We start from the raw sequence: 102,139 nt of genomic DNA on the forward strand, positions 1-102,139 counted from the left end.
CTATCTGAAACAATAAAGTCATACAGGGCATGGACTAACTGTCTTTCTTTCTCTAGCTCTCTCTGTATATATATATATATATATATATATATATATATATATATATATATATATATACAAACTGTTTCTTTTATGATTTGTGTTCGAGCCCCCCAAGTTATACAATACCTCACAATTTTTTGTATGTGATAAACACAAAGCACCATATTCCTAAAGCAAGCTGGGCCAAAACTCCACAGAAACCAACAGAAAATGCAGTATATTTACTTTAGCACCAGAACTGTTCTTTATAGATATAATTTTTATGCTCAGAATATCGGATCTACATTAATAGTAAATGGTTAATTACACATTTACTTAAGAGTCATCTCAGTAAAAAAAAGGATACCATAGACCAACAGGTGGCTCTCCAGTAACTACTAAACTAGAACTTGATGTTTGTCCAGCATCTGAGGATTCTGGGATTTGTAGTTCACAATCAAGTAGCTAGGTGACACTTGCCTGCGGATGCACACGGAGCATAGTACCCTGGACAGCGACGCATCCCGTGGGAAGCAAGAGAAAGCAAATGAGAATGGGAATATTTTTCATTAGGAAAGAGCATGTTCGGCAACAGGTCACAAAAAGACAATAACTTTTATCAAACTGCAAACAAAACCAAAGTCAAAGTAATGGAGTGCAAATTACTGTAACAAAGGAGTCCTAGAAACACCTAAATCGTAGATGAATTGTAACAAATAATCCTCCAATAATCCTCAAATAATGCCTGTTTCGTGTGCCATCGCCTGCCATGTTTGTAAATGCTTGCTGTGTGATGAAATAAGGTGCCAATGAATTACCTGCTGCGAACGACTGGTTGGGATGGAGCTCTAACGTATGAGACAGACTGATTTGCTCTACATGGGCTGGGATAACGCTCTACATACTGTAAACAACGGCCATGGGCTGGGATAACGCTCTACATACTGTAAACAACGGCCATGGGCTGGGATAACGCTCTACATACTGTAAACAACGGCCATGGGCTGGGATAACGCTCTACGTACTGTAAACAACCGCCATGGGCAGGGATAACGCTCTACATACTGTAAACAACCACCATGGGCAGGGATAACGCTCTACATACTGTAAACAACCGCCATGGGCAGGGATAACGCTCTACATACTGTAAACAACCGCCATGGGCTGGGATAACGCTCTACATACTGTAAACAACCGCCATGGGCTGGGATAATGCTCTACATACTGTAAACAACCGCCATGGGCTGGGATAACTCTCTACATACTGTAAACAACCGCCATGGGCTGGGTTAACGCTCTACATACTGTAAACAACCGCCATGGGCTGGGATAACGCTCTACATACTGTAAACAACCGCCATGGGCTGGGTTAACGCTCTACATACTGTAAACAACCACCATGGGCTGAGATAACGCTCTACATACTGTAAACAACCGCCATGGGCTGAGATAACGCTCTACATACTGTAAACAACCGCCATGGGCTGGGTTAACGCTCTACATACTGTAAACAACCGCCATGGGCTGAGATAACGCTCTACATACTGTAAACAACCGCCATGGGCTGAGATAACGCTCTACATACTGTAAACAACCGCCATGGGCTGGGTTAACGCTCTACATACTGTACACAACCGCCATGGGCTGGCATACTGACAAAAGACACCTTGCGTGATTCAAGACAGAACTCTAGCCTACACGTGACAGTTATTGGGATAGAGGTTTATATCACATGAGTACTTCTATGTTCAGCACGTTCTGCCTGATGTAAACATGTTTTGTGGATAGAAGACTTCCACATGTAAAAGATGGAGAGGTGGGAAAAAGGGCCATATGTGGGGTTGGACTCTGCCGTATGCTGAGAGAAAGAGTGCTTATAGCAAAGACAAATGTGATATCTCATCCAGTGTGTTCTCCAAGACTCTGCAGTTCACTGTCTGTCGGAGACGTCTGCTCGGTTTATCCGACTTGCCTGTCGCTGCCGTTGTGCTTCTTCTGTAATAAGACGAGGAGATGGAATGTTCTGTTTATGGGGTCTTATTCTGTGCCCGCTGGGAACGCTTAATTCTCTCCAGCGTCAGAGACAGACATTTATATTTAGTCTCCAGCAGCCAAACAATGGAGATATAAAAATATCCAGTAACATAAAATGACTAAAACCATCAGTGTGTAGCGTTAGCGACTAAAAAACGCTTTTTCTACCCAATAACACACCCTGCCCTGACAAAGTGTGTATTAGGGGTCTGTATTAGGAGGCTACATAAGGGTACTACTTCTTTGCATTGCTAGCCTAAATGCTCAGTATGATAGAGTAACCCCTTTCCTTGAGTAACAGGGTTTTACACAAATCTTGGGGTCTCAGGGTACCCCGTTTACTGGCGCTGACCCATTTTCTCCATTGAGTTAAAGATATCTGAGCATCCCAGTTGGGGCTTCTTTTCTACTGGTATATTGCAACTGGAATCCCTGCTTGAATACAGGTGATTTAATCCAGAACGCGTTTACCTCCAGACAAGTAATAATTTGGTTTCTAAAACTAGAGTGTCAGAAGTTTATCACAGATGTACCTTAAGCATGCTTTACTGTAAAGGTAGTGGATGAATGGAACAGCCTCCCATCAGAAGTGTTAGAGGCTAATTCAGTGAGGGGATTTAAACATGCACAGATAGCGTAAAGCTTCCTGAATCTAAGACAATACCAAAGACTGAATAACGTCTGACTCTCTACATCAGGAATGATGAGCGGACTAGAGAGGTTCTTCTCTGCCTCCGAATTCTAATGTTAGTGGCTGTGGCTGGCATGCATTGGTATAAACTGGTGTAGGGATTATGTATATAACATACATTACAGTGATATATATTATCTTTTTTTTTTTTAAATAGAGTTGAATCATTTCTTTGATCTCGTATGTAATATATAAGATATATCACCTGGATATTAATCTGCCTCTAGCATAATCCATTCTATCACTCATCTGTTTGGAGAGAGTGACTTGAGTTATCCTGCATTGTACTACCCTCATGCTCATGTCAGCGATATGTGTGTGTTGTCACACAGTTTCTGTTGGTGTGTGGATGGATCTCAGGTGTTTCTGGTATATATAAGAAGGTGGCAGTGACAGAGACACCTGTAAGGAGCTGGCTTGGGCCTGAGCAGCTCCCCCTCTCCCCTCTGTGGCTCCATCCTCCTCCTCCCGGCGCTCCTCCCTCCTGCCCCTGTCTGTGTCGGTGGGTATATCAGAGTGTATATATAGATCACACTGGATAGACCGGGGGCCCCCACCGCCTATCATGATGCTCTCTGGATCCCCTCCGCCGGTTCCGGGACCCCCATAAGCATCATCAGTTACTGACCGGGAGGACAGAGGACCAGCGCCCGCTCCGGTGCGGCTGCCCCCAGTATCAGCCCTTTGGAGATCGGAATCTACCCTTTGGGTTGTGGAATATCTACCCCCGGATCCACTTCTGGAATGTATTCCCAGACTTCTCTATGACAGACTGATATTAGTAGCTGTCGGTGGCATTTACCGCTGGCCTCGCCACCTGACATTGAAACCTGGCACACCAGCTCTGGATCTACTCCTGAACCTACTTTCTGAAGCAGAGAAGTACCCCGGTTCCTGCGATCTGTCCTACTTTCACTTGGAACTACCCCGGGGGGGCTGGAAACTATCCTCTCCTGGCCATAGCTGCCCCCGAATTCTGGCATTTACCCCACATCTACTACGCAGGGTCTCGGTACCATGTGGACTCCAACCGAGGATGAGAAATACGGTGTGGGTGAGTGCGGGAGATACGGTGATACAATGTAACACACAGGCACACAGTCTCCCACTTCACGTGTAGCATATTCCACAGCACACAATCCATCAGTCACTGCAGGAATATCCACAATACGTGACAAGCATACACAAACACACAGAGGAATGCACACATGTATCACAAGACTGCAACACTGTATACACACAGAAACCTGCATGTGTACAACACACAGCCACACAAACCCACAACAGCTTCATCAATGCTTCATCACAACACAATGCTAAAATCCAGCAGAGATCTATGGGGCTGGATGTGTTTAGGTGGTCTTTGGTCTTGTGGTTCCTGCAGTGAGTTAGTGGCCAGTGTCACTTTGTTGGTCACTCTATGTTGTTGTGTGTTTAAGGTTTAGGTGTTGAGGAGTTGTGGAGGTTCTTGGTAAGTATGGTGCCTTTGTGTTGTTGGTACCTATTGTTTGGTTGATGAGGTTGGTCCCAGATAACCATTGTGTAAACCAGAGTTTACTGTCTGTCTATGATTGTTGGGTTTGTGACCAGGGTGGTCTTAGGGCCAGTTGCCTTAGGCAGCTGCCTGGGGGTACCTGGTCCAAGGGGCTGGCCACAGTCATCTCAGACAATGCCCCATTGTGTAGAAGTGTGTCTGTTACTTGACAGGAGTGCAGCTGAAGAATCCACAATGCATCAGGGATTTGCACAGGAGATCTATGCCAACACTGGCCATGTGTGTTTGTTGGGTGACAAAGGGGTTCCTTGCCTGAGGCGTTATTAGGTTAAGGATCTCCTGCGTATGTCATTGACAAGTTGATGCTGGATAGTTGAGTTTGCTGATGGGTGCACAGTTCTGTGGTTAGTGATTAGGCCTTGTGCTGCTTTCCGTGTGTTTACTGGGTCTGTGTATTTGTAGGTGGTGCTGGAGTTCACTTTATGCTATCAGCGACAGTTGCTGTCGGGTTCATTAGATGAATTTTGAGTTTTGGCTTCAGTGATGTTGAATGGTGTGGCCGGCGTTAAGGCTTCTCCTAATACAATAACATCACGGTGTCCCTCAAGCATACGGCTTCTCCTCTTTGTGGCTGTGGTAGCCCGCGTGGGATTACTACCAGATAAACAGGCTGCAACAGCGGATAAAATGAGCTTATTCTGTCTGCTCGGTTTTTTTTACCTGATGTCAAACCTCAAACCTTTCTTGTTTCATCACCTTATCCAACGATCAGTTTTGACTTATACCTATCTACTGCTTGCTTACAGGTGATCACCACAGCATTCAGCATACGCAAAGCTGAAGCAGAGCTGATAATTGCCTTTAAATATTTACTTTACCTATACTTTATAGATTTTGTTTTAAAATAGGTGAAATTATTTTGTAAATATTTGGCTTTGTAGTAACCATTTTATCTCTGAGAAGCTGATGTCTGTGGTAAACTGCATCCATTAAAATCAAAGTAGTCTTTTCTGCATATGTTTGTGGCATTGGTGGTTTGTGGCAAATGCCCTCCCCCCCCCCGAGATAGGAGTAGGGATAAGGAATGATAAACTTACTTTGTATTTTACTGAAAATGTGTGTCTGGGTATGTTAATGAAGGTTTGCGTGTATGGGTATATTAGCGTGTGATCATGTGTCTTTGGGTATGTTAGCGTGCGTCAGGGTATGTTACTGGAAGTGTGTGGGTATGTTAGTATGTGAACATGTGTCTTTTGGTGTTCTAGTGACATTTGGGTATGCTAGTGAAAGTATGTTTCTGGGTATGTTAACTTTTTGTGTCTTGGTGTTAGTATGTTTGTGTGTCGGTTATGTTAGTGTGTGTCTGGGTATGTTTGTGAGTGTATGTGGGAGTACTTTAGTGTGTGAACGTGTCTTTGTCTGGATATGTTAGTGTGTGGCTCGGTATGTTAGCATTTAGGTGTCTGAGTATGTTAGTGTGTGAAAATGTGTCTTTGTGTATGTTAGTATGTGTTTGTGTGCGTGGGTCTGTCAGTCATAATCATGTTTCTTTGTCTGTATATGTTAGTGTGATTGGTTGTGTTAGTTTGAGTGTCTGGGTGTGTGTGTGTGTGTAAGTGTGTCTGGTTGTGTCTGGTTGTGTTAATGTGAATGTTTCTTGGTATGTTAGTGTGAGTTTCTGGGTGTGCTGGTGTACGTGCCTGGGTGTGAGTTAGTGTTGAGTGTCTAGTTGAGTTAGTGTGAGTGTCTGGATATATGCGCATGTCTCTCTCAAGGTCAGGCTCTGGATCCACCCTAGGAGCCGTAGGTGGGCGAGGAGTAGATGGGAAGTTGGTAGGAAGCAGCGATGGCCAAACAACCCCCCCCCCAGCCGGTAAAAAGAGGGAAGGGACCAGGAGACCTAAGGAAGCAGTTATTCACCCGAAGACTCTGAGTCAGACCTGGACTGCTGTCATGTATGATTTACCCAAGTGGTATCTCTTCAGAGACGGCAGTTTTAGGTTTTTATCCCAGTTTGACAGGATTGTTTCATATTTTGTGTTGTTGGTAAGATTTTAGGTACATAATTATGGTTTTTATGATATTTGGCTGAGGGTATTGTGCGTTGGAACAAGAATGCAGTTGGTAATGGCATAGAACTCTAATACTTGCAGCACAGTATTTTAGATGTATGGATTGGGGATGTTTGTTGTGAGATATTCCTGTCAGATTTTCGCGTGAAGATCTTGCCAAATCGATGAGGTTATTTACACTCAGTTTTTGGGATCTAGGGTGTTGGGGACTGGGACCTGACACATACTGTCTCGGTGTATAAGTCTGGGGTTGCGTTTGTCTGGATTGAGTTGAAGCTCATTTGGTAAGTTAGTGTCTGAACCATGAATTCGATAGTTGTGGTTGTATCATATTAGTGCCCGGAACACTACTGGAAATAAAGTTGCCTCTGTTCAGCGAAGTGTATACATGTCACGCTAACATGAGGGTTAGGAAGCGTTTTGGGTTTCAAACACATCGTTCCACTTATTCTCACAAGCACTTAGTCGAGTACCACAGACACCGCGATAGAGAACTATTGTCACGTGTTTGAGACAATACCCCTGAGGTTTACACGTTTGCACATTTAATATACCTGGGTACCAAAATCCCGGCCTTGACCACCGCGAGCAGACCATGGTTGGCGGATATCCCTACTTTAATCAGTTTCGTTCCTTTCGATAGACTCCCGCATCATTAAAGGTGTTGTTCCACCTACTCTGCTGAAATGAACACATTTGTAACTAAAATGCGGCTTTAGAAACATTGTTCTAAGTACCGTTAAATGCCCAAATGCTTCTTAAAAGTTCGTGCCTTTATGTGATTATCCCTTCAAAAAATAAAATGACACATCTGCTAAGGTTTAATTGCGTAACATGCTAAAGAGCTCAATTAATGTTTTGTCTAAGTGGAACAGCCCCTTTAATGGCTGATCAGCTGCCAAAGTGGTCATCCACCCGGTTTATATTAGACGAAGTTGAAGTGCTTGGCTTTGCTCTGCGTTCTGCGTTCTGCGTTCTGCGTTCTGCGTTCTGCTCTCTGTGTGGTTATAATACTCTGCCTCTCCTCTGCGATTTCCCTCTGATTGCACAGAAGGGGATTCGGGGGCATTAAAGCTCCAGATGTCATATTCTGTGATTTGGAATGGCAGGGGAGTCACTCTTGCATCTGTCGCTTGTTTCGGTGGTCTTCATATTAACATCCCCCTTTTAATGTTTTGCTTTTTAAGCTCTTTTTGATTTTTTTTTGTAATAAAGGCAGATTTACAATTTATCTCTATAGACTCATGTAGACAAATCGCAGTAAACCCATTCTCTGTAGACAAAGGCATGAGTGGGATGCAACAGATTGCTTTGCTGCAAGATAAATAATTATACTTCTTTACATCAAGAGACGGCTAGTGCTCTGTACACACACACAAACACACACACACACACACAAACAAACACATTACACAAATGGAACGCTTTATAAAGCTGCTTTGATCTTATTAATCCACGCATCACTCTACATTGACCTGTATGCATACATTATTCATTTTTATTTCATTTTTATTTATTGCTTACAAAATACTCCCTTTGGTTAGTTATTAATTCTGCAGTGTGCAGGGAAGAGCTGGCAGGGGGCAAATAACATGAGTGCAATGTGCATCATCAAGTGCTGTCCAAAACGCATATACGAAAACAAAATGCATAGAATGCCCATAATCAGAAAGGATCCAGCCATTGAGTAAATGCTGCCTAAAGTCCATGTTATTCTAGACCCCCCAGTGGAGACATGTGGAATTGCAAAGTTAAATAGACAAAATGTTTTAGTGGCAACTGCCCCCTTCCCAGCCCTCCCTGACCAAGTGAAAAGCAACCAACATTTCAGCAACAGCGATACATCAACGGCTCTGAGAACACGGATATGCTCCAGATATTCCGGTTATTACAGGCAGATATTAGAAGGCGCTGCTCCAAATCTCCTCCCATATTTCTGGGTTCTGGATAAAGTTTCTCAAGTAGCCCACATATTAAATGTTGTCATAGAAACAGGGGGGAAAATCACCATAAAATACCGTATTTTGTGTTGTTTGAAGAAAATGATGCAATGACAGCTCTACCTAAATGTATTAGCTTAGCATACTAGATAATGAAATGGGTTATCTAAGAGGAACTTCCCCTTTATTTAAATACTTGATCTATGGAGGATTTGCTTTACAGTATTCATATATTGTTGGGTTTAAGTATTCAGATGAGTACCATCTAGTTCATTCAGTGACTGCCATCATCTACTGGCTCTTCAGCTTCCAGATGGTAGCAACTGCCCATAGTAGCGTGTGAGTTTCCACTGTGCTGGTAAGAGGAATTGAATAGAATCTCATATATACATCATGCGTAATTGACAAAGCGCAAAAAAGAAAAGTAAAGTGTGGCTCCAACAGGACAAGATATTTGGAAGACTTTTTTTTGAATATTGTAAAGTATCATAAGGGATAGGAAATGAAATAAAGCGGAAAGGATAACAAAGGTGCTTGCATGATGGTAATTTCAATAGGAAAATCTTATCAGGAATGCATGGATTGCTTGGGATAAACATTCATGTGCACCCCTGCATGTTAATGAGCTAAGAGAGTATAATACAAGAGAGAAGGGGCGACCATCTGAGAAGAACCGGCTTAACTATGAAGGTAGACCTCCCTTATTTGTGACCCAAATCGCTTCAATGTGGGATTTTTGTCTTCTTCTGGATCACCAGTGAGGTTGAACTTGATGGACTTATGTCTGTGCCTGGGAACTTCATGGCTCTGGCTCCCCCGGAGCCCTCCCTTGCAGGATGTGGGCAGAAAGTCTTGCTAATGTCAGTGGGGGGTCCCGTTGGTGACTCGGTGCTCCCCCTGATGTCAGTGGGGGGTCCCGTTGGTGTCTCGGTGCTCCCCCTGATGTCAGTGGGGGTCCCGTTGGTGTCGATGGGTGCTCCCCATTGATGTCAGTGGGCGTTCCTGATGATGTCGAGGTTCACCCAGTGGTTTAAATGGGAAATGGGCAGGGTTCACAGGTGGTGACCCAGAGTCCCGGGCGCAAAACCTAAACGTACTTTGTCATAACCCTAAAATCGAACAGAAGTAGCAGGTTAGAAACACATGCACCAACTCACTAAACCCATTGAATATTGGCTCCAGAGACCACTGTCCCAGTTGACGGTACCACAGCTCAGGCCTCACCTGCCCACAAACATTTGAATCTGATCGTTGCGCTAAAGGGCGGCGTGAACGTATCAGTGAAGCACAAAATATCTCACAACTGTTTTAGAAACCTGCAACATAAATAAATGAAGAAGCCCTGCACCAGTCGCACATTACCCTTCCACAGCCGCCCTATGGGACCACGATGTGACATTAGGGCTTGAAAGAACATGACAGAGGAGAGAATATTTAAGTGTACACCAGCAATTAGACTGTGCCAGAAAACTCACAGCTGTTCTTCTATTAACCCTGTAGCTCACGAGGTTATACGGGGAAGAGCAAATTCTGTACATGGTGCACAGAGTTACATATCATGTTCTAAAGACTACAGATTTATTACTCCATAAATACGCAGCACTCTCTGCTACACAGAATCATACAGCGATGTATTTATTACCTCCGCATACACGGAGACGATATATAACATTGATGTTGTGGTATTGCCGGCTCATTCAGTGTTCTAGCAGAATGCTGATTATTTTTGCATTACGGTTCTGATCAACCCTTTCCAACCCAGATCTATATGCCGTGTCCACCCGTGGTTCCGTCCATCATGTCTCTACATACAGCGATATACTTGCAGGCCTGTGGGTGAAGGTTATTGATTAACGGAAATCTTACCTCTTTAGAGGAAGCGTCCCCCCCTCCTCTCTCGGCCCTCGGTTAGGAGGAGGTGCGAGTTAGATTACTAAATGCCCTTCATGTCAGGCAGACTGTAAGTTACTTATCCTCTGTGTATCCTCTGATTTCTAGCAACGATATTGCAACGTTATTACACATTTGGACAGTTCCTAGAATCAAAAGTGCTATTATAGAACAAAGTAGCCTAGAGTATATATATATTTACGGTGATGTATTTACCTTCGGTGGCGACTACCGCCACTGTTCTTATATCTGGGCATCTGGCTATGACATCATATCCCGTGAAGTGAAGCGTGGCGTGGAAAGAGACTATGGGGCATGGTGCCGTCTTGGCATGGCTCTCCATAGAGTTAATGGACCATCATTGAGGGAGATCAGGGGTCTCCCTTTAAACCAGCTCATTGAGTAGTGGTGTTGCACATTGCAAATATTATATATTATTATTCATATATATATATTTATATGTTTGTTGAATTTAGGAGTCCAACAGAAGCAAATCCTTATATAAAATTATCCAAATACATAGCCATTTATTTTTTTGTTTTTTGTTTAATTAAGTAGTGAAGTTGACAAAAAAAAATTACATTTCATGTTTGCAATCATACGAAATCTACTAACCAGTACCTGCTGACGATTTGTGAGTTCAGTTGTGTTTTAAATGCAACATAGTCGTTTTTGGATATATTATGACATAGAAGGTTCATGCAGGAATTGGCTGCATGCATTTAAGAGGTTAATTTGGATATTAGGTCTTTTTTTTTCTTCTTGTTGTACTGCGCAGCAGGAGGCAGACGGTCGGAAGTGGGGCAGATAAGGGGGTGGTGATTGCAGCGTTATCCTGAGATTCCTGTTAATCCTGTTACCGGAGACACACTTTGCTGTTTCCATTCGTTGCCTGCCTTAAAGGGAATCCATCATTGAAGCATTGATTTTGCGCTTTGTACCTTTAAGTGCTTGGTAGTGTCACACACTTCAGGGTTATATCCAGGTTTATTCTCTTTAAATGTTTTATTGATCTCCAATCCCTGTATGTCTTGGAGGCTTTTTGGTAGTAGCTGTGCCTCTGCCTCGTCCCTGTGATAGCGTCGTATTTCAGTGTCCCCGTGTCAGGAGATCACTGACAAAACTAGGCCTGTAGACCATTATCATATCTACCGATTAACAGAACGTGATCAGCTGTTTGGGGCTTTTAACGCCTTTTTCAACTCAACAAAGGGGCATTCAGTGCATAATTTATGGGGATATTGGCAGTGCCATCACATCTGCAATTTAATAGGGAACCTCATGGAAGCTGAGGTTGGTGGCATCATGATGTCAAATCCCAACGTTCTTCTTCAATGTGACCCAAGGTGGTTAGATAATTGCTAAGTCCGGCTACCAGCCCTGCCGCTAACCATGCCCCCAACAAAGGTGTCCAACTTTGGGCATCTGGAATGCCTAGTTTATGTCTATTTTATAGACTTGGATTTTTGGAATGGTCTTCTAAACCTTTTTATTTGGAGAGGGTCTTAAAATCGAGACCCACCTCGGCTGGCGAGGTAAGAATTGAAAAACCTTGACGAATGCCATCCATGACAGAATTTTGTGCTTGTAGACACAAAAGAGGAAATTACATTACACCATGCAAGTTGGATTTAAACCGTAAATAGGATTTACAAAATCTTGTTGATCTGTTCCCTTTAATATAAAATGGTTAGTGAAGTAAGACATGAGGTACATTCACAGAATTAGGGAAATTCAAGCCATTTGGAAGATGAAGAATGTTTGGGATTATTTCAGTGTGATTTAACCAATTCCGAACTAAAATAATTAGATTTTAAGGATTATACTTGAAAGGTTGTTAAGTAATTTGCAGAAAATCATAGTAATTATATTTATTTGAGAAGTCCTCATCAGGATTACTGTGTTTGGAGATGGTTTTAGGTTTGTGACATTTTCAATGAAATCCATTGGAAAAGGGTTATCTTTAATTGATGATGTCATAATCAGTAGACAATGACATCACACCAATGTAGACATTAACCCCTTTGTTGCAAATACTGGATCTGTCCGACACATCAGCCTCAGAATTTACTGGGATAATCATTGCTTTTGATGGTCGGGGTCTAAGGTTATAAATGCAGATCCCGGGCCGGCGAAGTGATTCCAGACTGTGATAGTTAATGGATGCGGTGCTGGGAGTGAGCTTACATTAATGCGTGGTGCTTCATCTTACTAGGTCACATTCGTAGTCCCCTGGGGAATGACAACGCATCATGCCTGCTCTTAAAAGGCCGTGCGGCTGCTGATATTTAAATCTGCCCATGTTTATTGACCGATGTGTAATACATATCATATGATTTCTGCGGAAAATAATTGCATTCCATCTGGAAGTAAAGAAATGGGGTATCAAGATTTGCGTTGGGGGGGTGGGCTATGTTAACCTTAACTCAATTATAGAATAAGGTAGTTATGGAGTAATGAATCATCTCCCTCCTCCAACTAGAACATGTTTGTAGAGCTGTGTTTGATGTGTTCTATATTTTTCAAATAAATAATTAAGTCGCGTGGGGTTTTGGACCATAAAAGCCATTGGCCATTCTCCGCTAAATGCTATATGCTTTTTGCTGCATCAGTACAATTCCCAGATAGGCTTAATGAATAAGCCGCTTCCATACATGCTACAGATGTAAGAAATTACATTGAGTATTGTTTCCCTTACTCTTTTCAACATTTCCCACTCTGAATTAATTTATTATGTCTGCTACATGGACATTTCAATACGGAGATAATCATGACCTTATTCTTGGAGGCCGCATTAATATAGGTATTGACAGCACTGTTCTAGTGATTGACATTTGTATAGACAATGGTTTGAGCAGAAAGACTCATCTCCTAATATATTATTAACTTGGAAGAGCAGGACCCTCTTCTCCTCCTGTACCAGAATGTGTTAATGTCAAATCTGTATATTGCCAACTTTGATGTTGTTAATTTTCACTCCGCTATTGTGATAATGCTGCAGAATCGGTTGGTGTTGCATGTGTGGCTGAGTGTGGTGCGCGGTTTAGTACTTAAGGCAGAAAGTATGGGCATGTTATTTGGTTCAGAACAATGTGTTTTAATAAAAAAGGGAAACATACTAGAGACGATAATAGAATTTTAAAATAAAATATCATTTTAGGTATTTTTTAAAGCATTGATCATCAAATATCTGCATTCTTCAAAAAAAAGCAGATATTTGCAAATATTTTCCACAAATTTTTCTTGTAAAATTTGGCTTAAATGTCCATGTGAAACATTTTTCTAAAAAAAAATGTTAATTTCACAAGTAAGGTACATAAAATTTTAATTTACATCATAAGCCCCTTTTATATAATGAACCCCCGTACAATGTTGAGGATCATTTAGGTCTGCATCAGTATGGCTGAGCGTAGTTGGTGTGTTTGTGTCAGTTTGATGGTCGGTATGGCGAGTGTGGTTGGTGTGTGTATAAAATGTTGTTGGTTGTCAAGTATAATATCATTTCTTTTGTTTAATCTACATTTGTGTGTGTGGTATGATGTTATCAGAGATTATGTTGACGGAGAGGGTGGTAAACGATGAGGGAAGTGTGGTGAAGGCAAGATAGTATTTATTATGATGGTGATGAAGCAAAACGATATTGTGGCCAGGACAATTCTATATAACAATGGTGTTGTTGCATATAGAGCTGGTGTACAATTATTTTCAGTGTAGGTTTTTATTTCTAGCCTAGCCCGGGACACTGAGAACCAGAATCACAAAATGTATGTTGGTTCTGGTTCTGTTTTTTTTTACAAAGTTGTAAAAGGAGTCTTAAAGTGTCAGGATAACGTCTGACAGCCTCACTAAAAAACATGCAGAGTACTTTAATATGCATTCTTACTTACATTAGGGAGCAGCTGCAGCTACAGAGCTTCCGTTGCCCTCCTCTCCCATGATCCGATCATTATCGACCACTGATTATCTGCTTGTACCTGGAGGATTGAATGGTGGGAGATATTGTAGATACATTACCTTTATAAGCAAAAGATAAGTATGGATAAATCAGAAAACCTTTTTAAAAAGTTTGCTTCAAAAACGAAAAATCACATTATGACTAATTAGAGAAACTGGCACATTATGTGTTTTACCAGGATGATAATATTCATGTTTCTGAACATCTTCACTGATTTATTATCATTTTTTCTTTTGGTGTTATGTGCTCATTATTTTTTTTACTCTGCGGTGGATCTTTTTTCGGCTGGCTTTCCTAACCTTCGTTTTTAATCCCTGTAGAAGCAGTAAAAAATGTCCTCCATCGAACATAAAAACGAAAAATATTTCCCGTAGACTTCACTACTTATCTTCACTTTAGATCATTAGAACATGATGAACAAAGACACAACTGGGGACTCTGTTACCCTTAAATTCATTACTGAAACCAGTTTATAGCTTATAGCGTGCCAATCATTGTAATTCTTATTTAGACATTCACTAAAGTGGGAGTTGGAACGAGGGTTTGCAGGAAAGTTAAGGTTTCAACTTTTATGCTGTGGGAACTTCCCAAGGTTGTCTTCTAGAGCTATTCCGGTTCTGGGGACATGAAATAGATTGGGGGCTAGCCAGACATAGTGGGCCAAGCTCTTCTTGCTCTGAGGTTGGACCTTTATAACCCATAGTCAAGTTTTTAAATTTAAACTTTAGCTGTCCTGCCATCTTCACATTTAGTGAATCAACTGTAGCATTTATTTTCAAAGGTTACCTTAAGAAAGTTGAGATATGAGTCAAAAAGTGCTCTCCAGCAAATCTAATAATTTTTTTCTGTCTTGGATTTCCCTCTCTCCTTCCAAATACATGCCACACATTTTGTCCGTCTTGGCTTTTTTGGATATATCTGTGGCTACTAAAGATTAATGCAAATGTCTCAGATAGGTCCAGACTGGCCATCTGACACTCCAGGCAATCACCAGATTGAGTGAGTATGGAGAAACATTGGCTTTGGCCAAATGCCTGGTGGGCATCAGGCAGAAATGTTTTTACTTTATGTGCTGCACAAGGCACTACCTAGGGCAGTGCCCCTCCATAGTCCACATCTTCCTTTGGATTAAAAGGCATAATATCCCGGGGCGCAGCATCTAAAAGGAGCGCAGCACCTTCTAATGCAGCCTATTCAGGCTGCGGTGGCAATGGGCTGGTTGTGGTTATCATAGATCCTGTAACGAACCCATTGAGCATCAGGGGGGATAATCTCCTGCCACCCTAGGCATGGGCCTAGTCAGCCTAGCCCAGAATACATCACTAGCCCCAGACCTACATTTCTCCATACTCAAATTATAGAGAAATGTTGGCCTGGGGCAAATGTCCGGCGGGCCCAAGCCAACATTTATCCATACTCATCCAATCTGCTGTTCCAACGGCAGATCAGGTTCTGCAGTGTGTGGCCACTAGCTGGATATGCTCAGCCCCATGCTGGTATCCAGCCATCAGACGCTTCATTGGTGGCCTCCAGCCTTCGTTGTCCCCAGTCTGGCCCTGATTCCAGAATTCTGTTTCTTAGCCAAGGGTACCGTTTAACAGTTGTGGTTCTATGAGCTCCATCCTAATCTGGTGAAACAGCCAAGTCAAAAGAAAAGAATAAATTTTACATATGGCGTTAAACACAAAAATGCTAATTAACTCTTAAGACAGGAAGGAAAATATTTGCTTTCTCAGCACATCACATCAATAACAATGTGTCCAGCAGTGCTGAAAAATATATATCTTTTATTATTATTGTGAAAGGGGTGTATGTGATTCGAGGTAAACAAGGTGTAGCTGTTCATCGTGGAATTCTCACTTTTTCTCTCGCTCAATTTATTTTTAGAATTTTCTAACAGCGTTTCGATATGTTAAAGACTATTTACAATGCAAAAATCCTCCATATGCCTTCTTTTGTATTTTTTTGCGTCCTCTACTTGCAGAATATCCTCTCTCGCGGTATCCACTTTATTTTGTATAACATTTTGTATCAGACATTTAATATTAGGCATAATTGATGACCAACAAAACAGGTTAGATGCATTATGAAATGGGTAAAGTATTGAGCTCAGTGGCCGCTACATTATTAAGATGATACAATGTATTATTTCAATTTAACAAGCAATCTTTTATTGCACATTCTTTGCAGTCGTACGCAGCCTCTGGACACAAATGGAATAGAGATAAAATTATTTTTTCTTGGAAAACATAGTATTTTGACATTGGTTTACAATGTTGGTTACTTGACATAAAGCACGCTGCCACCGGAGCAGTGGAAATGTGTTCACGCACTATGCCTGATTGGTGGCAACACAACATTGCACATGCACGGTCATCACAAAGTCATGATAATGTTGTGACGGTCCTCACCATATTTGGACATTTCATATATTGGCCAAATGTGAGATTTCACCTTATTACTGCCAGAACGTAAAAAAAGGATATTTGATTTAGAATTTCATGCACTCACTGGTACACGGGGTCATTGTGATTATAATAAAGGTGTAAGAAGTAAGTGTTAGAGGATCAATAGTCAAAAGGATGGATTATATTTTAACATGAGTGCTTAGTGTAATTGGTACAGGTCAGTAAGTATGGTATGAATAATTAAGGAGGCGTAAGCATTGCTTAACAGCATGCAGGCAACAAAGGTGAACTCAGGACATGGAACAGCTGGGAGAATAATGGGTGACCTTTATCTGCAGACACCCGTCTTAGAAAGTCTTGTTTGTAGCCACCGTGTAAGGACATGTAGTTTGGTAAGGTACATTGACACCGATATCTGTGACAAGTCATTTGTGCCAATGGATCATTTAGTAAAATGCAATTTATAAAGCCTGGAGGTACCTACCCCTGCCTTGGCCTACTACCAATGATCATGCCATTGGTACCCAAATATATAATATAAAACTGGTAACACCTGTGCCATAGACCCATGAATCCAATCCAGTGTCCATCATGACATAGAGCTACAAATAAGTGGTTAGTGTTACTCATGTGAGTAAATTACCTAGCAGCAGTCCATAGGGGTCATCCTCGAATGCAGGTCAATATAGGTGGGATATGTATGGTTTTAATGCTTTGCCTATTACTTATAGTTCAAAGAATACAGGGACAGTAATGCAGCTCTCTGATTGGCTCCTCTGAGTTTAATCAGCCCAACACAGCCAATTCCTGATGTGTGGTGTAATTCCATCATCACGACATCATCATCCTAGCAACCAAAATGAATTCTAGACATCCTGTCTTCTTTCAGTCTTTATCCTAGCAACGGCTTTTCTCATGCCGTAATTCTTTGTGGTGTGTAACCCGTGCTGAGTGTGACATAATCTGTGATATGCAGAAAGCACAATCCCCACACAATGTTGTAAACAATGGTGCAGTCAAGTGCACTAGACTAGTGGCAAGTGGTGTTCCAGAAGAGCGAAATGCGCCAGGTTTATTTGATCCGTGGAAACCCCTCAATGTTGATGTGCACCTCGCGTTTGTACATACCCAAATGCAATAACTTATATATCATATAGTAGCTGTGGCTCAGTAATTTCTAGGAAGACGATTGTTTACACGTATTGTTTACAGGTATGGAGGATTGTGTCCTACCCCGCATGGAGCACAATTTTCACCTTGGAGCTGTCCGTTATCAGTATTATTTTGTACCCTGCTCTGTTCCTCTGCCGTTATTTTGGTTCTATGGTTTGGCAGCATTCATTGTAAAGTTCTAATCTGAATCAAAGAAAAGTAGAAATATCATCCTTCCCTGTCCACGTTTTATGGAAAGAACGCTCTCTGAAGTTTCTGTCCCTGCTCGTTTGGGCACTTTTATTACCGGCGTTCAGGACATTGAATTCATTCAGTTGGGAAAAATAGTTCTCCCTGTTAAATCTATAAGGACACTTTACAGACTCTGCATTACACTCAGATCGATCCTTTGCTTGAACCAAGTCCTCGTAGTAGCGGTATTTATGTAGCTTTATATGACTTTATATCGTGTTACCATCATTGACTTATGGTTTGATTATTGTCTGCCTTCTGCCAATGACTGACCTTGAATGGCTTTTTATCCTGCCAACGACCTCAATTGCCTCTGACACGATGCACTGATCTATGCGCATGTTCTTGGTTCCATTGTATTGTAGTCCAAAGCAGCAGCTCATCCATGCTTAGAGCTCTGCTGTGCCGCTCGTCTCTGCACGGCTCAGCTCTGATTGCAACGCTGCTCTGCCGATCAACTCTGCACTGCTCTGCATTCTCATATAGAATCATATTCACATTATTAAAAAGAGCTAATGGTGGTAATTACTTAACGGGGTTTCCGTCCATCACTAGCAACCATTGATTACCTAAATGTTTTACAATTCAGAATCAAGTGCTAGATGGCCCAGGTCATTTTGATATACATTGATGGATTATTTAAACTCAGAGTTATCCGTTTTTGAATAATCACTTTTAAAACATGGCTGGGTAATTCAGGCCCTTAAGCAGCCCTTGGGCTACAACTCACATCATCCCCACCAACTATGTTGTGATATGTAGGTATACTCCTATATGTTTTAGGGGTTTTTAGATTAATAATCGCTCTTTCATGTCAAAAAAACACTATTTATATCCCTGCTGTTATGTAAAGAACTCTTAACCATTGCATGCCCAGCGTGGATCGAATCTGTATGCAGATTTGCATCTTAGTGATTAACATAAGTGCATAGTAATTAGGTTGCCAGTTAATGAGTTGCTTGCTAAGTTATTACAGGAAGATGAGAAGCTGCAGATTAATCAAATCCTATTCATCATTCACGGGCAGATTAATAGGAGTGTTTGTGAAGAGGCAGCAACGTTTTCTTGTGAATTCATGTAAGATGCGGAGGGATGGGGCGATTAAGCAGAGCATTGGGAGGTGTTATAGGGAGCCATTCAGTACAGTATATAAAGAGCAGGAGAACCAGCAGGAGAATCAGGAGAATCGGCTCATCTTCTCTAACAATGGCTGCCGAGCTGCGATGACATTCTCTGAACTCTGAGTTCCTCTTCATTGACTTGGAAGAAACTCACCTTAACTTGAATGCATATGTCATTTCTACAAAGAGCCTTTTTTCCTGCTTTGTGATGCTTACAAATTATCCTAAAAATGTAAATTTTGGAAACTCATCGTATATGTAGACCTGTGAGAGCAGCACTTTTAACTTCATGTTGTCTGGATGAGCCAGCTTATTCCTCACTTTTAAAGGATTAAACTTTAAAAGTGACATCACATCACTGACATCGCTATTCAGTTGCACTCACACTCCAAAACAAAAGTGTCCCCCTTGACTGTTTGACATGTTGAATTCTTTTTTAAGCGACACTAAACTTTTTCTTAACCCTTAACAAAACTACGTAAATGTTAATTATGTTAAATCTGAGGTTTGCTTAATTGTTCCCTTAAGAACTTTTACTCCTTGATGCTCACTTCCCTCTCCTGTCTTGTGCCTGGTCTTCCCTGCCGATCTCTGACCGAACAGAAGCCCCCTCTGAGCATCCTTCACACGTTTTGTGGAAGATGTGTTGTAGCCTTACATTTCGGGTTGTCTAAAAATAAAAGGTGAAGCATCACGACAAAGTCTATGAAGTCATGAAATGAGTCACGGGGAGATGTAGGACGAAGCATAAGGCGCCGCTGCATAAATCAGTAGGGTGAATTATTATTATCAGGCATTGGAAATGTACATGAGGTCTAAACAAGCTGACAGCGAACATATTAAAGTGTTAGAGCGGAGTCCCCACTGACTTCAGCCATTATCCACTGCCACGCAAAAAGTAATGGAATTTCTAGTGTGGCAATAGCTCCGGGCCACAGTCCTAGCGTAATTACAAGAAGTTCAATAAAACAACCAAACTCTAATTAAGGATTCAGTGTTCCAGTCCTCAAGGGCCAGTAAATGCCAGTTTTCCAGGAGACCCCCTTTGTAGAATCACAGGAATATCAATAAAAATGAGTAAGTCACTGACTGACCCAATTTTGTTAACTCAGGGACACCCATAAACACTCTCTGGTTAGTGGCCCGGAAGGACAGGAGTTGTGCAAGCCTTTAATGTGAAGACTTTTGGGGAGGGATAACTGCCGTGGAGTGGCTGGCATAGTTATTATTATAGATGATAATGCTTACTGGGGGAGGGTTGATTCTTTTGTTGTAAAGAGGATCTAATTAGGCTAATCTGGACTGAGAGCCTAAAGCCAACTAAAAGCAACACACATTGCTCAACCTTGCCTATAAATATGCACATTGTCTTGTGTACACAATTACATACGTAGTTCTCACTGCAATGCGTTTATTAACGGCTCTTCTGGAAAAAGATATACCATTATAACCAGTCTATTCTATACCAGTATAGAAACAGGTTGCCAAGGTTCAGAGGAGGGTTTGATCCGCCTGTTGAGGTGGCTGTGGGTACTGGGATTAGACAACAGCTGGAGGCCAACATACTGTCCCGTTATCTGTCAGTATACATGGCTGAGTTCCTTGCAAGTAAGATATGCTTAATGCCTTCACTGTTCTTGTACCAGCCAGATGGCAAATTCATAGATGATGTGTCACATCAGCCCATAATACTCTATAAATGGTTCTATGCATAACTCAGGGGCCCCTGCAGCTACAAGCTGGGGGCCCCCAAAGGCTTGTTGGTGCACGAGTACATCCTTTGATGTTGGCGCTAATGAAATCTGCTTCTAGTTATTTTTGTAAATATTTATTACTAGGTGGAATACAAAAAATGATATATTAGGTGTTTAATATAACAGATGCACAGTGGCATAGATAGTGGTGTAATCTGCTCTAGGCTTAGGGTGGCAGTTCCAATGGGCTGTAGCCCATCTGTCACATGACTGGGGCAGATCAATCTGACACTCTGGCCACCACTGCTCCATGGGTCTGTTGGGTAGATCAGAGATCTCCCATGTAACCGGTCCATATATACACTATAGAGCCCGGCACCTAGCCCCAACAGCCCCTATAACCATCTTAAAAGCATGTCTTATAAGTGCAGCGCAATGGATACGATATGATGGATAAGAGGACCGCGGTCGCAGAAGTGAGTAGTTGGGTCGGCTAGGGCACTGCCTTGGGTCTGGCCCAAGGCCAAGGATAGATATGAAGAAAGGGAGGCCCCAGCATTTGTTCCTCCTCTGGCATAACGATGGCCAGTAATATGGATGTAAGCCATGCTATACGCTAAGCAGAATGTTAGTACATCTCATACAGGCACACCCAGCTGGGATAAGGAGTTAACAGAGAAGCTGTGTAGGTGCTGACAGAGCAGGGAATGTAATGAGGTCATTATGTCAGGGAAACATACAGTCAGTATTAATCTCATCTTCTGCCCCCATGCTCTTTAGTAAACTCCGACGATGCTGAGCTGGCTGTGTGCTGGACGTGGAATCCCAGACCACACCAGGAATACTCTGTTCCAGGATTACTGCCATGCAGTGGGTTAAATGATTGTTATAATCAAATCAGCATTAAATAATCCTCCGGACGAGCGGATCCTTGCTCCCCCTCCCACTGCGCTCTCCGGGCGCTGTCTGACCTTAATTTATCAAAATCTCCCATGTAAGAGCAGGGATAGGAGAGGCAGAGGGAGAAGGGGGAACAGTCGAATCTTTGGGGGTTACAGAAAAATATCCAGCAACATGTCCATTAGACGCGGCCTTTCCAAAGGCTTTGGAATAGTACATTAGAGTGCTTTGTAGAAAGGAAATAGACGCTACCGTAGGAATGATATGATGTTGTTGGGACTGACGTAGATAAAGCATTATAGAAAAAACAGCAAACAAGGGTAACCTATTTTAATACCTGATTCATGCGTAAATATGTTTTTCTGTTCCGTATATGTATTATGGCAGTGCAACTATTGTGCATTACACTTTGATGGGTATGTTCCTCAATCCCTAGAAGGGGCCAGAAGGGAGAGATAGGTGAAGATCTATGGAGTAATACCTTAGAGCGGGACATTTAAGCGTTTGTACACGCTTACACCAAAGCACTTGAACAGTAGCATTTACAACTGACTAGGGACATTTACCGGTCCTGAGATGTTAAATGTAGAGCCAGGCAAAATATCAAACATTGTCACATACGCAATGTCAAGACCGGAAAGATGCCACGCTGCATGCAATGTTTAGTGAAAGGTTGTGCCATCAAAAGCAGTCATGTGAAATATATGATATACGGTATATCAGACGAAGGACAAGGTTTTTACCTGCAAGGGTATAAAGTGATACAATCTGCCTGTTTTTGGAAATGAGAGTGATGGGACGTAGTCACTGGGGCAGAGTTTCTTGTGAAAAAGCCACTTTAAACCGAGGGAGTAGAACTATCCATTACTGATCCATTAGAAAAAAAATATGGCTTGACTGCTTGAAGGTCAAGAATTATTGAGTTAAAATAACTGAAAAGGCTGCAGTGTTATGAAATCTATGATCTAAAAAGCTAAGCCATGCTAAGTGGTAAACAGGCATAATAGCGTTCCTTTAAGGGTTTAAAGTATCTTAAAATGCAATGGTAACTGTAGCCCTAAGAGCTTACATCTCTCTTCCATGTTGTAATGAGCAGCTACCTTTCCACATCAGCTGAGCCCGCTCAAGAGTATTTTGTGCCGTAGGTTAAACTTCTGCTTCACTACCCCCTATTGCTCATCAGACTTTTCAGAAAACATACAGTGTTTGAGTTATTGTACCAAATAGCGCAAGCAGACACGTTATGTGACTCACATCAGATACATGCAGCTATTTCTCAACAGATCCTCTTAAATAATTACTCACAATAGCCATGCATTGTCTTTGGAACAGTAAAGGGGATTCCATCCACATGATGGAAAGCATTGCAAGTCACGAAGGATATAACTATGTGTGTATTTGGACATGTGATTGGCACCAATTACGGTTTTTGCCCAAGGGGCCTTTTATTTCCGGGAATGTACAGCAAGTGTTATATAAAACACCGCGGTAACAAGTCCATGGTTAGTCTTCTGTTCTTGAGACGTTTGACCTGGGAGCGTTTAACGTTGATTTTGAATTTCATGGCAATTACTCCAATCTTAAAGAACACGGATGACGCCACCAAGTTCTCTTATCTAAAGCACTGTTTCTGTTTGAAAGAAAATTAACCTGCACTAGATAAATATATTCCAAACTTACTTCAAGTCCGACCCTGACTTTTATTTATGCTCATTGCAAAACTTAAATGTACTGGAAATTGCCTTTATTTCAAAATGAAAGGAAAATTGTATCCATTCTCCTGTAAACAACAGTGTCGCTGGCCACAGGATCTGTATCGTTCAGATTTCCTGACATTTGCAACAATGTACGATATGTACTTACAACCAAACGTTTTTATATACCGTATTTGCTCGATTATAAGACGACCCTGATTATAAGACGGCACCGGTGCGGGAAACTCTGATCTCTGACAGTCGGGGAAGGTCTGCGCGATGGACGCAGACAACCCCCGCTGCTAGCCACACCTCCATTCGGCTGCAGCGGAAGTTGTCTACGCGGATCGCGTGGACGTCAACCCGCTGCCCCGGTATACAGCAGGAAATTGGAAGCAACGGTAGGTGTGTGTGGGGTGGGGGGTGTGTGTGTGTTAAATGGGGGGGAGACAGGAGGATCCAGGTCCCCTGCAGCGGTGCGGGGGATCTGGATCTTAGTCTCATAGTCAGACCTCTATTTGAGGTCTGATTATAAGACAACCCCGATTAGAAGACGAGGGGTATTTTTCAGAGCATTTGCTCTGAAAAAAACCTCGTCTTATAATCGAGCAAATACGGTATATATATAAATATTGCCAGTAAAAAGGCTCAAAATACCAGTAAAATTACCTCTAGGGCAAGTTACTGGTTATTAATCGATTATAATCATCAGTGTGCATTTTGCCGTTAATTTAGCTTTAAAAAGGTTACACTAGGTTGACAACTGGGTTCCTTTGAGGGACAAACTGACATGGGTCACAGTTGAAGGACATCATTGTAACAAGGAAATATAATTATTTGTTTGGATTTTTCATCTTTTTTTTATTGAAAATAGTTTGTTCCAATGTTTTTGTATTCACTGAAAAGGCCACTGTGGGTTTGGGATCCATTTGGGATGTGCGGCCTCAGAAGATGAACATAGTTCCACTCCCATGTCTTCGTGAAGCACCTCCACCTGAGGCTTCAAAACCACAAAAAAATATTTGTGCCCCTCAGAATACATCTTACGTTAGTGTTAATGGACCATGAGGGAATAATTGGGTAACCTAAGTCATGTAACACCAAGATCACAATTTGGTGTCCTCACCATAACTATATTGTGTTTTATTTTTTTAAGGGTAGCTGCATATTAGTGATTTATATGTATTCCAACTCATAGTCTGATATTCTAGACAAACACCATGGCCTCTTATTATACTGACAGTGGTAACATTGGAAATCTCTGTCTTAATCACCTACTAAACTACAAAAAGTTTTATGAGTGATACCTACAGTATATTATGTGATACATTGTGAATATGATGTTGGGAGGTTATGCACAATGGATTGCCTATAATGACCGTTGTGTGTGTGTGTGTATGTGTAGAGTGGTTTGAACAGCGCTTTGCAGTGCAAAGTATGCTTATGTGTTTAAGGAACAGTTCTGCCATTTTTTTCTTAATTGTATTAAAATACTACCCCCCCTGTCAATACAAAAGCATGTAGTTTGTTTGTTTTAACCCATCTCCCGTTTGTTATTCACTAGCAGGCCCGGACTGGCCACCTGGCAAACCCGGCAAATGCAAGGTGGGCAGATGCTAGATGGCACTGGCCACCTAACTTGGTTCCACAACACACCTGGTCCCACAACGTGCGTACAAAGGCTGGAAACATGCAGCTGTACGCTACGTAACTGTAAGAGTGTAGCGTGCAGTCATGTGTATCCAGGAGGAGCTCACACATAAGCATGTTACCAGCCGGTGGCCTTAAAGTGCCAGCGCTGATTTAAATCTCCAGTCTCGCCCTGTTCACAGACGCCACTATGTATGCACAACAGCACACATGTACTTCATTTTTCAGTAAAAATGAACAGACGTAAAGAAAGATAACCCAGACATACATGACCATTCCTTTGAAGTTACTTAGTTGAAATATTCAATTTACCTGCAAACTCATAGATTAAAGTGTGCCTTGAGTCTCTGGCTATGTGTAGGGAACACAAAGAGTTAAAAGCTTTTATCATAGCCCCTATAGAAAAATGAGTGTCTTAAATAATCATCGACGTGGCTAAGGGGCATAGTATGATGACTCGGAGCACAGGTTAAGATGTCACATCTGCCATCCAGTGCCACCGGGTATCGCCGAGCTGAATTATTTAAAACAGAACACATTTATGGCTTTCCTGCGAACCCATTATTAGTGAAACAGCCATTAATAAATAGTCGTTTCATTGGTTATGCAGCGGGAATCTTTGGCTTTTTCTAGCGCACACAGCATTAAGTGGTGATATTAAGGAGGCTGCATGCCAGTTAAAAAACATTGTATTTCATGAGAATTAGCATTGTTTTTAAATTGAAAATCTGGAACACTTTTACAGGCTGTTTATAAAGTGACATTAATTATAATAAGAAATAATAATCCCTTTAACCGAGTTCTTCCTTTCCTAATTCCTCTCGATCCCCCCCCCCCCGTTCCTGCAGTGTCATTTAATCCCCCCTGCTGGTGTCTCCTGTTATCCGTGTCCTCCCCCAATCCCTAGCTTGCCAGGGCCTTATTGTGATTATTACAGCGATAAATATTGATATTATTGTATTTCCCTGCACTCAGCACTGTATGTTACAAACCGACATGGCTAAAAGTGAAAGACGCCATATGTAAGGCAGTGGAAATGACATCTGTTTTTAGAAGCCGCTGCTAATCAGATTGTCATAGTAAGAGGCCTATCGCTGCTTAGTAGTGAGTGCAGACACAGCAGGCGGGCGAGGAAATGTATTAGTCAAGAGACGGTGCTTCCGAGACTGCTGTATGTTATCGCATAGACAGATAATATACTCTATAGTGTGGGATATTGCGCTAGTCCTCTGCCAAGTGAATACATGTTTGTGAGCGATTGCATATACAGTCCACCGGCAGTGAACAGGTTAACACTGCAGCAGGAAAAGAGCAATGTATCAGCGTGTCACAGGGGAAGGTGTATAGCGCTGACGCAGCCCCATTTAAAAACCAATAGATCGCAGCGCGGACTCTTTGCCGACGCCAGCATGGATCTGAGGCTCTGAATTGATGGCCTGGTTGTGTGCCGGCGTGGGGGGTCAAGACCCCACAATAGGGAGCCGTTACACGGGGCTAGAGCCCTTGAACCCGAATTTGTCACACGTTGCTGCAGTTTCCCCATGATGAATACGGAACGCTTTGTCACGTCACAGCCCCGCAGCATAACAATACAGGTGACAGGCGGGGTTAACTGCTACAACTCTACACAACAGTTACGGGTGACACGTTCTATATGAGTTTTCATGTCAAGGTCACAGCACCGAGGAACCTGTCACAGCGTGTTACAGCCAAATAACAGAATTGTCACGTGGAGTCAGGCTCACACAAAAGTAACACACACGTGGTGACACAATGTATACCCATCACGTGCGGTCAGTCACACTAACACAAACAGCTGTTATAGACACACACTAGAGCTCTTACCTAGTCTCATCCTAATTTAACTGGGAAACAGGTGCGCAAAGTAACACTGAGGCCTAGAACACAAAAATATAGAAGGGGAAACTGTCGCATGTATGTGCTGTATATTTAATTACCACAATGGAAAATATTATTAAAAACTAAAATTGATACAAGCAGCCTAACACAATGCAAGCTGTGTTGAAGTGCCCCACTCTTCATGTATGTGTCTTGTCTTGAGTCTACATGGTGGTTGCTTGGAACATGTCATTATGCATGTGTCAAATTTTTCTTTACTCGTGTGTGTATATAAAATGTCACGATTCACCAACATCGTATAACGTATTCATACCTTGCTTCTCTCTTTTTTTTAGTGATTTGTAACTTCCGTGCATCAGCGCCTCAAGGGTTAACGTTGGAACTGGGAGAAACGGTCCACATTCTGGAGAAATGTGAAGGTGAGTGTCCTGTGATACTTTTACCACGCATTCTGCGATGTGTGACAACTACTCATTAAACACAGCACTCAAACGTAACGATGGTACGAGAATTGTGATGCGTGTGGAAAATATCTAATTCTAGCTTTGTGGGGCTCACCATCTACCCCCAAAACATTTTCATAAAAAGGTCCATTATTGCCTCCTCTTTTTAAATGCAATAATACCTAATATCTGAGGAACACACCTCAGATATTACACGTTGGGTTCCAAAGCCAATTATTAAGTCCAAGTCACCCATACCCACTGTTCACAAAGGAGGGTGAGAAATGGAGGGAGTATGTATGTATGTATGTGTGGATGTGGGTGAGCAGGAATGTGTATGTGTAAGTATTTGTGTGCGAGCATGAATGTGTATATGTAAGTGTTCGTGTGTTAGCATGAATGTGTGTCTGTGTGTCAGCACGAATGTGTTTATGTGTGAACATGAGTGTGTATGTGTAAGTATGTGTGAGCATGAATGTGTATGAGTAGGTGTACGTGTGAGAGACGGACAATGTGTTAGCACGAGTGTGTAATTACTGTATATGTTAGTGTAAGTACCTTTAAGCGTGATTGCATAAGTGTGTTAGTGTGAGTGTGTAATTATGTTAGTGTAAGTACCTGTGTACGTTTGTGTTAATATATGTGTCAATTTGTATGTGAGGTACTGTGGGGGGGGGCACTTGTCTTTACCTGATCCCTGGACCAGAAGGTGCCAGCCCTCCCCTGCCCATAACTCCTGAGTATTTTTGTTTGGGAGGGGGAGTCCCCCTTACATATAAAGATGAATGAGTAACATTGTACAATATTTGAACATTTTAACCATTGTTTGCCTTTTTTCTAGGCTGGTACAGAGGATCATCATTCAGAAACCCCAGTGCCAAGGTAATGTGTAGGATTGTACTATTATACTATTGCTGTAAGATGGTACTTATACGTATGTATACTCTGACCTACGGGAAACCGTATCATTCCATATTATCCCCAGTCGTAAATGTTATATCTGTATAAAACATATTGATCATGTTTTGTATGTTGCGCTGTATGTGAGAGCCGCCATCTTTGCTGTCACATCCTTGTAAACTTGTGTCTCAAAGAAAGATATTGGTAATAACTTTACAGAGAAACCACACCGCTGCAAGCAGTCTCTAACACTAGTAATGCTCCAGCTTCCTATTTCCAATGCACTCTTTGCTGAAGGATCATGGGAAATGAAGGAACATTTGCATACAATGCAAGGGCATTGACGGGCGTTTTTCAGTGTTAGGTGGTTTCTTATCTGAGATGGTTTTACCTCCAACATGACTGCTGCTTTTCAATGTGTCCTGTAGCACCTTGTACCAGTTACCGACTTAACTTTCCAGTATTTTTTATGTATGTGTCCACACCTTCCACATTGTTTGCCCACCAACCCACATTTTCTTTTAATTTAATGTATTCTCGCTTATCCTGACCCACACTGGCAAAGCTGCTGCCCAATGTCACCTCCAAAGCGCTAGAGCATAGCTTGCCGCTGTATCCAGCAGGCGTCACTTATGTTATTTGTCCGCCGCTGGCCTTATAGGGCCAGAGCCAATTTTAATGCCCAGTCTTTCCCTGGTTTTATTCCAAGAACACCTTTCACATCACACACCGCCCCACTGCCACCGGTACTTCTTCAGCCACCATATAACTGTGTAACTGTCGACCCATGGCTTGGAGTCAACCTTCCTCCCTTTTTATGGTATTGGCAGATTGACCCTTGCAGTATTTTGCTTGCCTTAAAGTACTCCTTTAGTACCACTGAGCCATATGAATCACCATGCCACGCCTGCACCCAGCTGTACATTTGCATAAGTAATTGCCCGCTCGTTAACAGTTCATTAGTGCTGGAGAAATCTGCAGTTCTATAAAAAGGAGTCAGCGAAGAGCCCTATAGAGCAGATTGTGCTCAAGTGTTGCTCGGATACATTGTATCTGCTGCTGCATCAAATAATGTATTAAATTCATGTCTAATGCTCAAGAATAAGTCAACTGGATGAAACATTCAATTAACCCTTACCTGTAATGTGATTAAAAGAATATGTTTTTACACTGCAATATAAAAAGAACACAATAAGCATAGTAGGTCTAATTGATGACCTCTAGTCTGGAAATGAGGGATAACTCAGTAGTAGTGGTGGTGTGAAGATTGGATAAGAGCAAAGTTTAGAGATAAAAAAATTGCATCTAATAATGTGTGTGGTTGAGAATAATATGTGATCAAAGAGCATAATAAAGTAAGAATCATATAGAAGGTAAAGAACATAATGTAGCTAGATGACATTGTCTGTACCAAGGACATAGCTATGTAATCCCACCAATTCAAACAACAAACTAGGAATTATAAATTGGACCACCATGTGTTGGCATGTAAAGCAGAAAGGGGGCATCATGAACACTAAAAGCCCCCTAAACAATTCAGGACCATGAACAGCCTGATTTTTCATTGTAATCTGTGCTGGATCCTCCTTAGGGCTGCTGGCATCTGTTTAAAGCACACGGCAGCCCATACCTTACCTCTGCCTTTTTTAATATATATATATATATATATATATATATAGTAATAATAATAATACAACGAAGTGTAAAGTGATAGTATATATATATATATATATATATGTATATCATAATGTTCTTTTTTTGTTTAGTGTAATGTACAAGGCTTATGAGTTATATTACAGACTTCATTAGACTGATCAGATGAGTGGACAAGTTAGAAGGTACATTAAGCCGACCACATTATGGGCTTATCAAGGTGCTAAGATTTCTTTTTGGACATCATAGAATAAGTCTTAATCATTAGCGACACATCCCAAAAATGTGAATTATCGGTTGGCTTTTCCAGGATTTTGTAGCTTTTTTGGTATACAGGCACCGATTTAACTCCGTAAGCACCAACAACGTTTCTACCCATTAGGTCATTCTCAGGAGCACTTATTCTCGGATGTATGTTTGTTTGTCCGCTGTATGCTGCTGATTAGAGCTGAAACAACGAATCGATAAAATCGATAATAATCGATAACGGAAATCATCGATAACGATTTCCGTTATCGATTAATCGAGTGATCAATTCGTTGTTGGAGCACTCGGCTCCTTTTACTTACCTCCGCGAGCGTTCCCCGCTTCTGCTACACGCTCTGCAGTCTCCGCCTTCTTTTAGCTACGTGACGGATGTGACGCGTTCCGGAGGTAAGTATTCTTCATGTCTATGTGCACGGATCGCACAGAGCCACTCGCACAGAGCGAATCGCTCTGTGCGAATGGAGCCACTCGCACAGAGCGGTTCGCTCTGTGCGAGTGGCTCCATTCGCACAGAGCGGTTCGCTCTGTGCGAGTGGCTCCATTCGCACAGAGCGGTTCGTGAGTGTGGGTGCAGGGCAGAGTGGGGGTGGGGGTGCAGGGCAGAGTGGGGGTGGGGGTGCAGGGCAGAGTGGGGGTGGGGGGTGCAGGGCAGGAGACTGGGTGCAGGGCAGAGTGGGGGTGGGGATGCAGGGTGTGAGTGTGGGTGCAGAGCAGAGTGGGAGACTGGGTGCAGGGCAGAGTGGGGGTGGGGATGCAGGGCAGGGTGTGAGTGTGGGTGCAGGGCAGAGTGGGTGCAGGGCAGAGTGTGAGTGTGGGGGCAGGGCAGAATGTGGGGGCAGGGCTGGGTGCAGGGCAGAGTTAGAGACTGGGTGCAGGGGCACAGTGCAAAGTGCTGGGTGCAAAGTGCCAGTGCTGGGTGCAAAGTGCCAGGGCTGGGTGCAAAGTGCTGGGTGCAAAGTGCCAGGGCTGGGTGCAAAGTGCAAAGTGCTGGTGCAAAGTGCTGAATGCTGGGTGCAAAGTGCTGGATGCAAAGTGCCAGGGCTGGGGCAAAGTGCTGGGTGCAAAGTGCTGGGTGCAAAGTGCCAGGGCTGGGTGCAAAGTGCTGGGTGCAAAGTGCTGGGTGCAAAGTGCTGGGTGCAAAGTGCAAAGTGCTGGGGCAAAGTTTCTTGAACAGTAATAGTCCACCTCTTTTCAGAATGTTTGGGGTTATTTTGTTTCATAAATATTGTGTTTGGGTTCTTGTACTTTGAAAATATTGTTTTTTATTACATCATAACAAAATAAGAATGTTAATGTAAATTTTAAGTTGTTTTTTAACATCCAGTTCATTAAATTCTTTTAAATAAACGAAAAATTTGCATATTGTTTTTTTTTATCCGATTAATCGATTAATCGAAAAAATAATCGGCCAACTAATCGATTATTAAAATAATCGTTAGTTGCAGCCCTACTGCTGATGTATGTTCTTCAGAGTGATTAATGCACTCATTGCCCCGGCTGAGATTATCATCAAGCTATACAGTTTCAGAGGTCACAAAGGTTGGGGTAGGAACTGTGGCTTAAGAACTGTGCAGTAACAAAATAAGAATCCTTTCTAAGTGTGTTAACATTCAATTTTGGCCCATTATTTGTGTATGTATCTGTATTTATTGATGTGTCTGCCATTGTTTTTGTCTGGGAGACAGCAAAATGGTTATCATGTGAGCAAAAATAACCGTGTAAAGTGAAAATTGAACCGTACAAGAAATGGGTGCTGACAAATTGTTTTTGGAGGCAGTGGGGGAAGGGTGGCGTTCAGTGCTAATGTAAAGTCAATATGAATCCTGTGCGGGCAGCTCCGTCAGACCATTACAGCAGCAGAAACTGAAGAATGGACACATACCTGCCAGTCCTATTAACAATAATGTGGGTCATTGTAAGATCCGGTTGTCCCAATTGCTTACTCAGTTTAAGTGACCCAAAACTGGGACATTCATAACCGATTACTTTGACAGTTAATTAATAGACTTCAAGATCTTAAGCTGAGCTTTCTGAATTTTCCATAGCGACACTCCAGCCATCATATGCCACCATATGCACATTAAAGCACATAATAGCTGAGGGTCATCCTTAAATCTCCTCTTCGTCCCCTCTATGCATTTTGCGCTCTTCCCTGACCCTCAGCTTCTTGGCTTACAGAAGATAAATTCGGCCGAACGCATCTCCTGCATGTACAGTGTTCATGTACGAAGCGTTCACCACCAGCCAGCTCCGGCGCTGGTTCTCGGGAGAGCAGTGAGGAGACTAATGAGACCCCCATGCAGAGGTCCTCTTCTTACCTCAGAAAAAACTGTCATGAAAAGTACTTTAAAAAGGTATTCTTCATTAGTGCAGCTGTATATGACAATGGAATATCCCTTTAACTTTAATGAAGGTCATGGGTTTTGTGACCTCCCTAGAATTCAGGTCTCGGTGAGCCTATGTCAACACCAGGATATGGCTGTTTATGCAGAATGGAATTAGCATTAACCTCAGCCAAGTTATCTTAAAATTATTCCTCCTCTTTCATGTTTGGATCCTCGGAAACATCTGCATGGATACTTGTGAGGACCCAGCTATCTGTAACCCGGGTCCAGCTTGGATTGTGAATAAGGCAACAGCTCCTTTTGTTCAATTCTCAATTGGTTTATTAGCCGGTACGGCCAAATCACGGGCCATCTTTCTTTGAACTTCCCCACCATCCGATTAGCTGGTAACACTTGTAGTTTATTGTAAAGAGGTGGTAAATAAACACCTGCTGTTCCAGTATATGCCTTTCAGTACCACGGACAGAAGACAATTGCAAAGGATTGAGTCATGTGCCAGTTTCATATCATGCTTTGATGCGTTACTGATAAATGTGTAGAGCTTGAATTTAGTACATTTAGGATGTAACAACTTGGAGCCTTTGGGTGACAAGCTAGGTCAAGGTGCATACCAGTTAAATTTAGTAATAAATGGTTTTTAATAGGTAAAGTTGCTCAAAAATGTAATCAGGAAACTGGTAACAGCAAAATAAATTTTGATGAGCGAGACAAACCAAGAATGAACCTTATTCAAGAAGCACGGAGCTGTATACTTTGTTTTATATTGTTCTGTACTGCAGAATGCCTTAGACCCTATGAGTGGCCGTACAACTGTTTAGTTGAGCATCATGGGACTTGTAGTTCTCTGACATCCATGCTTAACCGTAATAAAACAACACTGTCACCGCATCTTAGCATATAGACCCCCCTATTGTACCTGAGTTGGCATTTATTATAGCATCATAATGCACTGATTCTTTCCCAATATTTCCATGGATAGATTCCCTTTAAAGTTTAACTCTTTCAGTGTCAGAAAGTAGAACAGTGTCACCTTAGGGGTTAATAGCCACAGAATGTAGCATTCCTTCCGTATTATTACTCACGTTGATAGCTCCGGGGAAATAATTAGAATTTAGTATGACATTTTCATTTTTAGTCAGTATATTCCCTTCAAGAACGACCTAATTAAATGACTTATGCATTAATTAATTACAAAAACTCTGGCCAGATTTCAGTTGGTGAAAGGCACACTTGGCCACTCATGCTTTAGGCTGTATTGGATGATGAGGAATCTTCTCCTGCAGATGAAATGTCTATATTCAGTTCGGCTTCTGCAAGGATTATATGCTAGCACAGTCCTACCCTGCCCCTATGAGTCCATGAGTGGAACACGCAAACAATAGAGGGATATACACATTTCTACACTGCCCCTACTAGCCCAGGATTGGAACTCTAGTTAAGACATCCAGCTAGCCCTCTTAAGGTTCGAGTTAAGACAAGCTCACGAAAGAAGAGTCGCATTTTACTTAGAAATAAATGATATAGGTCAAAAATGACAACACATAGTCACGCGGTGTTTAATGAACTATATATACAGTTTAAAGGATACACAATGTACTAATCAGCATAGTATACTACTGTCTAACGCATATAGCTTCACATAAGGGAGAATTGGATATTTTAGAAAGAATGTCCATAAGAACAAAATATAGAGAGGTTTATATCAGGAAAGGTACAAAGGGCATCACTACTGATTTAAATATGCTTTTTATAGAACCATTCAAACTTTTCTTGGATCGTATTCTCACTGGGTTTGGTCCTTTATGGTGTAGAGAGTGAAGGGTTGACTTCTCTGATAAGGTCGCAGATCAGTGAAACCATCTTTCTGCAGAAGTGGTAGAGGTTATTGGAACGAGGGAGTTTTAACAATGAATGGCTAGACATAAGACTATCCTGAGTATGAGACAAGATCAAGGACTGAGGTTTTTACAGCAGGGACGACCAGATGGGCCGAATGGTTCTATGTTTCTATGTAAAGAAGTGAAGTCGGTGAGGCGAAACTGCAATTCTCCAGCCAACTGTGTCTTCAGTGAGTAAACCGCTGAGTCTGCCATGATGCAACATGAGATCTGACCATGCGATGGTGATGACCTGGTTCAGAATGTGGAGTCCTACACAGGCCCTGTGCATGGATGTCCTCAGACAGATACAAGAGGAAAACTATCGTCCTTAAAGGGCAGATGGTGATGAAATCAGGAAGAGCTGAATGAAGAAGAGGTGTGAATGGTGGTTCAAGTTTAAAGTTTTGGCATTGTCCCACCACTATGAAAAATATTCTACCAGCACCCATAGGATACCTGATTGTTATGTGAATACTAGTACCGTACAACCTAAAGATGAGCTAATTAGTCAACGTTGTCTAGGACGACTTATCAGCTACTCCTTTATTTAAATGTAATAATATGGGAGGACGCAGGGCGGGCGATGGGAACCAAATTGTTACAATTATAGGGGTGAGTAGAGTATGATACCTTGGTCCCATTACATCTATGTATGTATAACCATATAGATCATGTCTGAGACAGGGTTCCAGCTGTGTGTGAATGAGTGGGGTCCATCCCTGGGAGGAAGGGACAGATCTCTGTGTAACTGGAAGAGATTAAGCAGAGATTGTGTAATTAGGACTTGAAAACATTTAGAGAGGAATCCTGGAAAATAAAGCAAAGGCGACTGAGGACACTGGCAGGGGGTAAAATGAAGGGAGGGTGCGAAAGCAAGCAGTTGAGATATATAATTAGGGTGGGTGAGATCGTCGGGTATTTAAAGATGCTGTGTGACAGAATCACACACAGAGGTTGGAGAAACACAGTACTGGGAAATTAAAGGGGGGGGTGAGAAAAACAGGATGAAGAGAACAACCAAAAGAAAGCTAAAGAGGGAGGGATAGGGGGTGGAGGGTAAGAAGGGGGAGAGTGTGGGTACCATGGACAATGGTAACATTATTAGCTGTTCATTGCTGCCTCTCTCCTCACATCTCCATAGAAACACTGAAAGGATGCTATTGACCTCTGCACAGAGGGGCAGGTGACCCTCACGTAGGGACCAGTGAATCTGTGGCCTGTCCTATGTGCTTAGCTGTGGCTCCACTGTGACCCCCGACAGTATGAGTATCCTTCGACTGAGGGGCCCATTAACCCCGCGTGGCAGGGTCAGCCTTAGCTTGTGACCACCGCTTTTTTGGGGGGATAATGGTGATGTCTGGCACAGAATTAGAGAGAGTTTTGTGATCTGTGTGTCAGACGAGTACTAGTTGTCATTGGCTGCTGGGTAGATACTGGTCATTAGCAGCACATATATACGTAATATAGAGTAATACATTATATAAGTAAAATACAAATATGCCAATATGGGCATGCGAAAAAACAATCCTGGCCTGAATGTTGTGCAAGAATACAAATCACCTGATGCTCTCTGAGAGTTCCAGGCAGAGACATGCAGATAAGGACACAAGATATCCCACTTTTTGGATTCCTTAACCACTACATGGGCTTCGTCATTGGGGATACCCTTTATTGGAACTAAGGGGCCTAGCCCAAACTCTGAAAAACAACCTCCACCAAACTTTACAGTAACACTATGCATTCCGGTAGGTAGTGTTGTCCTGGCATCCACCAAACCCAGATTCGTGTATCAGACTTCCAGATAATGAAGCGTGATTCATCACTCCAGAGAACCCGTCTCCACTCTTCCAGGGTCTTGTGAAGGTGTACTTTACATCACTGCAGCTGACGCTTGGCATTGCGCATAGTCATCTTTGGCTTGTGTGCAGCTGCTCAGCAATGGAAACCCATTTGATGACACTCCCGACAAATAGCACTTGTGCTGATGTTGCCTCCATACTAATGCTATGGGGAGCAGACGATTTTTTTTATGCGCCACGCGCTTCAGCAGCTGGGGGCCCTGCTCTGTGAGTGTGCAAGGTATATCACTTTCAATTGTACCACATACAGAGGCAGATCTAGCAGGGCAGAAATTTCACAAATTCACAAAAGTATCATTCTATGGCAGTGCCATGTTTAAAGTCACTGAGCCTTATCTATGTGTGAATTGTTGGGCACATTTGATGGGGCTTAAAGTGAGGTTGGAACTGCACCACAAAGAGGCTGCTGGATAGTGTTGTGTGCTAGAGAGGAAGGAGGTGCTGAACAATGTTGTGTGCAAGGTGAGGGATGGAAGAGGTGCTCCTGAACCATGCTTTATTGTCTTAATCTTTACTGCAGGAAAAGAGTCATTGACAGTATTATTGCAAAGTTGTTGTTTTCTTTCCTAATTGATCCAAATTTCTTTTACATTCAGGGGATCTTTCCAGTAAACATTATCCATTTGAAAAAGGCTACAGTCAGCAACAGAGGGTGAGTACCTGATGGACCTTAAATGTATGAATGCCCCAGAGCCCATAGATTACATGGATACCAGAGTCATGAAACAGGAGAAAGCATATTTGTCGTACAGGGGACAACTAAAGCATGATTAATTGGTACTGAGCTGGCATTGTAATCAAATTAGTAGTCAAGGAAGTAAACCCTGTGGGAAGTATTTTCATGAATTGTATTTATCCGCATAGCTCCCAGTTCGGTATAAATTATATAAGCATGTGACAAATGCTTCTGGTCAGCAGCTGGGAAATGTACTCCTGTATCTATTATGCAGAGAGGACCCTGGTCATTGAACTATGGCAGGGCCAGTAGTTCCTAACTCCAGCTCATATGGTCTTCCTACACATGGTGTGTTGGGATGTGATCTCTTCCAAATTGGCCAGAGAGTTGGAGTTAAATGTAGCCCTATCTGTCCTTCATGTGTCCTGTAAAGTCATTCCATATGAATAACTTAAAGGAGGCCTTTTCTGCAAGTCGGGTGGATATGTTTGGTAATCTGTGTGTAGTATCGTAAAAATCGACAGTATTGGAGATTTGTTTTCGGGCCTAAGCTAGTGTTTTGAAAATATAATTTCGCTATACTAGTGTTTCCAAGCAGTTTTGGAGAGCTAATACATCACTGATCTCCAAGCAGGTCCAAGACCTGCAGGAGTTAATGCTCCTGTCTAAAGTTAGTGTCCACTTCCTAGCTATGACGATGACATGCAGCATTATGGGAAATGTACCTGTCAGCCACCAAGTGGACTGTCCCCACTAAGTGGTGTTTGCCTACTTCTGTTCCTTGACCCCAACCTCTACCTGTAATCACACTCAAGAACTAACACATACACTGTGCAGTAAGAGACCATATCAGTTCAAACATCACATCTCACCGTAATAATAATTCTTCCACTTTTCAACTTATTAATGGTCGTTTATTACACTTTACTTGCAAGCTTAGTGGGACTTTAATAAAGTTACAAGAACCTAGTATACATTTGTTATATATGATATGATTCAGATAGCCATTGCCGTGAAGGCTTCTGCAAATCAGTAGCCATAGCAACGCATATGAGAAGAGTCTATGACAAATGAAATGCATATTATATTCCAAAATGTGTGAAAATTAGTGCCAAATATAAATATAGCAACACTACAAAATATTTTACTTAAGGGACTCAAACATTGTCATATTCACTTCAGCATGATTTTTGTGTTTTAAGTATTAGTTTTGACAAGGTAAGAGATATAGTCACATTCGTACAACAGAAGATGGAGTCCTTAGTTGTAGGCGATGCCTTTCTTTTGGTCCACATAGAAACAGTGTGGCATTGCATAAGCAGTGGTATATTTTGGGGGGGGGGGTAGCCAAAGGACTTACGTTCATGGCCATGCATGAGTAAGCAGCTATCCTGGATCTAAGAAGAGACTAAGGACTCATTATGGTTAGAGTTTTTATGTAAGGAAAAACAAAACTACTAGTTTGGTCGAATGGTTCTTATCTGCTGTAAAATTAAATGTTTCTACGTGTAACCAGGCCAGTAACAATGGAGATCTCTAATGTCTTCAACGTTCCTCAACAAAGCAAATCCTCCTGTAGGTGCCACTGCCCTAGGTCTAGCCAGAATATGCCACTGTGCATACGCTTTCATAAAAAGTTCATTTAATATTTATTATTAATAGTAAAAATTGATGAATCTGATTACAAATTAGTCTTTAACAGGGTGGGAGACTTTATTAGCTTCTCATTTACAATGTAATCCGGAATGACCTTGTCTAAGGAGGTAAGATAATAACATTAACGACATAAGCAGCCTTCTCTTTTAAGTGTTGATGCCTGATGGGACAATATTTCAATACAAAGTAAAGTACCAGCTGGTGGCTGGTCTGTCACAGAAAGAAAGTATGGTTTCATGCCGTTGTATAATAAAAAATGGCTACATATTGGTCACCAAAATAACAGAATATATTAAAAAGGACTCTTGCAAAAGTAAGCAAATGCATATAAATAATTTTAGACATTACCACGGATACAATGAATTTAATACACTACAGTATTTTTAGAATCTTATTTTCTGTTTTTAAACAACTCTCATTGTTACATAATATATTGTAATCTAATACAAAAACCTTTGCCTTTTGGTAAACAATAGAATGCCAGTGTCTCAATCACCTAATAGGGACCCTCTGGTCTATAAGGATTCAGCATAGTGTGACATTTGATGTCACATAAAATATCACATGATTCTCTGCCATGGAAACCTCCATCTCTGTAGATAAAGTGGGCTTATTGAAACAAAATGAAATAAAACCCATGTTTCTTCAATGTCTCTACACTACCACATACAGCACTGCATTTAACGCCCAAAGGATGATTTGGAGAAAAAGGACTTTAAGTCCAGTGATACTTTAAAAAGTTCATGATGCTCCAAGATAACTTCTAGAAAAGGCTCCATAGATATCAAATACATTGAAGAGATTTGCTTTAATTTAGAGACTTCTTTAAAATATATTATTTTATGGGTGTGTTAAAGACAATCAGTACTATATATATATATATATATATATATATATATATATATATATATATATATTGCGCCTTTTGAAAGCATGGTAATGCTGTTGTTAATGAGTTAAGTGTTATTGATCCATCAGTCATAATTGCTGTGCTTTTGACTGTCCATCTTGGAATCATCTCACTTAGATGCTGTCTATTCATGCCTCTTACTCAATTACCTGTATTTTTTTGGAACACTTTGAGATTAATGGGCCAAACCATTCCCAGCAACACCAGGCTAATAACTGCAGTTTAGAGCATATGGGCATTTACTTTCAATGACTTTGTAACCATAAAAATGGAAAGAGATAACTTAGAAAGGAGCTGTTATCAATTAGATCATCAGACGGCAGCACCCAGTGGTATACTTATAAGGTGGGTTTCTTCTAATACATATATATATATATATATATATATATACATATATATATTATTATTATTATTGCATAGGGTTATTTAGTGGATCTTTTTAGACATTGGCACAGTTACAAATAATTGGTATCATATATACCCATATTTACTAATGAATTAAAAAATAACATCTCTTAAAATAAGAGATGGGATGTCTCTAAACCTTTTCAGAAATTAGGATGTTAACGTCACCTATTTCTACTAGAATGCTACCCATTTAAGAATACATTGTGTTGGCTGTGCGCCCAGGAACTAACTTAAACATCATATAAGCGCCTTCAGGGCCTACCTAGGTAGATTGCATAAAATAACACCATAAAACAATATAATTGTGTTTAAATAGAACATTGTGCGTATGGCTTTCTATATTTTCATTATGGTGTTTGGTGGAATTGTCAAGAGAATATTGAGCAGGTGACTCACATTCTCTGAATTCTTTAATTTTGGAATTTCTTAGAAGACCCACATAATAAGCATCACTTGGTCAGGAAGATGTGCAGAAAACATTTGAGAAAATATTACCATCTCCTCCTGTTGGTTTCCAAGCTGTTAATGTAGAAATGTTAAAGGACATGGTGTTATTCTATCAGTAGGCAAGCAATATCGAAAAAAATGTGATTAAAAAGTGGGCAGGTGCCTTATTTCTGAGTCTGGGAAAGGGATCTGAAGATCTCTCTATTGGACGAACAATGGAGTAAGATTCTGGCCTCTCGGGGGTACTTCACTAAAAGGGCAGAGCCATAGGGGCAACCTCTCCTTCGTTTCTCCAATTGGGGGGAGAGGGTGTGCCCAGAGGCTCTGCCTGTAACGGTCTGGTGAAATAGTACCCCGGAGGTCAAGCCGGGTCAAACCAGGAGATCAAGATGAAGCCGAATCAGAACCAGAACCGTGGTCAACAATGTCAGAAATCCAAAACCAAGAGCAGAATCAGCAAACAAGAGCAAGGTCATCAAGCCGGGTCTAAAATTAGGGAAACAGCAGAAATCAGAATATGAGCAAAACGGATGAGTTACACCAACCAAGGGTAACACAGAAGTGAAAGTCTGGGCTTAAATAGGGAGAGAGCGAGGTACTTCCTGAAGGCAGAGTTCACCCGAGGTCACTGCTGGAACGCACAGCTAGAGGTTTGGCCACACGGTGGGTCTGTTTGTTTGCTGCGTCGTCGACCATGCGGTGAAGCTGGCAGACAGGAAGGGGACCCCAGACCCGGAATCACCCTGGAGGGTCTGGAGTCAGCCCGGGGAGCCGCCGGAGGAAGCCTCGGCTCCTGAGGAGCAGCCTGGGTGCGGGAAGACGAGGACCAGTGTCGGAGGTAAGTTCTTACACTGGCCTTTTGCAGAAATGCTCCAGGAGGCCTGGTTCACAGTAAAGCGGGGAAGAAAGAAGACACCACAGAGAAGTGGGTTGGTGGAAAATGTAGGGAGACATTAAGAGAAAGTGTGAGAGAATGAATGAGACGGTGAGCATGAGAGAGTGAGTGAGCTTGTGAGGGAGTATGAATGAGGGTGAGTGATGGATATGAGGTCTGAATAACGGACAACCTTGATTTTAAGACAAGGTCTATTTTCAGATGATTTTTTCAGGATATATATATATATTCTATTCACCCCATTCCGTTTAGATTGTTAGCTTGCAAGCAGTGCCCTCTCTAACTAATGTCTTGGTATGTTGAAGGGGACTTACCAAGATATTTTGGAGAATACGACGCTTCCAACTTTGTGGGAACAGTTTGTATGCATGAATAGCATGAATAGAATAGTTTGGTGTGGAAGAACTTGACCGGCCGCACAGAGCCCTGACCTCAACCCCACTTTGAGATGAACTGGAATGGAGATCACGGGCCAGGCCTTCTCGTCCAAGATCAGCGTCCAACCTTCCCACTCAAAAATCTTGTAAATACCTTTCCGAAAGAGTTGAGGCTGTAATAGCTGTCATCAAAGTCCTTGTTGGTTTATTGGGCAGGTATCCCAATACTTTTGTCCATATAGTGTATATATCAGTACAACATAAAAATTACTACTGTCTTTAGTTATGTTTTTACATCCCAGTAGTTTCATATTTGTAATAAATCATACTAGGGCTATTAGAGGCAGACATTTACCCAATCTGCTCTTTCTTATATGTCGTAATTCTTTCTGATTTCTGTAAAAGTTTTAGAGCTAGAAATGAAGAAAGGACATGGACTCCAACCGCGTGCACGTTTGAAAATACTCTGCTCTCAGTTACAGAAAGCAGGCAATGTGTGTAACCAAATAGTTTAGTAATAGTAATGTTTAAAAAATATTGAACCTTTTCACATATGTTAATATAAATCATTTCTGTACTCTGGCGGCTGATGCAAAGGTCCGCTTTAATTAAAGCTTGTCGTATATCTGTCAGAGTGAAGTACAAGGGATGTGCATTCATAACAGGATTGTAGAAATACTGGCTTATTCCTTTATAAACTGTAGGCTTGAAAAGATTATCTCGCTCGCTCTGCTGTAGCTAAACACGATTTGGGGGTACGGAATTTGGACGGTCCAGAAATCTGTTGGTTGTGAGGACCGTGATATTACATACACATCATCTCTGCCCCCTGGTGGTTGCCCTAGAAATTACATTAACTTTAGAATGATGGAGTTTTTAGGTAGAGTTGATTCCTTGTGTTGGTCTAATATTAAAAATGATATAGTCACATAAGCTTGCAAGTCAAACTTTAGACGGAAGAGACCTCTGACAGCATAAGCTATGTAATGGTCATGTCTGCTGGCGCCTGGCTACTAAATAACCAAAAACAAATACATAGAACGTAACCCTTAAGCATGTTACTTTTTAGTACCGCTTATATTAGGATCATTTAAATGCCCACTGCTCTGGACAGATCCCACTGACGTCACCTTTTCCTTTTATTGAATCATTTCCTGGCATTCCGCATTAGATTGATTTTTTTTATTATTGTTTATACATGTGAATAATTTATCAGATTTTTACGGAAATGTTCTTTGACTGGAAAAAATACGCTCTAGAAAGTATTGTTTAAAAACAAATAATAGATTCTTAAGTATAGTTACATATGAACTAGTTAAAAATAGGAACAAGATCAGGGCGTTTTAGAGCAGGGTAATGTCTGAGTTGTGATTCCGGATTAGCAGCACCAAGCTGGCTGTAAGAGATCACCAGAGGATCCCCAAAAAGTAACACAGACAGTCGCAGGAGAGTTGCAGCCATGAAATTGAGACTGATTGTATTCAAATATAATGGAAGGAGGGGGCAGCAAAGTCTAGACAGAGGACAGAGGGTCTGAAAAAGCATGAATGCAAGTCTTTAAGTACAGCAAATGAACATGTTATCTAATGGAGATGGATTAAAAAAGTAGAAACTAATCTAGCCTATAAATGATCTTGGACTGGAATCCCTTCGATCCTCAGATATTGCAAGTCAACAACAATCTTGGTCCCACAAGCTACCAATCTATTTGGCTTCTTTCAATGATCCTCAATAAACTAAAGTATTGTTTTGTTGCCTCTTCTGCATTCCATAATCTAAATGTTTTTTTTTATTTAAAATTAAAGTGCGTATAGTGAAGAATTCTTTCTAGGAAGCCACTTATGATTGGTGGCCCTAAATTTTTGGTCATTATCTTATGGTATATAAGATAATAATGAAAACAAATGTGTGCTTATATACAATCTAGATTGCAAACAGGTTTATTATCATTATGCACAGTAGGTTTTACATACATATGAAGTAATATTCCGAAGATACCAATATTACATTATTTATCACAAGAGGACCTGGGTTCTTTTGTTCTTCTTGGATTTGTAACCAGTACAGTTTTTTTTGCCTCATAGTTGTGGAAAATAATAAAGTTGAGAACATAAAAAAATGTATCTTGACATTATCCACCATGTCTGCCAATGTGGTTAAAATGAACAATTAGCACTATTTTTCTATGGAGGCTACAAACTGAAGCTTCCCCCAGTTGGTCAGTGAAGAATGGTCATGGCATATCGGTTATAAGAGTATAAGCAGCTAAAGTTCACTCAATTATAAAAAGGAGAGGGTTCTGCCGAAGCTCTCATCGAAAATAAATAGAAAGAAATGCTCGGTAGAAAAAAGAACCTACTTTACCAAAGAAGACTTACTAGTTATTGCGAAAGAATGATGCCAGAAGGATTCTGAATTCATTACCAAGTCAAGAGAAGCCATTCAGACTTGAAAATGTGGTTCGTCACTCTGTGGGAAAAAGAATAATTTGGTGGAAAAGTTGCATGAATTTGTCTCGTAGTGACAGGGTTGTGACAGTAGTCGACTTTGGAGATATCAACACTGGCCTCTTGAAGGTAAGATCAGCCCAGACGTTCATAGTTTTAATCTTTGCCTAAAAATGTCTTTCCTATGTTATTTGTAGTTTACATGTATTACATATATCTAGACGTCTTTACATTCAATATCACTCCTATTCAATTTGTTATTACAACCAACCTACAGCTAAAAGATTTATTGTATTGTAACTAACATTCCCTGCGTGGAGGTGATGCAATTATTTATGTAATGCTTTGTCTTAATTAATATGTTCTTGCACAATTTTAGGTAAATGTATGTATTTTTAAAGACATTAATTGGCTTTTTTAGCTATTCAAATTATTTCATGTAAATAACATTTGAAGTAAGATGTGTCATTATGTTTACGGGCAACTTATTGAATGCTTCAGTGATGGTGGGTGAGAAATTCAGCCACCTTCTCTGATCTCCTAAAATAAATTGGTTACGATGACCCATTTTCAATATATAAATCTTTTAATTTTTTTGTTACTATTCCTCTCTATTCATTTTTAGTCTCTTTTCTTTGGCAAGTGTACCTTCCCAGACAAAATACAACAAAATAATCCATGTTCTGTTAAGGACATGTTCTACATAACTACTCACAGTGGACCAAAGCAATGATCATATGGTCCAACACCAATCTAAACTCTTGTGAACAGAACAACAACCAAGCACATAGTGTTCAGTTTCTAGTACCCACACACAAAAGCATCCTGGAAATGAAAGTGCCATGCTCTTTAAACATCCCATTTGCCTCTAGCACTGCTTATATAGTAAAATGTTTTCAAAGGCAGTGCTTTAATTTGATCCATACCTTATTTTGCCGATGCCCAGTTCCTTCTGTATCCAGCTGACTATCCATGGTCTGTTTGATTTTTCTTTACGCCTCACCTTTTGATATTACTTTGTATCAGGTGGTTCTACACCAAGCGACACAAATCAGGAATCTCAGTCCATTGATACTCCATGCTTCAGTGTGACACATGTAAATACTCTGGAGTTGCAGAAACACTTTGTATGTAGTGGCCATCTTCATATTTCTGGCATATCCAGAATTCTTAATTAAAGAATGCATTACTGAAATTACAGATGCTGTCCCACTTATTCTACTGAATACAACACTTTCAGACTGACTAAACGTTACAGTCCTCATTCATTCTTTAACTTTTGAGGGTCCAAACCCTGACCGGAAATAATGCCATTAATAACATAACATTTATGCCATTCATAATGTCATAGGGGTTTTAACTCGCCCTTGTAATCACATGACAGAAGTGATGCATCAAAATGTTTTGTTGCCATAGAAGCAGAGAAATGGCTTAGCATTCCTGTGTTGTTTTGTAATTCGTATACTTTTTTCCATTTAACACAACAGAGAATTCAAGATTTCTTCTAGCCAGAACAGCACCGTCAAATGGTTCTGTTTCATACAGAATGATGTTCAAGGAGGAAATCTAACACAATTTTGGACAGCAGCAGGGAGTAACTAGTTACCATCGTTGTACCATGTGGTTATGAAACTAGTGACATCTCCTGCAATTCTTATTCAATCACATTTTTATCTATTTTCTCTTGTGGCCGCTACAACCCAAGGGCAATGTCAAACCCTTGGTAGAATATAGGTCTCTATGCTAAGCTTCTACCCCATCCTTTGCCTCTTTCAACCTCAAGAGACTCAAGGAATGAGTTTGCTTTTTGGTCGTCATCAAATATGCAGAATCGTAACTCTTAATTTGGAAGTAATGTGCTTGATTATTTTGCTAAGCTCATTATTTGTTATGCTTGTAAATTAGGGAACTCATTTTCACAGCTAAGTGACATTGATTATACTTTTATTTTTATGTTAACTAATCATATTACAATTTATAGTGTTGTATGTTATGTCATTTAGTATGTTTTCAAGAGAGGTGTTCCAATATGGTTCTCCTGTATTACTAAGTGACCCAATAATCACCTTTAAAGGTCTGGAATTCAGGTGCGTATACGGAGGATGGCATTGGTGACCTATTTTAAAAGGGCTTTGTAAGAAGGGTATAGAGAATGGACTGGAGAAATTTGGTGAAGCTTGGTCTAAACAGGCAGAACATAGAGGGGAGCGGATGGCGATACAGTCTAGCTCATCCCCATCTGTCTTCCACAACCTTACAAAAACACGGAGCATAATATACATGCTTTGTCTTTGAGGAATCCAGATATGGACCCCCTTGGTCATGTCGCCCATGAAATATCCGTTACATTTCGCTGATCAGACCTAAAGAGACCAAACCATATGTGGAACTTATACGCCATATCACTTCTCTGTATGACTCAAGAGGTGTCAGAGGGACTGCAGAGCAAGTAATACCCATACCTGGGAACTCTCAAGTTATGAACTCTTTCCAAGATGTACATCACCGAGCTTCATCCTGAATGACAAAATGAGTTATAAAGAGAGTGGTAGAGACCACATAGATTGTTATATGAGTAACTTTTCATGTAATAGTCAATACAAGGAGATCCATGAAGAATCAGAAACAGTTTAGTGGTGAGTTATATTTTTATGTTAATGGCATCATATACATAAACACTATATGAACAAACGTATTTGGACAACCCTCCTAATTATTGAGTTTAAGTGTTTCAGCCACACTCATTCCTACCAGGTGTATAAAATCAATCACATAGGCAGCCATGGGGGGCTGCCGAGTGCTTGAGCCCGTTGCACATTGAAATCACCAGTCCTCTGAAATATCCCTCACTATAGAGTTCCAAACTGCTTCTGGAGGCAACATCAGCACAAGCTCTTTGCATCGGTAGCATTATGAATCGAGTTTCCATGGCCAAGCAGCTACACACAAGCAGAAGCTTACTATGCACAATGCCAAACGTCGGCTGGAGTTGTCTAATGCACACGGCAACTGGGCTATGGAGCAGTGGAAACCTTTTCTCTGGAGTGATGAATCCCACGTCACTGTCTGGAAGTCTGATGGACAAATCTGGGTTTGGTGTAAATGCCAGAAGATTGCTACCTACCGGAATGCATAGTGCCTACTGTAGTAGTAGTTTGTGGGGCTGCTTTTCAGGGTGTGAGCTAGACCCCTTACTTCCAGTGAAGGGTAATGTTAATGCTACAGACATTTGAAAAAAGGATGTAATTCCAACTTTGTGGCACCAGATTAGGGAAGGCCCTTTTCTATTCCAGCATGTCTGTCCCCTGTGGACAACGCAAGGTCCATTAAGACATGGTTTGACGAGTTTGGTGTGGAGGAACACTGAGTGACCTTCACAGAGAACTTGCCTGGAAGTCTGGTCGACAAATCTATGCTTGGTGGATGCTAGAAGAACGCTACCTAACGGAATGCATAGTACCTTTAGGAGTGGATGTGAGAGGTCCTGAAAGCTTACACTCTAAATCTGCTCAGTTAGCCAATAAAGGTATCAACCTGACTCTACTTGTCTCATGTATATCTATCATTAAAACAGTATCAACCCTCACCTTTTCTATATATCCTTAGCGCAGCCATAATAACATTCAATTGTTCCAAGATTTTGTTCACTTATTGTTAAGAACCATTACAAATAATGTTGGGATTGTACAATGAAATTACTCATTAAATTGTGCATTATGCAGCGCCATCTTTGCCCTTCTTGTTGGAGAAACTTTCCAGTGTAATCATTAGTAAAGTGAAACTACAACTTCCCTGTTCCAATGTTCCCGAGTAGTGTCTGTGTGTGCATTCACTGCTGTATCTTGTGTATTCATTGCTGTGTGCATGTGAACTCATTGCCCTTTATGTTTAGGGGATGTTTACTCTCATCCGAGCGTTTGTGTGTGTGCGTGTGTGTACCCACCGCTGTACATGTACCCACACACTCATGAAATGGGTTTCCATGGCCAATCATTGGTACTTTCTGCGTGGATACTCATTATACATGTACAGAAACTAATTGGAAATGTGTGGGCAGCTAATTCATCCCTTCCTGAATTTGAGCACATATATAATAACTGTGCGTGTTTATGTACTCCTCTATATGTGCTAAAGCCTGTTTGCATGTTCATGAATATACCCGCTCCTGTATCTATTCACTTCTGCTTCGTTGAATTTGTATGTTTTCATTTATTTGTATTTGTTTTTTATGGCTCTAAAGTGCATTCATCTTATTTACTTGTCCCTATGTTTGTGTATTCAATGCTGCGTGTATGTCTTCCTGTTTTGTGTACTTGCGTGCATTTATGTGTGTTCTCCTTTGTATCCTTCTATATGTGTTCTTTGTATGTTATATGTTGATATTTTGTGTGTGTCCGTGTATCGTGTGCGATGCTGTGTGCGCTCCTGTGTTAATTTCTGTTCTGGTATGTGTCTTGGACTGTTCTGCATTGGTTTATAATGTGTGTGTGCTGCTATGTGTGTGTTTTTGTGCTGCTGTGTGTGCTGCTGTGTGTGTGCTCTGGGGATCTGTGCAGGGTACGTGGGAGGTTTACATTTTCGTTCCTTTTCGGATGCCTCATTACTGCACAGAGCAGAGAGGAGGCTGATAGCAGGAGAGGTAAGATTCATTTCAATGTCTGTCTGCTTGATTCCTGTCCCCTGGGTATGTTTACCTCCCCGCTGCTGCCCATCTGACCTCACCTGTCTCTAGCCCGTTGGTTTATCACATTTCCAGGTCCCTTTTCCAGGTCCCTTTGACCTCCCTGTTTTTTTTGCCCCAATATAACCCTTAATCCCCTGGGCAGTTTCCACGTTTCCCTCTGACTCTTGCTGTTGTGCTTTTCACTGAGCGTGACAGTAGCGGCAGGTTATTATCACACTCTGAACATGTGTCACAAACAACAGACGCATGCAGGGGACAGGCAGCGTGTATTCTACTAGCATGCTGTCTTGGAGGGGGGAGGTCATCACTTTAACCCCTTTTGGGGAAGCAGCCATATGAATTACTGTTTATCATTTTCATATATGGATGAATATATTTAGAATCTTCTTGAGAATATATAGATCAGGATATTTGGTGTGACGACGTGATGCTGTGTTATGATTCCTAATGGGGTTATCTGATATTGGATGCTCTGACGGGCATGAAGACATTTTGGGGGCCATATCTTAAAGTATGTTTGAGAGACAGAGAGGACCTCACGATGTGTGTCGTGATGAGGAGGTGTCATAAAAAGTGATGGGTTGTTACTATGTCTGGGGGGTGTGACAGTGTTCGGATGTCATAAAAGATGAGGGGGTGATATGGTGCATGATGATGATGTCGTAATGTATGATGGGGGCGATACAATGTGTAACAGTGTAATGCTGGGGTGATATAGCATATGATGCTTTTCAGAAGTTGTGAAGGGGCAATACTGTTGCGTAATATTGTATATGAAGGGGATACAATATTTAATGGGGTGCTGCTATGTGTAATAATTCTATTTTGTATGAGGGAGTAAACTGTGTCGTAGAGATACTTTGTGTCATTGGGCGACGCTGCGTGTTGTCAAAGTAGGCAAGAGACAACACTAAAGACCAGGAGACTCTGGAGCAGATCCTTTTAAAGGGCTAGATGTGGAAATCACCCCTTAAATATGACCAGACTTTTTCCTGTTCTGCCATTATGGACGTATGGGAGGAATAGGAAGCCTTTCTGATATGAAGTTTCCGTGTTGCAGTGGGGTGTCATAATGATGGTAAAACATTAGGCCAGAGATACGATGCTGTGTAGTGACAGGTCAGGATAGCGAAGGAGTCAGTGAGCCAGTGCGAGGTCATAGTGTGCTAAGAAGATGAAGAAGTGTGGTGATGGACAGGTAATCAGAGTAGCGAGGAGGAGCCATGATGTCATAGGATTACATCGCTGACCAGTAGTGATGGATCTATGCATGTTGAAGTCATGTGGAATGGAGATGGACACCTGGATAGATGATAAACACATATTTTCACACTCATGGGAGTATCCAAATTGAGTGTCAAATATTGAATTAATCAGATAATCAGTGTGGTGGCATCCTAAATCGCGTGCCAGGTTGACATGAGGGCCAATTAGAAGGCACTAAACGGTAATCTCAGCTGGGATCAGGTGCATGTTGGGATGTGTATGTTGCATTGTTTGCGTGAAAACGTGATCATTGTTAGTAGGTGAGTTGCCATCACTGTGGGAAGGCAAGTGAATTGGTGGCATGTGAATCTAGGGACCATCCTCAGAAGTCTCAGGCAGACATTTCTCTAAACATTGTAAGAAACGTCATTAGGTTTATTTACTGCAAACCGCCTTTGATGACCGAAGTGCATTTGCTGCCTAAACATTTTGATAAAGACCAGCAATTTTGTTTTGTTGTAGTAGAACACCATTTTTCATCTAATGGTCCATTTGCTTTATTCTATTCCTAGAAGCTAAATTACTGTAAACATGTAAAATACTGTACTTCTTACTAAAATGAACCAGCAAATAATACATATTGTTGCATGGGATTTTCAGGGCGTATTGGCACCAATCAAGATTTTATATTAGATATAGTAAGTCCTTTATATCAGAAGTAGTAGGAGAATATAATTATCTGAAAGTCATAATTACAACACATACAACTGATAACAGAAAAACATCTTAGTTCATTTTGTGGGCTGTAACTTGTTTTCATCTTCTCCATGAATTGCTGGTGAATGTGGTTCTTCATATCCCATCACTTTTCTGATCATGGATTTTGTAATATAGAAGCTTATTGCTGTTGATAAAGTGACAATTGAGTCAGTCTCTAGCCCACTACGTATTATATGGTTATATAGCCATGACTATGCCGTGTTTTGGGAGAATTTAGTGGTGCTTTGAGCTTTTCTCCCCACCGCTACCACCGCAGAGAAGAAGGATCGCAAAATAAGGAGCTGAAATCATGAATTCATGAATAAGTGATAAGTATAGCTGAGCAATAGCCGAATGAAAAGAAAACAAATAGGTCTTTAAGTGTGAATGAGCTGCAGGATTAACCTATGAACTTGGTTAATTACCGGCTGGCACTTTGACCTGCTGGAGACCTCACCCAGGAGCATGAAGCACAGGACATCTCCAACGTTAGGAAGCATGAATGTCTCCTGAGCAGTTTCTGCTTGAACCCAGAGGCAGATCAGAGTAAAGTGCAGGTGTAACAGCACATAAGGACCAAATGAGGAATTTAGGAAGGATAATACTTTTATCTTTGAGATAAACTCTTTGGGATAGTATGAGTACATGGAAAGGTTGGATTTAAATGACTTTAAGACTTTTTTTCAATCAAGTGTAGAGATATATGTAAATTGTATTAGAGTTGCATATTACGTTTTTTGTACTTTATTCTCTTAAAATGTACCAGACTGATGCAATCACACAGTCATGTGTGTCTTATTTGTAGACTGCATCTGCTGTCTTGGAACACATGACTGCTTCAATGCTCTCCTTGATGTCGGTGCATATCGATAAACCGGCCAGGAATTGCAGTGAAGCATTGTCAGCAATCGGTCACTTATGGTGCACCTCCCAGGGTGATGCTGTGATACAGGCAGTAGTACCTTGCGACTGTAAGCTATGACATAAATTGCACTTTTCATGGTGTGAATGTGATGGAGAGAGTTGGGATGGGCCTTCTGCCCTGTGTCTCCCACACTATACTGTGATAAAGCCACTAGTGGCGTGTGAAAACCTCTCATATTACTGGGTCACTCAGCCTTTAGGGCCCATTAAATATATTGTGTTGGCACAACTAAAAACTCCATCTTCTCTTGGACCATTATGGCGATATCCATTTTATTGGGTGCCTCAGAAATATAGGCAGTATAGGCATCACCCGTTGTGTCTTTCTTATTGGGTATTATCTGGATGATATAGGGCGGGATCTCCAACCACCAAAAGAAAAACAAAGGATCAACCTAAACTCTTTGAGAACCAAATTTGTGTACAGCATGTAAGCAACACATTCTGTATGTTTAACATTCTACAACTAAACTGTACACAGGAAAGACCTTGGGACACAATGTTTATTATACCTCAGCGTCTGGTCCCAAACTTGGCTATTTTAGTTTATTATTAGAAAGCACAACTGGTCACAAAACCGCCTTTTATGACTCTAGATTGTTTTTATTTCCCGATCCCCTTGTTCAGTTGATAGATGCCGGAATCTGTCAACCCCATCAGAATGACACAGTGACACAGACAGAAAGCTGCAAGAAGACACATGAGGTCTCTCCTTCTCACCCTAGGGTGCAGCAGACAAGAACGGGCTTAGGGGAATAGAGCCAGAGACCGCTACGTGACTGAAGCATAGAGCTGTAATGCCCTGCAGGGTGACACGGTGACACATATAATGAGTATGTGACTGTGGGGGATACTTAGTGGGTCACAGCTGCAGTCTCAGGGGAGCTTTTTGTCACTTCGGGTCATCTTGTGACACACTCCGTTCTTCTCTTCGCAGGCAGTATGAGACAGTGGTCCCTGTGGAAGACCCTGTTGTCACAGAGGTGACGTCCACGCTGCAGGAATGGGCCTCCCTATGGAAACAGCTATATGTGGTAAGGCATTAACCATGATTAGATCACACGTCACATGAGGTCAGGGTGCGTGGATGGGTAACACGGCTCAGGTCTTGGAGTTGGGAGATGGTCGTTGGTGAATGTTGCCTGTGACATTGTTGAGTTAAATGTTCACCCATAGGCCTTGGGAAGGAACTGAAGGGGTGTATGACTGGAACATCTCTCTGTTTAAATAATAGTAGCTGTTGCTGTAGTAACGCAAATTGCGTTCAGTAATGGAAGTCGAAGGAAACAGATAGGGAGCTCTATGTGCTTAGATGTTAGAAACTGAAAAAACTGATAGCGGGGTGTAAAGATCCCAGGTACACACATGTATGGAGCTATCTGTGCTCAAAGTAGTCTATTCACTAAAGGCGGAGTTGTCAGGAGAGTTTGGAAGAGAGTTGTGGTTTTAGTGACCACCTCCCAAAATAAATGTGTCTGGCTTCTTACATAGGAAACACAACGCCCATCTTTTATTGCTGACCACTCCTAGACACGGCTTCTTACATATTACATGGGTTTAACATGTAGCATTATGATGATCACGTTAATGCCATCGGCCATATGTTGGCTTTGTGCTGTGTTCACGCATTGTGCGTGTGCCGCGGGTATACTTTAATGCATTCCGCGCTGTAGCAAATCACTGCCTGTATAATTACGCTGTCTTTGCAGGAACACATCAGTGTATGTTCAGCACATACATCCATGACAGAATACCCTACGTGCATGCGTGGGAGGTAACCCCTTGTATGCCAGGCTACAGAAAGCACAGTTGTAACCTGGTTCCTAAATCAGCAGCCATAGCAATAAAAGCAATGGGTACAGCAACACCTTTCACGCTGTAGCTGACAGGTGTGTGCGGTAACAGTTTTTCTTTGTGATAGCTGTAATACCTGCTTGAATTTAGGTGAAATTATGTGTGTTCAAAGTAGTCTACGTTTTGGTGAATGACTAGAGATTTTATGAGATTCCATGAGCTGCAGAGCACGTTTCTGATTCTCCTTCTGTATCACTATGTTTATGTTGTTGTTCGTTTTATATATTGTTTTTGTTAATTTTGTAGTCACCTCTATCTACCTCTATTGTAATAGTGTTACAGAATCTGTTGTTGCTGTATTCACAAAATGTAAAGTAACTCATTTTCAGAGAGCTAGGTATGGCGGTAGCTTTTTGTGGAGAGTACAAGGACCAGAGGTCATTACATATTGAATTAGAGGAATAGAGGCATAGTATGTGCCCTGATATCTCCCATACTGCCGCAGAACAGTCTAGTTTAACCTATTAATGCACAGCGATGAGTTACCATGGTGATGTTGTGTTGTACTCCATGTTTGTTAGCTAACCTTATGTACCACGAAAATGGAACCAGTAATTGGGATTGAACATTCTATATACCATGCCCCCCTATTTAAATACAACAGCTATGTGTACATTAACTCTGCCAATACCAGAGATCTGACTGCACTAACCCTTTTCATACACGGGTTCTGTGTATACTACCTTTTCCATACAGTAACCCTTTACGAACCAGAACTCCAAACATAACCCATGTACCTATGATTCAAAATATATATATACAGTATATATATACATATATACATGTGTTTACCATTGCAGGGATAAGAGACTATCACTGTTTATACATCTGGCCATGTGCTGATTTGACCTTAATACAGTGACCCAGTTTCTGTGTGTTTGGGACGGCTGCCCCGGAGCGGCTCCCTCTGTCACTCTACCATCATTACTGTGAGCCCCCACCCCCACCCTGTCACCGTGCCGCAGTCCTCCACACTGTGAACTCGCTTGGCTGTTGCCTGTCCTCCCCTATTACAATAACCACGGCCCCTCCTCAAATAATAATGTCAGGTTGTTTAGAAGTTTCCACTGAGCATGAGAGATAAGTACATTGTTACTGCGTTGGGCTATGTATAAACTCTGGACATCCCTTGGAGCTTCAGGGACGTGTAGACCGCATTTTATTGCTGCAGTTCCATCGGGTACTTGCGCTTGTCATTCCAGTATCAGAATTTAAAATAAATAAATAAAAGTTATTAATTCATTATGAAGTGGATTGCCCAAAGAGGTAGCAGCTAAAGTAACCCCTTGCACCGTGTCTTTATTGGTTTATTGCAATGTTTTTTTCTCTTGTTGACCCATTCAATTCCAAAGAGGAGAGTAATGGTGAGTAGTCCTCTGTGGCTCACCTCCCTGGCACTAAAATGGTTAATTTTGTAACTTTATGTTCTTTCCTAAAGCAACATTTTTTTATGGGAGTTTTTATTTCCCTTTCTCATCCCGATTGTCTGCATTAGCAGCTTATATGATTTTTTTTAACCCCTTCCCTCCCTCTATGAGGAGCTGTTACAGCAGTGATGGGGATTGTGGCTTCTGTGCTACGAGTTCCCATGGATACTCTGCAGATCTCAATGCACTTCCCACGCAGCTACTCCTCCTCTCTGCCTCCCGCTCTCTCTCTCCCGCACTTGCCCACTCAAACCTCCTCCACGTCTATCCACCCCCAAGTGTGAGTGAAATCATGGAGTGTCGGGTGATCCAGGATAAATCTGGCGTGCTTCTTTGATGAAGGGGGATCTGTTTGTTCCAAAGCCGGTTCTGCATGATGGGAGCTTGTAGATCTGTACAGATGTTCTAAGAGAGAGGTAGCTGCATTTCACTACCGCTGCATGACTGATACTCCCATCATCAGCAGCCAATAAGAGGCTGACTAGGAACGATAGAAGCTGCGATATCATGACGGCGGAATGCCTCCAGGTTGCTTGTCCTAGTTTCAATATACTTTTTTATATATTGCTTTATGTGGTGAATGAACTGACCTCAACTTTCTGGTTTCAGTAGACATCTGTCCCCGGGTGTTATACTATTCCCTGTGCATGCCTAGCCCTAAATCTGTCCCCAATATCTTCTCTCTCCATGTATTGTGCCCCAACTAAATAAAGATGCAATTGAATCATGCGGTGAAATCATTGGGTTACCAAATGACCTCTGTCTGTTAAACCCAAGGCCAGTGATCTGGAGAGGCCACAGCGGCTGGAAGAATAACCACTGACAAAAAGCGTCTCTTTCACCAAAAATCAACTTTACATTAATCACAGAGCATTAAACTATGTGACTGTGTGAAGATCAGACTCAACTTACTCAATTCACGTTACATCATATTTTCATCGAAACTAACCTGGCTGTCTTTAAGTGGAATCTTTATTTGAAGCTGTGATACCTTTTTATTGGGCCAACAACCAAAAAAAACATAGTGTTATTTAAACTTTTGGGACCACAGAGGTCTCTTCTTCATATGAAAGTCAGTCAATTCTGTTCTGTTATTCACAGTTTCCATTTAATTATGTAAGCATGAATAGTTTAACGTTTCCTAAAGTTTTCAAAAAGTTCTCAAAAATACTATCTTGTAATATCTAATTTTACAAGTTTTAGCTATTTTTATATATAATGCCATTGCCATATATAACCACAGCAATACTTGCCCCTATTGGTTCATACAACCATTATTACCCCAGTAGTTACTTTATGGAAGAAAAACACAAGTCAACTAATACCTGGTTACTGACAGCTTCGGGTCTATTGCTTAGTGTAATCCATCCTCACAGCTTCCCGTATAGATTAGTATGATCCTTCTCAACAATTTTTGCTCCATACAGCCTTCTATAGGTCCTCCTTCATCCAGCCGCCGTCTATGAATGTGTATTACCCCCTCAGTACTTTACTGTTTGTATCACTGATCGCTGTAAATTCTCATATTTCTATATATAAGTTTTATATGAACTGACCACGGACATCCCAAAAAAGGGTGGAAAGAATTTCCCAGACATAACCTCCATTGCAACCTACCAGTACTACTGACCTTCAATCTGTGGTTGACCATGCCTAAAACTTGTTTGTTATGTGGGGGGTATGATTCCGCAGCTCTTGGGGTATTATGTTTGCTGGTCTTTATACCTTGGTTGTTTTGTTTTATTTTTGCTTGTTTGGGGGTTTCTCATATTATGAAGCTGTCTGTACTCCAGGTATAATGCTGATGGAAGCTGTTGTTTTAAAGGATCCCTACTGCACATTCATGCACTCATCCCTAGCAAACATGAATGCTGTGCACACATTCTCACTTTTTGTGCTCATGTGCAAAGCCTTTCTGCCTGCAAATGAGCTAACATGACTCACGCCGGCTTGGCTTCCATCTCTCCCTCTCTGCTGTTCTCTCTTTTTTCCCTTATCCAGTATCTTTTCTCTTTATGTCTCCCCACTTCTCCATCCTCCTACCACATTCCTACATCACTGTTTTTTATATTGTTTCCATTGTATATACCCCTGTGTATGTATTCCTTTCTACCTTCACTATGTGTTCTCCCTTTTCTCTTTAAATTCCTTCTGTGCTTCCTTGTCTGATGCCTTTGCACTGACCCTTCATCCCTCAAACCTAAATGCACCTTTTATCATGCTTTTTCTCCTGCCTTTCTCTTCCCGACTTTGTTCTTGTCTTTTACGCAACCCTGTCGAATTCTCCTAACTCCAGAAACACAAGGTGGATCTCTTCTACAAGCTGCGTCATGTCATGAACGAGATCATTGACCTGCGCAGACAGCTGCTGTCAGGTCATCTCACACAGGACCAAGTTCGAGAGGTCAAGAGACACCTGACTGTGCGCCTGGACTGGGGCAATGAGTGAGTATTCTGATTAACTCTAATGTACAATAAAGCATGATCTACACAGCATTTCAAGGTATTAGCTAGTTGCCCAATGCTGTAGAAGTTTAAGATCAATCATATCACATTGGTGGCATTTTTGGCCCCTATATAACTGTATGCCAAAATACGCAGAGCCAGACAAATCCCAGGATCCCAATAGATGTCAATCCTAAAGTTTTACTGCTTAACTTTTTGATCTCATTGATTGATTAATTCCTTCTTGCCACCAAAGAAAATCAAGCTTGCTCCTTAAAATATTTCGGTATAGTTTGTATGTTGAACATAAATTTCTCCAGCCCTGAAATATATTTTGTATTTTATAATCTGTAACCAGTCCCTAAGCGTGTCTGCAGCCACATCTCAGTCCTGACTTGTTTCCCTGAAACCTCTCTCTTTCTATTCAGACACCTGGGCCTGGACTTAGTCCCGCGCAAGGAATTCGAGGCAGTAGATTCAGATCAGATCAGTGTCTCTGACTTGTACAAAATGGTGAGCCATTCAATTAATTTTCCTTGTTCCTCTGGAACTTAACCTGTAATCATTTAATAAACGTGTGACATGAATTGAATTATGTATACTCGTTTAATTCATGGCCTGTTGAAGATGAAGCTATTCTGGAGATCGTAGTGGTTTTTAATGCAATGCCCAATGAAACATTTTGTTGAATTATGCACTAAACCAGTTACTTTGGGAATTACATCTCGCACTCTAGCCACTTACGACCTACGAATAACATAGTTCACTTTAAACTTATTGAGGTTTAAAATATTCTACAATAATGAGAAATGATGGTGTTCCGACTGCTGTTTGATACTCTTAGTGGTCACCTTTGTGTCTCATTGTTCTCCAACGGGTTCCGTTGCACGGTGCATCTAGAACTTCATAAACATATGTGTAATATTCCTGAAGTTATCTCCTCTTCTCCACAGCACCTGACAAGTCGACACAGTGTTCAGCAGAGTACAAACCAGGTGAGGGACCAGTAAAACAGAAGAGAGGGGACAGATTGCAAGACAATGGAGGGGAAATTGATGATAGTTCTCTCCATAATTTGGAAGCAGAAAAATGGGAAAAGGCTGATGGTATCTAGTAGCCTCAGTAGACGGAGGGATTGGGAAGCACAAGGTGTTTGGGAATTTATAAGAGAATTGCAGTTTTAACTGACTTAATTCACTGTGCACTATAAATGGCCAACTTTTCTCCTGCAAGAAAGCTTGGTCTGGCCCTGAGGAGTAATGCATTGAGGTGGCCTTCAAGAAATCTTACTGATTTAGTCATAACACAGCCTCTTTTGCAGAAGACGCTCAGCATGGTTAGGTTTACCTAATGCATAGTGAAGTCAGTCCAAGCCTTCTGGAAACTAATGCTTTAGTGAATAAGCCACATAGAGATGGGGAGTGTGGGAGAATTTCAAGGAGCAAGTGGACTGAAATAACCTGTGGATGGATGGCAATGGAAACAGAGATGGGCTGAACTTGAGAATAAGTGATAGGAGCAGAAATATCGGAAAAACTGCTTAGAGTGGTTGACAGGACACAGAATTGAGCAGAAAGAGCTGGCGTTCGGTGGTATTAGGCAAAAGTATTGTAATAGGCTGAGGGTTGGGTGGTAGGTTGCATAAAGGCTGTGAGAAGCTGAGGGTCAATGGTAGAGAGGCATAGAAATGTAATATTGGAGGAATCATAGTACATACATTCAAGATAAGTAAAAAGATTAATATTTTGGAAGCAGTAAAGACCCAAGAGCGCTTTAGACAGGTATGAACAGAGGGAGACACAAACAGATACAGACAGAGTGAGAGAGAAGCGAGGAACAGAAATGGAAAGGGAGAGTGTTATCATAAAATCATACAGACAGGTTGGTGAAAGGTGACCTGCTTTTCTGTCACAGGCAGACACCCTGCGGCAGCGTCACAAGGAGCCACGCGCTCCCGTTCCACACCACCTGCTGCTCAATCTGAAGAGCTTCACTCACAACAACATTGGGGAGGATGTGGACCTCTTCTTCTCACTGTATGACATGAGGGAAGCACGTCAGATCAGGTGAAACCTGCCATCACCTCTTTTACAGGCCTCTCCTGTCAGTATCATTTCCATCACACTTGGTTCAGCCGTCAACCTGGCCTCCCGGGCTTGGTTGTGCTAAACGCTGTCTCTTCTCGTCCAACAGTGAAAGGTTTATGGTGCGACTGAACAAGAACGGGGGACCCAGAAACCCAGAGAAGGCAGAAAGACTGTGTGCGCTGTTCACGGTGTGTACACCGGTACTCATATCAGGGGTATTCCTGTAGAATATTATTTATACAGAGGCAAATATACACCGGATAGAATTGTTCTATGATATAGGAAGTATAACTTTCTGCACCATGATCACTGGGACTTTATATTTAAATGCATGTTGTTCCCATACATTTGGCTTTATTTCTCGTGTGTCTGAGCTACCTTTTTGGCTAAATAAATGAATGTAAAACACTTAAGATGTGTGTATGGGGAGAAGGCATACAGATGTATAAATGCCGTGTCACATACTGTGAGGCTGGGGTAATATGGGTCTCTGTGACTAAAAGGAACTACAAATCCCATAAGCCTTTGCCACAGAAAAAATGCATCAATGGCAGGCAAAGGTTAATGGATCCACTAACATACCTGCAGTGGTGTTCCGGTATAGTATGCGCGGGTCCAGTCATTGTGTTTCTGATGCCCCAGATGAACCGTCTCTAGAATCCCCCCCAGCATCCACTTGCTTGAGAAAGAATGGCTTCTCATGGCAACCCCCACCACCAGCTCAGAGCCCTAGACATCCCCCCGGTTTGCCTGTATAGAAGAGCCAGGCCTGTCTGCATCTCCTATAAAGTTGTACAATGTCCATGGCCTGTAGGCTTAGGCAGATATGATGTTTTAGTGTGTTTTCTTGTGTTTTCTTGCAGGACTTGAGCAGTAAGGATGTAAAGAGAGACCTGCATCTCGTCGTTCATGTCGTCAGAATAGGTTTGTGGCTCCCACACGTCTGCCTGTATTGATATGTAACTCTTCATAGTGACACGTGTGTACACAGAAGTGTAATATGTGTATACACATACAAACAACATAGCTTTCTGGTTCAATTAACGTGAGATCTGTTCACATGTTACATGTTGCAAATTCAAATATGAACATACTATATGGAACGCTGTGATCACAGAAATCCGTGGTGTTTGTGTTCTGTTTCAGGCCGTATGCTGTTAAATGACTCTCGGAAGGGCCCCCCTCATATCCATTATCGCCGTCCTTATGGGTGTGCTGTGCTAAGCCTCGGCGAGGTGCTTCCAGCACTCTGTGAACATCGAGACGAGAAGGACTTTGTGCTGAAAGTGTATATGTGAGTGCAGTCATAAACCTAATGAATTGGACATTTCCCGGGCACGATTTATCATTAAGAGCAAATGAAAAATAGATTTGCAGTTTCTGGTCCTGCCAGCAAATTATAGAAAGACCTAAACGGTGTGTAAGGGTTTGCGTGTACAGGATAAAAGGCTTTATGTGTTGCGCTAGAGGAATGGGAAACAAATGCATATGTTACGAGAATAATATATATTTTATATCAGGCTCTACCTCTTCATGACATCACCATATGACATCATATAAAAACTGAACCGATTCTATGATAAAGAATCTAGATCGCATTGGTGCCGCTAGAAATGGTGTAGAACCAACACATTTAAAACACATGTTTGTGGTTTTCCTGTACGTTTCTTTCAATTTTAGTTAAAATTAAAACATATACATTTCTTTGCAATTCTGCTAGCACAGTATTATTTGTTTTTTAATTTATTTTTATCTTTACACATGAAATATTAAAGTCCTTTTGTACAACTGTGGTCTTCGGCACCAGCTAGTGTTTTAGGATTCAAGTAATAGGGGGAAATAATCATCCAAATTCTGAGACGTTGAGCTCGTGATGGCCAATATTATTTTATTCTGTAAATAGCATCCCATGGGTTTATTTAGGGTTCTGAGTAATTCATTGTAGAGGAATTAAATGTACCTTATGGGTTTTCCACCTGTTTATATCACACAGTTAAGCAGTTTTTCTTTTCTTTTTTTTCAGGTGTAATAATGAGAGCGAATGGTACCAAATACATGAAAATATTATCCGCAAGACCAGCACCAAGTACTCTACACCCAGCTCCAACTACGGTAACTGCACAGCAAAGCTTTGTCTCCGGTGTCTCTGCAGATTTCTAAAGTGTAGAAAGAACTCCGAAAATTACTTCTAGAAGCTGCCCCATGTAGCGTCACCATAAATAATTTCCATAAATACATGAAAAGTCACTCCATACACATACCCTTTTAAAATCACCATTCATTTCATATTAGTTCCATTCAGCACTACGGAGAGCTCCTGAAGCTGAACGTGATAGTTTTTCCCTACTATCTATACAGATTCCAAACCATTCATATCCAGGAAATACGCATGGCTTTAATTAACACACCCTGCCACATATATGTAGTGCCCACCTTAATGAACTATTCCCTTATATATATTTGTTCTGTCTCTGGAAACCGGTGGCCAAATGAATATTACAACAAAAATGCACACCGGAATATTTCGGCGCAGTACAGAAGTGGAACGAGAATGTATATTGACCATTTCATGTCTTTGTGCCCACAGGGCTAATTGTGTCATTACAGCTGTTACGTGGGGACATGGATCAGATCCGCAGGGAAAACCAGCTGTTGTTTAACAGGGGTGCTGCTGTGACACGGAAGTTGGGGTTCCCTGATGTCATCATGCCAGGTATGACTAGGAATATCACGGTGCTAGTGCAGGATAGAACATGTGTTACAAGTAATTACTTGTAATTGGGTACAATAAATAGCACACTCAGGTCCGTCCCTATATTATTCCCTTCTTTCTGACTTACTAGCCTTTTTCATCAGTTACATAGAGATCTGACTTTGCTTACAGAGGTACACTGCTCCCTTTTCATCACAGTCATTTATTTACAGCTCTTTTCATTCACACACACTCAACTACTTATACACAACACACTACTGACTTTACATTCTTACACTGCAGAGCCCACTCTCCTTCTTCATATTCATTCACACACAGCCTAATCTTCCCACTCTTTTACACACAGCTCTCTTCACCACTTATTACCTTATTCACTTAACTCCAAAGACAGCCCCCGCTCCTGCTTCACACTCACACTCACCAAACCCTTGTGTTTCTTCATACACGGCTGTCTTTCATTATACTCCCTCTTATCCATACACAACCCTCCATCACTTCCTCTCACTCATTTAAAAATGTCTCTTACAACAGCGTTCCATTCTCAGTCCCTCTCTCTTAACATAACTTATTCATTGTTATTTACACTCATTCTTGCACATTTCTATTCATTAGTCCACAACTCACTTTTATGTTGTTTTTTTATGTAATTGCAGATGGTACCATTTGGTTCACAATACAATCGCCATTTTTTTGATTGCATAGTCTTACTGACATATGCACAAAGACCAAACACATATCTCTCTCCATCTCTCCCTGTCCTTCTCTCCTTCTCTCTCTCTCTCTCCATCTCGCTCTACATTTCTTCCTTAGTGATCTCACATACAGTTCCTTTGGCTACCCCCTTACTCCAAACTCTGAGAAATACAATGTTTTCTCTCACTTTCTATCAACCTTAGCTATGCATTTCTCAATTTTCTCCTGTCGTCTCTCCCCAAAACCTCCCTTTCCTTACTGTGCCTCAGAGATGCAGGTAGTAGAGAGTAAGTCTGCCTTTAATTTCTTGTTTTGTAATTGCGCTGATGCCCATTGTAATGGGAGCAAAGTGTGAGCTTCCTCGCTATGACATCACATGCTACCTTCCGACCTGGCCTTACATTGGTTCTCACTCATTTAGATGCAAGTAGGCTCCCTGCAGTCACTCAGCCTTCACATGGATCCCCCGGACTGGAGTTTTTTTGCATTCTTCCGCATGAGTACTTTATGAGATACATTGTATCAAAGTACAGCTTTTTAAACAGGCAATGCTCTGCAGGATGCTGAAATGCTCTGCCAGACAGTGTTTTGCAAAGTTACGGTGCTTTGTCAAGTGGCTGCAGAGCTCTCTTGCACATTTTGGGGTTATTTATCAATAATACCAGGCAAAACATTAACACTTTGTGATGCACGCATTGTCTTAGGTGATGTCCGCAACGACCTATATGTGACTCTGGAGAAAGGTGACTTTGAGAGAGGAGGAAAGAGCGTGCAGAAGAACATCGAGGTCACCATGCATGTTCTGTATGCCGATGGAGAAAACCTGAGGGTAAGAGCACGCTGTTAACGTGCAGGAAACAAAGCCAACTGCAACTCCAACAGAAATGTTTGTGAAGTGTGTACTGATTTTGCTTCATCTTTTGAACATAGAGGTGGCTGTTTTTGGAGTCTTACATACTGAATCCCACATAGTCTGACAAACACTGGGTCATCGATGAAGCTAGTTCATGATTGTCAATGTTTACCCCGCCGCGGGTCCAGTGAAACTCAGTTGACCACTTGGTTTATTAAGCATTATGGACTTCTCCATCAGTTGAAGTGCTTCACTTAACTAACGCCAGTGTACGCTCATTAACCTTATGCTTACCCCATCCAAAGGTGTTGCATTGTGTTTTTAACAGTAACTATTGGGCTCTCTTTTAGTCCATATTTTTTATTTAACAACTGCATTTTTATTCGCAGGATTGACATATATACTTATCATGTATAGGTTTAGTTCAGTTCCTTATTTTCTTACAAAAATCAATATTTGCATCTGATTTAGAGTCTTTGGGTATATTAAATATTCTGAAATAGTACTTATAAATATGGAAAGGATCTAAAAGATGCTAAGCAAAGCAGATAAAAAACCGTGGAGAAAGAAAAAAAAACATCTCGCAGTCAGTCAATGGAGTGGAAATCCATGTAGACAGTAAAACAATGTGAATTTTAAACATCCAAATTTTGTCTAAAGGTTGTCTTGAACAGCGGGATATTACTTTCAAGGGATCCATGTATAAAGTGGATATAGAGGCAAAAGGTGATTATTGTTGCATGCGCCTACCCAGAATCCCTTGTGGTTGTGGCAGCACCATGAGATTTCTGAGGAGAAAACATGCCTTCTGACTTGTCTGGTGTCAGTAGATAAGTGGTTAATAATACTTCTACTACCCCCTTAATTTTAAGTGGAAGGGTTTTCCATCACCTTTACCCACCATAACTTATGTAATGGAACATCTGATAGGAAGAGTCTTTGGCGAAGAGATAGCCAGTTTCTGATCGGTCAAGCAGTGTGGCCCACTGCTGCCCGGGTTGAAGTGTAAAACGTTGCCCCCCTTCACTCCGAGTGAGTGCTGACGTGACGCCTGATGTCACCGCACTCTCCAGGAAAATCGCGCCCATGCTGCCACGCGAGAGCTGACCTCCAATCACAAAGGAGAAGATGCTCTGCGCATCGTGCATTAGGTCCATAGATCCCAGGACCGCAGGCAAGCTAGTAATAGCTAATAGGCTGCGGCGTCCAAAAGCATTTCTTGGGGTGGCAAAGTGCTGCCTCTTCAAAAGTGCCGCCTGGTGAAATTGCCCCACCCTGCTCCATAGCAGGACTGGCCCTGTGTGGACTGGTAGTGGGGACCAGAGTATCTCAAGTAGGCGTAAATTCAGCAGTGACTTTGTTGGGATTGGATTGTCCTGTATTCTTACAGGATTTAGAGATGAGGTGTCAGCGGGAGAGACACAAGAACTAATATACGTGTCCTTTGCTCCTCTAGGACTGTGTGAGTCTGGGTACAGGAGAACCCCCTCGAAGTCAGTATCACTCCTTCGTCCTATATCACAATAACAGTCCTCGCTGGGGGGAGCTCATCAAACTACCGATCCCAATCGACAGATTCCGTGGATCTCATTTGCGCTTCGAGTTCAGACACTGCTCCAGTATGTGAATATGGTTACAATTACACTACAGAACACAACAGGATTACACATCACTTCACATTGCTCGTCTCACTGCAGACATGTTCGTCGCCCACTGTAACAGTGTCACAGGTTTGCTGCAACTGTCATAACATGTCTTATTGCTTGTTTTTGCAACAATGTAGCAAAGGATAAAGGGGAGAAAAAACTCTTTGGATTCTCTTTCACGCCTCTCATGAGGGACGATGGGACCACTCTGTCTGATGACATCCATGAGCTCTATGTGTATAAGGTAATTGCTTTTTGTCTCTTTGTTGCAAAAACTCATTAGTTTTATGAGTTTCTGTCTGTGGCCTCATAAACAAACACATTTGTCTCTGCAGTGTGATGAGAACAGCACTTTCAATAACCACGCCTTGTACTTGGGACTTCCTTGCTGCAAGGATGACCTTAGTGGTTGTCCCAACATCCCGTCCAGTCTGATCTTCCAGCGCAGCCCCAAAGAGACCTTTTGCATCTCAACTCAGCTCTCCTCCACAAAGCTCACTCAGAATGGTAATGCATTAAAATATACTACACACATTACCCCAGAACCCTCTCTCTCACCACGCTCAATCAGAATGTTTTGTTCCATTTAAGAAGCTCTACAGAATCTGCCAAACTCCTTTCCAACAGGAAGACAATAGTAGGAATGCCATTAGCCTCTTAATAAGACTTGCACTGCAGCACTTCATTCACAAAGCTACGTCACAGTAACAACACTGTGTGCCACGAAGCACAAATACACCCTACAAGCACAAGCCCACTTATTTCCCCCTCTCTGTTCTTCCGATTTCATTCCCACCTCACTCCAACTCCAGTTGACCTCCTGGCTCTCTTGAAGTGGAAGGGCTACCCAGATCGTGTGATGGATATTCTTGGGCGTCTGCGGCACGTGAGCGGAGAAGAGATTGTAAAGGTATCGATCAGTAGAGATGAGTGTACCCCTTCACTGTCTATATTCTGATCATTCTGAGCCATGGCAAATTAGAGCATGCCAGTGTTTGATATATATATATTTTATGAGCAAACCAAAGTATTATGATGGGAAGTTGCATAATAGTTCAAGTAATGAAAATAGTCTTCCACGGGGGGGCTTGGGAGAAAAACCCTAATTTGTCAGAAGACAAATAGCATTTTTTTTTGGTTAAAAAGCCATTGAAGAAGGCACCATGTAATACATTGTAGTTGTACACTGATGTCCTTCTCTTTGTTTGGAGAGAGGATATGCAGTGGAGTTTGTCTAGTTAGCGGAGGGCCATATACGCCATTGTAATTATAAGAAGACCACCTGCTACGCAGAAGTAAGGAAAGTGTCTGATGAGGGTGACAGAAGATGAGGTGGAATTAAAGATCCTAGAATGTTGGAGTTAGGAGAACAGCTGTATATTAGTAGAGTTCTATGAGAAACCATAGGCTATCGTAGGTGACTCTTTTGAGCTGCCAGCACTCAGACCTTTGGCCTTTTCAGTTTTTACAGGATATCCTGGACACGTTGTTTGTCATCCTGGATGATAACACAGAGAAGTATGGTCTGCTTGTCTTCCAATCACTGGTGAGAACATGCCTCCTATATTTACTAGGGGCACTAGCTTATACCATGAACACTACCTTTCCTTTTTACATACATGTATAAACCATATTGTCACTGTTCCACTGTGCTCAAAGGAATGCTTGTACAATGCATTTAGATCACTGTGCCCCTGTTTCTTAGGCTCTCTGGTTTACACATGTCATACATTGTCTTTAACTACACAGTTATAGAGCATTTTATCTTAATATTGATCAGGAAGCAGTGTATGCATTGAAATCAATGAGTAAAGTGAAGGGAAGAGTTCCCTGATATTGTAGTCCGTGTACAAATATACAATACAATACAATATAAAGATTTGCAGAGGACGATGCTTATGAAAATCACTGGTTTATCTAGAGCCTTACAAAATATGTTTGATTTTATGGTGTGTACCCAGGTTTTCATCATCAATCTCTTGAGGGAGAGCAAATATTACCATTTCCGACCAGTTCTAGACACATATATACAGAAACACTTTGCTGGGGCCCTTGCATACAGGTACGTATATAATAGGGTGCTGGAGGGCAGTAAGAAGCATGATCAATGCCAACTAGTCCATTTCCATTATATACTAATCGTATCAGTAATGGACTATAGCTATGGGCTTAGTGAAGAACACAAGACATGGTGGAGTGAAAATGGTGGGGTATACCGCTAGGGTTGGTTGCAGAAATTGTTAATGGCTTGGTGCCAGTGCAACATGAGTCTAGCTGGGAGACATGGGGTGCGGTGCCAAGCTAGATGTGAAAGTAGGAAAAGAGTACCAGTACCAGTACAAGTAAAACATGCAGGGGCATAGGTTGGGTGGGAAAAGATGTACTTTGGATGAGATCCGTGGCTTGCACTACTCATCAAAGAAGAGTGGATTAAGACTGAATTGATAAGAGGTAAAGAGGTAATATGAGGGAGTTTTAGAATACTGAATTGCATTAATAGGATGTGGGTAGAACCAGTGCATAACAAATGGAAGGCTGTCAGTTTGAAGGACAACCTGTTCTTTATCCTCCAGGGAGCTGATTCGCTGCTTGAAGTGGTACATGGAACGTTCTGCTGAACTTGTTAGACAAGACCACATCCAAGAGGCGATGAGGGTATGCATGAATCTGAGTGCTTCAGTGTTGGGGAGATGTTGAGCACAAGGGATCACCGTGTCTTGTTTTCTAGTTCATCTAATATCTAATTTTCTGCACCTTATGGCCCAGGCTTTGGAGAATCTCTTTAAGTTCATCATCCAGTCACGCTTGCTTTTTGCTCGCTCCACTGGAGGCCTGGAGGAGGAACAGTTCCGTTGCAGCATCCATGAGCTTTTCCAGTCCATGCGTTTTGTCCTGAGCCTAGACACACGCAGCTCAGACACTCTGCTATTTACACAGGTGAGTAGGAAGAATGCTACACCTGGCATACTAGAGAAATGGAACCTCAGTAGGATGCAGGGACGAGCATACTGACATCTGTCAAATGTACTGCTTGGGGTGAGAGCTTTATTAATGGATGCAGTGGGGGGCACCTCTTTAGCTGCCAACCTGCCCCATTCACTTTTGCTTTTCTCTATCCAGACTTGCCTCAATGATTTAGTCTTTCTCCATTATCTGTGCTTCACCTGTGCTCTCCAACCCTCTTATTCCCTCTGCTTCTCCTTCTACCTCCCTTTCTTGTCCAAACCCCATCCTTCTTTTAAATTTAAAGCCCCCTGCGGCTGGAGGACAGGTGAGCGGAACAGGAGATTCTGGGTCTCAAAACACTGGGGGCTCTTCAAACTCACCCACAGTCTGCTTTGTAAGTAGAGGCCCTTTACCCACAAGAAAATCTCACTGCACTTCCGGTCTTTCACTGAAACCACTACATCCATTCTAAAATGTTTTAGCACCAATCACTGAAACCTTTACTGCAATCCACAGTCTATAGAACGTGGGTTCAGTGCATATTCCCTTAGTACTGAAAAGTTCTCCTGTTATTCCTTTCCATTCATTATATTATTATTTAACCATCACATCTTCCATACCTACTGTGACCCATTTAAGCACTGTGGCTAATAATGCCAACCCAGTACATATTGCATTGCCTTGTGAATATCGCATATCATATCCTCCTCCACAATGCATCTCTGTGACCATTACACTTGCTTTCTACAGTCTACCAATTTACATTTTATTGCTCATTATACCCTGTTTGCTCACCACTTCCCTAAAACTGTCAGTCCCCTTATTGTCCATAGCATTGTCACAATTCTAACACAGATTCCGAAACCTGAAATAATTTGCATGTGGTGATAAATGTGTTTTGATTGAAAAACTCAGAAGAGTCTGTTCCCTAAATCCTGATTTATTTATTTTTTACGAAGTCACGATTAGCTGCTTTCACTTGCCAGACTCCACAAGTGGGAGGCTTACAGAAGAACTCCATAAGCGCCCAGCGCTATCACTGTGACTACTGGGCTCAACTCCAGTGAGCCTTCAATAGGAACCAAACTGCAAGGCCCTTTACTCATCTATCTTGTTTTATCTTATTTATACGATTGTAATTGTTCCAGTGCTCCAACTTACGGAATTCTTATGAATAACCAACCCCGGCAGGTTTCTCCTTTAAGGACGGCTCAGCTAGTTCTTTCTTCATTCCCCATATGAACTTTGCAGGCCCAGTTTGGGTGTCCCTTCCTGGGGACTCGTACCGGGGCTGGCCATTCTGAATTTATAGTGATAAAAAGTAACTGAAGCTGACATTTTCATACCAACTCCCAGTTAAGTAAATTAACCCCATTGTTCCTACGTTGTATAGCCTTTAGCCTTCCATATCGGCATATGACATCATATGACATCAATCAGAGGCTTGTGGACACATTTGGCAACTTTATATTTTTCTTTTTGCATTTAATAGCTGATGATATAGAGACATCTCACTTCTATATATTTTCTAGCGTATTACCTTTATAAATTACCAAATTATGCATTAAATAGGCATACGATTAGCTGATAATTTCCATAATATTAATGGCTAAATATATCGCTTGTAAATATTGTGTTGTTGTTCCCCGTGGTATACATTTACATTCTGTGTTCTATTCTGTGTTTAGAACGTTCTTTCACTGCAGTGGAAAACTTTCCAGCTATTTTATTAGAATTGATGTCCCCTTTCCTACACGTACAAGAATGATCCAACAATGATTCTAAATAACCCTGAATACCCTTCCTTTGGAGAATGTACTCTTTATCTGCCGTAATTTCAAGGACAGAGGATGCTGCTGTCATGTTGCCATGGCAGTGCCAATTAAAAGTTCGCTTTTTGCCCATCACACATATTAACGTTAAAATAATCTTTTACAAGCACAAACAGAGAGAGAGAGACAGAGAGAGAGACAGACAGGGGGAGATGTAAACCGTCGTATAAATCAGAGGAATGAGGCAGACCCTCTGTAGTAAGCATTTTAGGGGCCCCATGTTCCAAAAATACGTGGTGTCCTGTGGTGGGTATCCCTGGATTTCTAATGATGGTCGATTTTGGTACAGTGTGCTTAAGAATTATGGAAATAAACCCAAAAGGACAAAAGAAGCCAATTAAACCCTTAAACACGTTTCACAGCTCATCACAACACCTGCTTTGTATGTTTTGAAGAGCATGGGTTCCGATCTGTAAGGTTTAGATACTCTTTAGACTCCAGTATATGGGTCTCGCTTGTGGATGACAACAAGAGGCACCGACGAGTTTATTTTGGCATTTTATTTGCATGATCATGATTTTCTCATTTTTGGGTGCTAGTAATCCTTTAATACTCATTATTATTAATATTCCACCTTCTTTTTGCCAGGTAAGTTTGTTGTCATCATGTTTAATTTAGTAAGCAATCTGGTGAAGCGTGTAACAATATATATGTTATGCTAATAATAGTTTTAGTACTGAGCACGGTAAATTTTAATAAAAATGTACCTGAATAATTAAAAATCCAGCATAGTAATTTTGAGTAATTAGTGGATGAATTTACGGGTAATTATGATTTTTTTTTTGGAAATTTGAGATTTGTTTTGGTCACAATTTGGCGCTAAACAGTAATAGGTATGATGTTCAGAATGCTGTATTAAACCCAGAACATTTGCGCTTTGTGTCAAGACTGGTAAGGGCACAGGGATATGACGTGGGCTCCCAATGGAATCCTTGTATTGAAGGGTGGGATGTAGAATGGTTGGCCATGTGGATGGAAAGCCAAATGAGACCTGCAGGAATAGACAGGCTACTAAAATAGTGCACGTTTTACAGAGTAATATAAAAATGACCTCAGCGTGGCACGGTGTGAGTATTATATGAATATATAATGAATAATAAATACATATATGAAGGAGACACATTTTGTAGGAGAGGACATAGTAGAAAGAAAGCATTTCTTCACTGAGGGGGTTCTAGGTAGGTGGAACAGTCTTCCAGCAGATGATACTTTGATACAGTAAATTTAATGTATGGGATAGTCATAAAACTATCCTGAATATGAGATGAGACCAGATGTTCCAGCAGGTAGAAACCTGGGTAAACTAGATGGCTCCCATTGACTGCCGTCTGACGTTAAATCTGATTTCTGTACTCATAATATGTGTTAATTAACCAGTTTATGGTGACCTTGAGAATTTGGGCTTTTAAGCTTAGAACAGGCACTATAACTGCGTGTTCAGAAACACATACACACCTGGTGCCTGGTGGGTATAAATGGTCAGACAGGAGGAAGGAAAGGTAGTTCACGCTACTGCAGGGTTGTGTGTTGCATATTGCTGGCTGTGTGTTGATAATGTCTGCCATTTTGCAGGCTGCCCTCCTCAGCTCCTTCCCGGCAATCTTTGAGGAGTTGTTGCCCATGTTCTCTGTGACTGAGGTGGCAGAGTTTGTACGTGGTACCCTCAGCAGTCTGCCCAGCACCTTGCATTTGGGACAATCTATGGACGTGGTGAAGCTTCAGGCTATTGGCCGCACCGTGGATTGCCGGCTCTTCACATACCCAGGTGGGGGCGCTGTACTCTGTGTCATGAGGTTATGTATGGGGGGAAATTGTAATGTATATTGGGCTTTAGAATTATATGACCAGGGAGCTTTTGGGGCCACAGGTCTCCACTTAATTGTAAGCTTTGACCCACCAGCATATAAATCGAGTTGGACCAGGTGCCTCTGAGCCAACAATTGCCATGTAGTGTGTGCTAGCGCAGACAAATAGTGGCAACCTATATGTTTACACTAGACATAAGGTAGCAGTGTTTGCCAAGTAAGTGTCAGATGCATAACACTGCATTGTGTAAGCAGATGTTACTTTGCCTGCAGATGCCCGTAGGATCCTTCTGCCCGTGGTCCTGCATCACATCCACTTGCACCTCCGGCAGCAGAAGGAGCTCCTAGTTTGCTCGGGAATTCTCAGCAGCATCTTCTCCATCATCAAGAGCAACTCGGCGGTGAGAATAAGGCCTGCGTATAGAAACTATTATCACTGAAACCAAACTGTAAATATATCAACATCCTTATCCAGTGGTTTTAATGCAGTTATCATCAATAGTATGATGGGTAATGCCAAGAATAACGAGCTTAAATTATACTTAGAATTACACATAAGCCTTATTCCGTGTAGTGTTGTCACTTTTTCCCATACAAAACTATATATATATAAATAAAACTTACATCGAGATCAGTGTGGGCTCAGCCTGCACCCAGCTGTAGCGGTCCATGGATGCAGCTGGTGACGCTCTGTCTTCCCGGCAGGAGGTGGATGTAGGAGAGGAGGTACAGATGCTGCAAGAGAGTCTTCTAGATGTGCTGCTTCAAACCCTGCTCATTATCATGAGTAAATCTCAGGCCCAGGAGGCGGTAAGAGGCCAGCGGTGTCCACAGTGTACAGCAGAGATAACTGTTAGTAACTAACAATCACTTCTTCTTTCTAACCCCTCCCAGACAATCCCATCACACCTTTCATATCAGTCTTGTGGGTATGTGTGGTACATCTCCTGGACGTTGAAGGCACAAGCCACAACACACGTCCCTCTATACCAATAGAGAAGCCTGGCAGATCCATGCCGAGACATACAGGTTTCTTTTTGTGCTGACCATTCAGTGTCAACAGTGTGTCGAAGAGCACTTTAAAATATAGCATTTGGGTTAATTTGGTGAATCAAAGAAAATTTTGTATTTTCTGATTATTTTTGCACTACTGTATCTGTGTGATTTTGTATCATGTTTAGACATTCTGCCAGCAACTCCGATTAATCGGATTTTAAAATAAAAACATTTTCAGAAATGAATGAATAGAGGTTTTGGGTGAATGATCTGGATTCTGCAGCAGGCATATTTTTGTGTGAATGTATATGTGGCATATTTATAGATGAAATAGTATTTATATTGTTAAATTACTTAAATACATTGTTGAAAGTATTTTGGATAAGAATATAAAACATATCAAGTGGTGAAAACACTCTTTAGTTAGTTTAGTTACGAATGAAACAAACCAGTGATCCTCTACTTAACTGTGGGTATTGTCAAAAACATACATGTAATAATGGGTTTTGGAAAATAGTTTTATCATCAGAGTAGTTGATATCTTCACTTGATAAATTGTCAAATTGTGCATCATATTTCACACATTTGTGACCTCATCAAACCCCCTCCCCTCTACCGCCACCACCCTAGTGTTCTTGCTCTGATTAAGTGCCCCCGTCAGGGGGAGTATGTTTCTTGTCTCCTGTCTTTGCTCCGTCTGATGTCAGATACACATTACCAGCATCTACTGCACAACTTCCAGAGCAAGGAAGAGTTAAAGGTAAGCAGATGGGGTAACGTGGGGACAAGTGGAAGGCTGGCTATAGGGTATGGGCAGTGCGCCTGGGAATTAAGATAAATTCGCTTTGTAGAAACATTACGACAACTGCATCAAAATAAGGCACAAGAACTAATCCCAGTTATTTCCAAAAAGTTAACACTCTTCTGCGTTATACTCCATCACTACTCCATCACTGGCTATAGCTACATACGCCACTAAGTATCTTAGGTACAGTCCTTGCTGCACAGATTACTTACTAGATTGACACATTTGTGGGGTATGAAATGTATCGTTGTTAACAGTCGGACTTTCACACGTTTATCCATCATCCAGGAATTCCTGCTGAAAATTTTCTGTGTCTTTCGGAATTTGCTGAAGTTGAGCGTCTTCCCCCCAGACTGGACCGTTATGAGACTCCTCGCCAGCAAGTGAGACATTCTTCAAGAGCTGGACACCCATTAGTTTAGTGTGTGCTGCTAGCATCTTATCAGAGTAGCCCAGGCAATCGAAATGAAACTTAAACTGCAGAAAGGCTGCCCATGTGTGATGCTTTTTTGCCCCCCTGCCAGTTTGCATTCCTGTTTGGTAAAAGTGGGGGGAAAGGCCCACCTAGCAAGGAAAGCAGGGGATCAGTGCCTTTAAGCCAGAGATCTTTCACCATCTGTCATGGTACTTGGGTAAGGTGGGGTCATAGCCCCATGGCCTTAGTAACAGATATACAGTAGGGGGTCTGATCCCCTATTTCCCCCGATGAGCATTGGGTATTTCTGTCCACCGTTGGGATTCTGGCCACCTCTGCATCTGTTCTGGCCCCTGTATGTATGCCATTGATCTTCTATCAAGCCCCCACGAACCACTATTGGTGAACTCTCCTTATCCCCCTCCAGCCTCCAATAATGATGATTAGTAGGATCTATAGAGATCAAGCACCTTATTTACCAAAAGGAGAACCATCAGGCTGTATATACACATAGACACACATCCTTGTGCGATCTACACTCTGTATATATGTAGACATATATACTTAAAATATTCTTTCTCTCTGTGTTCAGCATCATTGTGACTACTATTCAATACGTTTCACCGGCGGTGCACAAGAATTTTTGTGAAGGGGACTTTGATTTCAAGGTAACTCAGATGTAAAACAGTCCCCAAAATATTATTATTATTATTATTATTATATTAAATGCTGCTTATCTAATTACCAAACACATTGCAGATAATATCCCATCATGCTGCGGGTTTTTGTTTCTACTTAAATCATTAAGTAAAGAATCAAATATACGTCAGAATTTTGCTATAATATGAGCTAAAAGTAATAGACGCGAGGATTAATCTGCACTTACTGCATTCATTTCTCATGTACTCAGAAATAACTATTAGTCCAGCAATAAAAAAAAAAAGATACACTTTCTAGATGTAGTTTCTATACACGGATACGCTGTATTTAAACGAGTTTTGAATAGTAAATGTATTTCTGCTGTTTAAATCTTTTTTGAAATAATTGTTTTATTCTTTGCTGATACTTCTATATAATACAGATATGACACTCATTCATCTCATGCCTGCACATGTTTTCATGTACCCCGTTTTATCATGTCCCATCCTTTATTCTCCTTCCGCAGGTGTGGAACTCTTACTTTAGTTTGGCTGTTCTGTTCATAAACCAGCCCAGCCTGCAGCTAGAGAACTTTGCTGCTGGCAAGAGGAGACGGATCCTGGATAAGTGAGTAGAGCCAAACCCTTACGGACACTACGAGGTCAATTATCCGGAATATTACCTAAGTCACATTGACATGTTTTGTTTTTTTAGGTATGGAGACATGAGGGTCATGATGACATATGAACTATTCAACATGTGGCAGAACCTGGGTAGGTGACCGTGTAGTCCATGCCTTTCCGCTTCTCTTTCTTTTATCTTGCTGTTATTGCTCTTGTGATTCTTGTTTGTCCTTTTAAAACCAGTCCACTCCATTTGTATGTTCCAGGAGAGCACAAATATCACTTTATCCCAGGAATGATTGGTCCCTTCCTGGGGGTGTCTCTGGTTCCTCAGCCAGAAGTACGAAATATAATGATCCCCATATTCCATGACATGATGGATTGTGAACAAAGGCGCAATGGTAACTTTAAGCAGGTGAGACCCATAGGTGTCAAGAACATTTATTTGATCCCTAGACATGCCTACACATAGATCATGTATTGACAACACAAATACATAGACGGTTATACATACAGACAGGCAATGTGGAAACAGACTACCACAGGAGAGGAATATGTACTCAACCTAAATGCACACGCACCATGGAAGCCAGGGGCAAATTATTAGAGGAGTGGTAGGTGCAAATCGCTGAAAAGACCCAGTACTTTTTACACAAGACCACTAGTCTATAGGTGATCCCTCCATATACACATCAAGTAAAACAACCACAGTAGAGAAATGGGATGAATAGAAATGATGCCATCCAAGGTGTATATGGTATATATATAATTTACATAGGTGCACAGTAGATCTGTGTGCATTTGAGATTTGGTATCCCACCTTTTGGGAAGAAGAAAGTTGTGCATCTTACGCTATACCCAAAGCCTACGGTTCCTTGGAGGCTCAACTTTGTCCCTTTGATTCTTTGTCCCTGTAGGTGGAGGCTGAACTCATTGATAAGCTGGACACTTTGGTCTCCGAGGGAAAAGGAGATGAAAATTATCGAGAGCTCTTCAGTCTTCTGTAAGTATCGGTGGTCCTTTGGTTTATGGCCTCTGTTTCAGTCTTACTGTGTAGTAAGTGTGTGGTAGTAAGTGGTGTGACGTAACATATAACGCAGTAGCTTGCACTTTGGAGCAATGTGTATCATGATGTAACAAGGTGGTATAAGGTGGTATACTTGTATTGCTCAAAGTCAGTGTTGAGTACTAGACTATGTTCTTACAGTAGTGGTGTACAGCCTAGGAATATGTATTTTTGGGCTCCAAGAAATTGTGAGCCAAGCCTTTTTTATATATACAATTCAAAACTGCGAGTGACCTTAGTACAGGTACCCGGATCGCACATTGCAGTGTAGTAGGCGGCAGGACTGTAGCTTTCTGTAGAGTAGGACTGTAACTTTCAGGTGACATGAAGGGCAGACGTCCCAGGTAGTTCAAGTGGTAATGCCATATAGTGTGTAGAGTGTGGGGTAGATGGGTATTGTATGCAGTATATAGTGCAATGTGTGTATGAGTGTGAGAAATACTTTGGTGTCAGTGATGTTGACGGGTGTGAAACAATGTGATGGTGTATAGAGTACAGTGCAGTGTGCAGTGGCATATCGCGGTGTGGTGTAGTGTAGCAGTATATTGTTCTAAAGTGCAGTGATATAGCAGAGTGCTGCACTTTGATTCAGATGATGGGGGGCCAGCATTATGATTGTTTCTGTATTTGTGCCCCCTTCTCGCTGCCGGGAGCAGCTCTCAGCTGTTTGGTCCGTACCCAAGGTAAGGCTGAATGGTATATATATGTCATATTGTATTAATGCAGTGCGTAAATGTGTTATGTGTTGTGTTTTTAAATAAGCATGCTTTATGTACCTATACATTTACTGTGAATGTTTCCAGTGCTCATATACATGTAACTCTTGTGCATGATTTCTGGGTTTTATTGCTTTTTTCTGCGGATGTCTCTTCCCCTTTCCCTGTGTTTGTCCCTCGCTCCCTCTCTGTCTCCAGATATTTATCCTTTCTCTAGTGGCCTCTTGACCTGCTGTGTGCCTTATACTCTTATACTCTCTCATAGTATGGAGGGTTTCACATGCCAGCGTGTGCATTATTCTGTATTCAATGTTTTAAATGAGAATAGACACTTTGTATTCTTTGGCACTTAGATGCATGGTTTATTGTGTTGTCATTCAATCTCTGTAGCAGTAACATAATTAACAGTAAGCCTAGGAGACCTGGATGAAGAACTGCACTTCCAGTGAGAGATTCTATATTGTTATAGGACACTGAGCTTGTTTCTCCAAGTTCTGGTAAAACCCTGTGATCTCTTGAAACTAAATGTCAACTAGTCCTCACCACTAGAGCACCAGCGGTCCAGATGGCTCCTTCATGAGGATCGTCAACCATTTGACTGCCTTCTTTATTGAATGCATGCTTCTCATTGAGCTGTGTTTTTCCACTTGTCTTGTGGTGACTTTGTTTGTTGGTTCCGCTGTCTGTTTATCTGAATTTTTCACCTGTCAACATGTCTGTGAATGTCTGATTTTCACCTCTATCCTCAGCCTGCTGGAGAAGATTGAGCAGGAGACATGGAGAGAACCAGGAGCCTCGTTTGTGACGTCAGTTACACGCCTGATGGAGAGACTTCTGGACTACAGGTAAGATGTGCGTACAGTAGAACTGCCAGTCTGTACATAACATATAACAATGCATACACTACGTGTCATTAATCTATTAACATCTCCTACAGTATTTATACAATATATAAAGAAAGTGTACGTATTACAGTGACAGTAACTGCTACTGAGTGATAGTTCAGGGGTAGAGAACCAGGGGATAGACAGGAGAACAGGTGTTGGGGAATAAACCCCTGGAATATCTCACATACGTTTTATTTTAGGGACTGTATGAAAGGCGAAGAGACAGAAAACAAGAAAGTTGGCTGCACAGTTAATCTCATGGTAAGGAAGAAGAATGTTACCTATCTATCTGTATGAATCTGTATAAATACAGCTGTTTATAAATGTATACATGTTGCGGTGCATCAGTCATAAGCTACTTTACCACTTACACAGAATTTCTACAAATCGGAAATAAATAAAGAAGAGATGTACATCAGATACATTCATAAGCTATGTGACATGCATCTGCAGGCGGAAAGCTATACAGGTATGTGCCCAGAAACAAGTACCTAAAGGAGGAGAAGTGCGCAGGTGCGTACAATAGAAACAGAATTTAAAGGTATTTCATTTGGCCAATCTAATCTGCCTGTTATCCTCTTGGTCTTGGTTATTTCTCTCCACATACATTCAAATCCACTCATATTTGGGATCGGGGCATTCAGGCAGGGAGGCAGATGTTCATATGTATTAAAAAGGAAAATTTTATATGGCTATATACGATAAGACAACTAAGTGTACCCATTCCATGTGCTTGTTTCCTTTTTTTCATTACTTTTTGCCCCTCGCCTCCCCCTTTTCTCCCCCAGAGGCCGCATTCACTCTGCTCCTGTACTGGGAGTTATTACATTGGGAGGATCGCTCCCTGCGCGAGCTCCTCAACTACCCGGCACAGAGTGAGTGGCAGCGAAAGGAAGGACTCAGCCGCAAAATCATTCACTACTTCAACAAGGGCAAGGTGTGTATTTGTATATGTGTGAATGGGGGCATCTGTGCTTTCAGATTCCGGAATACGTCATGACTGACCATATATACATGTATATATATGTATATACCGTATATATATATAACTTTAACATCTCTTGCTTTTTCCATCTCAGTGCTGGGAGTTTGCAGTTCCTCTATGCAGGGAGCTCGCTGCTCAGTATGAGAAACTGTATGATTACCAAAGTCTGAGCTGGATCCTGGTAAGATAACTCACTAGCGGTCTGTCTACATGCTGTGTTTCAGTATCCAGTGTGTTCTTTGTACTGTCTCTGGACTGTGTGCTGTCTCGCTGCTCAATGCCTCTGCATCATATATTCATTATTTGTCTCATCTTTTTTTCTGTCTCTCACTCACTTATTTAGAAAATGGAGGCCTCCTTTTATGACCATATTATGGACCAACAGAGGCTGGAGCCTGAGTTTTTCAGAGTGGGATTTTATGGAAAGAAGTTTCCTTTCTTCTTGAGGGTAAGAGGCTGTCCAATCCTCAACTTCATTCCTGTGTTTGTGTTCTAGCTCATCTAGGAGGACCCGCCTGGATATACCAGAAACGGCACTTTTGCCACCCCTTAAAACATGCCTAGATGGCCTAATAGGAAATCTACCCTAGTGTTGTGTCCCTGCTCACCCTGTACTGGTCTCCTTGTGCCCTCGTGTACCCAATATCCCTTGGCATTTCCCCAAGGCAAATAATTGAACCTTAATTATAGTTAGATAGGATCCTTGTTTTTTACGTATCACCTCCCTAGGCATTCCACTTAAAATGCCAAAAACCTCTACCCTTAATCTTGCACCAAACGTTGTGCGCCATCTCTGGATCCAACGAGGAATACCATTTCTTTTCAGTCTCTTCTTTAAACAACTGAACCATAGTTGTGCAATCTGTCAGGGCCATTTTTTCTGTCCAAATCTTCCCTAGCAAACCCATTTGCCTCGTCATAATTAGCACCCTGTGACTGGTGTAGCCATGTACAAAAACCCCAAGAAAAACAACATCACAGGGACTACTGCATAGGCGAACACTGCCTCCAACATATATTTTTAAGTCAAAGCAAACATTTTGGGCCACCAGGAGCCCTTCCTCCACGTCCACCTCACCATCATTTCACTCACCTCTCTAGACACCCTGTCATCCCCATGTAGTGCATCTTCTAATGAATATCATGCCTTTAACCCTTTACAGTAGCATTCATTTAACTTGTCTTTTAATCTCCAGTGTTCTGTTAAGCGTTAATCCATTACGGTGTGACCCCACCAAGTGATATTCCCTTTACAGTGCCGCCATTAATATCTCCTCCATCCATACTATGTCATTTCATGACTTCGCCTACCTGCGAAGTGTTGTTCTGTTAACTCACCCTCTCATGTAATGAATCTCCTTTTGGCAGAACAAGGAATTTGTCTGCCGGGGTCATGATTACGAGCGGTTGGAGGCATTTCAGCAGAGGATGCTGAGCGAGTTCCCACAGGCTATCGCAATGCAACATCTCAACCATCCTGATGACACCATATTGCAGAGTGACTCCCAATGTATCCTTCGCTGTATGAATATGTGCATGTACCACATTATACAGCAGTGAGGTGTTTCAGAGTCAATAACACAATAACCAAGTGCGTTATGTGAAAGCTGATTATTGTACTTTAGCCTAAATGCAATTTAGAACTAGGGTCAAGGCATATTTACGATTATATTTTGGATTGGTCCCTGACGATGCTGCGCACAGACTTGCAGATCTACGCAGTAACCCCCCTCCCTGATACCCCAAGGGTATTGCAAATGGACCAAGTTCCTGAAAGAATTAAGAGCTTCTACAGAGTGAACAATGTACGCAGGTTCCGATATGACCGGCCGTTTCACCGTGGACCACGGCATAAGGACAACGAGTTTAAGGTTCGCAAAATAATGTTAAACAGCATTCTTGCACTCTCAGTAGATAGAAAATGTCTATAACGGATAGAAAAGTGGGGTTTCGAGCAATCTAATAGCAGAAATCTGGAATTCTGGAATACAGAATTTCACTCTAGAAATATCAGATGGAGGATAGCTTCATCAAACTCAAAAATAGACAAAGGAGCCCACATTGGCTGACAGGAGTAGGATATGGATCTTTTGTTTGTTAACAGCTCTAATAAACCATCATAACAGGTAGGCGCAGTATATGAACAGCTAGATAGAGATATGTAGAATTCCTGCACTTCCACATTCTCACACTGTGTCCTTTCCCAAAGGAGAAGCATATTGACGTTATCTGTCTCTTCCTCTCAGAGTCTGTGGATAGAGCGCAGCACTCTCACTCTGTCTCACAGCCTTCCTGGAATTTCCTGCTGGTTCGAAGTACAGAAGAGAGAGCTGGTAATGTATATGTGGAAGGCGAATTGCTTACCTTTGTGTGGGGCATGTGATTGTTCAAAGCCATTGCTTTGGAGTTGTGTCGTGTCAAGAGTCTGTAGAGTTAGTGAATGCAAAATATTTAGAGGTTGCATGTGGTACGATGGGTCTTCATGATTGATTTGTAACAGTCTAAAGAGGGATGATGAATATAATGTGAAATGAGGATATCCTTGCTTTGGCATGCCTCGCAGGTGGAGGTCAGCCCTCTGGAGAACGCACTGCAGGTTCTGGGTAACAAGACACAGGAGCTTCGTGCACTGATCACACAGTACCAGCACCACAATCTACACGGGAACATCAATTTGCTCAGCATGTGCCTGAATGGAGTCATAGACGCCGCCGTGAATGGGGGCATCACACGCTATCAGGAAGTAAGAGAATCTACTGTGAATGAATGAGGAAATTATATGGGGAAGAGCAAAGAGGACAGCAAGGCAAAGATACCGTGTTTCCCCGAAAGTAAGACAGTGTCTTACTTTCTTTTTATCCCTAAAAGCCCCACTATGTCTTACTTTCGGGGTATGTCTTATATTGGGAAAAAATTGAGAGTGATGGGAGTTATGATGTACTTTTAGAGCATAATTAGATCATGAAAAAGACATTGGAAATGGTACAGCATAACACCCATCACTCTCACACACTTACCAATCAACACACCTACCAATCCACACGTATACCAATCCACACACATATACACAAATCCACACACGTATACACAAATCCACACACGTATACACAAATCCACACACATATACACTAATCCACACACATATACCAATCCACACACATATACACTAATCCACACACATATACCAATCCACACACATATACACCAATCCACACACATATACACCAATCCACACACACATACACCAATCCACACACATATACACCAATCCACACACACATATACACCAATCCACACACACATACACCAATCCACACACATATACACCAATCCACACACACATATACACCAATCCACTCTCACTTAATGCTTTCCTACCTTTCCTTTCTTCTTTCAGCTTCTTTTCCTCCTCTTCGCTCCTCTTCTTCAGTTCTGTCTTCTTCCTGGTTCAGAGGGCACGGACAGCGGTGGGCGCGGCTTCAGTGTTGTGCGCCGGGATCTGACAAGAAACCCCGGCGCACAACAGCTGTTGCCGCGCAGATCACAAGGGAGCGGTATCGGAGGTCATTAACAGACCTCCGGCTCCCTTGAGTGATTTTAAGCCGGGTTGAACCCGGCTTAAAATCACTCAAGGGAGCCGGAGGTCTGTTAAAGACCTCCGATACCGCTCCCTTGCGAGCCTGCTCCTCCAGCGGCGGACATTACTGTCCGTCTCTGGAGGGGTGCCGGGTGCCACAGGTTGGCACCCCCTGGAGTGTGGCGCCCTGTGCGGTCGCACACCCCAAAGGTCGGCCCTGCTCTAAGGGGCCGGCCTTAGGGGTCTGCGGCCGCACAGGGTTTAAATAAAAACATCGGGGGTTTTTTTCAACTTTATTTAACATCCTCCATGTTAAATAAAGTTAAAAAAACTTTATTTAACATGGAGGATGTTAAATAAAGTTAAAAAAAAACCCCGATGTTTTAATTTAAATCCTGTGCGGCCGCAGACACGTAAGGCCGGCCTTGGTGGGGACTTCCCGGCCCCTTAGAGTGGCGGACCCGGCAAATCCCCCGTGTTTCCCCGAAAGTAAGACATATGTCTTACTTTCGGGGTACGGCTTATATTAGCCGACCCCTCTGAAACCCCCGATACGTCTTACTATCGGGGGTGTCTTACTATCGGGGAAACACGGTAAGTTAGAGAAAGAGACAGGTTAGATAAGGGAAGTATGATGGAATGAGCTTAAATACAAAAGAAATACTATAAAGAGTAACGTCAGATATAGGGATTCATGTTGGCCAAGTAGCTAGCGTGGTCCTGTTTTAGAGTTCTCCATGTATTAATTTTTAACCCTTCGCTAAATGTGTCTATACAAACATTCCCTTGACTAATGTTTCTGCACCTTCTGTCCCAAGGCATTCTTTGACAAGGAGTACATCACACAGCACCCTGAAGATGCTGACAAGATCAGCCAACTAAAGGAACTCATGCAGGAGCAGGTACACGCGTGTGTTTGGAGGCCGGTGCCTTGTATTAAGTCAGCTCTGGTAGGCTTGTAGGTAGGGAGATTGTCTATGGTTGTTGTTGTGGGAGTTGCTCTAAAATATCCTTTGTGGTCCTTGCCTACACCATAAAAACTAACTCTTTGTGATGTTTGTAAAAGGATAGGGCAGAGGGAAAATGCCGGGTGTTACTCTGACCCCTGACTTTCCAGCTCAGCTGGGATTTTCAGATCCATACAGGTCTTAAAACCAGCGGGTTTGTACTGGAACAGAAAAACAATCTTGAATGCCAATCGATCACATAAGTGTGATGTACAGTATGTTACATGCTGAAGGTACATGAAAGGCAAGCGCTACCTTTGTCTTGTGTGTACCTTCAATACATATGTTACGTGTGGGGCAGGAATTACAGCCAAACATAAGTATAGATAGGGACTGTTCTCTATATGTTACGTATGTGTTGGTTTATACAGTAAGTTTTACATGTCCTATGTGCACATTTTTTATGGATTAGAGTTGTTTCAGCATGCTGCATGTTAAAAACTCAGCAGGCCATCTTTCAATGTGTTTTCAGCTGAAAGTGCCCATAACATCTCAAGTACATGTATGTTTCAGATTTATCTTCTACGGGTTTTGCTGATGTATAAACCCCAGCTTTCAATACATGTTGTGTGTATGTTCCAGTGTATTTTAATAATCAGGGTGACATATGAATAATACAGTATATGATAACATTAGATAACAGTAGAGATAACAGTGTGAAACAAGTATGACTGTACACAATAGGTGTGTGATGCACACATGTTCTGTGTGTTTTTCAGGTACATATGTTAGGAGTTTGGCTAGTTCTGCATGAGAATAAACTGTACTGTTAGCATCAATTTGAGGACAGTATGCACATTTCAGATACATGGTGTGTAACTGACTGTACACGCAATGTGTGTGTTAAATAGGCCCATTGACACATGTATTGTGCGTGAGGCTGACCTTGGAAGTGGAGCGTATGTTTCATGAACCGAGTACTCCTGCCATGTGTCAGGCAGTGTGTAATAAGGAATCATGTATCTTACATGTCTTTCATTACAGGTACATGTGTTAGGTGTGGGTCTGGCGGTACATGAAAGATGTGTGCACCCCGAGATGCGACCTCTACACAAGAAGTTGGTGGATCAGTTCCAGGTTATGCGTTCTAGTCTGTACCAGGTAAAGGCCGTATCTTCTATGTGAACGGAGGAATGTTCTTCTGTAATTTTGCTCCCACCCACGTCCTAGATCCACATCCCTGCTTTATATGTTAAGTTGCATGACATGTTAATCTTTTTTACTCTAATTTATGCTCATTTGTGTAGGGTTAAAGCTGACTGTTTCATCCATTTTTTAATTTTGAGAACCTGTTCAGAATAACTTTTTCCCTTTTTGTATGCCGTTCAGCATTGGGATTGGAGATTATCAGGTTTACAAGATAACGTCGACCTAAACCCTCTAGTTGCTATCGTTGCCCTTGTAGTTTTATTGTTGGGACCGAGAGCATTTTTTTGGCGAGGGGTCTTTTGTTTAGTTTATACCTCCTGTAATCAGTCTATTGTGCTTTAGATGATCGGCAGCTGGTTGTTTATCTGCTTCGCCAAGTGGGATATCTGGCTCTGTGTATCGGCAAAGGTTATATTCAATAACAGGCACTCATTTGGAGATTGGTCATCATGGATATGTCCGGTTTAGGGGAAAGTTAAGAGCTGCTAGGTACAGAAAAACAGGTTATAGGACACTAACATCTTTACATTGTAAATTCTAGCTTTTATTCCTTTTGGATTTTGTGATTTGTATCTCAGAGCCAGATTTCCCATAAGATTAAGGCATGTGGCTAGGTCACCACTTTATTTCTGGCTCCAAAAGAAACTGAAGTGAATGGACTTAAAACCACCTCCTCCTCCCCACCTTGAGCGCAGCCCTGCCCAGTACCAGTTTATATCCATCTCCAACACATGTTATTAATTGTTACATGTTATAAGAAGTAATGTAAAGGTTTAAACGGGATTGGCATAATGCTATCCTAATAATAAGACAAGATCCAATAAGCTTTGAGGATTCTACAGAAATGAATAGACACAGTAGACATGCCAAATGGTTCTTCTTTTGCCATCAAATTCTGTCTTGATATTAAAACATGGCTAAAAATCAGTTTATATAGTAAGTATGAATATTACGTGATCAATATCTATCAGTCTTGATGGGTTTTTATATGACCCCTAACCTGCCCTAAAAAGCCAGATTTATAATTAACATTCTAATGGAAGCACTCTCCAACGGAATGTTTCTGCCGCTTCCTTCACATTTGATATTTTTCACCAATACTGCTTGGTACATATAGTTCATTTAAATAGTCAATTTAGATATCAACCCGTTGAATGCTTATTGCTTTGGTTGCTATATTGACAAGACCATTTTGAAATGCTGCACTAGAATAACTTTCATGCATGAGCCTGGTTGTGTTGGTTGTTCTACATCATTCATTTAGTGCATTTTCATCCTCCCAGCCTGTGCTTCTGCATAAGCTCAGCCATCACCCACAGCATGTTTGGAAACATTGGTATATGGATTATAACCTAAAATCCTCTGCCTCTCAGGAATTCCCTACCTTGGAGAAGTTAAATAGCTCTTGCCCTCCCATTCCTCGAAGTAACATTCTGTTATCTCATGGACCCGTGAGCACGGACAGCTTGCGACTACTCCACAGACACAGGTACCATGTACAGTTCATACATCTGACTCAGTAGGCTCTGTGTTACTAAAACAAAGACCATACAATAATTAGGTCATGGTAAAATAATGCTTTGTTAACATTTTAATAGTTTGATGACCCAGTGAGAAAGCAGATTCCGAAGGATTTTTTCCCCTTTGAGGCACAATTGGAGATCGTTTCAATGTGGGGGGGGGGGGTTGTGCCTTCTTCTGGATCACAAATGAGGTTGAACTGGATGGACTTGTGTCTTTTCTTCAACCTTTTAATTACTATGTTGCTGCAGTCACTGTTTTTTTTCTGAATGGCAGCCAATCATACTTTTCTATGTTTTTTGAGTTTATCTTTTTAGTTTTTATATTGACAGGCCTAGTTTGAAGGACACTATTAAGATGCTCACGTTAAAGATGTGCAGCATGAAGTAGGGACGTTTAGTGAAAACAAAATGTTTAGAATATTCTTGCGGAGCATGCGTTCAGCCTAGCAGAAAGTTTTTTCCAAGGGGGAGAATGTGTTGATCTAGTAATCCCCTTTGCCATCATCTAAAGTCCTCCAAAGAATTTCCTGGATGAAATAATTTAGTAATGCATACTAATTCAGTTAGAAATAGAAGATAAGTACTACCGGTATATCACATATCTCATATATAGTATACGAATGTTAAATGGTCCCTGATCCTGTTACCATTGTTGAGTGAAGTAGAATGGAAATCCACAATATACAGTGAGGACTATTAGCAGACAAAAATTAGAAAAAGTTTGTGGTCACAATGGGGCAAGGTCTCCAATCACCTGATATTATCTGCTAGTAATAAATGGTAGCTTAATAATCTTCTTTGATAATAATTTACAATCACAACCTGCTATCAGCACACATGCTAGTGATCATTTGCACTAACCTATGAGTGTGACTGTCCACGTATTCTGCCCACAGTCCCCTGGTGGTCCTGAGCTCCGTACGGCATTCCTCTTCCTCTCTCTCATCACATGCGTCTAGTGACACCGGCACCACTCCCACCGCTGGAGACAGCGAGACAGAAGACCCCTACTCCATGCAGGTAGTTATGGCCTATATGTAAGATAATCATCTGTTTTAGTTTAATACATGATTATATGCGCCCTCTATGGTGATCACCTAAGGTCTGTGGTTTTCCAACTTTTGATATGCCCTTATATTTATATAACTATAGTTGGCTCCATTTTCAGGTTGGTCTCACCGATTCAAAAATCCTCTGATAACTTCGTCTTGTCTTCCAGATGCTGCTACCACACTCTCTCCATGCTGGATCCATCACTAATGTTTCTGCATTGTCCTCATCTTACACAAGCCCCTCCTCCTCCAGCCTGAGCTCCACCCATTCTGCGCCTTCCCAACTTATTAATTCTGCTCCGTCAAGTACACGAGGTGGGGAGCGGTGCTTGGCTTAGGACCTTGTTACTTGTTGGGCGAGAAGTGCTCTAACATAATGTCTAAACACCTGTCTTCACAACATAGAGAAGATTATAGATAGATAGATAGATAGATAGATAGATAGATAGATAGATAGATAGATAGATAGATAGATAGATAGATAGATAGATAGATATAGATAGACAGACAGATAGACAGACAGATAGATACAGATAGATAGATAGATAGATAGATAGATAGATAGATAGATAGATAGATAGATAGATGTTACAAGATTAAAGGACAATAGCAGTTTGAACATTGAACAGTACTAGAGTAGGTGCTTCAAATACTGCAGTTAATTACAAAAGTGTTAAATTCTGCTGAGTAGGTGGAACAGCACCTTTCAGAAGAATTGCTGTGCCTGGGATATCTGTATGATATAATTGCTATTTCCACCGTTGGGGCAGGTTTTGTACAGAGAAGGAAATGAATGTAAGATGCCAGAATGTGCCAGAGCAGGAATGGCTTAGAGCAGAAGTAGCCAACTCGTAGTTATTTAGTTTTTCTTGAAGTTCAGCTTCTGGTGACCATGTTCCCTACCAGATGCTTTCAGAGTACTGAGCATTTTCCTCAAGGAAGTATGGAAGTATGTGGGTTTAGACGTGGAGGTAATGGAGAGAACATGTTTCGAGGTTTGCATGGGTCACAGATGGTTATTTTGTTTCTACTCAGGTTCTCCATCTCTTCCTGATAAGTACCGTCACACCCGAGATATGGTGATGCTGCTTCCATCTCCAAGGGATAGACCAAGCAGTGCTATGTACCAAACCGGCACAGACAGCAGCCAGGTATTGTGATGTGATATTATATTCACGATATTGTGTGTATATGTCATTGTGTCTGTGGTTAATGTTGTGCTTGTGGGTGAGCCTGTATGTTATTCTGGTTTATGAGATAATGACACCACCCCATCAGATAAATTGCTCAAAAGGCCATTTTTGCAACAGTTTATTAAAAGTAAAATACCCTTAAGTGTTCTTAAGACTCCCCCTTAAGATGTTCACAACGTTTTTGTTGTGGGTCACATTCTTCTAAGTAAGCCCTTTACTTTTACATTTGTCATGCTTAATCATCATGTTTTTGGATTTTCCCATAGCAGTCAATACATGGAAATAAGTATGGTAGTTATGATTTAACATGGTTGCTGACATACTTTGGCCATTTAACACTTTTTGCCTTGTACACGGCAAATATGTCCAAATACGGCCCTGTTGATAGCTCTAACAAAACACTTTTTACAAAAACTGTAGTGGGAATTACCCAAAAACTAATAAAAAAAAATGTGGAAGTGTGTTACGTGACATATATTCCATTAAAATATAAAATTAGCCATGTGATGTATGGAGCGTGTACATTATTGGCGGCACATACATGTACTGAGCGTTATAGTCTGTTACCTCCTGGCAGCCTGCGTTACCTTTCTATGTTGTACTGCTTCTACCTATTATCTTACTATTATCTTACTATTATCTCACTATTATCTTACTATTATATTACTATTATCTTACTATTATCTTACTATTATCTTACTCCCTTTTCTGCTCAACCTCCATGTTTTTATTTCAAACATGCTTCACAATCCCCTTAGTCTCTTCTCCCACGTATTCTTTCTGTGTCACTTTCCTGGTTCTTTATGTTTTCTCTCCCTACGCCTCTTATCTGAGCCCCACTCCCCTGTTTCTCACTCGCTTTATCCTGATACCTTTTCATTTTATTTATTTTTTTCTCACCCTTCTGTCTTCTCTCCCTCCTTCTTTCCCTGTGCCATTTTTCTTGCCACATATCTTGTCCTTCCATTTTCTTAACATTACTTTCTTGATCTTTCTTTTTTCACCCCACTCTGACTTTCCTTGCACCCTGTTGTTTTTCATCTCTTCTCTCTCACCTTTCTTCATCTTAACATTACTGTTCCACCACCATCTATTTCCTTTTCTCTCCTACTCTTTCCTGACCCTTTATCTTTTTTCATCACCTCCCGCTGAGTAATGTCACTTTCTTCATCCCATCTTTCTCTTCTCCCTGCTTCTCTTCCTATCTCACGTTCCTGACCCCTCATTCCCTTTTTTCTTGCTTTTTTCCCCAGTGGCACTTTCACTTCCTTGATCCCCTCTTTCTGTTTCTCTCTCTCCCTGGTGGTCTTGCAGCGATGTGTGTACCCTCGCGCACTGTTCCAGCAGGTCCTCGGCCCATGTAAGCCATGCAGTGACCCCAACCTATCTGTAGCAGAGAAAGGTGAAAACTGCACGCCATCTTGCACTGTGACAAAACAATGGGAATAGCTATAAGAACCATTTGGAAGAGTTAAAGGAGGTTCATGTGAATCAAACAGACAAACTATCGACATTGTGGGATAAAATTATATGGAATACATTAGCAGTTATATTGAAATATAGGAAGAGTTACGAGGATAGGTCTGTCTTCACTTCAGTACTCAAGATTTATCTTTGCCCAAAAGAGATGCTATATGAGCAATAATTGGCCCTGGGGCAAGTTATAAATTCCACCAACCCTTTAGAGTGAATCTTTTACTCAAAAAAAGACATGGATCTGGTTTTATAAATCATGGACAGAAGTTGGAGGGTTATAGACATCAGTTGCGGAGCTTATAAGGATATGGGTTTAAAGATGCTGTTCTACTGCGACAAAATATGACTCGACCTCTTTAACATGCTGAAAAAATAACCCTTACATTTGTCATTGTATTCCGAGTTGTGAAGGTTTACAGAAAAAGCAGCACAGAAACTTTTAAGAAGCTTTTTTCAGTTTCTATGGCAACAGCCTATTAGTGATTTGGGGGGGTTTGCTTCAAATGACAATTTTACATGATTATTTAGCGAGCTTGACTGTTCTGAATTGGGAATCACAGCACGCCTGAGCAGATCAATGCAAACCTCTATGCAGCCATTTAAGATCAAAGTTACTGAACAATTATGTTAAGCTAGCTGTAAATATATGTAGAACAGACACAATTGGAATTCATAACGGATATTTCTAATTTTTTGGTGTAAGTGGAGTCATTTTAAATGTTAAGGACTCCATTCAAAAAAAAAAAAAAGAGACACAAGTTAAACGCGGATTAACATCAAAATCAAAATAATTCAACATAAAGGTGTTAGTAAATGCAAAAGACAGTCAATGAACAAGACAAAAAAGAAACATTGTATAGCTTAATTCCATATCATAATCCCAAGCAAGTAGTGGTGCCTGGCACTGGAAATGCACATTGGAAGACCATTCTCCTTCACCACGGGTGACCCCAATCTACAGATCATTGAATCTGGCCCCATGTTTCTAATGCTGCACTTAGTTCATAAAATGTTTAGTTACAGCAGGTAGAACAGCACCTTTAAAGGGGAATTTAAAAAAGCATGCTGGGATGTCTCTGATATTACATTGATGTCTGTTTCTATAAACCAGCCTCTCTTCCTTATGACTCTTTCACTCTTCCTTTCGGTATCTCCAGTTCTGCAATGCTATAAATCTGACTTTTCCTTGCTTTTGATGTTTCTTTGCACTCTCTCTAACGCTCTTTGCTGTCTCTTTTCGAATCTCTAATACTTCCTTTCTTTGCCACTTCTACTTAATCTCTCTCTCTTTGTCTTCCTGATACTCCTTTAATCCGTACTGTTGCTGTCTGACTCTCCTTTGCCATGTCAGTGCTTGCCGCCCCTAGCAGTTGGAGTCTGGATAGTGGGACCAGAGAATCTTTTCCTTTCTTGACATCTCATGTTGGAAGTGTCCTCACCCCAACAGGGACCTCCAGGGGCTTGACACAAGGTATGTACCTAAGAGGAATAGGTAGTAAATGAGGCAATGGCTATAGATGTATGATGAATGATAGAGATAGCAAAGTCTTTAAGAGCAGTCTTCGAAACCCCACAAAAGACCATTATTGGGTTGTGTCAGGACCTCACAACAGCCCGGCCAAGTTTGGACCAGACCATTCGGTAATCTATCAACTGATTACTTTACAGACAATGACATGATATAAAGCCATTACTTCACCACCCTTAAACATGAAATATAACGGCCCTGTCTTGCTCAATGTGAAGATGGCTCTTTGTATCTTAAAAGAACATATAATACAAGAACGGAAACGAGTAATTGGTATAGGCATTTGAAGATGGGAAATTGGGAATCGATGCTTCCAGTATTAGACTGAAAATAATGAGTAGCAATGTTCTGATGCTTAAACTAGACATGATATAGAGGCCTACATGTGTACAGAAAATAGAGAAATATTTTCTACATGGAAAGTGTTACGAAGAATAGTGAAAATACATTCTGCTGATCAAGTACCACAATGTCCACGTCATAGGACACAGCAAAAAGACACAGAGAATGAGGGTTATGCATGAAAAGTGATTCTTGGGTTGGCTTTGACATTTAGTCCTGTTGCTGTAGCAATCGGTGGAATCGTAGATCAGCGTAGATTGTTGGGCTTGGGATGGTAATAGCGGTGGAAACACTGGGGTGCTGATATATTTCTTTCACTCTAAAGGTCATTACTCTCTGCACTTTGATGCTTTTCATCCCTCTGTGGGGGAGGCTACTCCAGCGCTACCCACAAGATCCCTGCGCAAGGTATCTTACTATGTGCCCCGTGTACAGTGTCTATATATCTGTATTTCACTGTGAAGTCCATATTCATAAATACCTTTGTCCTCATGAATAATAGCCAAATATAAAGAGAGGATCTTCAAATTTGACCTGGACGGTTTACTTAGACATGTTTGTTTAATTGTGACTTAAACAAATATAAAACATACCAAACAACTATGTATCAATATAAACATTCACATAACTGCGACCGAGAGCACAAGGGCTTTCTTTAGGGTGGAGGCTGCGCAAGACATTGAGATCATTTTTGTAGAAGTAGCCAGATCTGATTGGAAGATGCCCACGGCAACCATCAATGATTGGCTGCGAATGAAATCAAAATCACCAGCTCAGCATATGGTTGGTTTCTCTGGATATGCTGCACATGTGCAGGCCATCCTTTTGGAATATCCCAGTTTAAGCATACAGTAGGTATCGCAATGAAACATTTTATAGAATACCTGTGTTCAGGCCAGAAGTCCTGGCCTGTTTGCAGTGCTTGAAAATTGTGCATCCGCGGTAAATGGATTTTCCTATAAATATCCACTGCATGGGAGACGTAAGAGGAGATATCATTATCACCGCAGGAACCAATGGAATGGCCTAATCTGCAGGAACATTCCATTGATTGCTATGGCGATAAGACTACTTTGAATTGTTATGTATTAATAACTCGTAAAATGCCTGAACACCTGTCATTATGAAGGTAGCTATATAGCCAGTCCTAATGGGGGGTAAGGGAAAGTCTGCATCTCCAATGGCACACTTTAGATCCTCGTTTCCATGGTTCCTGTGCATTCATTTTTCCTTTTTTTCTGATCCCAGTGATCAATCGTGTTGGCAAAAAAATGTCATATAGCTTTGTCTTCATTTACAGATCCTTAGTCATTACGTGTATGAATAAATCTCTTTGTAATCTCTTTTTAATTTACTGAAATAGCGCGGTGGCTGACAGCAATACATCAATTGTGACCATATACTGGAGAACATACGTCTTTTATTTGGTTAAGAGCCATGAGAAATGTAGGTCTCCAGTCAATGGCTGGTCTCTAGATATATTAAAATTAATAAAGTCATCACTTTTTCAATAGATACCACTGTTCAGCACCAACAAATTGACTGCCATACAGTCAAAATGGAACCATCACAAAACCCAAAATAAATTCGTAACCGCATTTTGGATTATATTTACTTTTTCCAGAATTTTTGTAATTTCCCATTTGAATTTGCTATGCAGTTAAGGTTTGGAGAGGTAACCCTGGAGTTGCTTCAGTTTTATGTAGGTAACATTGCATCTACTGGCCCCATACCCTTAAGATGCACTGGATCCTTTATCTTTTAGGCCATTCTGAATTCTTGGGATGCCGAGTGATGTTTCACGCTGTTGTTTTTCTTGTTCATGAAATTGTAATTATGTGGGTCTGTCCAAAACCTTGTTATTTGGTTAAATTACAAAGTATAACTGTAAGACGGGTCTGTTATTTGCCTGTATACAAGCTACAGGCTGGGGCTAGTGTGGGTATTAAGATAACCTACAGGGTGCTTGCATAAAATTTGGCCTCATTTGTAGTTTTGGAAGGAACTCTTGATTGTCATGTGACATCAGGCAGGCACTGATTGGTTAATGGCTGTCATCACTGTTTGGGGTTTCCAGCATTCATAAAAACCGTTGAGGCCACTGTACTTGGGGAACATGGAATGCTCTACTTGAATATAGTTTGATAAAGCGAAGGTCATAAGAGGATGCTTCATGTCTGCTGTGCTATATGCAAAAGGACCCCGGAAAAATCTGACCCTGCTGAAACATGGTCACTGAAAGAAGATAAGACAATATTTAAAGCTCCTTGATATTGGTGTGTCTTGTAAGCTTAGTATCCTTTTCCCAAAACAGTCCAGGTCAAATTTGTATAGGATTCCATGTAAGCCATATGATGTCATGTGTGTATCACGCCATACACATTGCATTACTTTACCCCATTTCTCTTCCATTCACCTTTACTGGCTATCTTTATGTTATAACCAGCACCACTCTCTCAAGGGTCTGTTGAATATACATAAAACAAAAAAAAAAAAAAGAAAAAAACAAGAAACGTTCACTAGAAACAGTTTAGGATTAAACGTTGGGCGCTCAGGGTCTCCTCCTCTGCAGGGCTCATCTGAACTCGGTAGAGATTTGGAAGCTCCTAATATCACCGCAGAGTTTATATTAAAGGTGCTGTTCCATCTAGAGGGTTTTCCCACATTTTTTTCTAAATACCTTAATTATGATCTACTACTGTGTTAAAATAATGTACTGTTTTACTGTACAGTATCTCAATAAAGTGTTTAGTGCAGTTTGTAAGTGACAGGGAACATCTAGGAGAAAAGTACAGGTATAAATACAGATTTTTTTTTTTACTACATTTACTATCACGCTGGGTAGACATAAATCTATTGTGAATCTAGGACTAGATCAAGGCCTGATTAAGATCTGAGTCTTTACATCAGGAAAATGTGCAGACTAAATGGGCTGAATGGGTCTTATCTGCCATCAAATTCCATGTATCTATGATGCAGCTCTGGTGATATTTTATGAGGCACCGTAAGTGGAACAGCACCTTTAAGGGTAAATGAAGATTACAGTACCCATGTCAGGGGCATCAGTGATTGGAATGATCTTAGTGTAACTCAGTAAATAGAGAATGATAAGACCAAGACTCCGATGGTCTTGCCCAACATTAATATAGAGACTCCTTAAGGCTATATGTTGTGTTCCTTATGTACATGGATCTCCCTTATCCTTATATTTTCTGACCTTAAATTGGTGTTTTTATCGTACCACTGGATGTTTATGACATGTAAGTATATGTGTATATATATATATATATATATATATATATATATATATATATATATATATACAGTAGGTATTTGTATAAGGGAGGGGCCATGTGCTGACAAACAAGCCATTTTTATAAATAGTAGTCAATGATAAGGGTTTACCGTACATGCAAAGGTTCTTTGGTTGTCCTGACTAGTGGAATGGATCTGGCCAGGCATGTGTTCCTTTGTGCCACCTGATTAAATAAGTACTGTAAGGGCTCTTAAATAGCTGGATGAACGCAACAACTTCCAGTACACCATTTACACCAGAACGACGGCTCAGTACAGAATCACCCAAAACACAAATACAACTAATAATTTAAAAATGCTAGAAACACGCCTGAATAAAAATAGTGATTCCGAATAAGATTTTTAATAGCAGACTGATGTTTTTACCCCACAAAATTTAGCATGACCCACATGGGAGCTTCAATATTTTTTGTCTACAACCTATCTGAAAAAAAGTACTATGTGTTATTTTTGAACACGTGTATAATTTGCCCAGATTTGTCATGTGCGCTTTAATAAGGAAAGACGCGGACGTAACCCAGCATAAAATTCTACGCAGCCCTGTACAATCAGAGTGGTGTAGAATCACTGAAATACTTCCATAAAACATTAAACCATATTACTAATAATGCATATTTATTTTTTATATGATGAATACATTACACTGTAACGGTTTTATGTTTTATTGAAGTATTTCAGTGATTCTGCGGCACTCTGATTGTATATTCGTTCAGTCTCAAATAAAAAAAGGTATTGAAATAAGGTGATGCTTGTACAATTACACCTGATATCCATAATTAAGAAGGGGCACCCAAGAGGTCCCAGACAACTGTTCATCAGTGCAGATATTACTAATCCAAGTGCAGAAGTCAGGCAAAGATCCACGGGACATCTCTCTTCTTTATAAGGAATATGAAAAAGTGAGGGGCTGATAAAATTCACAACTGATAGAAAACAAAATGACATCTAATACTCAAAGTACCCCATCTTATAGACTAATTGTTAAATAAGGATGCGACTAGTTACACCAGTTCATCTTGTCTTTCATATGTTTACATGTACATTATATATATATATTTATTCCTTTCTTTGCAGAGTCCTCTACATACCATCCCAGCCTCCCCCACTAGCCCACAGTCGTGTTTAGATGGCAGTAACTCTCCACTTTCGGGCAGTGCTAGTAGTGGTGTCTCTTCCCTGAGCGATGGCAACTTCTCTGGATGTCCAGACCCTGGGTCCACTCCAGACCACCGACCTGATGAAGAACAATGCAGAGGCTTTCAACACTACCCTCCTGTGCGGTACAGCCTCTCGGACCCCAATGGCCTGGAGGCCTCAAAGCTTCAGCCCTGCCGCAGTCACTCAGCACCCAGCGGGGTCACACCACCTCGTTCTCCAAGTGGCGAGCAGGAGGATGGTGGTGTAGATCACGAACGGTTACAGAAGCCCAGACGAAACTGCCCTGGGGGCAAGGAACAGCCAGCAAGGGTTGGGTGGGAGCACAACATAGGCAAACCTTAGGCAGGGTCACTTTGGAGGAGCAAAGGGGACAACAGGAGGAAAACATAAAAGATATGTTTGCATGTCTGTTTATCAGGATGAATCGGGAGACGTATGTCCACAGTGTTTGGATTGTGAGAAGACGAAAGGTTATGATGTCTGCATTTACGTGTGACTTGGTGATAGATGGTGTGAGCAATACATGCTTGTACCATCTATGAAACAAAATGAGATGGGTGGTGTGTATTAAGAAAAGCCAAGAACTGCATGCCCCGAGTAATGTGTGTTAGGAGGGATGAGGGTAGAATATATATATCCTTACACTAGGATATCAGAGGTATGTGCTTGTGATTTATGAGCTAAGACGATCACCTCTGAATTAAAAAGAAATTATGGTTAAAATATATATTTCTCCTGCACAAAAAAAGAGGACTTTGTAGCCGTGTCCTGTGTATGAAGGTTTTAGAGTTATTTGAAGTTACATTGATGTTTCCATTAGCCTAAAGAAGACTACTTTCCGTTTCACTCTTTACTTCCTGCTGTGCCCCCGGTAGCTTCACTGATATATAATGATATATAATGATATATAATAATATATAATGCTCCGGAAGTGCTCTTTAATATGCTCTTCCACCTACTCAGCTGAATTTAACATTTTCATAACTAAATACAGCATTAGAAACTATTTAATGTCCAAATACTTCCCAGTAATTATTGAATCATGTAAAAGTTTGTCTCATTCATAATTTTTGCTAGGATCATTTGCCAATGTGGCACAAAAGCAGGCACAAATAGGTTTTTTGGCCAAAGAAACCGAAAAAAAGAGCTTCTTAAAAGATTTTATGATTAAACCCACAGAGAAAAGAATCAAGTTTCAGATCTTCTAAGGTTTAAATGCTTAGCGTACTTGGGAGTGCCATTGCTGTATACTGTCTAAGTAGAACAGCACCTTTAACAGGTGTAAAAAAGTATTGTTTCTCCTAGCCTGATAAAGAGTATTCCATACATCTGCTACGCGAACATTTAATTACTCTCACAGACACAAAAGAGGTAATATGAAACCACCTTGTAGGAGTTAATTGTTATTTTACCAATCATTTTCTTTTAAGAGCATGAAAGGTACATCTTGGATGCCTGGGTGTTAAAGGGTAAGATGAATGAGTCCTCAAAGTGTACATATATTTAGAGAAATCTATTTGTCTCCCTATTTTAGGATGAGTGCGATACATGTTGTCAGATCTTAAATTCATCCTAAAGAGGCATATCTTCATTCCAACCTAAGTTGCAAACTACTCCTCCTCCCGAACCAGATCTCACCGTGGATGATTATACCTGTTGTTATTACCGCTTTGTATCTCCTGCCCTGGACTTTGAGAACATTGTGTGCACCCTGTCACCGCTACGTGACTCCCCTCCAAACCCGGGTGTCAACTATTTGTCTGTAAGGCTAACATAGGAAGCTTAGACCTCCATCAGACCCTGTCACCATCAGACGGAGGGAGCAGCCCCTCGTTATGTGCGTTCATATTCTAAGTCCTCCTCTGGTGGTGCTGTGTTGTGTCCCTAATGATCAGCTTCCTGCAGGGTGTGTGTTTGTATATACGGTGTCCGCATGTTCCTCGCACACTGGGTCCGGTTTCGGTGTAAATACGATTCAATGTTTCTGTTGTTTTTTTCTTTCCTTCAGATGGTTGTTATATGAAAATAAAGTCTATCACCATGGAGGAATCTGGCTGCTTATGTTTGTACGAGTGTCTATCAGTCTGTCTGAAAGGGTGGAGAAATCTCTCCTTGGCCCTCCTTTGCTGGATATACCTTATTCTGGGGTCCCTTTGATGCAGAAGCTTTCTGTACAACTCCATCATCAAGGAGAATGTGACACATGATAGGGGTATTAAGACAGGGTCGCTGTGTGTTGGCAACGCTTTGGAATGAATCTAGAACCCAAGAATTTAACAATGTTCTTAGAAGCATGGGCGTACACAGGGTTTTTTCCATGGGGGGAAATATCCTCCCCACCTTTCCCACGCCAATATCTCCTTACCTCCTCCCCATTGCCTACCTTTGTTGGTTTGGGAGAGGGGTTTCCTGATGGGGGCAAATGTTAGTTACCCATCATATGACCACAGTACTGGTAGCTACAGATCATCATCTACCTGCACCACATAAGAACTTTACAATAGCTGGGGGGGTAAAGATTGGCCACACGTATCCCAGTCTACTATCCCTATGGTGTTCAGCCGGTAGTGGCTAATTGTATATCATGGGAGTTGAAGTCAACAACAAAAATGTTACTACAATCCCCATATGGCTGGCTGAATATTATTATAGATGCAGTCAACAAACGTTAGTGTTTGCACTGTTGACTGTGTATGCTGCCCACCCCAAAGCCCAGTATTCAGTTACCAGATGCTCTTCCCATATTAATCAACTAGCAATGTTGCTGCTCAACATCATGGGAGTTGCAGTCAAGTAAAGTTACCGTTGCGTTGTGACGTGTAGCTCTGTGATGCACAGCAAACATTTAGAGGTATTACAAAAAAAGGAGGATAGTTAGAGCAACCAAAGTAGGACACTTGGTAGTTTTACAGCAGCTGTCGCAAAAATTTGGAGTTCAAAAAGCTGTTACTTCATTTCTCATGAAGGTTAGCCAACCAAATGGATGGCTGGGAATGATGAGATGTGCATTCCACAGCTGCTGTAGTACTAATCTATAATGATATAAAAGCTAACCTTTGGGTTACTCCAGATGAGTACTCACTTTCTTGTGATGCTTAACACACTAGACTGGCTGAGAGTCATGGGAAATGTAGTTTCAACAGTTGAAATATTAACTAACCCTAGCTGCAGTACATGTTTGAAATAAACTACCTTGTGTCTGCAGCATGCAAAGTGTGTCTCTGCCCATGCAAAGACTCCGGGTCTGTGAAGGAGCAGCTGCCAGAGTAGACCATCTACAGGGAGAGGAAAAATGCAGACCAAACTACTCCGACAGCGGGGGATGAACAGAATTAATTAAAAGCTTTATCTCTGCACTCCCTTGACTACCAGGTGTTTTTTGGTTGTTTTTTTTTTTGCTGTCTCTGGCTAGTTAACCCCCTCCTCTGGACACCCATGCTTGGAAGGGTCAACTCAGTAGATGATCTACTGAAAGAATAGGCCCTTTATAATACATAGTTTTGGCGAGGTGAAAATATTATATGATTATTATTATTTATTAATGTATATAGTGTCCTTATGTCATACTTAAAAATGTTGACAAGATTTCACAGCTGTGTATACGAAGAACCATTTGGGTAGCCCAAATCTGGTATTATACCCATAGGATAGAAATCTGTGCAAGCTATACCTTGATTTAAGAAAAGGAGGGTAAAAAGCCAGAGGATAGGTCACAAAAAGCCTTTCTACACACGTGTGACCAGGGAGACTTCATCAGGCCAGTGTACCACGCCAGATAGCCATGCACACCACTCAGTCCAGCTCCTGTTCACCCCTCTCCCCCAGGAGTACCAAAGATTTGTTATCGGAAGACATTAAACATTTATCTTTTGGTTAGAAAATAAGAGCATCACTGTCAATGCTGGTCCATTTTTTCTGATATTTCACAAAAATTCTATTGGAAAACAATTTTCTAATTGAAATTTCTAATTGAAATGTAGAATGTACACTGCTTTTTATACAAACCCCAAGCTTTTGGTATCATTTATACCCTGTATTTAGGTTAAAACTACATACCTCCCAACACTGTTTTAGGGATGTAGCTAAAGGAGTGGCAGCGATTTAACGAGGCTCTTTATGTGACATATTGATTTACATACTGTATATTTGACTGAGCAAAGTATTTAAATAAGGGCCATGGTATACAGGAAATATATCCTGTCCTCTATGGTTTCACCTGCTGAATATCCAAATAGCGGGTAAGCACTTATTAGTAGCATTGGTACAAAATGTTATACGTCACATAAGAAGCTACCTCACACACATAACCATCTTATTGTGTAACTAATCAGTGGTTAAATCCAAAGGAGCGCTGCTTGCTTACTAATAAATTATGAAAATAGTAGATATGGAGGGAAATTACTGAAATACAAATGGCACACAAGCTGGTTCTGTACAGAGGAGGGTCTTGTGTCCAGCGGCCAAGCTCTTTTTTCCTATGCTGTGCCAAGAGGCAGCAGCTCAGCAGAGTCACATGACATAGCATCACATGACTAATGTGGCAGCTCCTGGCAAAATATGTTTCTAAATTATAAACATATAATATATTCTAAACATCTTACATAGAGACATAAACAGCTATTGATAGGCTGGCCACATTAAGGCTGGTGCTGTGGGTTCATGGCATCCAGGCGCCACAGTAACCACAGTAGTAGGGCAAAATATGTGTAGTTAGATTGTGTGTGTGTTACCATACGATGTTAGAGTGTGCATATGTCAGCCTACTTGCCAGGTGTCCTGGGACAAAGGGGTAGGCAGCATTATGTGGCACTGCATGACTCCACCTGCTTTAGGCTCCACTCTTTAGTTCCCAGCGTGTCTGGAGCTTAGGCTTTATGTGTCTCTCAGACATACATGGCTTAATGCTGCCTGTGCACAGTGTAATGCATTGTACATAGGCAGTATTTTAATGCTGGGATAGACCCAAATTCGGGACTGTTGGCAGGAATGTGTTAGTGTATGCTGTGTGTTAGTTTGGTGTCTGCACCCCCCTAATCTAAAATTGGACCGCCCCTAAATTAACCCTAAAGACCCCATTAACCATAACTGCCCCTAAAATAACCCTAAAGACCCCATTAAACATAACTGCCCCTAAATTAACCCTAAAGACCCCATCAACCATAACTGCCCCATAATTAACCCTAAAGACTCCATTAACCATAGCTTCCCCTAACTTTCAGCAGCCCAAATAGTAATTTTATGCTCACTGTTAGATGAGTTGCTGAGCAGTGTGGACGCTATTAGGAAAGGGGCGGGGCCAATCATCAGTGTGACTGCAGGGAGGGACAGGGAAGTAGTAACTACTGTTAGGGTGTTCGATGGGCGTTTAGGGCGGCGCCGCCCCTCTGAAATGTGCCGCCCAAGGCAGTTGCCTTATCTGCCTTGTGGCAGATACCATTAAAAAGGCCCTGTTTGGCCGAAACGTTGCTTTTTTTTTTTGCTTTCTCTAAATAAAGTGGCTTGACAAAGGCCCTGTTTGGCCGAAACGTCGCTTTTTTTGTTTTGCTTTCTCTAAATAAAGTAACCTTAGGATTGGAAGCTGTTTGGGGTGCTGGGATTCTTTTCCCAGATACAGCACTGAGTGTAAATGTGTGTGTTCTAGTTCGTATAGTAGTTACCAGGTGGGACCACTAGGGGGCACGCGGCTTTCCCACCGCTCCCGGACCAGAAGGTGCCAGCACTCCTCTGTTGATAGTACCTGGCCGGGTCACATAAAATTCTCGGTAAAGCCCTGCCCCTAGCTTTCTATAACCACACCCCCTGGAACAAAATTGCCCATTCG

At 41.4% G+C, this 102,139-nt stretch overlaps 1 protein-coding gene across 1 annotated transcript; it reads left to right on the forward strand.

Annotated features, from left to right (window-relative positions):
- Nucleotides 1–3,695: 3,695 nt before the first annotated feature.
- Nucleotides 3,696–97,224, forward strand: DOCK3 (dedicator of cytokinesis 3). Its single transcript, XM_053469472.1, has 54 exons — nt 3,696–3,800; nt 27,165–27,248; nt 28,114–28,154; nt 36,773–36,828; nt 52,503–52,599; nt 57,143–57,291; nt 57,720–57,804; nt 58,245–58,286; nt 59,206–59,357; nt 59,485–59,566; nt 60,242–60,302; nt 60,525–60,672; nt 61,402–61,490; nt 61,966–62,091; nt 63,489–63,613; nt 65,094–65,256; nt 65,421–65,527; nt 65,619–65,790; nt 66,096–66,193; nt 66,746–66,829; nt 67,245–67,345; nt 67,857–67,938; nt 68,050–68,220; nt 71,634–71,826; nt 72,140–72,267; nt 72,572–72,718; nt 73,524–73,622; nt 73,956–74,050; nt 74,675–74,750; nt 75,248–75,348; nt 75,436–75,494; nt 75,611–75,759; nt 76,262–76,347; nt 77,067–77,093; nt 77,876–77,971; nt 78,214–78,274; nt 78,389–78,482; nt 78,802–78,950; nt 79,093–79,179; nt 79,342–79,446; nt 80,367–80,508; nt 80,703–80,869; nt 81,245–81,331; nt 81,562–81,741; nt 83,394–83,477; nt 84,567–84,683; nt 86,105–86,220; nt 87,151–87,274; nt 87,474–87,621; nt 88,342–88,457; nt 89,814–89,901; nt 91,327–91,446; nt 92,171–92,253; nt 96,235–97,224. The coding sequence occupies exons 1-54, from the start codon at nt 3,764–3,766 to the stop codon at nt 96,658–96,660; spliced, it is 6,102 nt and encodes a 2,033-aa protein (XP_053325447.1). The 5' UTR covers nt 3,696–3,763; the 3' UTR covers nt 96,661–97,224.
- Nucleotides 97,225–102,139: the final 4,915 nt, after the last annotated feature.

The sequence above is a fragment of the Spea bombifrons genome, chromosome 6 (genome assembly GCF_027358695.1).
Source record: "Spea bombifrons isolate aSpeBom1 chromosome 6, aSpeBom1.2.pri, whole genome shotgun sequence".
NCBI lineage: Eukaryota > Metazoa > Chordata > Amphibia > Anura > Pelobatidae > Spea > Spea bombifrons.

Excerpts from the sequence above, each read along its gene's own strand:
- DOCK3 (XM_053469472.1), top strand. The coding sequence starts at position 3,764 with ATGTGGACTCCAACCGAGGATGAGAAATACGGTGTGG. Across the intron at positions 66,830-67,244 it reads TGCTTGTCTTCCAATCACTG|GTTTTCATCATCAATCTCTT; the intron begins GTGAGAACATGC and ends GTGTGTACCCAG. Across the intron at positions 92,254-96,234 it reads CCACAAGATCCCTGCGCAAG|AGTCCTCTACATACCATCCC; the intron begins GTATCTTACTAT and ends CTTTCTTTGCAG.